The sequence below is a fragment of the Urocitellus parryii genome, chromosome 1 (assembly GCF_045843805.1).
Source record: "Urocitellus parryii isolate mUroPar1 chromosome 1, mUroPar1.hap1, whole genome shotgun sequence".
NCBI classification, from domain to species: Eukaryota; Metazoa; Chordata; class Mammalia; order Rodentia; family Sciuridae; genus Urocitellus; species Urocitellus parryii.
The window spans coordinates 29,790,343-29,934,521 of record NC_135531.1 but is presented as its reverse complement, the minus strand read 5'-3'; the positions used below and the strand labels follow the sequence as shown (position 1 = coordinate 29,934,521).

General features: G+C 32.0%; 1 protein-coding gene across 4 annotated transcripts; it reads right to left on the bottom strand.

The window, feature by feature from the left end:
- Window positions 1–26,073: 26,073 nt before the first annotated feature.
- LOC113186242 (cadherin-10) lies at window positions 26,074–129,072 on the bottom strand. Of its 4 annotated transcripts, none has more exons than XM_026393633.2 (11): window positions 128,842–129,072; window positions 77,259–77,553; window positions 74,897–75,016; window positions 74,340–74,507; window positions 56,632–56,819; window positions 54,553–54,806; window positions 50,787–50,923; window positions 38,675–38,825; window positions 33,642–33,733; window positions 30,356–30,607; window positions 26,074–26,564 (listed from the first exon to the last, which is right to left on the bottom strand). In XM_026393633.2, exons 1-11 carry the CDS (start codon window positions 129,070–129,072, stop codon window positions 26,074–26,076), a joined length of 2,379 nt encoding a protein of 792 aa, XP_026249418.1. The 4 variants fall into 4 exon arrangements, with proteins under 4 accessions (XP_026249418.1, XP_026249417.1, XP_077651715.1 ...); XM_026393632.2 differs by having other exon boundaries at window positions 33,642–33,753; window positions 38,695–38,825; XM_077795589.1 differs by having other exon boundaries at window positions 33,642–33,750; window positions 38,704–38,825.
- Window positions 129,073–144,179: the final 15,107 nt, after the last annotated feature.

Genomic DNA, 144,179 nt, shown 5'->3' with positions numbered 1-144,179 from the left:
TTGGTTATTTAGTTGTGTTTCCCTGTGATCTTATAGGACATGCTCTACTAATAGTGTCCCACAGCACTGTGAAACATGTCTTACCTAGGCTTGTACACTCAAGTTAACAGAGTTCCTGCTTCCCAGCACTAGGCAAGAAGTTATTATTATAAATAAAAATTAGTCCTCTCATTTTATTAGTAAGAATCTTGTGCATTAGACTGGCCAGGAGTTTTAAAAATATTACAGCAGATTTATGTATCCTCGTAAATATCCAGATTGAGGATGAAACAATGAGGTGGACCTCTGTCAGTTTCTGTCGGATTAAATACAATTGTCTTATTTATAAAATGTTGCTGTCCCTGGGGCCAGTCATTGCTCTTTTTCACTGACATGACTCACTGTGGACTCTGAAATGTGCATCATTCTTATGCATATATATTCAGGTGGTTGGATAGGCTAAAGAAAATGGCAACAATACATACTAGTGGTTACAGGGTAACTTGAACCAAACACAAAATCAAGAACTAAAAGAAGGAAAATAATCACTATGTAATATGTTGCTAAATAAAGTAATCTTTCCCCCAAAAAACTTTATTTTCTCTCACATTGAAATAGGCAAAGTAATTAGCCTTTTTAATTTCCTTTTACTTGATATCTGGTTCAGGTGTTCTTTTAGTTTCTTTATTCCAGGAAAAACAAGTGACTTACTAATATCATTTTGATATGATTATATTTTTTATAATATAAAATATTATTAATAGAAAAGTGACTCTAATTATAATCACTAAAATAATAATACTCTGATTAAACTACAATGTACAAGAATTTATGTATTATTTTGAAAGAAAATCAATTTCACATAAAAGTTGATTTATATATTTATTTTTTTCAGCAGGTGTGGATACCAGGGATTGAACTCAGAGACATTCAACCACTAAGCTACATCCTTAGACCTATTTTGTACTTTCTTTAGAGACTGGGTCTTACTGAGTTGCTTAGCCTCTCACTTTTGCTCAGGTTGACTTTGAACTCACAATCCTGTCTCAGCTTCTGGAGCTGATGGGATTACAGGACTGCATCATCATGCCCAGTTTACATATTTATTTTTGAGGCTCTGAAATTCCATCTTTGTAGCTCCAGGTCACATCATAACTAGATCATATTCTTTCTTGCTTACATAGGTGTCCAGTAAAATTGTGGAGGCAGTTTGCATACCTGGTACACACCCTTGTGACAGAACACAAGGTCTCTCCTCTGCTTTAGAGCTGCTTTTGTAGTTGTGTTTGCATCTGTATGAGGTTTCTTCATATCAAAAATAAATATATGAACTGGGAGCCAGAGTAATAAAAAATCATTGGATTGATTTATAGGATTATCTTCTATAAAGGAATTTAATTTGAATAAGGTCAAATATGGATAATCCAAAAAAGAAAAAGTTCTCCCTAATTTTAGTTAAAAATTTATTCTGCTGTAAATAATAAAAATACACAGATTAATTTGTAATGCTCACCTTAATAGAAGCATATGAAATAAGAGGGCTTCACTTAGGTGAAAAGGGGTTTTATATTTAAAATAGTATAGAACTAAATAGTATAGAACTAATTCTAATGTTGAAACCTTTATTGATCTAGTTACATTTGACCTAATCAAATACAGAAGAAGTGTATATTTCTTTATTCATTTTTCCCTTTAATAATCCTCTGTGTCTCATGAGATTTCTTCATTTTAAATTTCTAATAAAAATAAATTAGCTCAATAAGTCTATGAAATATAAAATACATATATTCACACCAAAACCTCACATTTTTTTTATTTTCTGTAAATTATGTGAATATATTACAAGTTATAATTGGATTATTTTCTCATTTAATGTTATTGGTACCTTTTATTAAATTATTCTGTTCTTAAAATGTATGTGCCTATTTGTAATAGGAGTCTCAGACTGAAACTCCTCTTTAGACATTCAGTAAGGTTGTATTAACCTCCAGAGGAATGTTTTCCTTCCAAGTGTGATTTGGAAGCTTCTAAGATGCCAGCCTCTCTTTACACTGCCTAGTAATTTCAGGCAATGTAAGATGCTTCATATACTTTGATAATGCTGCCCTCCTTTTCTTTTCTTGTTCTTTGTACATAATTTAACAAGCATTTAGTGAGTGCCCACTAGGTGTCAGACAATCTCTTAGCAATTTCAGAAGAACAATCTGAAACTTTTATATATGTGTAAGAAACTGAACAAGATATAATACAGTATGAGAAATAGGTGATTTTTTTCTATAAATCTTAAAAAGTTTGAATTATCCAGCATTCTGACAATTGTCTTGTTGGAGCTAATTTCACATTGGATTATAACATTATTTTTTAAAATGACTTCAATTAATGAATTTGCATTCATTAATTAGTTCAATTAATGAATTTGTTTTGTGGTTTGTTTTGTTCTGGGGTTTGAAACCAGTACTGCAAGCATTCTTGGCAAGCACCCTTCCAATGAGCCAAACCTCCAGCCCCAGTTAATTGCTGTCTTAAGACTCATTTCTAGAATATGTTGCCTTTTGCATACTGAAGGAAATATCTTACACAAGATTTTAAGCAACCATTCTTTCATTCATTTCTAAGACATTGTCTGAATATCTATTGTATGGTAGTTCCCATGCACTTCTTCTGTGAACAAAACACAAATGAGATGTCTATCCTAGAGGAAATTTGATTAGCTTTTCAAGAAAGAAATTAATCTCAGAAATTCAAGCTAAAATGTGAATGCTATATATTCAATCTTTAAAACAAGATTTAAGTGCCAATATAAAACTTAAAATTTCTTTTTTATATATTTGGTCAATAGTCACATAAAAATGAACTATGGCAAGACTTTGCTTATTTTAAGTAAGCATGTATACTCTTAAATATTTTAAAATTCAAGAAAATTTTGTTGAAAGTCTTGATATTGTATTGCAAAGGAGGTCCCTATTCATGTCTTATATAATTAAAATTATTTTGAAAACACTTAGGCACACCCTTCTCTGAAAAAAAAGTTACTTAGAAGCTATGAAGTAGAAACAAGTACTTATATTTCAATTTACTAATTCTCTCCACTAAAACAAGATAATGCTTTCAAACTTAAACAACATCATATTCATAATGAAACTTTCCATAATTTTGGAAATAAAATTTAATTTCCAAGTTCATGGTTTGACTCTTTTTACACATTAAATACACAAGGACAATTCTCTAAATATTTTTATTGTTTATTCTAAAATTTGATATTTTGTGTCTTGCTTCTATTTAATTCTGTTGGTTTATTGGCTTACTGACATTGTAAAAGTTTTCAGTAACTTTTGGTGCTTTTCAAAATTTGCTATAATTATCATTTGGAAATCCTACCCCAGTTCCAATTTGTCTTGTTGTGGTCCATTCCCAAATATTATAGAAAATGATCAGTATGTACTGCTGAGAGTAATTTCTTCTGGGGATGAGATGTTTCCTCCCTCCTTGGAACAGTTAGGGCCAAAGAACATTTCTCTATCTCTTCATTCCAAAAGCTGCCACTTCTCCACCCTAAGATTTAGTGCTGCTACTGGTGGTTTGAGTGTAAATGGGAGCAACTCAAATGGCCTAATTGTTTCAATTTATTTCCTCCATTATTCAACTTGACAACAAATGTTTCCAAGTTCAACACTACATCTTACATCCCTGGACTCAGCCTGGTACACTCTGATGCTGTTACCTCTTCTGCATCAATAATTTTCTCTGTCTTCTCTGAACTTTTTCTTCTGGCCTGCGATTTCAGCTGTCTGCTGTCCAAATTATCAGGTTCTCCTTACTATCACCAGTGACTTCATTTTCACTGTGTGTGTTATTATCATTTTTTACAAAAACATTGTATTCCATTTGTTAACCCTATGTATTCACACTTTAGTAACTTTTTCCAATTTCTATAGTCCAAGCTGTAAACACATATTAGTCTTTGAGTATCCTGCACATTAAATTTTTATTTTGTTCAGTTTGCAATTCAATAAAATAATTTAGCTTACTTTGAAATATTCCTTCTTTTCTTGAATCTCTGCTTCATTTCCTTGGGAAATGGCAACAAACATTCCCCCAATAAATTTTTATCTTTTTTTAAAAATAAAGATAAGAATAGTGTCCTCCATGCTGCAAAAAGTCTTGAAGACTCTTCAAAAAATCAAGAATGGAACTACCATATGACCTAGCAATCTCTCTTCTTGATATATATTCAAAAGATCTAAAATCATCATACTACATGGATATTGTTCTATTAATGTTTATTTCAGTGCAATTCACAATACTCAAGCCATAGAACCAATCTCCATACCCATCAACACACAAACAGATAAATAAAATGTGGTATAAATTGTGTCATTTGCTGGTAAATGGATACAAATAAAGAACATCATGCTAAGTGAAATAAAACAGAAAGTCAATTCTCTCATATGCAGAAGCTAGACCAGAATAAAGGCAGGGGGTGGAGTGGGTGAGGTCTTAAACATATTTTATAACACCTGTGAAATAGATCCTAAATGAGAACAAATTAGAAAAAGAAGGTGAAGTGTCCTTCCAAAGGCAGACTCAACCTTGAAATGGCTGTGATACACCAGGTGCTGTAATACATGCCTATAATCCCAGGACCTCAGAAAGCTGAGAAAAAGGAGAATCAAGTTCAAAACCAGCCTCAGCTGGACTTATTTAGCAAGTCCCTAAGCAATTTAGCAATACCTTTGTCTAATAAATAAATAAATAAATAAATAAATAAATAAATAATCAAACAAACAAATAAATAATAAAAAGGTACATCTCTGATTTTAATCCTTACTATTAAAAAAAAGATGTGAAAAGATATGGTATAAGACGGTGACTAATATCAAATACCAGACCAAGATTATTCAGGAAACATGTTACAGGATGGAAAAATGTGGATGTTTCTGCTGTCTCTTGGTATTCTACCACACTAATGTATGCTCTATACCAATGAACCAAAATTATAATTTACAGTGCCCATTGTGAGAGTCCTCATCACCTTATCATGAAGCTCTTGTCTGACTGCTGTACTGGGAAAAGAGACTTCCTCCCCTCAACACTGAAATATTATTTGACAGATTGAAACCTGTGGAGGGCCCCAACACACAGTGATTCCTGTGGTACATAGGACTGAAATGATTATGGAAATCAGCCAGGGTCAGGATTTTGGCCAAAGAAAAAGAGTATCTGGTTTCACTTTTATATTATCTTTGAAAGTCTAAACTCTGAACAAAATTCTTAAGAGAATTGAGAACAGCACATTTTAATGTCCAGGAATCAGTTGATATGGATGTAATCTTTAGTGGTTAGGTATTGACTAGAATTATTCAAGAAGCAGAAATAGTAGAAGACTAAAACCCCAAATAAGTACAATGCATGTGCATTTTGATCGTGGTTAATAGAATAAACATAGAAGAAAATATATTAATTATTGGGATAATTGCTGTGTTTTATCTACCAATATTTTTTTAACTTGAAGATCAAGTGAAATAATGCAGATTATTGTACTCTTAAGTAACATATTATACAAGAGAATGCATCATCATTCATCTTAGAATACAGTATCTTCTAAATGTACTTTAAAAAATCATAAGAAATGTGTTTTTAACTCAGTTAATGTTTCGTGTTGGAAGATATTGATATAGGGAAAAGCCCCAGGAAAGATTTTATTTAGTATGTCAATTCAAATGTAATCATTCACTTGCATTTTATATTTCCCACATTATTCAGGTGTTTTGGGACATTATTGCTATCAAACAAAAGTAATGTTCTTATTACCTCTGTTGATAACTGGCCTTAGGAAATGGAGGACTCAATGAAAATCTTCAAGAGGGCTAACGTGTTACAATTTTTAACTTTCTACTCTGAAAAAATAGTATCATTAAATTTAAAATTGTATTTGCATGTTTAGGTGTTTGACAAGTTAATAGTGAGACTTTAATTATTATTGTGTTTTTCTCATTGAACCCAATAAAATCACCAGGAAAAAGGATCTTTGTTAAGAAGGTGCACTATTCATTTCTGTTTTAGCAGGCAAAAGAATTTAGATACCCTGGTTCCTCAAAGACTCAAATTTAGAGTTTGGCCTTTGTAGTATTGTGGTATTTATTACTTTAGAATTTCAAATATTTGGACAACTTTATATGGAATGTAGACCTTAATTATATTGATTTTACATCATTTAATCATGTGTGTGTGTGTGTGTGTGTGTGTGTGTGTGTAACTTATTTTAAAAGATTGTTAAATATAGCAGGTAATAACATAAATTCAGGTGTTAAACTTCCAGTGTCAAATCTTATTTTGACAAATTATTTTCTGTGTGACCTTGGGTAAATAAATCATACCTCTCTCCCTAAGATGTTTTGGAAATTAAATGAATTCACATTTGTAAATTACTTAAAATAGTTCATTCAACTTTCAAAAACAATCAGTACAATTCACTATTTTAACCAAATGTTGAATACAATCCATTAGATCATCTTTACAAATGTGGAAATAACATTTTACAAAATTCAAAACCCACATATGAAGTAGGTATGAAAAGAAATGCCTTTGGTATTATGAATGACATTCTCAAAAAGGCAAAGATAGCATCACAGTTGGTAAACCAGGAATTCCCAAATATGGCTACAATGCAAGGAAATCTGCTCTCACTATTTTTTTTTTGACATTGTGTTAAATTTTCTTAGACAATGCAAAAGAGAAAAAAAATGCATTCAGATAAGAATGAAAGACAATTATCTCTTTTAGGTAAAACATTAGTGTTTGTTATCAAACAGTAGTTTCTAAGAAAGCAAACCTAAAGATACTAACTAGTGACTTTAACAAGGTAGTAGATTCAAATCAATATAAATATTAGTCACATTTTAGCATACTACCAATCAGTAATTTAATAGTTCCATTTTTCAAACAATGCCATTGTTTTAATAAGTCTTTTCTTCTGTTGACAAGAATAAATTTAGAGGAGGAAAAATTATTTGGGGCTCATAGTTTCAGAAGTAACAGTCCATATAGCCAGCTGCATTCCTTGAGGTCTGAGGTGAGGCAGAACATCATGGCAAAAGTGTGTGGTGAAGGAAAGAAGCTGGGAACACGGAACCCAGGAAGCACAGAGCTCTGCTTACCTAGAAGAAAATATGTACTCCAAAGGCATGCTCCTCAATGATCCGGCCTGTCTATAGTTACCACTCAGTTAATCCCTATCTTGGGATTAATGCACTGAGAAGGTTAAGGCTCTAACAAATCAATATTTTACCTCTAAACTTTTTTTTTTTTCCATTGCCTCACACAGGAGCTTTTGGGAGCTGCCTATTATCTAAATCAAAACTCCATTCACATCAAACTTAAAAACATATTTACAATAAATGTGGTATGTTCACTCCAATTAAAATTACAAAACAATCAAAGAATTAAAGAAGGTATAAATAAATTGAGATCATGTCAGAGATTACAAATTTTACTCTTGTAAATATGTAAAATTTTCCTCCAATAATATACAATCTCATGATTGTCATTGTTTCTCATAGAGATTGACAAGTTGATCCTCAAATGCACATAGAAATGCAAAGAACCAAGACAGCAGACTTTCAGTACTTGGTTTAAATATTTTAATACTATAGTTTTATAAATCAACAGTAGGTATATAGGAGTACACGAGTGGACAAGGCAGAATGCAGAGTACATAAACAGACATAAACATACACAATCAAATAATTCTTGACAAAAATATTAATTGGGAAAAGCTTATTTTCCCAACAAATGCTGCTAAAACATCTGACTATCTCTTTGGGGAAAGACATATCTATATCCTTATCTATGTCTTTATACCTGAAGGTTCTACTAAGAAGTCTTTTGTTCTTGTTTTTAATTAGAATAACTTATGCTCTCTAAGTAGATAACTACTTCCTAGGTAAAACATAAAAATCATCAAATATCGGGCTGGGGTTGTGGCTCAGTGGTAGGGTGCTTGCCTGGCATATGTGAGGCACTAGATTTGATTCTCAGCACCACCCATAATTAAATAAATTAAATAAAGGTCCATCAACAACTAAAAACATCTTAAAAATCATAAAATAAATGAAAACCCAGACTTTATGAGTATTGTGCATTTTTGCTTCTCAAAATATATTATTGAGAAAAAAAGGGCAAGTTACACATCAGCAGAAAACACTTAGTAGAAGTTGTCCAGGTACTTGTAGTCACAATGTGGTGTGTATGCAGTACCTGTATCCTACTACCTAGCAAAAAGGAGAGCGCAATTTATAAAATGTGAAAAGACTTCGAATCACATGAAAGTATCCTCATAATCATTCATCATCAGAAAAATGTTAATTAAAACTATTAAGAAAAGTTCCTTTATGTTCCCTTTAATAACTAAAATTAAATTTTTAGGATTAAATATTAGCCAGCATATGGAAAAACTGTATCTTATGCAATCCTACTGAGAGTATAAAAAATTTCAGTCCCTACAAAACACAAATTGTTAGTTTCTCATGAATTAAAAAGACCTATGTCATGACTCATCAATTCCAATCCAAAGAAAATATGACTCTGTTGACTATACCCTAAGGAATATTCAGAAAACTTTTTTTTATTTACAGTAAGCAAAAGAGAAAAATGATATTATGTCACTATGACAAAATGTCCATTAACAAAAAACAGATCAATTTTTTTCATATGTATAATTTATATTCAGTGGCAAAAGGAACAAATAAATGACTTGTGCTTGCAATAATATGGATGGATTTCAAAGACTTTGTGGTACATGAAAAAAAGCCAGCTACAGGATGATATGTATTTCATGGTTCAATTTATATTAATTGCTAGACAGACAGAACTAATTGATGGTGATAGAAATAAGAAATGTGTTCTGAACTGGGTACTGTGGAATATGAATTACTGAAATGAAATGTTAGGAATATACTGCAGTAAAAAGCTAAGTGGGGCTGGAATTATGTTTTACACATATTTCACAAAACAAAAGATTCATACTTATATTAAAACTTAAAATATATTCTACTCTAATTTAATCATGTGTGTGTGTGTGTAACTTATTAAAGTAAAAAATCCAATCTATGCATGCAACTCTATAACAAAAATCTACTGCACATATTACATGTAAAACAATGTACATAGTATCTATATAAATATTTTAATATATAATTACATATGTATATATAATGATATTTTAAGTATATGTGTGTATATAAGCACATTTGTGTGAATTTGTGTATTTATATATTCACATATTTTTGTTTATATGTACATGTATGAGACATATATATGCATCTCTCACCCTCTAAGGATATATCAATAATTGTTAAAAAAAATATGTCATTATTTGCATTTTAAGGCCTGGACATTCTTTCATTATTTAACTGCATGTTGAAGATATTATTTACATATTTAAATATCATACCTGTCTAATATCAGTCCTGTCTAATTATACAATTATGTACATATATAATTTTGAGGTTTATTATGCTTAAGAATATTATTTTGTAAAGCATTTTCTTTTTGCTTTTAATTATAATGGTAGTATATTGGGAATTTTTCCTTCCTTATATGATAATCCTAAAATATTCTTAGTAATTATAGCTTAATCATAAACTTGTTTAAAAACTTGTTCTTTAGGTATATTTTTGCTTGTTTTTAATCTTCTTTATACAAAACAAATATTTGCCCATTTTTCCTCATCATATTCTTTTTCTATAATTTTGAATCCAGTTTTGTTAAAGAAGCAAAAAGCTATGAGTCAAGACATAAGATAATAGAACTTTAAAGATCTGAGAATTCAATCTTTTGATGAAAAGACAAACACATTTGGCTCCCAGAGGCCACCCTGAACCCACAAGTGGAAGTGCTGAAGGAACAGGTTTTAGCAATTATTAATGAATAGTGAAGTATATATTGGAATGTGCTGTGTGGGGGCCATGGAGGGGGGAAAAAGAGGAATAGGACTCAAAATTAGAGAATTAATGCTTGGAGTGCAAAGATGAAAAAGCACACATTAGCAATAAAGAACAGGTAGGGAAATTACATTATTTGTACCATGCTCCTTTGCAGATTGAACAAACATGGCCTTTGCCTCCTTGTTGGCTCACTGAGGACCAGGCAGCATAGCTGATATCATTTAGCAAAGAAAACCAGAGAGCACTGGAGGTCATATGGATAAGCAGGAAACTGCAATGTGTAAAGAAAGGCACCTCACTGTATTCCCTCTGATTACTGCTAATCTCTCTCCTAGCACCATGTATGGGATACTTGTCAATTATGATGGACAACTTCAGGCTAAAGATTTTGTAACGCCTTTGTAAAGATAGTGAGAAGTCATTCTGAGTTACCAGTAAACTTGTGCAAGTAAATTCAGTGAGATCATGCTCTTCTTCCATCTCAAATAAATAAATAATAAATAAAATATAAAAAATGTTTTCAGTCTGCTGCATGTAGCTCATTTAAAAGTCAAAAAACACTTTATGGATAATGATGAGCATGTTTAAATAAACTGCAAATACATTGAATACATTGTGGTGTATAAGTGACAGTGATAGCATGTATTTTTAATTGAAATCTTTGTGAGCTAGGCTTTTCGGATAGACATATAGGTAATAAATGTGAAAACATTAACTCCATGAGGATGTAGATGTCTGATACTCAGACAGTCCTATTGCAGATAGTATATTATATTATAGGTAACCAATAAGCATTTTAAAATTAACATAAAATTAACATAGATACATGCTACTTTATTAAAATCATAATAGAAAATACATATCACATGATATTTTTTCAATAAGTTTAAAGAACTTTGAAAGCAGTGCAGTGAATTTGTCTAAAAGTGCAAAAGATGAAACTTACACTTATATCCCTCCTTGCACCCTAATTAGATATTATTAGCTGGAACAAGTAGAACCCATGAGCCTAGAAAATAAGCACATGGCATATGAGGAAGAAAATCACAATGAAAAACCTTAAGTAATGTAAACCACCTACGGAAGAGATTCAGAACTAATATGTGGGTGAATATTATGTGTTTGTGTGTATTCAAGTGTCTGTGTATATATGTGTGGAATTATGGAAAGAAATTTGGAATATGATGCAAGCAGTTTTAGAAATAAGAAGTAATTGACAATATCAGGTACAAGGGGCAATTGCTCAAATAGAGATCATGTAGTACAAAGCTATGCTACTTAAAGAGCAAAGTGAGACTGGAAACTAAGAAAGAAATAATTATATTTCTGCATGTTATTTTCTTTAATAAATGAAAATATGAATTTCTGTATAAAATATTGTGTTTTCCTAATTGGGTCTGATATATTCTCAGAGAAATTTTATTTCGTTCTAAAATAGTATATTTTTGTTTCTCTGACATTTTAATTTTAGCTAGTCTTCACTCTTGACAAATACCTAAGAGCAGAAGAAACACACAGTTTCTGTAATAGGCATGGTCACCTAGAAAACATTAATTACCCTATTTATCTGTCTTTATTGTTGTATTACAGTATGAAGCAAAGAAATCTATGCAGATATACTTCATCAGAAAGACTTTCAGCTTTTTAATTGTAAAGAATTATATATGCAAAAGCTTTAAAGGACCATACTTTATGTGCTTGAATCAATCTCTTTATATATATATATATATATATATATATATATATATATATATATATATGAAATCATAAAGCCAATGAGTTTTGAAACACATGGGCATACACACACACACACACACACATACACACACACAAACATACATAAAAATTTTATATTTCACCTCTACTAGGAAAGAGATAGTATCTTTGAAATGTTATTAATTACACTGCTGAAGACCTGTGGGTATAAACAGCAAGGTAGATATGTGGAGAAATAATACTTAAGAGAATCCTTGGGTGGGGAGAAGAAGAAGAAAAGGAGAATTTCAAAAAGTTATAAACTAAATTTCCATTGTATTTTCAGCTAGAGTGATTTTAATACAAACTGTCAAAATACTGAACTCCTACCCAGAATTTGGTAGTTCACAGAATGAAAGATAGGAAGGTAGTTTTAAAGAGAATAGAACCAGAATTGGGAGACACTGAGAAACATTTCTTCGAAGAATGTGGTAGTCAGTTTGTCATTGCTGTGACCAAAATACCTGACAAGAACAACTTAGAGGATAGAAGAAAAAATAATGTTTTGGCTCACAGTTTCAAAGTTTCACTTCATGATTGGCCAACTTCATTGCTCTGAGCCCAAGATGAGCAGAGCATCATAGCAGAGGACACTGTAGAGAAAAGCTACTCAGCTTATGGGAAGCAGAGAGAGCAAGGGGAAAGGGTTACAGGGAAGATAAACCACTCCAGTGTATTCATTGGTCCACTTTCTCCAGCCATACCTCAGCAGCCTACATTAGTACTCAGTTCATTCAGACTAGGAAGGACTGATTAGATTATAGCTCCCACAATCTAATCCTTTAACCTCAGAACACTCCTGAATTAACATAGAAACTTTTAGGGGGACATATCATATTCAAACCAGAGCAAAGCAAAAAATCTGAAAAGTAAACAAGGGTAAAAAGAAATAAAGAGGGAGGGAATAAAACATCCTACAGATTAAAAAAAAAAAAGTAAAACAAATCAACAAGATCACCAATTAAATAATATAAAAATCACTTGAATAGCAAAAGTGGGTGTTTTTGGATTTGGATACCTGAGAAGGCAGAATAATGGACCTGAAAGATATTAACATGCTACTTTCTAAAAATTATGCACATTTCCTTATATCATAAAAGTGGGTCAAGGATACAAATGGAGTAAGCACTACAAGTCAACAGACCTAAACATAGAGATTATGCCAAACTTTCCCATAGGTGTGATCCTAAGGGTCTTTTGCAATGGAAAAAGGAAGCAGAAGAAGAAATATCTGGTGTGAGATAAGTCAGACTCAATGCACCACAGACGAATTTGAAGGGATAGTATGGAGTAATGATTTAAGATTACAATGCAAATGGAGAGGAAGTATCAGGTATGATATAAGCCAGACTAAGTGCACCACAGATGGATTTGATGGTATAGTAGGGAGTAATGACTAAGAAATGGAAATGGAATATAGAAACAGAACAAAGAAAGGCAACAGATTCTCCCCTGGAGCTGCCAAAAAGTAATTTAACTGGTGTTCACCTTGATTTTACCCAGTTAGAACTGTGTCAGACTTCTGAATTACTGAACTGTAAGAAAATAAGCTTTTACTGTTTTAAGCTATGGAATTTGTGGTAAATTTCAGCAGGAGGCACAAAAAACTAATAAAACTATTCACCTGTTATGCCTAAGGTTAGAAAATATACAAACTTTAAATAGACCTCTGATATAAAAGAAATGAAAAGCAAAGTGTTATAGCAGGTAATTATTATATAGAAAATACACAAACACATAAACAAAAAAGTATATTTTATTGGTACTACTTGAAGTTAATATTGAAGATAAATAGTTGAAGATTTTAAAAAGTAATAAAAAAATCCATAATGTCAACATTCCAGAAAATAGAAATAAATATCCAAAATAGGAATAAATGCAAATAGATATTATACACTGGTAAATCAGGAAAAAAAGTATAACATAAAATTGCTAAGTGAAAAAAAATTAGAATTAAATCTGAGAACAGATTTACTAAATAAGACTAAATGACAACAAAAAATACGCAAAATTTATATAAATAAGGAGAATTTTTAAAAAGCAAAGAAAAAGAAAGAATATGTAAAACTCTTATGCTCGAGTTTTTTAGACATGATTTCCAAATATTAAATAAGTTATTTCCCACTATGTTCCTTGAGAAACTTAGGCTATGTGAGATATAATTTAATTAAAGTTATAGAATTTGAGACAATGAAAAAAATTCTGGAAACTCTAAGCAAAAATCATATTACTTAAAAGTTTGTAAAATTAGGCCAGCTTAAGATTATTCAAATAGTATCTACAAAAATAAGAAATCAGGCAATAGAAATTTTTTAAAATTCTGGAAACAGTGGATGCCATGGTTTTCTATTTAGAAATATTTTCAATTAAGTCTGAAAGTTTCAAAAATACATTTTGAAAATGAAAAAACCCAAAGACTTCCTGTGAGAGTGTCTTTATTATTTTAGTAGAATAGAAGCTTCATCCAAACATGAGCTAACTGGCAAAAGCTGAAAAAAATTTAAAAGAATAAGAATCAGTATATTTAATAGAGTAACTGGGAATAAAACAAGAGTCCACTGCCCGTAATTTTCTATCCCTGTCTCTGTCTCTCTCTTTCTCTCTCTATCTAGATAGTGGACACACACAAATATAAAAAGAGGCAGAGTCTCTGAGATTTATTACACTGCTTCGTTTAATTACATAGGCTGGGAATTCCCACCATCTACATAATGCAAAATGGTACCCCAGGATGCTATTTATGTAATTTACCTTGAATCTGAAGGCCTAAGAAATAAGAGAAACAATGTTTGAGGATAAGGGAAAGATGGATATACCAGCTGAAATAAGAACAAATCATCTTTTCTCTGGCTTTTTCTCTTTAGGCCCTCAGTGAGTTGCATAATGCTCACCCACACTGGAGAGAGTGATCTTCACTCATCTTACCCATTAAAATGCTTACCTCTTTTAAAAACTCCTTCAAAGAGGCATCTAGACACAGACTTTACCAGGTCTGTGTATACCTTAGCCCAGTCAGGTTGACACATAAAATTAAACCACAGTACATACACATTATATATTTTTTGACAACATAGAAAATTTGGAAGTAAATTATGGGAGAAGTGAAACAAAACAGGAAGTCAATAAATTTTGTATATGTAGTAGGTGAGGGCCCAAAGATACTACTAAAGTCGATATTCCAGCAAGTAAAGTGTTCTATAAAACAAACAAAGATATTCAGTATAACAAAATAATAAACATTTCTAGCTGCTAAGTATATTTTAAATGGAAAACAATACACTGCATATGAAGAATTAAACCAATGCTTACTATAACATAGTAACATAATATATGTAACACATACATTCATATACCTATATATATATACATGTATATGCTGTGATATTTATAGAAATACATGTATAATTGTATACATTAATTATAACATAATATGATCAGAGACTAAAGAAATGTTTCTTATCAATAAATGTGAATGGATGTATTTGGTTCAAATGAATTCATAATTCTTTTGTTTCATTAACAAAATTTTATATTTTTTCATTCACTGCAGAATAATTTATAAAACTCAAAGAGTTTACTGTCATAAAACCATTTCATTACAAGCAAAGGATGCCCTCCTGTAACAACCTAAATCTCCGGTGTAAGATATTTTAGTTTACAAATCCTTGAGAAACTCATTAGATTCATACCTGAAACAACTGCTGAAATCATACAAAGTTCCTTAGCAGGGGACAGACTACTTTCTCATGATGGAGGTCTCTAATGGTGAGCTGGTCATGGACACAATGATGACCTTGATGATTACATCCATCACCCCCCAAACTGCATAGTCTCTCTTGAAACTTGATACAAATCAAGAATCTAATTATTTTTCTTAAAAAAAAATGCTAACACAGTGATACTTCCTTCTATGAAACAACTGCCAAAGCATGGTTAAAAAATACTGTTTTTAATTAATAAAGCCCAAGTATTGGTCACTACCTGTTAGCTCTAGGAATGAGCATATCATCAATTCAGACATGCTAATAGTAACCCACACTAGCAATTCTGTATATCAAAGACACACTAAATCAAGGTGATTAAGGCTGCCAACAACGTCATAGGAAAAATAGTCCTGTACATGAAAATCATAAGAAAGAAGTTGCCAACTTGATAACAGGCAAATCTGAGTTAAAAATTAAGTGAAACAAAGAAGTAATATAATACTAAAAGGAATTACAACGAAGGTACATCAGCTATGATTGTCTATATAGAAAAGAGTAATTGCTCAATACAAAAAGTATAGGAAATGAAAAGAAAAATACAAATATAATACTGATAGAAGACTTTAATATGCCAATAATATACAAGTCTTAATGATAATACAGTTCAAATATACTAAAAATAAGGATTTAAATCATAGAAAAAAAAACACAATTTATAAAAATCTTAAATTTAGTGTGTAATTATACAAGACATGCAGGAAATAAATATTGTCATTCTAGCATTGTAATTTTTATTCATTTTAATATAAAACTATAAATCAAAAACTATAGGTCAAAAGCAGAACTATAGATTCATAAGAGCAATTTTAATACTTATAAGCTATTAAAAATGGGCATTGGTTGTTATGCAACATTACTATTGGCAAAACATGACTAATACTTCCCCTAAGTCTTGATACACACTGTTGAGAGGTATCTTGAAACACTAAGCATGGACATAAAATCAATCACCATCCTGATGAGATATGAGCCCAGAGAAGTTTGAATACTATTTTAAATAATAAACGTAAAACTCCTCATCACATTGTCTGGTCTAAGAATAAAATTTACTACATTGAAAGTATTATATTATTGTGTATATTAAAATTCTAAGATACACTCTGGTAAAGGATGCTTAATTGGTGAGGGGCAAATGTTAACTGCTTAATAAAACAAATAATGGAAATAAAAGCATTATTTGTCAGTATTTTTTCTCATTAATACATAATTACTTTTACTTCAGCTTGCAAAAAGTTTCTAAATTTATCCAGACTCATTATGGCTTTTACTTTTTCCAATGAGATGCAATTAAAACTATATTTGGAAAATCACATTTATTCTAATTATACTCATCATATATTTCTGAAAGAAAAGAAATTGTCTAATAGATTTTTTTAAAGGCAGTTTATGATGGTTATATTATAGGGGTGTTGGCTCTATGTATGGTTAAAATTCTTTTATACACAAAACTTCATTTGCCTTGTCAGCACTGCTGATATAAATGTTTTTACTATTGTTACTACCCTGGATACCTATAAATATAGATCTATTATTTATCTATAGCTATATATAGAGAGAGATATATTTTAGTCTTCCTACTAGATATTATGAGTGTAAAAGTTTTAGCCTTAAAACTAAGACATTTATTTCAAACTAGGAGTAGAACTTTGTGTAATTTTATTTAACCTGACTGTTCTTGGATTTTCCCCACAGATAAAATGGAGAGAACAATAGTGATTACCTCAGAGTCGTTTATGACAATTAAATGTATTAATGTATGTAAAATAATTAGTAATCCTGGCATACAGGAGGCAAATAAAAGTCATTATCATCATCTATATCTTCTTATTATTTTCTAGTATCTTACAAATGATAGTCATAAAACTCTATCAGTTTTCCATGTAAGCACAAAAATTATTGTTTTTTTTATTGATGTTTTAAATATTTTACTCTACCACTGCTTTGTTTTGTTCTAAACGATTGGGAGAATATCCTTGTGTTTGTGTATATTTTTCTTGCATTTTTAACAAAATTGAAATATTTATACTAAAAAACATATCAAAATGGATTGTGCTAAATATTCTATATTAGAAATGGACAAGGATTTCAATGTGATAGGAGAGTGAAGGCATAAAATATTTTTCTTAAAATAAATTAAGTCATCCAGTTTTACACTAAAGATACTCCTAAATTAAAGTTAACTTTTTCTAGTCCCATCTAAAAAATAAAACTTATTAAAGAGTACATCAAGTTTGTGTTTTCTTTCATGCAATCATCTTCATGCTGTCTGCTCAGGCTATCACTTTTGGGAAGATGATGTAAGAAAGTTTCGATATATAGCTGGCATAATTGTGCATAGATGCTGTCAAGAATGCCTAGTCAGAGACTGTCATCTTAAAAGGTTACTGTGACATTTCTAGAATATGCTTTTTTCAGATATGAATGAAACGTGCTGCCTTTTTGGTTGAAGGTGGGAAGGTATGGAACCTGACATTTCCCACAGTGCCAAAATTAGAAAACAAAATTTTTTGGAATGCCAACATTAATCAATCACTCAACAAGAATTTATGTAATAACTATTTAGATGCCCAAGGAACTATGGGAACTATGGTTTTATCAAATTTAAGCACTTAACCAAATGTAACCTAAAAATCTAAGAATTTTCTTAATCTAAATTATATAGACCCATCAACAGAGTGTAACACTCCTACATTGGAACTACTGATGTCAATAAAGCCTTTGAATGCTCACAGTAACTGCAAATGAAGCCAAGTTATGACTAAAAGAAATGCAGCTCCTTGAGGAAATAGAAATATGAAATTTAATTATGTATTCAAGTGATGATCATTTCTCACTCATGAATTTACTGTGCTAAAATCTTGCTTTTCTAAAAGAAAAGTAGAACATTCCAAAAGTAGAAACAATCATTGACTTTGGCTTTTGTTTGTTTGTTTTTGTTTTTTTTTTTTTTAAGATGCACTGATGTTAACAAAATCACTAAGGAGCAATTCATTTAAGATGAATCATTATTTATCAAAATAAAGGCAAATTGTAACTGGCACAGATTGTACATATTGTGAACAAAACTCATTTAAAATCCTTTTGATTGTAAAACAGAGACAAAGAATATAACATAGCAAGAGTCTTAGGCCTGCTTCTAATTATTTTACATTGTGTAGGAGGTTTGCTCAGATAAATTCGGGAATGAAGTAGCTGTGTTATCCTTCCTGTGGAGTTGTAAATGTCATGTTCCAAATTGAGAATAATTCCACAGCTGGAAAAAATTTCACAAATGGTCTACCACTTCTGTTGTGCTCTTGTTAATCTTTAATCCTTTCCTATATAAATCCTTTAATTAAAAACTATCCATTGAATTAACTCATGGATGCTTTAGACTAGTTCTCTTTATAATGAATGGAAAATATGATGGTATAAATGATTTTTGTTTGCCACTTTTACTATTTTTTGTTGTTGCTGTTGTTATTCTTATTTCTTATATTTGTGAAAAGTAACTTTTTCCATCTTGGTTTCATTTATCAGTAACAAAATCTGCAAATAATTAGAAAATATGGCAAGGAGGTAAGAACTATATATTAAGACTTAAAGAATTAATGAGATTTTTCAGGAGGTCCATGTGCAAATTGTAATATGCATAAAAAGAGTCTGAAAAGTATGAAATAAATGCAATTTTCCAGAATTTATATAATTTACATAAAATTTTACTTACTTTATAGGAGCTGGAATTTAAAATATATTCTTTCATTTTACTTTATTTTTAAATCAACACTATGTCTTTTGGCTTCACGCTCATTCTTATCAATTATCTCACCTCAGTTCCTTGGTTTTGCTGTAGATTCATGAAGTTAGTCTCCAAAGTTTGTGGATCATGAATTTGAGAACTGTCATTGGATATTAATACTTGGTATATCTTGATAATATCAAACAGTGAAACTTATTAAAAATGTAAATTTAACCCTTATGACCTGGAAATAATAAGCAAAACACAAATACAAAAAGAAAATAACCTCAAATAGGAAAGTTTTTTCTAGAAAAGTTTTTCTTGTGATCTAACATCATGGCATTATACTCTTTTTCAAAACTTTCTGTAAGGAATAGTTCCCCTTCAACTCAGTCTTTCCACAGTATTAGACTATGAAGTTCCGACAAACTGTGACCCAGACTCAAACTTATCAGAACAGAATCTGAAAAGACTATCATTCTCTAATTGCTAGCACATATTTTAGCTTATTTTGATTCCTATTACCATAGTCAGTGGCTTTTCACAAATATCCCAAACCTATTTGTAATAAAATTTCATTGAAAATAGTATTTTGTCTTTCTCAGATTTTTATACCCTTAAATATTTATTTATAACTTCCTAAACTAATAAATCAAAATTCTTATTTCCTGATTATTATTTAACGGTGATCCAACACAGCTAGATTCTAGAAGAAAAATTGTTGCCAAAAAATAAACAAAGAAATCCTTAAAACACTTCCTACAACTTTTAGCAGTTCACTACCTGAGGATCAAAATATTATAAGCATATAATACATATATGCACATATTTAAAAATAAATATAGTAAATGAATGAGTGAAATTAAATAAAATGAGTAATGAATCTAATAGTTTTAATTTGTCCAAAAAAATGTTTATTGAGCACCTAGTCAGATGTAAGTGGGACATAATAATGAAGAAAACTTAGACAACCATGCTATCATGAATTTTACCATTCTGTTTGGGAGAGACAAAAAATATCATAGAATACAATAAGTCATTAAAATGTTAAGAATGTTGAAGTGTTAGGAAGAAAACAAATACATGGTTGAGACAGGCTGGGGAAATACTATACATTTAATTTGAAATAAACTGGATCAGGTGACCTCAATTGGAAACAAACTTTTTTATTATTATTATTAGTTACACATGACAGTACAATGATCAAACTTTTTGATCAAGAACTTAAAAAAGGCGAGGAAATAAGAGGAGGAAGAAGAAGCTGTCACTGTAAACACACAGAGGTAGGAAATAATAATAGAGCTGCTGGAGTGGAGCAAATGTGAGGAAAAAAAATAAAAAAATAAAAAGAGTCACAGGGAAGAATTGAGGTCATTGTTAGAATTTTGTACTCAACTTTGACTAAAAGAGTTTATGAGAAAGCAACAGCCACTGAGTAAATTCACTGTGAACAAGTCTTCTGACCTCATTTCTGACAGTAGTGTGTACCTGGACCAAAATGAAATGAGAGTCCACCTAGCAAGATATTTGATTTGAATATCAGACAATGAAGTTGTTGCCTCGCACCAGGAAGTTGCAAGATTCTTTACATATTCTAATCAGTTTTACTGTCAATGTGACCAAAAGACCTGACAAGGACAATGCAGAGGAGGAAAAGTTTATGTTGGGCCACAGTTTCAGAGGTTCAGTGCATATGCCCAGGGAGGTGAGGCAGAACATCACAGCAGAAGGGCAAGGCAAAGGAAAGCAGCTCAGAACATGGCAACCAGGAAGCAGAGAGAGTGCTGAGCTTCCTTCACCAAGGACAAAATATATACTCCATATATAAAGTAGGTTGACATCCAATTCGAGTCTTCATATATGTACTTTGGATAATGATGTCCATCACATTCCACCATCCTTGCTAATCCCCTGCCTCCTCCCTTTCCTTCCCTCCCCTCTTCTCTACCTAGAATTCATTTATTCCCCTCATGTTCTCTGTCCCTACCCCACCATGTCGTGTATTTTTAAAAATAAAATCAATTAAAATATATATATATATATATACTCCAAGGGCACAACCTTCTGACCACACCCTACCAGCCTATAGTTACCATCCAGTTAATCCATATAAGTGAATTAACCCACTGTTTAAATCATGCCTGTCATAATACAATCATTCCACCTCTGAAATCTAATAATTTCACATTGTCTTACACATGAACTTTGGGTGACACTACATATCTGAACTATTAACAGTGTATTTTAAAAATAAAACAAATCCAACCACGTTAATGTGAGATTTGTCAGAATAGGAAGGATCGAGAATTACTCCAATAACTTGATTGAGCATTTCACTGGAAAAACAACATTGCCAATCACAGGTGAAGCAGACAGCAGTTAGAGAAGGTTTGATATGGATTTGGTGGGAATTAGATGGCTCATCTCTGAATATGTTAAGTAATTGATGCTACTAATAAGTAGTAGTAGTATTTGAAATTTCCAGAAAATTTTAGTCTTGTAAACTAGGTGATCTTGAGCATTAAAATGATGTTTATAAACATAGCAATGAGGGAAAAACCCACAGGTAATTTTAAGTTGAGTTCAAACTCTTCAAAACAAAAGTGTTTTCAGTTGGGCAAATTTATTAATCTTTTATAGGAATTCATAATTAAATATATAGGTAAGGAGTCTTCAGTGAAATCTTTGAGATACAGAACAATACAAACTTTTTAAAAAAAATTCTTCAGAAAAATCACTGATTTCTTTTTTTACAAGACTGGATGGATTGCTAGGCAAAACTATATTTGAAGGAAGGAAAGAAATTTGGCATGTGTTACCTTGGCAATTATCCAAGTGTATAATTTCAAGTCCCAACTGCAAGGACAGCACAGCAGTACTTAGCCAATCTATTAATTCATTTAAAATAAATAATATGGATATATTCACACTATATATCTTATTGTAATGATTAAACTCTTTTAAGTGTGTGGCAAAAACTAACAAGAGTGATGCTTAATGCTTAGGAATATTGAAAAAAAATGGTAACAGACTAAATAAAGTCTATTTACATTTTAAGAGTCTCCAGTAAAAGAATCATTTACACATGTAAGGAAGTTGATTGGGTTAAATAAATAAGGCCCCTATTCTACCTTGAATAACCATAATGGATGAGATGCTTTGATAGTGACTAGATATATATTTAGTGAATAACTATCATGTGCTACATACTCAGCACTATCTACTGAGAGAACAGTTGAGGGGAAGACAGCTACCACCCTTACATTAGAGGTCCTCACAACACATTTATTCATTTTATTTCTTACTTATCATTCTGCATATTGTCTTGTTATTGTGAACATATGTAACATGGTTATACTTACTTGCCTAGAGGCAAGGTCCATAATTCAGCCATTTGTTCTATCAAAAAGTTTTGAAAATTTATTGGCTTTGTATGATTTTATTCTTCAAATAAACTTCAGAGGTAAGTATTGATCATGATTAATAAAGGAGTTCTGAATGATTGCAGGCATCACTCTATCCTACCATCCCTTTATGTATTCATTGGATCAAAAGACCTGTAATAAATGAGAAGTGATTCATGTTCTTATAAATATGTCTAGTGAAAATTATTTAATAAATATCTGAGTTTATGTGTTTGTCTATATGTATTTGTAAACTTCACAATGTGAATGAAATCATTGAACATTTTATGGAATTAATTTTATTGTTTTCATAGTTTGTATGTACACATCTATGAATATACTATTGATATAAATTATACAGTTAAGTACATATATTGATACCTGAACTGAGATAAGAAGACATCCTTAATCCTCAATCCTAAATCTAAATTTATTTTATTTTAGAATATATAGCAAATAGATATATCTGTATATATAAAGAGAAAGAGATAACTCAATCTAAGACTGAATATAAAATTATATAAGTCTTTGGTAATTTGTTGAAAGTAAAAAAATGAGAACTCAGTTATCATTACTAATGATCAAAAGATTCATAAGCCAATATTTTTTTACTTATCTGAATATTTAATCATGAAAAAGGACAGAATAATTTATTATTATGTGTTTAGAAATTTTGTTTATAGGAAAATCTAGGTGTTTTGTCATAAAATCAGAGTTTTTCAATAACAATTTTACCATATTTTCATTTTCTTTCATCGAAGAATGTTTATATGAGTTGTTTTTACATATCTAGGAGTTAAAACATTTGTTGATTTTAATAGATGCTCAATAAATATTTGACAAATGAGCATATAAATGGATAAATAAATGAGTATCCCACATTGGTTCAGTGAAATCAATAGTCTGTGATACTGAAGACAGTTGCCCTAATCCCCACCCAAAACAAAATTTGGAAACAGAATAAGCTATACCTTGTGTGTTCCTTTGGTAGCAAATAATTCTAGAAGAACAAATAATTCTAGAAGAACAATAATTCTAGAAGAATAATTCTAGAAGAACAATTAAGAAAAATTAAACAGGTTAATATAGGCATACATTTTGAATTTCAGGGTTACCAAGAAATCTCACACCTTTACCATACCACCTTCATTGCCAACAAATATTAGTTCGGAGAGTATTTTTGGAAAATTGGTTTGGATCATTGTCACAATCCTTGAATTCTTAAAAAAAAAATGTATGTCAAAATAAATGACAAGTAAATGTGGCTTTTAAATTATTTGAGCATAGATAATTAAATCCTTTAATTAAGAATGTCAATTACCAACATCTAATATTAACAAAAACAACTAATGCTGGAAACATTAAAACTAATGTTTAAACAAAATTGTATTTTGAATCATAATATAAAATGCTCCTAAGATACATATCCTATTATCTTTTCCATTGTTAACCAAATTTTTAAAAATGGATCCACTTCTAAAATTTTACTGCTTTACAAGTAGTGCAAGTGCCTTATTAGGAAGTATTCTTTTTAAAATATATTTTTTAGTTGTTAGTGGACATAATACTTTGGTTTTATTTTATTTTTTATCTGGTGCTGAGGGTGGAACCCAGTGCCTCATGTATGCTAGGCAAGTGCTCTACCACCGTGCCATATCCCCAGCCCCAATTTTATTTTTAATGAACTCTTTTTCTAGGGGGTTTAGAGAATTTTTCTTCCTTTCAGTTCAACATATAAAACTTTTGTTGTTGTTGTTGTTGTTGTTTCTTAAACTTCATATTTTTGGTAGCCAGACTTCAGTATATCATTAATGGGCTCTAGAACTTGAGGGAGTGTGCCAAATTAGATCTTACTATACAGTGTGATGTGTATTTGGTCTTAAATGTGGCTGTAATTTTAATTAGACCACCTGGCTTGTTTATCTTTCATTATCTTTTCATTGTCTTTCATTATTACTTTGCAAACCTAAGTATCTGTGGTCAGAGTGATGTGGGGCAACCTGGGAGTTAGAGAACATTAGTGTTCAAAAAGAGTGAAATAACTAATTCTGCACTAAGGACATGTCAATATCATACCTTGACTTACTCCAAAACCATAGCATTTCCACTAATTAACACATAAATCTTTGGTATTGTTTACAGTATACTCAACATGGAACATAACTTTGCTTAGATCCAATAAAGTATTCCACTTATAAATAAATTATGTTGTGGAGCTTAAGAAACAAAGAATCAGTTAGTGGCAGCTTAAACTCCATGATTCTCAGAAACTTTGGATTGGCACTAACTGCCAATGTATTTATCTAAAAAATCCTCCCTCCCTTTTCTTTGCTATTGAATCATTCATTGACAGAAAAACAGACTTTGTTACACATAAATGTGTAATGCATTTTTGGAAAGTTGACATAATTGCAACGATGTATCTTAATGGAACATTCAGCATTATTACTGTCATTACTAGCCATTTTCAAAGTCACCATGGGAGGTAAATATATTTTCCATTAAAACATGATTTCAGTCTGAGATCTGTCTGAACTATTATTGCCTATAAACCTCAATAGCACAGATGTCATACAAAAATGAGAAAAATGTTTTATTCCTTTCTCAATTATTTCAGGAAATATGAACAAAATGAAATTATTGCATTGCTTGGTGTTTTTAGTACAAGGATGACAATATTTTAAAGTTGTTTGAATGGTACATTGAAATGATATATAAATTAAAATTTTAATATTAAGATTTTTTTCACATATTATAACACAACAAGACTCACTAGGAAAGATAAGTCTTGACTAAGTTATATTTAATTGGTTACCATTTTCAATATTAAAGTGACTTTGTCTTCTTACCTGTATTTAATATAATTTCCTACCAAGATATTTAGTTCATGGAGAACTTATTTTCTTCCTAGGGAGGGAAAAAAGAAGCTGGAGACAAAGTAGTTGTAAAAACTGGTTTATTTTTTTAAAAATAAATACAAAAATATAAATATAAAACATTAGCAGATAGAATTTGATGAAATGAAATTGCACAAATGTTTGTATACCAGGTTGCATATCACACCTACTAACACCACATGTACATTTTTTCTCATTAAATTTAATGTACAGAACAGGATATGTCTTAAAATTTGTCTGCACCTTTTCAAAAGCTTCATTTGCGAGGGCAGAACATGTATCTAACAGAAGCGGCTCATTTCTGAGGTTGCTTAAGGGAGAACTATCCTGTTCATGTTTCTGAATTTTTTTTTTTTTTTTTTTTTTTTTACTAAGATGGACAACACTGAATTTCCATAGCTTTGGCTCTTGGAAGTGATTAAATAAAATGTCGCATATATTCTATGAGACATCCTACAGGAAAGAATTAATGCAATTAATGAACAAATTAAGAAATAAATGGGAAAGAATTGTGCTGAGTGGCAGGAAACGTCTCCTGGTTATCAAATATGGTGAAGTGGAGACAGTGTCCTTCACGTCGCTTCCTCCTATTGAGCAGAAAAGAAATCCAGGTTAGGAGTCTTTGTCACTGTCCCCACCGCCATACATCTCCGCGAGCTTGTTAAACCTGGGGCCCCACTCCCGGAGGTAATCATAATTCTGGTCTCCTTCGGTGGTGCCTGACTCCAGGGAGCTCAGCGACTCAGCCACCGAGTCGTTGCCCTCATAGGCGTAGGTGGCCAGGGAGTCATAGGGTGGCGCAGTGGGGTCCAGGTCATGCTCCTTGAGCCTCTCAGCGATGAAATCCCTCACATCCGTGTTGTCAGGCGCCGTGGGAGTCCTGCGGGGGATAAAGAGCGCTTCTGGCATGATGTCCCGCCGCAGCTTCTTTTCCTCGATCGCTGCAGGATTCCTCAGCGTGCCAATGTCAAAGGCCTGGGTGTCCTCCTCGCCACCACCTTCGTCATTGTAGCTCACGATGTTGTCCCTGATGTCCTCCTTGGATAAGATCAGGGGCTCCTTCTTCCGCTGTCTCTTTAGAGCTGCAAACAGTACTACTATAACTTGAAAAAAAAAACCAAAAAAAAAAAAAAAAAAAAAACAAGGAGAGACATAAGAAGCCCATTCAGAATGCTATCAAGCAAGTGGGAGCAGGAAAAGGGAGCATGCGTTATTTAGATATTTTTTTTACTTCCCCATTTTTTCTTGCACGTTCGATTTTTTTTTTTTTTTTTTTTTTTTTTTTTTTGGTTGGGGGAAGCAGAAAAGGGTTTAGTCAAGGTAGGTAATGTTCAAAAGCGGTGTTTCTGACTTATTGTTAAGGTACTGTGGAATCTTCCTTAAGTACAGTGCATATTTTTTTTTTCTGTTTTTCTAAGAAGTGTTAGTCTGTGTAATAAATAGTAAGATAGATGTCATACAAACATTAGAAAAGTTGAACTAAGCTTCATGTAAGATCCAAGTGGCTAAAATATTCATTTTAGTATTTTCACATCCTTACCATTCTTAATAAGGTATAGAATATTGATTCTGTTAAATAATTGTGTTGATTGATTTATATAGCTTTGTTTCTTACTTTATTAAAAGAAGGCCTACATTATAGGAAATAAGACCCAGATGTTTAGACATAACATGGGTTTAGAGGTTTATGATGCTTTCCTTAGAAATATATATCTTGTAAGAGAACTTCCCCAAATTGTTAGATGAAAGTACAACAAGTATATTCAAGTCACTACACTGGATTAACTCCAAATCAATGCATGGACCTTGGCCAGATACATTTTTATTTATTTTTATTTTATTTTATTATTTTATTTTGGTGCTGGGTATGGACCTCAGGGCCTTGTGTTTGCAAGGCAAGAACACTACCAACTGAGCTATATCCCCAGCCCAAGATACGTTTTTAAAAAGTGTGTATACATAAGTTGAAATGTGTATTGCTCACAAAGGACAGTTCTCCACTTTGATGAGACAGTAACCATAAGTATAAAAATAATACTGTTAATAACCAAAATAATGTTAATAACATGAACTCTAAGAGGAAGCTAACATCAAATTCTTCTGATTGCATTTAAATTTCTCACTATTATTTGCTGTTCCCAAACATTTAGATTCTGGTACATTAAATTGATTTAGAGAAACAGATGGAAATTCAATTACATAGGTAAAAGAAGGGGAAAAATCTTGCTCTCTTATATATCTGTCCTGAAATGTCTAAAGGATGGGGGAATTATGATATTTTTGTATCAAGATATTCTACGTTCTGTTTCCTTATTTATTAACATGGAATTCTCAGATTATTGGTCTTCAAATCTGTGACAGGGCAATAAAGAAACTTTTCTAATTCTACCAAAAGGAGTTTTAATCCACTGCTAAGTAATCTTGGCCTTAAAATTATAAGAAAAAAAATAGCCCTTGATGAAGACAGAAAGCTGTTTATAATTCAGCTCTTTGGGAAAAATTAATTTTATTTTGCTTAAACTCATGTATTCATGCACCCATAAAATGTATGAAGTAAAGTTTTGAAACTCAGATTGATTATTATGAACAAAATGATTTTACTGAGTTAAAAAGCTTCTAATAATAAAAATTTAGTAATATTGATTCCAAGTCCAAGTTCATTTCCTTGCTTCTTGGAATGTCAGATATAGTGTTTTCAATAAGGTCAGAGGGATACCCAAAACAATAGTTTGAAGCTAATGCATCTGGAGAGTAAATTTAATCTCATTCTTAACTCAAAAGCAGTTAAAAAGCAATTTACTCTAGGTTATAAAATCAAGAATCATTATTTTAGAGACAAGTAAATCAAATAAAGGGAGAGTTTTAACATTTTTTCAGTGAATACATAAGACAGTGAGGCCTCAACCCAGCCATTATGAGAAAAAAACATGGACAAAAACTCCAAATTTCACTGGAAAATTGTACACACAATCACCAAAAAGCAAGGTGCTTTGGTTCAACCTCTCACAAATTGATGGCCTTGGAGAATGCTTTAAATATTTCGAACATTCATCTTTATTGTCTATAAAGTGAAGATAACCATACATACTGCATACATTGTTTCATCAAATGAAAGATAAAAGTGTTTTTCATTATATTGTTGTTTACACTGTTTGACAAAATCAACTCAATAAAAGCTTGCTATTCTTGATGTTATTCTTACTGGAGATTTTATATTTAATACATATTTCAGCAGAATGACTGAATATAATTTACATATAAATTATAAAGTCCTCAAATAAATAGATTATTCATATTTGAACTTTTTGATTTAATTAGTATAAAGTCTGCTTCTTGACTTCTCTTAGTATGTTTAGTAATACAGAAAAGTCAAATTATAAAAATAAACTTTTATCAATTCTCCCATATTCTGTTAAGTGAAATCATTTATTATTTTTGTTATATATGAAAATACCTTATAACTAAATATAAAAAAACTTATTTATTTATTTTTTGGCATCAGGGATTGGGCTTAAGGATGCTTTTTATCACTGAGTTACATTCCCAATCCTTTTCCTTTTCTATTTTGAGACAGGCTCTCACTAAGTTGCCAAGCTTCTCCTTAAATTGCTTAGACTGTCCTGGAATTGTGATTTTATGCTCAACCTTCTTAATTGTTGGGATTATAGGAATGCACCACCATTCCAGTCAATAATACATATTTTTAAATGTGCACATTTTCATTTCCTAAACTACATGTAAATCTAATGTAAAGTCTAATGTGGTGGTACACACCTATAATCCCAGTAAGACACTCGGAGATTTAGTGAGAACCTGTGTGGGGGGGATGGGGAGAAGTGGGGGATGCGGGGGATGGATCTCATTGTTAGAATACTCCTGGCATCAATTGCCAGTAAAAAACAAAACTAAAAAAAAAAAAAAAGAAAGAAAGTTATGTAGAATTGATCATTCCATTAATTTAGTGATTTATTTCATATGTATAATTTACCTTTGAGATATTTAATCACAGAGCTCTTGTATATACTATGAAAAAAATGGAAAAAAATGAATCTTCTATGAAGGATTAGCTATATTATGGAATTAACACATATTTTTAATATTCTTTGTGGTTGCAATGTCTTTGTTATTGGTCCTAACTTCACATAAAAAGGTGCTGTCTTTTTATAACAGTAAAAATTGTTACAATAAATTATTGTAAAGATTATTTTAGAATTTGAAATGAAGGCTTAATTATTAAATTAACTTTAATGTAAGTATGAAAAATTGATAATAAGTATAGTTATGCTGGTGAGAAGTCTTATACTAGATCAAATTTGTGAATTGTGTTTCTAACAGAATGTATCTTAAACCTTATCATTGTTGTTTTACTCTGACTGAGATTTGCTGATATCTAACTTTCAGAGTTGAGGTTAAAATCTTATCATACTCTTCCAGCTTCTACCCTCCTCCTGAATTAGAGTTTGGCAGATGATCCAAAATGAAACAACACCATAGAGTTACTACAGGGCTCAGGAGAGCAGTGATGGGCCAGCTATAAACTAACTGGAGGTACCAATCATTTTTTCAAGAATTGCAATCACCTATCTCTCAACTTTCTAAAATCTAACAAAGCTATTCTGCCCTCAACCCTTCTTTTTTTTTGTCATTACTTATTTCATATATTGTAATGACAGTATTAAAGCTGCATTTTTTACATTTTACATTTTTACATTTTTACATTTTGATTCACATCTGAATGATGAAAAGTGTCACTGCTTCTATATTCTGGCTGGATATCCTAAAACTTTGGTATAAGTTTGGGCAAGGGACTATTCTGATAGCAATATTCGTTGTTTAAAATCATACTACAGTAAGCATCCTAGAAGATGATTCAATTTTCTTTAAAGTTTCTTACCCAGCAGAATAATGATGCAAAGGAGAATGGCGATCAAGGCCCCAGTGCTGAGACCAGCAGGGAGGAGCAGGGCTTCTGCATTGCAGGACTGCATGTTGCCTTGGCTGTCACAGGCACATACTCTGATGGTCAGTGTGCCTGTGCTGCTCTGAATTGGGTAATCATTGTCTGAGATCACCACAGGCAAGAGATAGGTACTTATTTCATGTCTATTGAATCCATTTTTTCGAGTTAAAATTCTGGCAGTGTTATCTAAAATAAATTTTAAAACATTACAAATGTTTGTTTCATATAGTAAACTGATAACTCATGGTGATAGCCAGGATTGTATATATAAATAAAACTCTCTTCATAAAAAATATAAAACCATTATAAAGTTTTCTATTACATATGTACAGTGCCATTAAATAAGACAAATAAGATAGTTCAAAAATCTAACATTATGGATTGATTATTAACTAGCTTTTCAAAAATTATCCCATAGTATTTTCAAAATGGTGAGTTTGTATAAGTAAATATCAAGTTTACATAGATGAGAAGTTTTTTTTTACTGTTTTCTGAAAATCTGCTTTGTAGACCAAAAGAAAATATTATTTTCTTTCATTTATTCATTTACACAAATATAGCATATCTCAATCCAATATTCATGAAGAAAATAGGATTGGATACATTGTAAGCATTGTTACATTGTTTAAAGCAATAAAATAGTCAAAATCCATGAAGAATCTCAATACATACCCAGCAGCATGCAATTTATTTAACATTTCTGAGCATTGATTTCCACTCATTCAAACAAACACATAACTTAAAGCATGTATATAACTGAAAGTAATAACAGAAAGCCTGAGCTAACTCTTAGAAGTGCCTAATAAAGTTCCAGACTGAAGTAAAGATTTAATAAAGACAAATATCCCACTACCTTGCATATTATACTATTGACTTTTTATTTACCTGGTAATTCACCTAGTATTCTCACATGGAATTTGTGGAGTTAAAAAGAAAAAAAGACTTCTATCCCCAAACAAGTAGTATTTAGAAAATAATTGGTATGATAGTTTCTATCCTGGTTGTTTGCCCAGAGAAGTTAGTTTTGTTTAGTCAGCCCTGCAGAGTTGTTTAAAATGCCAATATAGGGAGGGAGTCAGTGAGCTGCTAAATCAAACACATAGGAGAGAAAAAAAAATAGTGGTAATCTGTTGTAGGTACAGTGGTTGAATACAAAATAATCTATTCCTTAATTATGAGTTGGAACTTAATTATACCAGTTAACTACATAAACTGGGAAAGTAGACTAACAAAAGAAATGCACATAAACAAATTTCTTTCAATAACTATTTTTCCCCTGAAATACCCTAAGATAAATGAGCATACATATGGTACTTTTAGAATCTTGCTTGCCTAATTTTTAATTTTTTTAAACAAATGTTTGAACCTTAGTTTTGTAATTGTTTTGACAGGTTGAGGGATCAAATACAGTTTGACTCATTTCAAATTATTTTATGGTATATTTAGAAATTCATGATATAATTTTTGACCTATGATAGAATAAATAAATTTTAAACAGAAATAACATAGAAATAAGGGAGTTTAAGGCAAATATTAACAAATACAAGGCTAGAAAATTAACACTAAGGTGATATATATGCTATTTCAATTTTTTTTAAAAACTTCACCCAGTATCACAGCATCATTAATTTTATATGATTAGGTTAAATATTCTGGTTTATGTTCTGTGGGCTTATTTCCTGCTTTGAGTACCGTATATAGATTGAAGAACTCTTGGTAATATTTGTCAAAAATTAATTAAGGCTGGTCTTGTGTGGTTTCCCCAATAACTTTGAAATGCCATGCTAAGACAATACTATTTCATGTCTATATCACTTTTTAATAACCAGTGCTCAGTTTCACTGGAGCAGGGAGAAAATTAAAATACAACTAGAAGCAGGTACCATCAATTCAATACTGTAAATTCAGTACTAGGGACAGCTCCAGTCTAAATTCAATGTTTGATTACTGTCATGTATAACAACAACAACAACAAAACTCAATGTATCTGTTGCCAGGTTCAGCAAATTAAAAAGTAGGATGTTGTTTATCTCTAATTCAGACTTAATCTCTAATTCATATTTCATATGAATGTCTACAATTCATATTTAGAAATTAAATATTCATTCTGCATTTTGACTGCCATCTTCATGTTAATTTTTTTCAACTTGATAACTTTAGGTGTTTGGAGTGATAGAAAACACGAACATTTTAATAAATTCATATTTAATAAAAAACAGATGTTGACAATAGATACCCCCCCTTTCAGTTGGTTTTTGCTAAGATTCTACAAGATGAAATAGCTTGAATAAAGGTTGGCACAACGTAAAATGACCTATTATCTTAAATTATTTGCTGGTACTTTGAAAACTAGATTCTGATTCTGCCAACACACATCATGCATTGTGAAGAAAGCACTACATACATGCCAATGTGGTTATGAGGCTTATTTAAAAATACACAAATCTGCAGCCATTCTAGAACTCATGTCTTTCAGCAAACAGAAGCTTGCATAGTTAGCTTAACATAAAATACAATAAGTCGAGTAGAGATCTGACAACATAATTTTGTTTAACTAGAATGACTCCAATGACATATTTATCAGGGAACAGAGCTGTTCAACTTTTAAACAATCATAACTATTCTGTATAATGTGTTTTATTTTTATGAAACTATGAGAAAAATTAATTTCTGAAAAATAAAATTTGTATAGTATAAGGACAACAGCATATCTTGCAATGCCTTTGCACCATATTTTCTAAGGGTCTAGTGAGGCTACACCACATTCTTACTCTTCCTTTATGCCTACTTGGCTTCAATAAACCTGCTGCTATTCAATCTCATCAGAGTTTGCATAACATTTTCACTGAGTTACTTATTTCTGACGAGATCGGGCGCGTTCAGGGTGGTATGGCCGTAGACTGAGTTACTTATTTCTGCATTCATATTTTCTATACCTTTTCTTAGGCAAAGTGATTATTTCTAACTTTTCTAATCATTTCAACATCAATCTCATTGTTCATATCTACACAGACACTTCTCTCATGTACTTTATTAAATGAAAGAGAGCTAACATTTTCAAACAAGACATCTCCTGAAATATCATTAACTATCAGATAAAAACAAAATTTCATAATGCAGATCAATAAATTGATAGATCATGTATATTATAATGGTTACTTTAGAAGAAATTTCCAGTTAATGTCATGTTATATCATAATGAACAAGTTCTAAAACTTACCTTCATTATCCTGTACTGTGAAGTTTGGATTGACAGCAGCTAAACTGAAGAAAAATTTCTGACCACCTAAAGGGTCATCTTTGTCTACTGCACTTATAGTCTGTATTAGCTGTACGAGAGAGAAATATTATAAGTCATCAAACATACACATGTATAATCTGCTTTTGTAATACATAATTTTAAAAAATTTGCTTTGTAGAAAAATTCAAAAGAATTTATTTTGTTCATGGTGAATAAATCTTAATGATAATTTTCTTTTTAATGATATTTCTCTTCTACCACTCAGTCCCACTTATTTCTCTCTCATAAATATTGTCTTTTCCTTCAAAATGGTAAATTGTAAGATATTATATATTTTTTGAGGGTTTGTATATTTAAATGTAAAACCAGTATGTTATTTCACATAAATCTAAACATTGATTGGGAAGAGTTGATCTGATGTAGGAAAAATTGTGGAAATAAAAATATTGCTTTGCTCCTCCCCAAAGTTAGGTGCAACATAATAAAAGAAAACAGATACTTCATACATAATGTTGAATATAAATTTTACAAAGAAAAGTTTATATATTATTTTCTACTGTAATAGCAATAGTTTGCTTCATTTGCACTTTAAATACAATTATATATTTTTAAATTCAAGATAGGTATTATATGGGGAAATGTTAATTCGTTTTAATATAAGAGATAATAAAAAACTGTCTGGTAACAGTGGAAAATTTAACAGTTTATACATAATCATATCATTGTTTTTTATATAGTATATGATTGATACTATATAAATATATGATATATGTAACAGTTATGTATTTGGGTCGGTATATGATTTCTTTATTCTTTAAGTTACATATGAAATAATTTTTTTGTTTTTAAAAAATATTTAAATTATTATCAGGGTTTCAAAAGTTGCTTCTTCTGCATATTGATGTCTATTTATGCCTGTAAAAATCATCAAATATGCTTAATTAAAAGGAATATGCTTTTTAATGCATCAATTCAATATAACTTTGTGTGAATAGTTGATGGAAATATTTGTTGTTGAGGTTTTCTTGATTTAATTAGGGATTTCAAGTTTAAAACATTAAACAAAACAAGAAATAAATGAAGAGATCATTATAACCATTATTATTTTCTTTCAAAGTTTGCTACATGAACAGAAATGTGAAAATTTCAAGTATTAACTTTTAAAATTATAATTTTACTCATTTATCAATAATGACACAAGAATTTAATTAAGACATGCAAAATATGTTTATTATCTAGAAATAAGCATCAAAATTTTTTAAAACTAAATTAGTTTAAAACAATTTAAAAATATATTTGACTAAATCTTATTTATAATAAGATTAAATAGAAGCCAGACTTATAAAATATAAAAATGGTATAGGAGTTAATTAAAGATAAAGACATAAAAAAGGTATTAAAACTACTCAAGAATTATTAATTCATTTACCAAAGAATTTCTTAACTGATTTGTATCTACCAAATACACTTAAAAGATTTAGTTTTAAAATTTTGATCCATAAGAGTATATTGAAGAGAAATAAATGAAATAACATATCTTGAAAGACAGCAGAGTAGTTCAAATTCCTAGTCTCAAAGATTTCTATATGAATACACCTATAAACACAAGAAAGAGCTAATTTCTTTAGAATAAAAACTACAATGTCTCAAAATAAACATATGATTGTAACTATTATTACAAATAAAATTACAGTTCATTTTTATCCTCAAAATAATGAAATAATACATTTCTGAGGACATATATCCACATCTTTATATATATGTAAACCATAAAGTTTTATATAAAATGCTCAATGATATTTTAATGAAAAAGTCAATTCATTGATTTAAAAGTCAGTGGTTAATTGATATACTTTGTTATGAAAGGAGTAATTCCAATTCATATTAAAGTTACAAAAAACAGAATCACACTTTCCAGAATCCCTATCATTTTATAATAAATTTTATGACTCTCAGACTTCTCTGTTGCAAATAGAGGTACTGCTTCATAAGATTTTTTTTTTTTTTAGACATACTTGGCTTTAGTGTTTAACCCCTTTATTTTCAAAATTTACCTTTCAATTTAACCTCACTTTCTATTCCAATCATACATTCAAAATCACAAAACTATTGTTTGGGTAAGTGTGCCATAAAGACTTGCAATCAATATCAGAAGTTCACAACAAGAAGTAGATAAAACTTTTCTGCTGGCTCTCTATATGAACACTCAATATTTTATTTCTACTGGAGACAAATCATTTTAATCCAATTGCAATGAAACAATTTATCACACTTAGGAAACAAATGAACACAAGCTGGTGATATCCAATATTCATTTTGAGCTATGGAAAAGAGTTATAGGTAACTCTTTCTTAGCTTTTCTTCTTGGCAATAATATAATTGTTTATATTATCATTGTATTTTTACATTTGATATCAGCATTAAGAATGTTTCAGTGATCATACTACAACCAAATGTGGAATAATGAGTGGATTTTAATGTATTTAAAATTAAATAAGTAGTTATTATGCTTTAATGTTTTAGCTAGGAGTTTTTGTTGACGAAAAAAAACTTTCTTTTATTCTGGAAAACTTCAATCTTTTAGCTGTTAGGAAGTAACTAAATATTGTCCTATGAAAAATACGTGAAACGATTTTGGGTTTGATAAAGTCTTTGTTGCTGTCTGGTTTGATATTTGCTGTCAGTGGTATTAGCTTTAATAAGGTGCTTAGTGAACAGTAAATATAAACAGCAACCCTCCCTAGAGAGATTCCTTGGGAAAGGTTCTTTGTGATTAACATGGTATTTTCTTCATCTAGACTTGGAAAATTATTAAATACATTTTACCGACTTCAGGAGTGAAGGTAAGTGAGGGAAACCGAAGGGAAGTAAAAGACCTATTGTTCCTTCCTTCAGGGTCCTGTCTCTCTGAGGTAGAAAGGTGAGAATTTAAGTAACCCTGTTAGGCAGGAGAGGACTGACTACTAATACTTCATCAGTTGCAAACTGCATCCTATCTAAGAAAGTCTTGTATGCTTAAACCAAGGCAGAGCTAAGGCCAGGAACTAAGGAGGAGGAGGCAGTAGCAATTAGTTTTATTTCTGTCTTATCAATTTGTCTGCACACCAAATGAATGGAATTATTCCCCATGTTGTTTTTCTAAGTGCTACTTAAAGAGCACTTAATTTGCAGGAGAATTGGGTGGACTGAGATTCTCTATAAATAACTGCAGCATTCCCAGACATCCTAATCCTCCTTTCCTAGGAGGAGGGGAGGCCAAGCTAAAGAGTGATTATCATAAAAGGCACAGAGAAGAAGTTTATCAAATAATCACTTTAAGTTTGCAAGCTTGGATGTCAGAACCTAGAATTCTATCATTTATTATAACATTTTTGTATAAGCAGAACTAGTTTTCAGCCAATGAGAACACGGTGGCATATCACAAACTGGTCATATTAACAATAACTAGTGTGGAAGACTTGTACATGCAGTCAATTAGACAAGAATTATTAATCATGTTCTTTCTATCAGGATAGTCAAGGTAGGCTAACTGCTTTTTATTAAAATCATCTTTCATTGGATTATTTTTCTTCATTATGCCTACTAGGTTTTACAAGTACAGAAATTCTGGAGCATTACTGAGCCAACTATAGTTAAAAAGAGAAAAGGCACTGGAAAATAAACACAATTCTTTATTTTGTATATTTTGAATACATTTGTAAGTCTGCATTTATAATAATTGAAATGCTCTGAAAATATATCTCTTGAAAATCAAAAGGAATAATCATAGAAGGAGCAATGAATGCAGTAGTAGCAAAATGGGTAATTTATCTCTTAGAGAAAATATTTTAACTTATCTCATGCTGAGCCTGCCAAGCAGAGGACTATTTTGAATGGTATTTTAGGGTGGACACTGTTTCATTAAGAAGTTGGAGGTAGCTAAGTTATTTAAATATTCCCAATTAAACACTTCTATAATATTTTCAAGTAAAAAAAAAAAGGAATCCAATTGCAGCCATTTTACCATTTCTCACAATAGACAGGCTATTGAATTCCTGTTAGTATATTCAAAAGGAAGTATTGGAGTTATTCCACAATATAATTTGCATAAAAATGTAACAAGGACATTGATGTTTATAAAAGCATCAAACGATGTCAAAACACAATACAGCATCATGATGGCTTCTCTTTCTCTAATAAAATACATTGGATTCCCAATTATTATTTATAACATGCAGCTTCCTTCTGTGAAGATAGCACTCAAAGCAATTAAGAACAGTCTTTTCAGCCATATATTCTGGAGCTTTTTAAACAACAAAATGAGTCCACTGAGGAAAAGATTTAAATAATTATAAACAAAGCTGATGTAGGCAGAATGCTTTAAAGGACTAAAACTGAGTCATTAAGCACTTTACATGTTGGTGTAATGATGAAAACCAATGTATAAGCAAATTCTGCTGCCCTACTTCAAAATATATTTGCATATTTATCTGAATATTGATGGAATGCTTCAAAGATTCCATGCATTTGTTTCTGGGTTTTCACAAACTTTCATTCCCATTTCTCTAGCAATTTCAATATTTACCTAATAGTACAGCAGAGGATTCTAGTTTGCTCATGTTTTCGAGGGCTTTAAAAGTTGAAGTTGTGGGGCTGGGGATGTGGCTCAAGCGGTAGCGCGTTCACCTGACAGGCGCGGGGCGCTGAGTTCGATCCTCAGCACCACATAAAAATAAAATTAAAGATGTTGTGTCCACCAAAAAATAAAAAATAAATAGATATTAAAAAATCTCTCTCTCTCTCTCTCTGAAGTTGTTTCTATACATTTGTGTGCAAATGATAATGTCTTTTCTTTTACACCAGAACTTTAGGAAGGAATTAAGAAACCTGGTACACTGCTATTTTAGAAACTCTCAATTTTAAAAACATGTCACCGTTTGAAAATATTGCAGGGAGTATATGTGAGTGTTCCTTTCCCTTTTTCATTCATTCCTGTCAAGTTTGTGAAAATAAAACATTTAATACAGAACCACCCTGTGTTTTCAATCTTCCAGTTGCTCACCTGTCCTGGTCTGGCATTTTCACATACAAAAGTGTCATAGAACACAGCAAATTGTGGGGCATTGTCATTAACATCCAAAATTCTCACAAAAACAGCTACACGAGTTGTTTCTTTGGGATTGTCTAGAAAAAAATAAAGGAGAATTTTGTTTAGGTATGCATGTTTGTGCACCAGATTTAATTTATATAGGCATCTTATGGATATTTAAGTGCTCACATACCAATAAACATTTCATTCATTCTCCTAACATAATGAGCAAATGCAATGAAGAAATTTACTGCAGAGCCTAATTAAGTAGTCATGAATTCAGTTAATATTGAGCACAAGGGGATTATTTTTACTTTGTAAAAAAATTAACAGTAAAACCTAGTATAATTGAGCTCATATCTGTCTTTACTGTCCAAATACACAAGATATGAATAAATGTTTATTACATAATTTTTACATATAACTTATTTAATCTTTAACATTTTTTTGAGATGAAGAACTATTTTTAAATAAATTAGTTACTTATCCAAGATCAATAAATCCTTGTTCTACTAAAAACCTATTTTTTGACCATGATAATTAAAATGTATTCTAATAGCAACATTCAAATTGCTTCTTGGAAATTATAATATATGGCTACTAATTCTACAATGTGATAGAATATTTACCCTGGGATATAAAGTTTCAGACATTTTATTTATATAGTCATGAATGATACTATTTCAACAGCCATGACTTGATTTTGCATAACAATTTATTGGTTCTAAATTAGCTCTACAAACAAATGGCAAGCTAATAATGATGTCTTTACTACAAATGCTAAAATAAAAAGCATCAAAATTTCCAAATAAAGTGATGCAGTTAAAATATTTTGATTTGTAAAGGAAATAAAAAATGTTCCTTATTTACCTTAGCTTGAGTAACAAACCTATAATAGTCACAATTGCATCATCTTCATTGTAGATTTTTCTAAGCAGTTTTATTGATATCTGAGTGTTTTAACATTTTAAAATCATATTATAGTTATTCAGACTTAAATACAAATACCACAATCTTTAGATAAAATCCAACTTCTTTGAAAACTTTGACAAAGTAGAGGAACATATTAGAAAATAGATAGAAATGTTGAAGAAACATCTGCAATTCCATGTCCCTTCCAGCACCACTGAAAACAGTAAAGAAATGGATACAACCTAAGTGTCCGTCAACTGATTAATGGATAAAGAAAATGTGATACATATACACAATGGAATATTATTTGATTCTGAAAAAGAATCCATTGCTATCTTTGGCAATAATCTGGAAGAAACTGGAGATTGATGCATTTAGTGAAATAAGCCAGACACAAAAAGACAAGTACTTCATGATTTCACTCATTTGTAAAATCTCAAAGAGTGGAATGCATAAAAGTTGAGAGTAGAATGATAGTTACCAGAGGCTGTAAAAAGTAGAGAAGTGAGAAAAATAAGAAAAAGTTGATCAATGGATACTAAGTTATAGTTACAAAGTAGTAAGAAATTCTGGTGTGTTTATGCTCAGGAGGGGCAATACAGATAACAAAAATGTGCTATATATTTTAGAAACCCAGAAGAAAGGATTTTGGAAGTTTCCATCATAAAAAAATTATAAATATTTGAGGAGAAGCATATGTTTAACCTGATTAAACGCCATGCCATATGTGTGTGTGTATATGAATATGTATATATTTTGTGTATATAAAATATTAAGTGGAATCCCACTAATATGTACATCTTTTTTTTTTTTTTTTTTTTTTTTTTAGTTCTCGGCGGACACAACATCTTTGTTGGTATGTGGTGCTGAGGATCGAACCCAGGCCGCTCGCATGCCAGGCGAGCGCACTACCGCTTGAGCCACATCCCCAGCCCCCATTTTTTGTTTTTAATGTATCAGTTAAAACTAAATTTAAAAGAAGAAAAGGGAAAATTAGCTTTATAAAAGCCCAAAGAGTATATTTAACAATCTTATTAAGTGATATAAACCAAAAAGAGCTATGGATATTATCATATGCCCTTACAAAATTTGTCTGACTTCCTAATTTTAACTAAATAATTTTCAGATACAAAAATACTGTCATATGCAAATAGAGTATATATTACTGCTGAAAAGAATTCTTCTTCCAGCTACATGTAATTGTATTGTTATTAATATAATAATTTCAGCTTTTAAAAAAAATAATGTGTAAGAACTGATTTCTTAGCAGGCATATTTACAAGTCTGAAATAGTAAAAAGGAAGGCAAATAGGATTCTAAATCTCACTGAAGTATATTCAACTTCTGTTCCTCTTTCCAAGAGGGAATTTAAAAATGCATCTCCTTGACACTCCTCTTAAGTCTTAGCTCTGACTTTCTAATCCACATATATTCTGTTAACAGGTTCTAATTTCCTGTTTGTAATATATGGCTGCATGCCCTCCACCTTTTCCTGCATCAGGTGGCTGAGAGTTCATACCCTGGAGGTAAACTGAGCTTCTTTTATATCCAAGTCCACTCATGTTCACACATTGTGACTTTGCCCAATGCCTTTATTATTCAGTATGTGTAAAAAACACATGGCTTCTGATCTCACATAGTTATTTGGAAAATTAGGTGTGATAAAGCAGGAAAAGTTCTTGTCAGAGCATCAGTTTGATGACTAGTACTTCAAACATGAACATCATCTTTATTACCAATATAATGTATTCATGGCTATTTTATAAGAGTTTGTGCAATCTTTCTCCATGTAATGCATTCACACATTAAAAACCTGTTAACAAGCTTTCTCACAATTCACATGGGTCTGAAGAGATCCCCATTGGGAAGAAGAAGAGGGAAAAGGAAAATAAACAGAAAAAATATTTTCCATTGTATCTGCACCTTTATCTGTCTTATACTATTCATAAGACCCAGAGGTAGAGTACTCACCAAAAATGGACCCCTGACTCCCTAGTTACCTGTTGCTATGAAGAAGAGTGGAAATGCACACTTCTTCCATTTCTCTAGAACATGCTCTTTAATCTACTGCTACGGTAAGTGGACATAAACAAAATGTGTATTTTCAATATAAAGTGTGACATAAAAGTAACTCTTGTTGGTAGCAATTCAGTCACTAGCTATGTCAAAGAAGATAAGAAGAAAAAAGAAAGTTTCAAGCCTCAAAAATGGCTTTGTTAGACTTTGCCCTAACACAAAATGTAGATTCTTTAGCCTCTTTCCAAATAGCCCAAAGATCTTCAAATCAAAAGCTAAAGCAACAGGGATGAATGTCTTTGTAAAGCATTGGGTCTGGCATCACCTACTGAAAAAGCAATGTGTGTGTGTGTGTGTGTGTGTGTGTGTGTGTGTGTGTGTATTTGCTGGCAAATGCCATGGCTTATGTATAAATAAACAAACAAACAAAGCATTCTGAGAATGCAGAATCATACAGAACAGCTGCTGGCATATATTTACCACTTGAGTCTCCCTCAGAGTCCTTCAGGAAAGCAGGAGAGTAGTACAATGTACCAGCAACAAAGGATCTTAAAATGTGTGTGCTGAGGTGAGACTATGCCTAGAATTCCAAAAGCTTTTGCAAATCTCTAAATAGAGAAGTCTTCAATGATTGTCTAGATACCCCAGATTTTCAAAAAATGGAACTGTTGCACATGCTTAGGACACAACTTTTTTTTACTAATACATAATGGAGTCCTTCCTTCCTATACCAAGCTCATTGTCCTCAGAGTGTATTGAAATGATTATAGCTAAATTTTCTTGAAGGAACTCTTTGGCCGCTACAATAAATGTGTTCTGAAACTTTAAGTTTATTATTAAGACCCTGATTGTGTCCTTAATTTTAGATTTTTTTTCATTCTCTGCATGGCATTTTAAAATATTTTTTTAAAGACGAAAAGGGGAATTATGCCATGGAATAATGCACTAAATAATTACTTGCAGTAGATAGCACTTGCCACATGATGTGATACATTGCACTGGAATGTAGAATTAAACTGTTTGAGGCAGGGCCTGGAAACACATTGGTAAGAAGTACATTTGTATGTCATTCTGTCCTGCTCCAGGCGAGGTGTGTGACACACTTAGCATAAAACCAGTGTTTAAAGTCTCGTAAAAACAATTCTCTATATGCAGTTTCCCTTTCACTCTCATTGCTTAATTTAATTCCCAGAACAGCATAATGGGACCCTGATTGGTGTTGGTTTGGCAGGTAGGTATTTCCAACAGTTGTGCCACAGACTGAATTCATTTAGTGGCAAAAAATAGGTTCAGTTCTTAAGAAGAGGTAATTGGCTTAGCTTTTTACTGAATCATAATTACTTCAACTAGCTTTAGAAGTTAAATTTCTCACAGTATCTGAAATGGAAAGTGCAATTCCAAGCTCATTGGGCCTGATAAAGTATCTTAAAATGAGCAGAGCACAAGCAACCTTACTTTTGGAATGACCAGAATCATGTTGGACACAATCAACTCTTAGGATGAAGACAGAGAAATGACAGCTTTCATAAAGGAAAACTCCAACAATTGTTAGTATTAACAGGTATCACTCTTTATATCTCATTGTGATGAAACTGGATTTTTTAGGGTTGGTCTGTATTTCAGAGCCAAATTAGAAAGATAAACTAAATCTATTACTTTAGCTTGACGCTTTGAATGATTGCTGATGATCTGCCTAGCCTAGTTACATTCTTCAGAGGCACTTGGTGATTCAGACCTGATGTTTTGCCTTCCAAAGTCTGGAATGGTTACTTCAAATAACTTGACCTTGATACCTATTTGAGGATTCAGCTTAATATTTCAGATGTGGAAATTACCAGCTTGCTGTCTTACCATGATTTAACTCATGATGAATATTTATTTTTAAAGCAGTTTGAATCTATCTGCTTCATGTTTGTCTCAGTATGTAATCAGAAATGGAGCAGGTCTGCGGGACCTGAACATGTGATCTCACCTGTTGACCAGGACCTCCCATCTTAAAGAACCCCACACTAGACTCAAGAAGCTAATGTTGAATTTCTTAATACTTTTTGAATAGGCGATTTGACATTTCAACTTGAAAATGAGTTCCATAAATGATGCTGGCCATCCTGTGTACAGGCAACACCTTTCGCAACTAAAGAAAGAGGGGTTTTGAATCCTTGATCTCTGTTTAGAGTTTGAACAAATTTTGTAAATTATTTGTAGAATTATTAGAGCTAGAACTGGAATAACCTGTTTTAAGTCCCAAATTACTAACTCTAGCATTATTTCAGAAAGTTTCAAAAAATCTCCAGAGTTTTAGTTTCTTCTCATTTAAATGAGGCTAATTTAATATATTAGCAAGATGAAATGTAATTTAAAATTCTTAGAATCATAACCCATACCTGGTTTATCATAGATTCACAATAATAGTGTTGATGAAAAAAATTAACATCTCAGTTGTTTCCTCAAAAGAGAAAATTTGCAGTACCCATTTTACTTGAATGTTATTAGTTAATAATAAATGTTAGATTTACAGATACTTTAGAGTAGCAGAATATGCTAGCCCAAAATATATCATTTTGCTTTAAGGATTACATTGACCTAAAGACATTAAGAAAAAAAAAAGAAAAAAAGTAAGAAAGAAAGAAAAAGAGAAAATCAAGGTTGAGGATATAGCTCAGGGGTAGAGCACTTGCCTAGCATGTGAAAGGCCCTGGATTCAATCCCCAGGACTGTAATATAAGATAACATAAAATACAATAGTATAAATAGAATGTAAAGAAGGATACTCTAAACCTTTCTTTCTTTTTTTTTTCCTGAAAGCAGAAGAAAAAACTCTTATATGAAAAGTATTCTTACATATCATGAAGACAGTGACATTCTTAATATTGAGGAGGACAGGCAATTGAAACAGAGATTTTCTGTACAAAAACAAAGAAAAATAAACACTCTGTAAATATTTAGTTATTTTTTCACTATTGCCTCTTTTTGTTTATCCTAGTTCAAAAGTATTCAGGCTTTGCAACTTTTTTTGGTTCCTCAATTCCTTAAAAATGCTCCTTATTACATAAATCTTAAATAAATGTGTGTGCCTTTCTCCTCTTAATCTGCCATAATATCAATTTAATTTTCAGATGTGGTAAAAAATTTTAAGATAGCATAAATGCAATTTTGCTTCTTTTACAATACCTATAGTCATCCTTCAGCATATATCTAAAAGAAATACTGAAAAAAATAGGTTTTTGAGGAATCAATTTAAGATTTCAATTAAAACTATAATTTGTAGACCTGCCTGTGAGGGACCCAGGCTCACAGGGGAGCCAGTCTACGCCTCCCTTGGCGAGGCAGACACTCACCAGAGCCTAGCCTCTGACTCAGGACTGACCCTTCCCACCAGCAGACTAGTGTGCCTCAGGCGCAGGACCGCCCCTTCCAACCAGCTGACTACCATGGGAGGCCAAGCCTACTGGCCCAGATCCACCCACACCAGCCTTTGAGAGACCCAGGCTCACAGCTGGCCTGGTACTCCCCCCCACCTTCCAGGTGGGCCAGACACCTGCCAGAGACTAGCCTCTGGCGCAGGAACTCCCCTTTTGACAAGTAGACTACTAGGGAGGTTAAGCCCAGAGGCCCAGATTCAACCACTCTAACTTGCACAGATCCAGGATGCAGTAGCATTCATTGAGGGACACCAGCAGGGTCTGGAAGCCCAACATCAAGGTGAGGTACTGTCAATCTGCATAGGTACTAAAAGAATATAGGGAAGAAACTGTAATATCTCAGATCCACACTGCAAGAAAGGAAGACACACAGACAACATGAAAAAACAAATGAGGAAAGTGCCCCAAACAAACCAGACACTATAATAACAGAACCCATGGACAGCAAAGTTTATGAAATGTCAGAGATGGAGTTCAGAAGGTCCATAGTTAAAATATCTGTGAATTAAAGAATAACCTAAATGAGCAAATATAGGAAAAAAAATCCATCACTCCAACAATGAGATAAGAGAGCAAATACAGGTAGCAAAAGATTACTTCAAGAGAAAGATTCTGGAAAAAAAAAAACAGTCAAAAATCCTTGAAATGAAGGCTATAATAAATCAAATAAAAACTCAGTAGAAAGCATAACCATCAGACTAGATCAATTGGAAGAAAGAATATCAGATAATGGAGACAAATTATACAATCTGGAAAATAAAGTTGATCACACAGTGAAGATAGTTAGAAACCATAAACAGAGCATCCAATAATTATGGGACAGCATGAAAAGACCAAATCTAAGAGTTACTGGGATAGAGGAAGGTACAGAGTTTCAAACCAAAGGAATGCACAATCTCATCAATGAGATAATATCAGAAAATTTTCCAAGCATTAAGAACAAATTTTAAAAACAAATACAAGATGCTTACAGGACACCAAATGTACAAAATTACAATCAATCTACACCAAGGTACATTGTAATGAAAATACCTGGGATATAGAATAAGGATAGAATCTTAAAAGCTGCAAGAGAGAGGAATCAGATCACACATAGTGGGAGACAAATTCGAATATCAGCAAATTTTTCAACCCAGACCCTCAAGGCCAGGAGACCATGGAACAACATATACCAAGCTCTGAAAGAAAATTGATGCCAACCAAGAATCTTATATCCAGCAAAACTAAGCTTTAGATTTGATGATGAAATAAAAATATTCCATGATAAACCAAAAGTTAAAAGAGTTTACAACTAGAAAGCCTGCACTACAGAACATCCACAGCAAAATATTCCAAGAAGAGGAAATGAAAAACAATGATGAAAATCAGCAGAGCGAGAGATTACACTAAAGGAAAATCTAATCAGAGGAGATTCCAAGTCGAATTAAGTACCAAAATAAACAAAAATGTCTGGGAATACAAACCATGTCTCAATAATAATACTGAATGTTAATGGCCTAAACTCACCAATCAAAAGACATAGATTAGCAGAGTGGATTACAAAAAGAAAAAGAAAGACCCAACAATATGCTGCCTCCAAGACACTCATCTCCTAGAAAAACACATCCACAGACTGAAATTGAATGGTTGGAGAAAAACACATCCACAGACTGAAGTTGAATGGTTGGGAAAAATTATAACACTTACATGGGCTGTGGAAGCAAGTAGAGGTTTCCATCCTTATATCAAATAAAGTAGACTTCAAGCTAAAGTCAATCAAAAAGGATAAAGAAGGACACTATATACTGCTGACGGGAACCATATACCAACAAGAATTAACAATTATAAATATATATGCCCCAAACAATGGAGCATCTACATTCATCAAACAAAATCTTCTCAAGTTTAAAAGTCAAATAGATCACAACACAATAATTGTGGGTGACTTTAACACACCTCTTTCATCACTAGATAGATCTTACAAACAAAAGCTGAACAAAGAAACTATAGAACTCAATAATACAATCAGTAACTTAGACTTAACTGACATATATAGAATATTTCATCCTTCAACTAGAGAATACACTTGTTCTCAGCAGCACATGGATCATTCTCTAAAATAGACCATATACTATGCCACTAAGGAACTCTTAGCAAATATATAAAAGTAGAGCTACTACCCTGTATTTTGTCAGATCATAATGGAATGAAATTAGAAATCAATGATTAAATAAGAAATAAAATCCACTCCAACACCTGGAGACTAAATAATATGCTACTGAATGAACAGTGGGCTACAGAAGACACCAAGGAGGAGATTTAAAAAATTTTAGAGGTGAATGAGAACACAGATACAACATATCAAAATCTCTGGGACACTGTGAAAGCAGTTCGAAGAGGAAAGTTCATTGCATGGAGTTCATTTCTTAAAATAAGAAAACTTCAACAAATAAATGACTTAATATACATCTCAAATCCCTAGAAAAAGAACAAATCAACATCAAAAGCAGCAGAAGATAGGAAATAATTAAAATCAGAGCTGAAATGAATGAAATTGAAACAAAAGAAACAATTGAAAAAATTGACAAGAACAAAAAGTTGGTTGTTTGGAAAAATAAATAAAATTGATACACCCTTAGCCATGCTAACAAAGAGAAGGAGAGAGAAAACCCAAATCAGTAACATACATGATAAAAAAGAAAATATCACAACAGACACTAAAGAAATATAGAAGACAATTAGAAATTATTTTGAAAACTTGCACTCCAATAAAATAGAAAATTTCGAAGGCATTGACAAATTTCTAGAGTCATATAATTTGCCCAAATTGAATCAGGATGATACACAGAATTTAAACATCTCAATTTCAAGTGACGAAATAGCAGACACCATCACAAGTCTACCAATCAAGAAAAGCCCAAGACTGGACAGATACACAGCCAAGTTCTATATAAGACCTTTAAAGAAAATCTAATACCAATACTCTTCAATTCATTTCAGGAAATAGAAAAAGAGGCAGCACTTCAAAACTTATTGTATGATGCCAATATCACTCTGATTCCAAAACCAGGCAAAGACATATCAACAAAAGAAAACTTCAGACCAATATCCCTGATGAATACAGATGCAAAAATTCTAAATAAAATTCTGCCAAATCGAATTCAAAAACATATCAAAAAGATCATACACGACGATCAAGTGGGATTCATCCAGGGATGCAAGGTTAGTTCAGCATACGAAAATCAATAAATGTAATTCATCACATCAATAGAATGAAGGATAAGAATCATATGATCATCTCAATAGACTCACAAAAAGCATTTGACAAAATATAGCACATGTTTATGTTCAAAACAGTAGAAAAACTAGGGATAACAAGAACATATCTCAATATCCTAAAGGCTATCTATGCCAAGCCCCAGGCCAACATCATTCTAAATGAAGAGAAATTGAAGGCATTCCCTCTAAAAACTGGAACAAGACAGGGATGCCCCCTTTCATCACTTCTATTTAACATAGCTCTTGAAACACTGGCCAGAGCAATTAAACAGATGAAAGAAATTAAAGGGATACACATAGGAAAAGAAGAACTCAAATTGGCACTATTTGCTGATGATGTGATACTGTACCTAGAATACCCTAAAAGTTCCACCAGAAAACTTCTAGAATCAGTAAATGAATTCAACAAAGTATCAGGATATAAAATCAACTCCCATAAATCAAAGTCATTTCTGTATATCAGTGACAAATCCTCAGAAAGCGAAGTGAAGAAAACTACTCCATTATCAGTAGCCTCAAAAACTTGGGAATGAATTTAATGAAAGAGGTAAAAGATCCATATAATGAAAATTACAGAACCCTAAAGAATGAAGTCAAAGAAGACCTTAGAAGATGGAAAGATCTACCTTGCTCTTAGATAGACAGAATTAATATTATCAAGATGACCATACTTCCAAAAGCACTCTACAGATTTACTGCAATTCTGATCAAAATACCCAAGACATTCTTTATAGAAATAGAAAAAGCAGTTATAAAATTCATCTGGAAAAATAAAAAGCCCAAAATAGCTAAAGCAATCCTTAGCAGGAAGAGTGAAGCAGGTAGCATCACTGCCAGACCTTAAACTATATAGGACAGAGAAATAGTAACAAAAACAGCATGGTATTGGCACCAAAACAGACTGGTAGACCAATAGTACAGAATAGAGGACACAGAGACTAACCCACAAAATTACAATTATATTATATTAGACAAAGGTGCCAACAACATGCATTGGAGAAAGGATAGCCTCTTGAACAAATGGTACTAGGAAAACTGAAAATCCATATGCAACAAAATGAAATTAAACCCCTATCTCACACCATGCACGAAACTCAAGTCAAAATGGATCAAGGATTTAGGAATACAACCAGAGACTCTGCATATAAGAAAAAGTAGGTCCTAATCTTCATCATGCAGGATTAGGCCACAGCTTCCTTAATAAGACTGCTGTGGCACAAGAATTAAAATCAAGAATCAATAAATGAGATGGATTCAAACTAAAAGTTTATTCTCGGCAAAAGAAACAATCTGTGAGGTGAATAGAGAGACTACATCTTGGGAGCAAATCTTTATCCCTCACACATCAGATAGAACACTAATCTCTAGGGTATATAAAGAACTCAAAGAGTGAAACATCAAAAAAACCCAAATAACCCAATCAATAAATGGGCCAAGGAGCTGAATAGACACTTCTCAGAAGAAGATATACAATCAATCAACAAATATAAGAAAAAATGTTCATCATCTCTAGCAATTAGAGAAATGCAAATCAAAACCACTTTAAGATTTGATCTCACTCCAGTCAGAATGGCAGCTATTATGAAGACACACAACATTTAATTCTATGAGGATGTGGGAAAAAATGTACACTCATACAGTGCTGGTGGGACTGCAAATTGGTACATATGGAAAGCAGTATGGAGAATCTTTGGAAAATTGGAAATGTAACCTCTATTTGACCCAGCTATCCCTCTCCTTGGTCTGTATCCAAAGGACTTAAAAACATCATACTATAGGGACACAGCCACATCAATATTTACAGCAGCACAATTCACAATAGCTAAACTGTGGAACTAACTAGATGCCCTTTAATAGATGAATGGATAAAAATGGAATATTATTCAGCAATAAAAGTGAATAAAATCATGACATTTGCAGGTAAATTGATGGAATTAGAGAAGATAATGCTAAGTGAAATTTGCCAATCCTAAACAATCAAACACTGAAAGTTTTATTTGATATAAGGAGGCTGATTCATAGTACAGTAGGAAGAGGAAGCATGAGAGGTACAGATGAACTCTAGAGAGGGCAGAGGGGTTGGGAGGGAAGGGAGGGGGCATGGGGTTATAAATGATGGTGCAATGTGATGATCATTATTATCCAAAGTAACATGTATGAAGACATGAATTGGTGTGAATATACTTTGTATACAACCAGAGAGATGAAAAATCATGCTATATATGTTTAATAAGAATTATAATGCATTATGTAGTCATATATAAATAAATTTTAAAAATAAATAAAATAAATATAAATTTCTTAGAACAACAAAAACTATAATTTGTATAAGCAATGAATGAATTATTTTAGTATATAATTAAATCTATAAATATGTTAAATATACAAAACTAAAATATACAGAATTATAAACATAAATATGCATTATAGACATAAAAGTCATCTTACTGATTTCAGCAGCTATGACAGTAAGATTGTGCCATTGAGATAGTTCACGGTCAAGTGGTTTTGATGTGTAAAGCGATCCATTTCCAGAATGTATGTTAAAGATCCGATCGAGGTCAGTATGGCGATCCAAAGAAAATCTGAACATAGAGGGCAAAGAAAAGTACATGGCAGTGTGATTGAAGTGTTACAGGAGAAAATGGTAAAATTCAAAGACACACATATTACTAATAATTATTGGAAGAAACACAGTACTGATCTAAAACATAGTTTCATGAGTTAATCACAGAAAAACACTCACTCTCTCCAAGCATGAATTGGCACTTGGTTCTGCATTGAAATGCTAGTCTTCTAAAATCTCTGCTCTTAAAATAATTGTCTATTTTCATGTGAACTAACATTGATATATTTGACCACAACATAGTATACATTACATGTGGTTACATTGCTTTATTTAGTAGTGGAGAATTACTGCAGGAATCCATTGCAACAGACCAATCCCAGAAGCTTAGATTTTCCTTAATGACAAAATTGGAGATAACAGTAGGTTCATCAAACCGGTTGGGTGTTTTGGAGCTTCAGGGTATGATATATACATAGCTTCAGTTTCTAACCACATGTATTATAAAATGTATAACTTTAAAATAGTACAATTCCAGATGAGAAATCTTCATACATCTGTATTAAAATAGGCAGCAATTGGTTATTTTGGTATTGTATTGTATATTATTCTGAAACCTAATACCAGGTTTATCAATCTTAATGATGTCATTTTGATAAATCCCATTTTTAAAAAGTCATACTACATGTTTTAGCCTTCACAAATAAAGCAAATAATTGTATCCCTATATCTAGAACAATCCCCAAATTCCACCCAGATTTACAAAATTAATTTACTACTGAAAGACCCAACACAAAATTTATCTCCTCCTTATAGTCTTCCGTGATCACCTAAATTTCAAGCATCTAACTGCTTCCTATGGAAAGTAACTGTACAATTATATCTGTCACTTATTTCATGTATTTGAAATTTGTTTCATTCCAAATCTAAAACAGGAATTGAAACTTGAAAACAATGTGCCTACTGACCACTATCATAATATATCTACTACTGTAACTTTAGTAGGCAGTTAGTATTATTTGATTCTCATATTCTTCTCCAATAGAATGAAAACTCCTTGAATAATATGTTAATATCTCATATGGTTATCTACAAATATTTATCCAATGTAAGAAAGAATGACAGAATTATTAGGAATTTGGCAATTAAAAGTTCCCTTATTTATATAGAAATGTGATGTGAACTTGCAATATGTTCATTAATAGAAACCTTTTGTTATCATGTACCATGATTTTGCCAAACACAGTTTTTGTGTTTTTCTTAATTAGTTTTTTTGCAGTTCAGTTTAAAAAAAGTAATAATAAGATTTAGAGTATTATGTGATATTATCTTGAAGATGCAGAGAAACTACAGCCCTTCTTTTTCAAATATTATTCAAAATATAATTTTATTTTCTGATTCTTAATCACCAAATTATGTGTTAACTTTAATTTTTCCAAGATACATGTTTTCAGTAAAACTTTTTGATTACTGCATTAGCATTAAGAATATATGACATAATTTGTAACATGTCCAGGATGATACATAAATACATTAAACTTGCAAGGCTATTTTATTTCTTTGAATATATAAAATTGTCCTTTTATATCCACTGGGGATTAGAATCAATGCACATTCTCCTTTAAATCATTTCTAGATTGTTTATAATACCTAATATAAGGTAAATGCCATATCCTACACAAGTAATTGTTGTGCTATACTATTTAGGAAATAATGACAAGAAAAATGTCTTCATACATTCAGTACAAACAATATTTTTTCCAAAAAATTTCCATTGATTTTTGTTGAATTGGCAGATGCAGAACCTGTAGAATATATAAATTTACTACATATATGTGCATATATATCCACAATATTTCTATTTATTTGATTATTTACATAGTATATCACATGTATACATTGTATCCACTTGTTCTACAAAAATAAGATATAAAAGTATGCCTTCCTACTTTCTACAACAAGGTAATATAAAGCCATACCTATTGGCATTGTATATTCTATACATGAATGGACTCTTCCTGGTCCTTTGATTTGTGTTTTCATTAAACATTATATTTATTGTGTTTTTAAGTATTTACATATAGATTTTAGTATAAAATAGCCATCAATCTATGTGAGGATGGAATGTATATTTCACTTTGTGGAGATATATCTTTATATCAGGACTTAACAATAGTCAACTTAATTTTGTCTCATCAAAACTCTGATGTATCATTTTTTTAAAGGACCATTTTGAAATCAAGGACCCAGAGCAGAGACGACTGATGTTAGTTAGAATTTCTGCCAAGGAAATGCTTGGTAAGTATTTAAGGGGTAAAATTAAACATGCATATTAGTTATTTTAAAGCTTAAAGAAAAATTCAGGGAATGCAGCCACTTAGATGAAGACAAGTGGACTGGAGGGGTGATATTCATAGGGAAGTCCTGCTGGCAGATGGGAGTAATATGTGAATATTATGTACAGTTTTCTTCTGCAGCATGTAAACTGTGATGCTGCACATCAATCCAAGAAATAGTATTTATGCATAATTATATAACTAAATAAAACAAAACATACATTTGTCACTCTATATAGTATGACTTCACTTGAAAGTTGGCAGAATTTATAGAATTTTCAGAGTAAGTCTGACCAGAGTCAGGTGAATGAGTTATAAGTACATACAGAAATTGTACAGCAAACCTTTACACTCATACTTTACTAGCTCATGTGGAAGCAAAATCAACCTGCTGAGAATTAAGGAAACAAATGAAATCCAGAACACATGATGGACTAACAGATTAAAGTGAGTGTTCACTTTGATGATGAATATTAGGTATATCTGTGTTTCCTTGCTATATCAGTGCAAATGTCAATGCAAACTTTGAGTCTTTCTCATTTTTATGTGTCTATCACATCTCAGGTGTTTTGATTGCCACAATAAAGAAAAATGTTCAGTGACTGATATTTCTGGAATGTCCTTGCATTTTTTGAGACAGCTAAACAACAACAACAACAAAGCCAAAAACCAAGAACAATGCAAAAATTCCCTTCTTTGATGTCTACAGTATAAGTACAATTTGTAAAAATTATGACAAAACTGAATTATGGCACAATCATATTATTTTTAACTGTTTATATTTATCTCACATACAAATATCATGGCTTGGTTGCATCGTAAATGTGCATCTAAAAACGTATTCTTGAGCCCAGGCGCAGTGATGTACATTTGTAATCGTAGTGCGAGGCTGACACAGGAAGAGTTCAAAGCCAGCTTCAGCAAAAGTGAGTTACTAAGCAACTCATTGAGACCCTGTCTCTAAATAAAATACAAAATAGGCTGGGGATATGGCAGTGGTTGAGTGCCTCTGAGTACAATCCCCAGTACCTCCTTTCCCCCAGAAAACAACAAACCCTTTAAGGAGACAATTAGATGATACAAGCCAGACTTCAGTCTATAGGATGCGATAAGAATAAGCTATAACCCTTGTGCACACCTGCTCCCAGGTATTTAAAGCCAATTTACCTTAAACACTGGGCTCACCAAATTTATGTATAACTTACAGAAAAACTCCTGTAGTATTTTATTGCATTAAATGTTTCAAATAGAATTTCATAATCTATGTGAATTTCAATTTCTTCTGTTTCATCTCAAACACAGGCATAATTACCTAATGGGACTGGAAGCAGAGTCTGGATCCCTTGCCATTACAGTCCCAATAATTGTGCCCACTTCAATATCTTCATGAACCTCAAAGAGGTAGGAGGACCTGCTGAAAACAGGAGGTTCATCTACATCTTCTATAGAGATTTTCACAATTGTGGTATCTTTGAATGGTCCTAGATAATAAAAACGTGGGTCCACATGGGTATTTTCTGCTTCAACCTTCAGAGTGTATAGTCTCCGGCTCTCATAGTCAAGTGGCTGTAAAAAGACACATGTCATTCAATTAAAGTGAGGGGAATTGTATGACATGCTCATTTCAAGTTACAGAATGATTTTTAAAATCCAGGTTGAATGCATTTGATTTGCTTATTAATAAGTTTAGAAAGTAGCACAGATAATTATATAATCCTTAAATATTGTTTAGGATTCAATTTTTACTTTTTATATATTCAAAATGTAACACTTTGGAACTTAAGAAAATGAGATTTTAAACCCTGCAAAAAATTGGGCTAGATGTTCAAACCTATCTCATAGGTGGTGATTCCCTACAAAAAAAATAGACTGGAAGATTATGTATATGTTGGCATGCATACATGTGTGTGTTGAGGTATTGGGTACTAGTAAATTTTTCTAAGCAAAAAAAGTGAAGCTGGGTGTGGTGGCATACACCTCTAATCCCAGCAGTTTAGGAGGCTGAGGCAGGAGGACTGTGAGTTCAAAGTCAGCCTCAGCAAAAGTGAGGTGCTAAGCAACTCAGTGATGCCTTATCTCTAAATAAAATACCAAATAAGGCTGGGAGGGGCTGTCGATATAGCTCAGTTAGTGGAGTGCTTACTTCGCACTTGGTTTAATCCCCAGCATCAAAAAAAAAAAAAAAAAAAAATTAGCGCTAGGGTTGTGGCTCAGTGGCTTGAGTACCCCTGAGTTCAATCCCTGGTACCAAAAATTTTTTTAAATTTTAAATTTACAAAATCTTGGTGATAAATTTCCATACTTGCTTGAAAGAGTCAAAATAAAGAAAATCTCAGGAATAAGAAAGGTCCTGTACAACCACAAGAATGAGAAGTTATACTTCATGTATATATAACACGTCAAAATACATTCTACTGTCATGTATAAGTAAAAATAACACATAAAAAAGAGAGCACAGATTTAATAGCAAGTTGGCATGAGGATGTGTTAATAAACAAAAAAAGGGGCTTTAAATATCAATATAGTTTAACTGTCACAAAGAACTATGTCTCTCACCTCACATTCACTCTGAAAGATAAGTTTTATTAACAGAGAAGACATTGCTGAATCAGACTTCCTCCATTTTCTTTTTCATTTTTAGATGCACAAGATTCTGTTTGCCTGAGTGCTACATTCTGGTCATGGAAAATAAGAAAGCTGCTTTGCCCTTTGCTGGTCACTGTTTAATGAAGGTTCTGTACCTCCTGCCTTGCTATGCACTCTCAGGATAGTTTTCTTATTAACCAGTGCCTCAGTGGTTACTTGATGCTTGGCATTTCATTATAAATTATTTTTTTTTAATTTTCCCTACATTTTCTCATAAGATGGCACTGATCCTACAATAACGTAACTGGTTACCTTTAAATTGTATCTCTGAACATATGTTAGCAGAAAAGTTTAATTTACATAGCATAAGGGGAAATGTGAACAATTGAATTATATTCCAATCCATTCTGTTTTTATTAGCATCTCTAGTTATTGCTTCATGAATCTGGATAGTGTACTACATTTTATGCTTCCAACTATAATGATGTATTGTTCTTATTAGCTATTAAGCATTTTCTTAAGAAAATATGGTGGCCTTTTATTAATATGACTTGAAAATATAATCACACATACATTAACTTTTTAAATTTTGTAAAATCTCAAGACTCATGTTTCAATCAATAGAAACACAGTGTACATGTCTAAGAAGCTTTTGGCTTTATATACTTCTTACTTAAGTAAACTATGAATTACATTCAAGCATGGCAGTGATGTATCTTTTAATGGATAATGCATGAGTGAAAAGTACATAATGAAACCTCAACTCTCTAAACACACAATGCTTATTTCTGCTGACGTAGAGCACCTTTTTCACGGTTATGATGCCTTCCTGGGTGTCCTTCTCAGTTATAATGTCAAACATATCAGTCCCATCACCATCAATAATTCGGTATTCTACTTCAGCATTTTTCCCAGTGTCAGCATCGGTTGCTTTCACACTTCCAACAGCTGTGCCGACTGGGGAAGATTCAAGAACCCGAAGATGAATGGTGTCTGCAGAGAATAAGAAGAGATGAATAGAGAGATTTCTGAACAGAATTTTCAGAAGTAAAATGGATATGAGAATCCTGTAAATCTTAAACTCTACATTAGATGTTGATTGATTCATTCTTTGAGTATACCAATTATGGTTAACATTCTATTAAAGTCTAGGAGCATGAGGGCTTTGACTTGTGTGTGTGTTAAAATGAATACTGAGAACCAACCTCTAATAGTATCAGGAGTTCTGGTTTTGAAAATAAGCACGTTGTCTTTTTTTTTTTTTTTTTGGTTTGCTTTGAGTGCAGTTATATATCTATGTGTGTTTATACAATCACAATAAATCACAGGATATACAGTGATTATTTCTATTTAATTAATGTTGCTATGTTGTATTTGGTGATTTTCTTCTCTTCCTTTAGCTGCAAGACAGAATGGTCCAAAATTCCAGTGAATCAGCTGTAACAGGTAGGAATCTTATTTCTATTTGTGACAACAAAAAACAAAGGAAAGTCTATGGCAGAAATATCAAGATGCCCTTCTCAGTGTCAGAGAAAAAAAAAAAAAACACTAAAATCTGACAAACTCTCCTTCCTTCCAGAGCAAAACAAGAATTTATCTAAGCCCTTGGTATACCTGGATGTGCTTCCCGCTTGAACAACCTCTACTGCTAATAAGATTTATGTTTAGCACCTGGTCATAAACTACATATTTCTGACGGGTTAATCGACTGGAAGCACAGTTCTGATTATTGCGCCTTCTTGCTCATAAACCTTAAGTAATTCTCCTTAATATACATAATAAAGTTCAGACCTCTTGTCTAGCCATGTTATTGCCTACGTATATCTTTCCTAACATATTTGGCTTTTGTTCACTTTCATGAAAGATTTGCATCCAACTAGACCGTTTAGTTTTTTCTGACCCCTACTTTCTTTCCAACATCATTCTAGGTATTTTTCTCATGCTATTTCCCTCAAGTAAAATCCTCTCCCCATTACCCAAATATATTTAAAATGCAGTTTGTCAGAAGAAAATAGCACTTTCATGGGCTAAGTGCTTCAGGAATGGGGTTATGCCAAGGGGTCAGGGGCAGGGGGCGGCTCAGAAGAAATAAACCTGCTGACAGCATGATTTTAGAAATCTAGCCTCTAGAACTGTGAGATGATAAATTTCCTTTTCTTTAGGCCACCCAGCCTATGGAATTTTTGTGGCAGATGTAACAACCTAATACAGGCATATACATTCACTCAGTTTTAAAAGTAATTTTCTAGGAGAACATTGTGAAAACTCAGTTTTCAACACATACCAGTCAGGCTCAGAGGGTATTTTCTTACCTTTTTCTCTGTCTGTCTCTGGTATCACACTATGGAAAGTCAGCTAACTCATTTCTTGACTACTATCCTACTGCCTCTCCAGGCCTTTTTCATCACTTCACTTTGGAACACCTGAGCCCTGGGTATTTGGATGGTTCCCTTGATCATGTCCTTCAAGTACTTGTCCAACTATGACCTTCTCAGAAACATTCCACTAGTAACCTAATTGCAAATAGACTGGTCAGAAGCAGTAATCCCAGTCGTGCTTCTTACCTCTTTCCATTGCCGGGCACTATACTATCTAGATATGTATGCCACAAGTACATAAAACACAGGCTGGTTGCATTTTTTCACCAATGTTTTCCCTCTGAATATTGTAAGCACTATATGATGATTGCTCCCATTTTACTTAAGGTACAACAAAAGATCCATAGGCTGACTTTCCCTAATTTTGCTCTTTCATTCTCTCCCTTAATTTATACTTACCAGTAACATCTGTCTCCTTGAGGTTTTCGGACATGTTTTTCTTACTTCAATTTAATACATTTTCCCTCCTCATAAAAAATTACCCATTTAAATCTATAGAACTGCTTATTATTTGTTTGATATATGCCTGTATCATCTATCTTCTAGTGCAGAACTAGAACTCTAGCCTTCTTACTTCAAGAACTTTCTTTAAAAAATTAAATGTCATACAATCAGTACATCAACAAATCAATCTATTAAAATACAGAAAATGTCCTTTCTGAAATGCAAAAATGATCACAATACAGAAAGAATACAAAAATGATCACTACAATACATAAAGAACTCATTATGAAGGTCAACTATTTAACTTCACTTGTTTCTGAAAGCCTAGAATCTGATCTCTGCTAAAAAACCTTAGTATTTTTATTATCTATTTTCAAATCTACAGTACACAAGAAATGCAGCCAAGCTAATGTGTTCTCAACTAAGTATCAGTTAACCATACCCAAAATTACAAATATATGATATGTTTAGAAAACAAATATAAATAATATGAATGATTTGATTTATATGTACATAAAACTGAATGACACCCATTTTGAGATTACATATTATTTTAACAGATATGCACTTATTGCAATATGATCAAGGACTAGTTTATTAGGCAAGTTTGGGTAAATTTTTTAAAACAGTATTTATTAAACTCTTTGACTATGCCACATGCTAGACATTAACACAAAATGATAAATTAAAATCTTTATATTCTTGAAAAAAAACTTGAAAGAAAAATATCAAAATTAACTTATGAATGTTCAAATTAAGAAGAAAAAACAAGTTGAGGGGAAAATCCTACAATTGAAGAAGTAATGAAGTAAAATGTGGTGCACAGAAAATACTACCAAAAGAAGATAATTTATCAATTTGTATACTTATAAAAAAATAAAGACAAGTTGAAATTAAATTAATAGTTTAAGCATGAAACATAGGAAAATGACATAAACACAAAGCTAAAGAAAGAGGAGATAGTAAAAAAAAATATAGAAACTAATAAAGTTGATACATATAAAAGGAAGAGATTAAAAATATAAAACATTATTTCTTATATTTTAATAAGAAACAATGTTTTATATTCCTTTTTATATTTATTTTCTTTTTCTTCCTTTTCCTTATGGAAAAGGAAGAAAAAGAAAAACCTATTATTAAAAATTTAACAGAAAAAGACTACAACTGTAGAAGATTGGAAAATTAGAAAATATTAGAAACATTGATATGTTGAAAAATGAATACAAATATTTTAAACTATACCAAACCCTACTAATGAAGAAGTAAAGGATGATTTTAAAAATCATCTACCCCTTCAGACACAAATAGCTCATTATTCAAAGAACAGAAAATTCATGGACCAGAAAATTCTAGTTTTATGCAAAGTCTTCCAGAGAACAGAAAGGAAAGACTGTTTTCTAACTCATTATATGAGATCAGTATAACCCTGGTAAAGAAAGCAAATGATAAGTGTTTTGGTGGATAATATAGTATGGACAAAATTCCAAGTCTACCACATGTAAATACTCAGTCCATTTTTTATATTTCATAATCTCAATTTTAAAGTTCAATCTATGCCAAATATTTTTCTAATCACTTTTCCATTGTTATGCCGGATTCGTGGGACCCCAATAGACCTCCAGGAGCTGAATCCTATGCAATCACACAAAAGTCTTTATTGAAAGCTCCAGCCTGGACTCACAACTGTTCCAGATGCAGCGGTCCCAGGGAGTGAGTCCTGGTCCTTTGTTCAGTGAGATTTTATAGGTTTTGGGGGGGGGATACTCTATGAGTCACAACATCACACAGCAAATCATTCCATACTGCGGGAAAATCAAACAACAATTCTTAACATTGATTAGCACATTCAATGGTGGGAACAAATTGGGTAGGGGTGATTGGTTAGTACAATAGGGGGATTCCTTTTAACTGATTGGTTTAGGCCATGAGGGTTGTACCTGCTAAACTACCTGGTTTCCCAACATGTTATCAACCACCATAAACTACTTGGGGGTCATCTGGCATTCCAGGTATTTTCCCTGTCTCATGCTGATTGGAGGTTGCTAGGGGGGTTGCTATGGGTCCTCACTTAGCTTAATGAGTCAGGGACACCTGGCACCACAGACCTCTCCTGTTATTTACAGACAAACAACTCAGCAGGGTGGGTATGTGCCTAGGAGTGCTCTGTGGGTTTTTCCAAGGACAAGGGTCACGCCCCCTTCCTTGGACAGGCTTTGCTCTGAGGTAGAGGCTGGTTTCTCAAAAATGGAGTCACATTAGTTTCTCACTATTAAATTTCTTACTCTTTGAATTTCATCATCTTTTCCATTAGTCTTTAGGAGATCTCATTTTGCTTTTGGTTATCATATCTCCTTACTGACTTCCAGTGTGTGAGTTCAGGCTTTGTTTTCACTCCGTTGATACTTTGCAGGAACACTAGTCAGTTCTTTCAGAGTTTCTTCAAATTGGGTTTGTCTGATATTTTCTCATGAGTAGATTAAGGCTATGCACCTTTGTGAGATACATCACAAAAGGGATGTGTTCTCAGTATGTCATAACTTGTCAGGGAGTACTTGCTTAGGACTGATGAAGTTAACCTTGTTCACCTGGCTAAAGTGTTTCTGCCAGGTAATTAATGTCATTAAAATTGATGATAAAATTATTTTTAACCATGACTACTTGCTCTAGCCTCTATGTTTTCTTTCACATTTTCATGTTAGCTTGGACTTCTTTATATTCTTAGACATATCCTTAGATTCTGAAAGTTGGTCTGCTGTGAACTTGCTATTATAGCTCTGGTGAAGTATCAAAAACTATTTATCATTTTATTTAATTTCTTGATTTGTACAGGACAATATGCATTACAAGGTGTATATTTCATTTTGATTATAATTAGTGATATTCCTGTTAATTTCTAGTACCTTCTGAGACTTAAATAGGATATTGTACGTGCTCCATTGGTTCACACTAAGGGGAACCCAAGTTTTAGAACTGTATTGTTATAATTGCAATGATGATCTCTCAGTATTCTTCCTCGGTAATTTGTTGGAAAGTGTACATGTGGATAAAGGTGTATGCATATATGCAAATACATATATTTGTTTTTTCCTAAGATATTAATTAAAATATTTTCAAGGTGTCCTGTACTTTTCTGAAAAACTACAATTGAGATGGAGCCTTCATCAAAATAAAAACTTTGGTCTTCTGTCAAATAATCTAAATAGATTTATTAAAAATACATATGTTGCTGGGCACAGTGGCACAAGCCTATAATCTCAGTAGCTCAGGAGTTTGAGGCAGAAGGATCACAAGCCAGCCTCAGAAATTTAACAAGGCCATAAGCAACTTAATGAGACCCTGTCTGAAATAAATAATAAAAAGGGCTCCAGATGTTTTACAGTGGTTAAGTACTCATGGGTTCAATTCCCAGTACCAAAAAGGAAAAAAAAAAAAATCATATGTTGTACACACATCACAGTTGGTTTCATGGCACGTCAATTTCAGTAGTTAATTCATTCAAAATACTTTTATTCAGTGTCCTACATGTATACTTTAATAATGCTTATTTTTCAGAATTACTCAGAAACCATTCTTAGGGCAAGATTTATTGAGTATTTTTCAAAATTAAAAAGTGTTTCTCTATATTTTAAATGCATGGAAGAATGATTTATTCATACTTTATTTATTTGCATGTCCTGTGTGTTGAATACAAGTATCTCAGTTTGTCAAGCTCACTGAAATTGATTTAATTGAGAGCCAGTCTGTTCTCCCTACAAGAGCATTTACCACATACTGCATGCAGCAGAAGAGAGCTGGAAAAGGGGCAAAGATTGTTACTTACACAGTGACTAAGGCAAAGGAGCACCTGTCACCCATCTTAAGTTTAATTTCTCCTTAAAGACATCTATTTGCATGCTTCTTATTTTTTATCTTACAGTTGATGGATCTTTAATTATGTGGTATGCTTTCCTATCAATTCCAATTTATAGTTGTTTTAAATTCATTCTCAGGTGTCAGATTGAATCATCTGCTTCTCTTTTAAAGTTGAGGGCAAATAAATAATTCTTCCTGGTAAGTATGCTCTGGCCAAGGCAAGAATGTGAGGAGACAGGTAATTGCCATTTCTGTAAAGCATACAAAGAATTGTAATAAGCAAGTAAAAATCTAGACAGTGATGTTGCAAAGAAGGTTTCCTGAAAACTGAACAAAATATATGGCTACTTAAATAAACATGCTTTTGCACAGCACCTGAATTGTCATTATTAAAGATTTCAAAAGATTTTGAGTTATTTCTGTGTTGTTGTTGTTGTTTTCTGCTTCTGACATTTGAGACTGATATTTCAAGTCACTTGTTCTACCACACATTTGATCAATAGGACTTTTCACTAGAATATTAAAAACATTACAGATTGGTGCACCAGAACTGAAATCATCGATAGCTCAATGTGGGTAAGAAACATTGGAGGACAGACATAAGACAGGCAAAGTAAGAAATGTGACACAGACTTCTTTAAGAGCCACACAAGAAGTGGCAGAAATCAGCTAGAGGGAAAGCCAGGCAAATTTTCACCTTCAGTTTTTGAATTTAGCCCCAAATAGCTACTGTTTTGTTTTGTTGATTAAAAAACAATGAGGTTCAAAGAGCTGTAATTTGTCTTTATCCTTTGTTCCCTGCCCTTGTTGCTATTCACATTTACATAAGAGTGCTCTGCTTTTCCAGAGTTGAGATAAAAAAGCACCACACATGTGAATCAACAAAATAATTTAACATTAGTTTAATTTTTTTATTTGCTTTGTGTGCAATCTTATGGTAACATCTCTGTGCTGCATAATAATCTCAAACAATACTTGCTTTAAGAAAAATGACACAATTATGCATGTTTATAAACCATTCCATTGTATAATGTTTAAAAGATGTTTTTTAATGAGCTTAACAGGAAGAAATTAAAAACTAGATAAAGCTCCTTGGAGGCAACTGCAGAGTAGTTAAGGAAATTACGCAATGCTAAATGGGCATTTAGGAGAAAGCAGAGGAGAATTGAAAGTCACACTAGAGACTGAGGAAGTGCTAAGACTTTGGAATTGAAGATACTCATTAGAGGAAAGAGAGAAACCTATATTTGTGAACCCTGGAGACCTTATCACAAACTTAGCTTTGGGCATTTAAGTTAAATTGGAGCAAACAGAGATTCTTCATAATATCTTAGTTTCCTGTTTATGCCATTGAGGAAAGTAGCATGACAAAGCTTTCAGATAGGCTGCCAGTGATCCCCATAGTTTTTAGAATTTATCTTTATACATTTCTTTGAAATTGTCTCTGAGTTAATTGGCATCAACAGTTATGGAGAATTGCAATGTGTACAAACATAAAAAGTATATAGGTTTGGGGAAGGTTATGATAAACCTTAAGTTAATCATTCATAGATATAGTACTATTCAGTCTTCTGATAATATGTATCACCTGAAATTTTAAATGCATTAAAAATTCTTGAACAACAGCACAATTTTGCATACTTCACTTTTTTTATACACCCCCCCACACACACACACACACACATCTTGGGGTATTGTTCATGTTTGTTCTAGAGAGTATCACGATACAGAAAGATTTTGAATCCCAATACACAAAATGCCAAGTTGATTGGTGTAGGTCAAGTTTCCTTTAGAATAACTGGAGCATTGCAAGTGAGTTTTTACATATTTCTAAATATCTGATTTCTCTTGGACTCATATGATTTTATCACATGTATATTTGGGGAAATAGTATATTTCCCCACATTCGGTCACCCTAAACCTTTAGCCAAGATTGGTCACGTCTGTGTTCATTTGTGTGTCACATACAAAGCTTGGTAGTCATTTTTTACTAGTTATAGATATTTATAACCCACTGTCTTTCTTTAGCTCTCTCAATTCAAAATGTTCAAAATTAATTGAAATCTCTTTCTCTTCAAATAAAACTCGTCTGGTAGAAAGCGTGAAAGTATCTTTGTATTGATATTTTACCTTTTATCCCACAAATCTTTTATCGACCTGGTTTCTAAGTCCTGTGGATCAACTCCTTAAATACACTGTAATCTCAAATCCCTCCTCTCCTCAGCATTAGTTCAGACTCTCATCAATTCTTGCCTTTCCTGTCCAAGTAGCGTGCTTCACTGCTACCAAAACAATTAGTCAAAAAGAAGAACTATGCCTGATGCTTTGAAAATAGTAAGGATCTCTTAGATAATATATGCAGTGCTTTATATCCAGCCCTCCTCCTGATACTAACACTGCTTGCACTTCATTTCTTTCACAATCCCTGCTTTGAACCCTGGGGCCCCACCATGCTAAAATCATACACCTTCCACTGAATACCAATGGTGTTCACTCTGTTCTAGCAACAAAACAAAACAAAACAAAACAAAAATGCTCTTTGCCTCAGTGCCAATTTTTTTGTTGTTGTTGTTTATTTTAGAGGGAGTTTTAGATAATTTTCTCTTTACTGATGGTTTTACATGTGAGAGTGCACATCATTTGTGATACAGCAGTCTTTGATAGCTGTAGCACTGATCTTCATAGATAATCTCTACTTACATGTTTATTCATGTTTTGTATATATATGTGGTGTATACATTTGTATTTTCACTTATACACATGGTATATATATAATATATGCATGCAAAAGCATCAAGATTGTAAGATAAATTACAAAGTGACATCATAAACTCTGTGTGTGTGTGTGTGTATGTGTGTGTGTAAGAGAGAGAGAAAGAAAGAGAGAGAGAGAGAGAATCAATCTCTATACTCTATCCAAATGCAGATTATTGTGGGTCTACCCTGCTTCTTAATACTTGCTTTATGATTATTATAAACTATTATTATTTCCCAGCATAGTTCTTGACACCCACTAGGAATTTAATCAATGTTTATTAAATCGACAAATTCTTAATAATATTATTTCTGTGTAATTCTTGCAAACTGCAGGCATTGGGGTGAAGAGGGAAAAAATCCAACAAATACTTGACATTATTTTCATGGTCACAGTAAAAATCACACTATATCTAACTAAATAAATTATAGAACAGTGCTGTGAAACATGAGTATATTTATTTTTTCTAGAAAATAAGAAGGGGAAAAGAGACATTTTAAATTTCATTTTCTTTTCAAGCTGAAGCGTCTTCCTTGGGACATACCTGACAGTTACTCTAGTTGAAAAGTGCTTGCTAACTTTAAAATATGCAGATCAGCCTGGGGCCTACATTATCTTTGGATCCCCAGTAGAGGGGAGGTTGACTCTATTTACAAAGAGAAAACCAGCAGTTATTAAATCAAATCTCTTTTGTACCAGGCAGGGATTATGGTAGTCTCAGAGCTCCCTGAATATACATGCCGTAAATTCCTATGCATATTATATAAAATTTCCTTGAAAGACCTTGTCTAGTGAAAACTTGATTATGCATCTGCCCAAGCAGTATAGAGAACTCAGGAAAAGGACCAGTCATGTTTGGTCTTTAAGTATCACAAAAGCACCCACCTATGAAGGTATGATTTCATGCTCTTATACCAAAATGCTTAGATGTTGAAGAATTCAGTGTGTCCTCCTTGAAGCTGACCCTATAATCCAGATGTGTAAAGTGAATCATATAATTAACTAAAAGTGGAATGCAAGAAGGAGGAACGATTTTTTAATGTACTATTTTCTTTATATACTGCTTAGAAGTACAGAATTGAGAGCCAAATTATGTCAGTCTTCAGGCTGTTCCTTCTATCCCAACTGCATAATTATGAATAAGTGACTTCAGTTTATAAATTTCTATTGTTTTAACTAATAAAAGGAGGGAGAAAATTATAATAGTCTTCCTCATACAGATATTGTGAAGATTAAATGAGAATGTTTGTGTTATATTTTATACTATTTAGTACATGCTATAAAAATACCTATTATTTTATAATGTTGTTCTATCTTGTTTATTTTGAGCAAAACATATAATCCATACTTACAAGAAACTAATGGGATAATATAAGTCATCAATCAAGAACATCAACATCATACTAAATGGAAAAACTAAAAGCATTTCCTCTAAAATCAAGAACAAGACAATGCTGTCCACTCTCACCATTCCTATACAATATAGTTCTTGAAACATTAGCCAGAGCATGCAAGAAAGAAAAGGAAATCTTAGGGATAAAACTAAATAAGAAGTCAAACTATCTATGTTTGCCAATGATATGATTCTATAACATTAAAAAAACTCTACCAGAAGACTTTTACAGTTTATAAATGAGGTTTGCAACATAGCAGGACATAAGATCAATACCCATAAGTCAATAGCTCCCCTATACTCCAATACTGATTGAATTGAAGAAGAAATCAGAAAAACCATCTCATTCACAATGACCAAAAAAATAATTTAATACTTGAGAATTAACCTAACCAAGGAGAAAAAATAGCTCTACAATGAAAATTATAGAACACTGAAGTAAGAAAATGGAGACAATCTTAGAAGATAAAAAGACATCCCATGTTTTTGAATAGGCAGGAGCATTATTGTCAAAGTGGTCATTCTGCCAAAAGCATTGTACAGCTTTAATCCAATCCCCATCGATATACCAATGACATTCATCAAAGAATTAGAAGAAACAATTCTTAAATTCATTTGGAAGAATAAGAGGTCCAGAATAGCCAAAGCAATACTAAACAGGAAAAGAGAAACAGGAGGAATCACAATATCTGACCAATATCTAATCTGAAACATACTACAAAGAGGTAGTAACAAAAACAGCATGGTATTGGCATCAAAATAAACATAAAGACCAATAGAATAGAATAGAAGACACAGAGACAAATCTACATACCAATAGGTCATCCAATATTTGACCAAGGTGCCAAAAATATAACTTGGAGAAAAGATAGCTTTTTTAACAAATGGTGCTGGGGAAACTGGATAGTTATATGTAGAAAAATAAAACTAGACACTGCAAAAACTCAGATTGAAATGTATTAGATTAAGAAAATAGTCTGGAAGCTTTAAAACTACTAGAAGAAAACATAAGGGTCAACACTCCACCATATTGGTGCTGACACCTATCCCCAAAGTTCAAGAAATAAAACCAAGAATCAATAAGTGGGATGTCATTAAATTAAAAAGCTTTTCCACAGCAAAGAAAATGATTAATAGTATGAAGAGGGAGACTATAGAGTGGGAGAAAATCTTGGCCAGCTACTCCTCCTCCAGTAGGGGATTAATATCCAGAATATACAATGAACTAAACAAATGACCCAATCAATAAATGGGCAAAAAAAAAAAAAAAAACTAAACAGAAACTTCTCAAAAGAAACACAAATAGCCAACAAATACATGAAAAAAATGTTCAAGATCTGTAGCAATCAGGGAAATGCAAATTAAAAGTATATAATATTTTGCATCATTCCAGTCAGAATGGCAATAATCAAGACTACAGAGAATAATAAATGCTGATAAGATTGTGGGGGAAAAGATACACTTATACATTGTGGGTGGGACTGCAGACTAGTACAACCATTCTGGAAAGTAGTATGGATGATCCTTAAAAAATTAGGGATGGAAAAAAAAATTAGGGATGGAGCCACTATGTGGGACCCAGCTATCCCACTCGTTTGTATTGCCCCCAAAGGTCTAACATTGACATACTGTAGCAAAACAGCCACCTCAATATTTATAGCAGCACAATTCACAATAGCTAATTTATGAAATCAACCCAGATGCCCATCAATAGATGAATAGAATGAGAAATTATTTCACACACACACACACACACACACACACACACACACACACACACAGGTTTTTTTCCACCATAGAAAATAATGAAATTATGTCATTTGCTGGTAAATGGATGGATGGAGACTATCAGGCAAAGTGAAATAAGCCAAAATCAGAAACTGAAAATTGAATGTTCTCTCTCATATATGAAAGCTAGAATAAAATAAAGGAAAGATTTCGGGAAGGAAGGACAGGATATTATATAGAACCAATCAAATACAAATTTATACACAAACAAAAAGAAGTCAAGCAGAGAAAGATGAGTCAGAGAGGGGAGAGAAAATGGGAGGGCAAAAGAGGAGGAAAAAAGTGGGGGATCATAACTGAAATTGATTTCCATGCATTGATAAGTTTGTCAGGATTAACCCAACTGCTATGTATAACTATGAAGCTGTAATAAAAAAAAGAACATCCAAATAAAAAGAACAAAAAGCATATATAAATATGAAATTGTTTCCAGACCTCAGTGATTCTGAATTGTTTTTTACTCTTTCTTTTAAATAGTTATAGTTGTGTGTAACCTTTAGTGATAATCGAAGGGAAATATGAAGAGACAGCGTTTTCTTTTTTTGTTGTTGTTTTATTGGGTATCAGGGATTGAACTCAGAGGCACTGTGACCACTGAGCCAACTCCCCAACCTTATTTTGTATTTTATTTTGAGACAGGGTCTTGCTAAAGTTGCTCAGGACCTCACTAAGTTGCAGAGGCTGGCTTTGAAGTTGCACTCCTCCTGCCTCAGCCTACCAAGCTGATTATAGGCACATGCTACCATGCCCAGCTAAGGGATGGTTTTGAAATATGCAGAAGATGAGTCTTGTTAAATTAATGTTCAATCCCAAAGCTCATCCATCACCTATAATTTATTTTAACAAAAACTTTCCTGTGAGAAATTTTGCATTAGTTTTCAGGTCATTAATAAAAGGTGGACAACAACTGATTTTTGTTACTATTCTCAATAGTTCATGGGAAAAAATATAACATACAGTAATAAATTCACTATTCTGAGTACACTTTGGATAGATCTGGATGCTATATAATAAATACCATATCAGATTCTCATTAATTTGACATGTATCTTATATATATATATAATATATACATATTAATAATATATAATATATCATATTAATTTGACATATATCTAATATACCACAAATGAGGGTTTCTCATTCATTGCATGATCTTTGGTTTATAATTTAAAAGTTTTCCCCTTCATAAAATCTCAGCTAACCTGACATTACATAAATTTACTTGCTATTGGTTTGTGATTTCTCAACCTAAGTTGTACGAAAAAAGTTCTGTGAGTAAATGCTAGGGCAGCAGACACATCCTTAGCCAGAATGTAAAGTAATCTGTTCCCTTTGTATTTTGTTTCAGTGTTGTGTAAATAGCTGTAGCCTCTGAAAATTTTGCAAGGGTTTGCATCCCATTTGTGGGTCAGGTCTGTATGTTTTACCTGAGTCTCAGATGCTAGTCTTATATACCAAATCTTGTCTCTTGAGTCATATTGCTATCTTGACACTTGCAGTTCCTCCAAAAACTGGAGCCAAATCTTAGACACTAACTAGGTGAATGAAAACCTGACCACCGGTTTAACTGCTTTTGCAAACTCTTTTTCTCTAGAAGAGGGGCTTCCTTTCTGGTGTTTTTGTTTTGTTTTGCTAGAAAGAAATTGAGAGTAGAGTCCTGCAGCTGTTCTCTACAACATTTAAGTAAGGATGCTGGGCCTAGCATGCTCACTATAGATGAGATACCCCTCACACAATGAATGACTCTCGACTCAAAATTGAATTATTTTCCCAGGGATGTTTTTATTAAAAATAAATAAATGAAATGTAATTTTGAAAAAAATCCTGGTGTCCAGTTGCTTTTGCCAAAATACAATGATCTAGTTACAGTAATTTAATATTTCCTTAGATTATTTCCATAAAGCCTATTTGGCTTTATTATGATTTTAGGAAATTCATATAGGAAGTGAACAAAATGGGATGGTAGGCCTAAAATATTCAAATGGGGATGCATTACAGATATATTTAAGGTATGAACATATAATATCTTTCTAACTTTTGCAAAATGAAATAGCAAATCTCATGGAACATTGAATATTTGACTAATTTGCCCTGTAGTCCTCATTAAAGATAGTGTTAAGCAGTTATTTATGAGACAAGCACATTTACTTTATTGTGAAACTAATGATTATATATCTTTCCAGGTTTGAGGTGTTTTTATTTAATATTTGGCCATAAATAAATGGCAGCTTGGCATCAGAACAAGAAAAACACTAAAATTTGAAAACTGAGATATAATCCTTGATATTTACCCTTTTCCTTCTCAAGAGGAAATCCATGTATTGAAATACTATTATATGCTATGAGAATTACTGAAGCCATTTTATTTATCTGACCTTATTGATTATTTGCAACATTATTATGAGTAACAAGTGATTTATATACAGGGATTGAGGTTCAGGAAAAGCAAATTGCCTAATTTTATGCACTTTCAGTTTTTAAACTTATTGAGGCAACCTTAGAAAAAAATTTTGAGTCACATGAATTAATTGTTATTCATTTAACATATTTTAAAATGTCAACCTAGATATTATTGATATTTTGGCTTAAATAATTGTCTTTTGTATTATAAGGATTCTTAGCAGCCTCCCCAGCATCCATCCACTAGATGTCAGTAGGACCCACCAGGTAACACACACAAAAAAAATTGTCAAGATATTGACAATTGACATCTTGCAGGCAAAATTGCCCTAAACTGAGAACCACTGTTATAAATTCACACTATAAAATAAACAAACAAATGAGTCAGGATATCTTAGCTTGCATGGGTCCCTGTCCCTTCCAAATGACAGAAGTATTTATGCAGCATATTGACAAATATTAAATTTGGATGATTCAACTTTATTGAAAGCTTAAGTTTTGACTCTACTTTTATAATATTTAAAGATGAAGATGCTAAAAGAGCAGCACTTGCACAGATCAACATTATTGGACACTAAATAAATAAACTAAGTGCTAGACATTGAGTCAATGCCTCAGTTATTTATTTAGTCTTACATCAGGCCACAAAGTATATACTAGTGTCCAGTGTAACTAATGACACTGGAAAATAGAAAGTGCAGTTTAGTTCATCAAGGTGAAAATGCTCCTAGAAGTACGAGATCACTGAGTCTCATGCAGGTTGATCACAGGGTCTGCTCCTGAACTGCAAATATGGCAGGTTACAATCAAATCACTCAAACTCTTGTGCTATGCATTGAAAATGCAGTTCATCTGAATTAAAATTTGATGACAGTGGAATATATTTGACCCAAGTAGAAGACTTGGAGGGGAAAAAGAATGGAAAACTATCTAACTGTGTCCTATACTGATGACGTATATAAAGGACAATATTGGGTTAAAAAATATATAACTAGGGCTGGGATTGTGGCTCAGCAGGAGAACGCTTACCTAGCACAGGTGGGACCCGGGTTTGATCCTCAGCACCACATACAAATAAAATGCATTGTTTGTGTCCATACACACCAAAAATAAATTTAAAAAAATACATATATATAATTAAAATAAATTCCTCCTGTCTCCCTTATTTTTTTAACATGGCTGATAGAAAATTTACATTTACACATGTAGCAAACATTCTAAATTTACATTATATTGTTAGTAGACAGCATTGCTTTTCTCTATTATACCCACTCTTAGTTTCAAAGTTAGTATGAGATTTCTATGATACATTACACATGAAAGATTACATAAACAGAACTAACTTTGTGTATCTAATAAAATGATATTAGAAATTAAAATCAAGTTTCTTGAATGTTAGATGATTTAGGCTATCAAATGACATTCTAATTGCCATGACTGAGTGTTCCCAACAGTCAGATACAGTTGCAAATGTTTGTAATATAAAAGATAATTTAGCGAATAAAAATCACTAAATTATGTTTCCATCCATATTTTAAAATAATGAGTCAGGAAGCAGGATGTGCTAAAATCCCTTTAAATATATTGTGCTTCACATTTAGAATTGAACATTGATGTCAACATATCTCTGTCATAACTATCACTTTGGCCTTAACATCTTTAACCACTCATTTTCTTCTCATTTATATAATTGAGATCATAACACTGATCTGAATGAGTTGTTCTGATTAAATAAGGTAGGTCAATAAATAATATGGCACAGTGTCCTATAAAAATGCCATTTAGAAAATGCAAAAATTATTGCAGTTTTTTCCTTTCATTATTATTAGCATCTTAATGATTATTATTGCCACTATTACTACAGCAGGGTTTATATATTGTGCCTAAGAGATGGCAATCAAAAATTTCAAGTTAATAAAATAAAAGGAAATATTTATTAAATGAATGAATAAAGGACTCACAGCAATTGAAAACATAATCAAGTGTATTTTCATTGATCATTACTGCCTATAAAATGTCTAATTTTCTTCATTTAATTAGAATCTGTATATTTGCTTATCAAATGTGCCATTAGTGAATGGACTGCATTTTAGACTACTGAGAATTTAAGAATATAGTACTAATCCAAATGATTATTAACTACTGATAAAATACATTTTTTTCCAAAATACTTTGCTCATTGTACATTATGAAATTAATTAGTTATGGCTTATTCTCTTCAATTTGCATGTTCATTCTCCTGGTAAAAGGCTCAAGATAAGAGGTGGCCAGGAATACATTTGTAATCTAAAATTTGTTTTATTTATTTTTTAATTGGTGCATATTAATTATACAGAATGGTGGGTTTTAATATGGTATGTTCATACATACTTTCAAACAAAATATGATCAATTTCACTCCCCAATACCTTACTCACCATCCCCTCCTCCCTCCCTCAGTCCTTCTTTCTCCATCTTAATGATCTTGTATATTTACAGTGTTCTTTTTTTTTTCCTGTTATGAAATTTCTTTTAAATTGTTTATATCTTTAAACCTGTTTTATGGAATTATGTGTATTTATTATCAGTTTGCTTTTTCTTGTAAATTGACAAAGATAATGTGGAGATGAAACCTGATTTCTTGAAAATAGAGTACATGGATGCCTTCCTCATTGTTCTGGGCTCAACCTTATATGTGATGGGCACTTGCATCAAACACCCAGCAAGCAGTCGCCATGGGTACAGAGGCAGACAATTGGTCTTCTGAAGAAGGTTCTATCTGAACTTAACATTCCTTCACATAAGTAATTGTAGGCAATATAATTCAAAAAATACACTACTAATAATCACATTTTGATTAAAAAAACAAAGAAAAGAATAAAATGCTTTCAAATCATCAAACAGTGCTGGGGCTGTAGCTCAGAATAAATAAAATAAAGGCATGCTGTCCATCTAGAACTGCAAAAGTAAATAAATAAATAGCAAAAAAAAAACCACAGTGAATTCTTACACTATCATTCATTCTGAGTAATAGTCTTCAAAGATACAAATATCAGAAAAAAGCCATTGCGTTTTATATTTTACTATTTTATTAGGAAAATATTTAAACCAAAACACTAACTGAAATTGGAGATACATTTAGAAGTAAATATTCAGCAAATGATGAGAAATTAGATTATCACTAGAATTTGATTTTTATGTCTCATTTCTAACAACATTAAATTCCATCTTGAAGTACAGGCTCTTTTAGAATAGAAAAAAATTGATTTGGTCTTAGGTGAGTCCACTGAGACTCATTATGAAATATGCCTGAAATATTTCATTTTATTTTGAATAACAGTGAACTCATCAACATATAGTTGTAGTTCATTTGTATAGGACAATTTCAAGTGTTTCAAATAAAATTGATAGTTCCTTTTTTATTTCTTCTTTTAACTCTATTTTTTTATTTTTCTAAAACTTTAAAAAAAATTCTAAAACTTTCTGCAGAATGAACATAAATGACCATTAAAGGCCACTTACTCTGTGGGAAGCGAGGTGGATTGTCATTGACGTCTGTCAGTGTGATGTTCACTGTGGTGGTCCCAGACAAACCTCCCATCTGGCCACCCATGTCTTTGGCTTGGATGACCACCTGGTATTGTTCTCTGTTTTCTCTGTTCATATTTGGTAAAGCAGTTCTGATGATACCTTGAAGAAAGTACAAATACTTTCACTATTCTAATAGGATTTTCAGTTATTATTTGATTCAGCTCACAAGTAGTATTTTTAGACTAGTGAATTTTTAGAAGATATTCTTTTGATATTGATTTCTATTAATTGTAAAAATAATTCCATATAAATATTTTCTAGCAGTACCCTGTGTATTCTAGAGTCATCTGAATGCATGTGTAAAAACACCAAAACAATTACATTTCCATTAGCACATTTAATATTTTAACATTGAGTTTTGTCATCTTTAATTGAGGCATCCTCAGACTTTCCTGAGTATTAATGCTTTGTTTTCATTCTCCCCTCTCTGTACTAATAAAGATCACAAAGATGGTTAAATGAACGAACACCAATTCATTATTCCTGACCTGTTTCCGGCTCCACAGAGAAATAGGGCTGCCCTTGAAGTATGCTGTAAATGACTCTGGCGCTGTTCCCATAGGAAGGGTCATCGGCATCTGTAGCTGTGACTTGCACCACAGAAGTACCTGAAGTATCCAAATTCAGCTTAGTTCTGCACAGTACCAGAAGGAGGAGCAAAAGCACTCGTTTTCATTGAAGACTTCATTGACGTTTGTCTTTAATAATGACCTCTTAATGAAACTTTTACATATAATTGGGATGAAAATCAAATATATGTGTATGTGTGTGTGTGTATTTCATGAACTACTAAAATAAAGTTCATATTTATAAGGGCTTTATAGTAAGGTGATAAAATATAAATATATGATTTTTATATTTATATGGTGTTATTGCAGTTCAACTTTAAGTTCAACTTCATAATCTATATTTAATCAATAGTATTTTTATGTATGAAATAGATAATGCTGCAGTTTTTCAAATGTTAACAAATATGATCATTTTTCAAATTCTCCGTTTTGATATTTAAATTTATTTTCATATAATAGATTTGTTTTTTTGTAAAGGGCATATCTAAGCACAAAGGAATAAGTCTGTTCTCTTCCTCACCCCTGCACTAATTAACTCTAAAAATAATTAACATCTGATCTAGAATACATCTTTATGAATATATTAAATTCTAAACTTAGAAACAATCTAAGATGATCCTAATTTTCATGAACTACTAAATTCTAATAAAGTTCATGATATTTATAAGGGCTTTAGAGTTAGGTGATTGTCCCAAGCCCTTGTAATTTAGTAAGTAAACATTAAATAACAATCCAGACCAAATCTTTTGAGAATTGTAGTTTAAAACTTTACTATTTAGATTGTTACATGTAAAAAAAAAATCATCATAGCAGTCACATCAGTTTAAAAAATGCACATACATTTGAAAAGTGTGTATTTGTATTAAATTCAAATGTGTGTCTCTCTAAAAATATTATCTGAATTTTGCGGTGCATTTAATTCTTTGTCATCCTCTATCTAATTAAAAATGACAATATTAGCATTATTCTTCTACAAATATATTTATTTTTATTTTAATTGAAAAAGTAAAATCCACTTTCTTGAATATTACCCTTTTCATGACTTCTGTTTTATAAGTTTCAAAATTCAACCTTGTAATCCTCTACCAGCAAATGATTAATTGTGTGTTTTCAAGAGGGGGTTTATTTCAATTTGAGATTCATATCAGCAGTTTTAAATATATTGTATATTTTTATATACATGTATATTTTATATATACAAATACATATATGTATGTGTATGTATACATATATGTGTTATAATAAATGAATATCTTAATACATAGTAAGAAATAAATCAGTAATTGAATTCCATCACTTGGTATATATAGATAAGCTAAATAAACTCTTTTAGTAATTCATGACTAATATACATAGCTAAAATTCTATATTGCATTAGTAGTAATATTTTTCTTGTGTGTATGTGGTACTGGAATTAAACCCAAGGCCTTGTGAATGCTAGCCAAATGGTCCTCCACTGTGCCATAAACCCCAATCTTTTTATTTATTCTGAGACAGCTTTTCAGTAAGCTACCCAGGCTGGCCTCAGGATTAGAATCCTCTTGCCTCCACCTCTCCAGTGACTGGCTTTACATGTGTGAACCACTGCACCAGGCAATAGTATTCTTAAAATCATTGGCCACCTATACCTGCAGGTTCTTTATTTTAGGACTCAATTTTCCTGGGTTCAAAAATATTTTTAAAAAATGTACATCTACTGAATATGAGTAGAAGTTTTTCCTGTAATAGTCTCTATCCAATGTAGTATAGCTACTATTTCTATAGCATTTTCATTGCAGTAGGTATTATAAATAATCTAGAAATTATTTAAAATACATGTGTGGATGGGCATTCATTGTATGCAAATACTGTGCCATTTTATATGAGGAAATTGAGCATCCAAGAATTTCAGTATCTGTGGGCAGCCCTGAAGCAGCCTTTGTGGAAAGAAAGAGATGACTATAATTATATCCTAGGACAGAATTTTACACAGCTGTTATACAAATCCATGTGACAAAAAATTAATATTTTCACATTTTTCTATTGAAAGCCAATTTTTAATTAATTTTTAAAAGAAGATCTCATATATATATATATATTATATATTAAAGATTTACAAATTCACAAGCACTGTGAAATGCATTAATTTCTTTTTTCCTTATTTCCTAACTGAAATAATGTTAAACATGTAGTCTTGATAAGGAATATAAAAATGTTTTCAGTTAATTTATCCTAATATTTTAAGTATTTCTTGAAATTTTTCATGTTTTGAATATCTTCATAATGCTGTAAATGAACTTACCTACAACAGACATTTCAGGAACACTAGCTGTGTAAATTTCTTCTGGAAATGTTGGTTCATTGTCATTGATGTCATGGATTTTTATCACAAATTCAGATTCTGGCTCCACTGGCCGCAGAGTTCTTCTGTTAATTGCTTGCGCACGTAGAGTGTAAAAGGCCTTTTCCTCCCTATCAATTCTTCTTGTGGCATGAATATCACCTGTTTTTTCATCAATAATAAAAAGAGTTCCAGCTCCATCTCCAGATAAAATATATTTGAGTGATCCATCTCCTTTATCTTGGTCTGAATGAAGCTATGGGAAATAAAAATGAGCATATCCATGATAAAGTTTAAAGACGAATAATGCTGAAAGAATTCAAAGAAGGTCCTTCAAATCCCATCACAGAATAATGGGGTCAGTAATCTTACTTCTGGAAATGAGAGTTGAATAGGTTTGATAACACTCATTTATATGCTTTAAGCACCAGGAATAGTCTTTTATGTATCATTGTGATTTTTTTTTTTATAAATGGGAAAAAGTAATAAAATGAACCAAATCCCTTCTTCCCTTTACTTGGTAAATAACCATTTTCATGGGCAAATAAATCTGATTGAGACAGCAACCATCAATCTTGATGTGTTGTTGTAAACATAGTTCTCTCAATCTTGTGCTGTATGGAAAAGTCTTTAAATCTCATATTTTGCAGGAATTTCACCTTCTACAAACTTATTATCAGTCATTGTATTTCTATCAGGGAATTAGAAATATTTTAGGATTTGTAGGATAGACAAAGCTGAAAAAGCATAGTATATACTTTAGGAAAAAATATACATCATTTTTGGTTCAAACAAAAGACAGTGACTACCTCATAAATGTTTGTAGGTCTCATAGCACAAGTTCAGATAGAAATCTACATAAAACACACAATATATAGAAGTCAAATTAAAAATTATTTGATCCTTATTACTGAAAAAAATAGGAAACTATAAAATAAAATATGTTCTGGCCTCTTGCCTTATCAAATCTATCTTCTTAAAATCCTTAAATGACAAGACAATGCAGGGCAAGTCTCTTTCTTGCTCCCTTGCCTATGTCCAAAGAAAAGCACACTCAATTTTTCAAAATTAATTCATCACATCAAAGAGCTTTGCATGCATCCACAGGGACATCCCATTCCAGTGCCATCACAGTGAGTACAAATGCAAACCCAGGAATCTGCATGTCATGGAAAAGTTCCGTATATACTGCTTTTCACCAGATACCCACTCATAAGATCAGCCCTCAGACTTATGGATACAGGTGTCAGTGAATGAATTTGGTCTTAAGAAGACCTGGAGAGGAGATACCCATAGAACTTAAAGGAAGCCCAAGGATGTTTGAGCAGGTAGTAATGTGTCCCTCATGCATTGTGGATTATAAAAAAGGATATGGATTCTAGTGAGTGTGTCTCTTGCCTTCCACTAGATTTGTGTCCTTAAGGGAGGAGGTTGGCCATAGGAAGGACGAAGTTTGGCTTTGAAAACCACAAGGATTGTAAGGTTTTCTTCAGTTGTAGCACTCAATCAGTAAACATTTTTATGTTAGGATTACAGTTTTATTATTTGAAACAAAATATTACAGTTCAAATTTTTATTATTTGCCTTAAGAAATATTTAATAAATTGTAGATTTTTCTTAATTTCTAATATTATCACTATCAACAAAAGTAGTTTGATTTTTAATGATTATCAGTAATTTGTATTTACCTATCAACTCTTGAAAAATATTTTTATTTCTCTTATTTCAGGATTGATAACTCATTATTACAAATATAATGCAAGACAGAAAACCCAAAAGGCATATTCACTGTAGAGACAAAGATAAAGAAATCAGAGAACAAAATTTTAAATACGTTTTTAGCTATTCATAAACAGTAAAGTAGGTGTGGAAAACTCAGGAAATATCTACTTTTAACTGAAAAGCTCTCAGAAGTAACATATGATTGTGTTGTCCAGGGAACCACTCTCAAAAAGTCACAAGACTGATGCTTTTTAGTAAATGAAAATGCACATATTTGCTGGGAAACTTTCCAATTATATGCATGTACCACACAGTGGCAATTTTCCATATGGCAGATCTAGGCATTGCACATTTCTTTTCTGCCTGGAAATCAAAATAATTCAAGAAAAGAGTATTGATAATATCAATATCCATCATTTAAACAGATAACTTTATGGTTTGCAGTAGAGAGTTCTGATTTTTTTATTCATTCAGTAATTTAAATGGATAAATATTTGTTTATTATCAGAAAGTACATCTAAAAGAAATAAAAAATTTCATTCTAGTTCAATGAAAGATTCAAACAAGGTGTGGATGGATATTCACAGGACAGCTACCAAATTAGCCTACAGGAATAATGGAGGATTTGTTAAGTATACACACCCAAACTACCCAATAAAGAATGAGAAGACATTTGAACTGGGAAAAGTTTTTCCATTTTACAAATTTTACATCTTAGAAAAGAGGATAAATATAGAAGATAGATTTTGGTCAAGGATATAAAGCAAGATACGAAACTGATTAAAATCAGTTCAACTATTCTAATCAATTAAACATATTTATAAAGCTGCTCATATGGTGAGATATCAATTTCTATAATGCTGAATTTTAGAATATAAATCACAGCAGGATTTTTACCTTTACTTATATTATACTACAGAGAGTAAAAATTAGATCCTATAATTGGATCACATACTGTGGGAGTTTCCATTGGATTAGAAAATTGTACATGTAGCAGGGAATCAAAGAGATGAGGATTGTAAGTCAGACTGTGACATTAAAAATTTGAAAATGAAGGATGTCTACTTTCTACAACAGAAATATAACTAAGAGAAGCAAATAGTTATAATTGTAACCGTCTCATTAATTTTCCCTATGTATTTGTGTTTTATTGTTAAGAAACTATAGACATAATAATTTTTTGAACTATATGATATTGAAGTAATGATAATTTGTATTTAAAGAAAACTTTGCTTACAGAGGGACACAAGTAAACTCTATTATATTAGTTAAGAGTAATAAATAATTTTTTTTTAAAAAAGAGTAAAACATGAAACTGGATGTTGTGATGCACAGCTGTAATCCCAGCTACCAGGGAAGTTAAGGCAGAAAGATTTGCAATTTGAGACCACCTTTAACAACTTAGTCAGACACTGTCTCAAAATAAAAATTAAAAAGGGCTGGGGATGTAAATCACTAGAAGAGTGTACCGCAAAAAAAAAAAAAAAAAAAGAAAGCAAAGAAATTAAAAAAAAAAAAAGAAACAAAGAAAAGAAAAAGAAAAACAAATATTGGGACTGAGCACATAGCTCAGTGGTAGAGCTTTTGGCTAGCATGTCATGTGTGAGGTACTGGGTTCAAGCATCAGCACCACCTAAAAATAAATAAATAAAATAAATGCATTGTGTCCATTTACAGCTAAAAACAAACAAAAAGAAAACAAAGATTAAAATGACCTTATAAAATGACCTTATTTACCGTCATGATATTAACCTCTGTTTAATGATAGAAGGGTTTTTAAAAAATTGAGAAATGTATAAGAAAAAAACTAAAATTGACATCAGTTATACTAAATGAGTCAGAGAGATGAATTCCTATACTCTGGAGATTGGAGAAAATGCCTCTTCTCAAAGATGAAACCCATGGATTGTTAAAGGCAACTCCTTGCAGGTACACTGAATGCTGATGCTTTCCTAGCAGATACAGGAAGAGACAAATGGGCAATCCTTCTCCTCTATTTTTACATATCTTCTTAGTTTTCCAATCATCTTTTCTGAGCATACTCTATTCACATGTGCACTGGCATTGTTTCCTTCTGTCATTCTGTGTATGTGTGATACAGTTTATTTCCTGTTCTGCCTCATTCACTAAGTTCAGACAATAATTAATTATTATAATTGTAACCCTGTAATTATTCTTCCCTTTTTTATTTGGATGTGAGGCCTCAGTGCTTGAATTTGTTAAACATTTAATTGAATAAGATCACTTATTTTTATTGCAGAGAAGAGGCATCAATGGAACATGTGTTAAAAAACTTATAGCATCTACTTACAGAGAAATGACTTTTATAAGAACTTGTCTTGTACTATTTTATTATATGAGACTAAGTTTTCTTTAAACAGGGAAAAAATATTAGATTATTATGGCTTTAGTTTCTCAGTAACACCTGTTTTCTGGTGTGAAACATTTGTGCCACAAATCTTTAAGAAGAATTTTATGTTAATACTGACCTTTTCTTTCCTTGAGGAAAGCCTATTAAAAATTCACAACCTGCTGTGTTACTTGTAAATTCACAAGCAGATAAAGGACATGGCAAGATACATGACAACTAATGAAAATAGAACAACTGGTACCGCACTGCACATTTAAAAGTCATCTTCCTATGCCTTAACTTTATGCTTAATATGTTTAATTATAACATCATTATGTTTGTTTATATTGAATAGTTGTAATATTTAAAACTAAGCAATCAATTTATATTAAAGAATTATTTGAAATATAAATGATTAATAAATGCCCGGTAATTTGAATTGTGGCACAATTCTGATACTTTTTATAACATTTATAATAAAGCAGTAATTTGAGATATTTACATAAAATAAAGCTTATAAGTTAAAGGAACTCTGGATTAGCCAGCTTAGGAGCTAGAGAGTCAATTGTTTATTGCATGGAAGTTAAATTAAGAGTAAACTCCAGGATGGGTTCATGTTGGAGGATCCTTGTTTCACAGTGTTCAGTCTGCTATAATCAGCACCATAGACACATAGCTTCTATACAACAGGAATTTACATTCACAGTTCTGGAGGCTGGAAAGTCCAAGAACAATTTGTCAGCAGATTCAGGGTCTGCTGACACCTTCTCTTAGATACCTTCTGGCTGTGCCCTCCATGGCAGAAGGAACCAGGGGTCTGCCTGAGGCTGCTTTTATAAGAGCACTGCTGTACAGATCTTGTTCCTGAAGCCTTTTCCACCTGCACATCCTAACCACCACCCAAAGGCCCGTCTAATACCATCACCTTGGAGGTTAGGGACTCAAAATGTGAATTTAGGGTGAAACAAATATTCAGACCATAGCAAATCTTTTACCTCTTGATAGCAGTTCATTTTTTTTTCCTGTTCATTCATAAAATAAGGAAATATCACTAAAACAATAAAAGGATCTATCTTCAGAGTACATAGAAGTTTAACATGTTACTGAAAGAATCCATAAAGGCTTTTACCTCATTTTTCCACTTTTGGCTAGAAACAATATTGAAAAAATTTAAAAGTGAAAATAAATACCAAGCCAGTCATGGTGGCACTTGCCAGGGATTTAGGAGGCTGTGGCAGGAGGATCACAGGTTCAAAGCCGGTCTAATCAGTTTAGAGATGCTATAAGCAATCTGGTTAAACCCTATATCAAAAATAAAAGGGGATGAGGATGTGGCTCAGTGATTAAGTGTCTTTGGGTTCAATCCTTGGTAGGAAAGAAAGGAAAGACAAGACAAGACAAGAAAAGAAAAGAAAAAGAGAGAGAGAGAGAGAGAGAGAGAGAGAGAGAGAGAGAGAGAGGCAGGGGAGGTTGGGAGAGGAAGGGAGGGAGAGGGAAAAGGAAAGGAAAAGAAAAGAAAAAAAATACTAGTACTTCCTGTAAAAGTCAGATGACTAGTTCTGAGAAACTTCTTATATTGTTTATATTGTGAGATTCTTTCTTATTCAGAATATTAAGACCATTTTAGATATTGGTAATTGTTAGTATTTGACTCCAGTCCAAAATCTGAGAAATAATCGTATAGATAAGTAGAATCACATTTGTAATGTTTATAGTACTCCGAAAGATGAATTTTGATAAAAGAATCAAGAGAACTATAACATACATTCTCTGAATTTTAACAATTTCTGTTCATTTTCATGTTCACTGTTGTAAAAATATCAGATATTGTTGAACAGTTTCTGATATACAATGAGCATTTTATGATTGATTTTCTTTCAAATAGCTTAGATATTTTATTGTTGCTGAAAAGAAATCTAGAATGTAGCAGATACCCTTTGTGATTCTGGTGGTATCAACATTAGCATACTGCTTTTACTGGTCCAGTGAATTATATCTTATGAAAAGTAAGGCATTGACTCAAATAACCAGATTCAATAAAAAATACCAGTGAAGGTAGCCTAGCATCAGGAAGCAGCTGAAAGCACATTAATGCCAGCAAACACAATCTGGTCAAAAGTAAATAAATAGTTAATCTTTTTTGGGAGATGGGGAAGTAAAATATGGACAGGGTGGTTGGCCTTGTAAATATGAGCCCCTGACCGGTGACCCTAATCTGGATGGTCAAGGAAGTTTGGGAGTTCTTTCTGAAGCCATTAAGAATTCCTCAAGACCAAGACCCTTCAAGAAGTCAGTTTTCATATCAGTGAGTGCTGTACAATTCTAAAAGGTACCACCTTTTAGAAAAGCAGTTAACTAGCCAGGGATGATGCTGCATGTCTGTAATCCCAGCAACTTGGGAGGATGAGGGAGGAGTTATCACAAATTCAAAGTCAGCCTTAGCAACCTAGGGAGGCTCTAAGCAACTTAGCAAGACCCTTTCTCAAAATTAAAAATAAATAAATAAATAAATAAAAGGGCTGTGACATGGCTCAGTGGTTAAATATACCTGAGGTAAATTCCCAGTACCAAAGAAAAGAAAAGAAAGTTTAGTAAACTTACATCTTGAAGAATATCAATTAGGTTTTTTTTTCTAGTACAGAAAAACAGTGAGACAACATCAAAAGCATTGATTTTTTTCATAGACATAGTTTTATAGGCATTATCTACTCCAGAGGCCCACAATTAAAAAAAAAAAAAACATTTTACATGGTAAGAACATCAGTGTCATGTATAATATACAGTAGACATATTATTTCTAACTTGTAAGATTATCCTTTGTAAATAGAGTTACAAAGGAAATATTTTAGAGAAAGTTTGTATTATTTAAGAAGTTAGTATCTTCCTTCTTACAGTTTTGAAAATGAGCAAATTATGCAAACTATTCCTTTGTGGTCCAAAAATACAGGTGAACATTGATACCTTATTTTCCCACAGTTTAGAAAAGTCTTAACAATTGTGGATTTACAATACATACATAAAATATGTATATATTTGAATATATATGACTTTTTTGTTGGGGGACTGGTACTAGGGAATTAACCCAGAGGTACTTTACCACTGAGTTGCAAGCCCAGCCCATTTTTTTTTTTTTTTTTTGAGACAGGAGCTCACTAAGTTATCCAAGGCCTTGTTAAATTGCTGAGGCTGTCCTCAAACCTGCAATCCTCCTGTCTCAGCCTCCCAAGACACTGGGATTACAGATGTGTGTCACTATGCCTGACTTCACTTTTTATTAATTATGTGAAAAGAGATTAAAGAATAATTAGTAAAGGAAGATCATGTCAATTCTATGAACTGTGAAAGCAACTGAGAAATTTTCTGTCCACCTCTTCACAAAAAAATGTGTGATAACAGAAGCTATGAAAGGAAAGTGAGAACTAGGAATGAATACCAATGGAAGGAGTTTATTTAAATATTTCTTGAACTGAAATGTACTACACCAAATTGAAGATAATGGTGAAAATTCTGCACGTGATATTTCATGATTTCAAGAGAATTGAAGACTTGGCTACAAAGGGTGATTTGAAGGGGTTGCTAATCCCATAGAGGTCCTGTGTCTAGGGAGGAGAACTAGAAAGAGGAGTTTGGATGTTTATATTCATATTTTCAAAATACTTATTGAAATGAGAATTATTTTAAGATTCAATAAATGTTATTGTAGAAAAAAGCTTAATTATATGTATGTGGTATGTGTGTGTGAAAAATACAAAAACAATACTGAATGCATTATCTGGTAGGTGCACAGATCCTTTGAAATATAGGGCATTAGGTTAAAAAGGAAAAACTTATTCTAAGTTAACTTTCTGTGTTTTCCTAATCAAAAGAATAGAGAGATCAAGATATGAGGCTGTCATCAATAAAGCAGGCTGCTTCTCTGTGGCTGAGACATCTGCACCTTTACCAGATAGCAAGACAAGTTCCCCAGAACTACTAGAAGTCATGTGTCCATAACTTCTCCATTTATCCATTGTGCAAAATTCTTACTCAGCCTTCAAGGTTATAACTGTGATCCTACACAAATTGATTTTTAAAGTACATTTAAAAATTGTATCTCTTTCCTTCTGCCTGAATTATAATTTTAGTATATATAAATATGCATAAATTCTCTATATTTTATTCATAACTACATATATAAATTATGTGTATACATATATGTATATAAATACATGCAAAAACTTTCAAAACACAAGTGACAATTTTGAGATATTATTTCTGTAAGTCATCCTGAAAGAAAACATATGTTTATTTTTAGGACAGAAACCAAGCCTTCTATTCTTTTGGACTCTTAATAATAAATACAGTATAGAATACACCATTACCTCTTACTAGAAGGAAATGAATATTGTAATCAAATGTCACACAAATGTTTCTTTCTTTCTTTTTTTTTTTTTCAAACTATAAGGGCCCATTTTGTGTAGGGTTTGTTGGTTTGTTTGCTTTTTTGTACTGTGGCTTGAACTCCAAGGTGCTTTACCCTTGAGCTACATCATCAGTCCTTTTATATTTTATTTGGAAGCAGCGTCTTACTAGGTTGCTTAGGATCTTGCTAAATGTCTGAGGCTGGCCTTGACTTCTCCTGCCTCAGCCTTCCATGCCACTGGGATTAGAGTTATGCACAACTACACCTAGACCATTTTGTACTATTTCTTAAAAATCCTCAAAATTTTGGATGAGTGGAAAAGTTAAAGTTAGATGTTGAAAAGTGGGGATCAACAACTGCCTTATGATGAAAGTGGATCTGTACAATAAGAAAATCTTATTCTTCATATTGAAGAATGTTGAGGTTATAAGTTAGACAGGAGCTCAAATCAACTATGAATATGAATCAATGGGAATATGATAGATACATGGATTACCAAGGAACATATTTAATTTTTGTAGGAATAAGAATGCAAATATAGGGCTGGGAATATAGCTCAGTTGATAGAGTGCTTGCCTCGAAGGCATAAGGCCCTTGGTTCGATCAATCCCCAGAACCACCAAAAAAAAAAAAAAAAAAAAAAAAGAATGCAAATCTAGCCAGGTGTAGTGGTTCACAACTGTAGTAATCCCAGTAGCTTGCGAGGCTGAGGCAGAAAGATTCAGAGTTTGAAGCCAGCCTCAGCAAAAACAAGGTGCAAAGCAACTGAGACAAACCCTGTCTCTAAACAAAATACAAAAATAGGGCTCTGGATGTTGATCAGTGATCGGTTGCCCCTGAATTCAATCCTCAGTGCCACTCCCCACCCCAAAAGGATGCAAATTTAAATTTTCTCTGAAACTGTCAGGGTATCATACACATCTCTGATTTATCTTAGGAATAGCATTACTCAGGTTAGTAATAGCAGGCTCACTTTCCCACTGGTGACATGTGCAATAGCCAGATAGATTAAGAAACAATCCTATGCTATGGCCCCATCACTGTATACACAACGAGAACTGGAACCTGAGAGGGGAAAAGTGTGCAGAGGTAACTAGGGATCACCACCAGCTTTCTATACTGGAAAACTGGCCATTCTTGCTATAGGTTTGAACTGAAGACCTATGGTTGACCAAAGAAGAGGGTATTTCTGGGAATTATAGACCCAGAGCTTACATAGCATCAAAGGGCAAACACTGTTGAAGCAAGGGACTTCAAGCACATTATCATTCTTCAGCAAAAGACTTAAGATGTGTTGAATTATGAGTCTGGAGGGAGGCTTAAGAATAAGGCTGAAAGCTTCAGAAAGCAGAACACAACCGTCCATATTGCTAGAGATTAATGGCTATTAGGTTCAAAACAAAACAACATATAAAAGTAGGAAATAGGTGAGAGTGGAGAGTCCTCCAAGGAATGGTAAATTGAACTGACGATTTATATGTTTTTCTCTAAAGGCATTCAATCTCAGTGCTTCTTAAAGTTTAAAAATACAGACTTGGTCCCTTGGCAAATGTGCACTGCCAGGAAGAGAAAGCAGGAGCTAACATTCTTCATGCAAAGCTGAAATGGCAAAACAGACAGCCGATCTACTTTTGGAGAATTTGTCAATCATTGATGACAATGAGAGCAAGAGAGAGAGAGAAATTGGTTCATGCAATTATGGGGACAGGCAATTCTGAGATCTGTAAGGAAGGATGGAATTTTTAAAATTCTAGTAAGAATTGATTTTGAAATCTCAAGTCAGAAACCCATAGGACAGGGTAGCAAGATGAAAACTCAAGCTGCATTTCTGTTAGAATCTTGAGCAGTCTTCTTTGGGATCCCTCTGTCTTTGATTTTAAGCCCTTTAACTAATTGGATGAGTCCCAGACACATTGTGGAGGTTAATCTATATATGTAATGTTTACTGATTAAAATTGTTAATCCTATTTAAAAATATCTTAACAGCAATAGTAAGACAAATATTTGACCACACAATTGGGCACCCTATCTTTATCAAGATGGCACATAAAATTAATGATCACAGGTGATAATCAAATAATTTGAGAAAAACCTTCCCAGTAATAGTACTAACCCTTGTCCTAAAACAAGTGTGTCATTTCCATCCTCTGAACAAATCATGGCTCTCCAATTCACTTAACTGTGATTATCAAGCTACTCATTCAAACCAAAAACCTAGGGCTGGGGACATAGCTCAGTTGGTAGAGCACTTTTCTCACATGCACAAAGCCTTGGGTTCCATTGCAGCATCCCCCCCCCAAAAAAAAAAAAATAAGTCTAAGCAAAGTGAAATCCTAGGAGTCACTGACTCTTCCCCCTTGCTCTACCCTCTTATTCCATAAGCAAAACCCTTCTGGCTTCAAGATATAACTTCAGTTGCTTCTCATAATCTCTTCTGTTGCTATTTGAATGCCAGTCTCCATAGTTTGCCACTGAAGCTCTCCAAGGTGGTCACTCCACTTCTATTTTTGTCCTTCCAGGATTACTCTCTACCTCCTAGCCAAAGAGATCATCTTTCAGTGCAAAACAGTGCATGCCACTACTCTGCTCAAAATCCATCAGTGGATTTCCAGCATATTTAGAGCATTATCTAAAGCTCATACCTTAATTTATAATTAATTATAAGTAACTTATAATTATTTATAATTAATCCATAATGATGTAGCCTCTGCCTGTCACTTTGACTTCATACTCCTTTCAACCAACTATACTCAAATTGGCCTTTTTCTTGAATATACCTTTGCTATTTTTATGAACGAGATCACCCCTTCACTTATTTTTTGTACACTATTCAATTTTCTTCTATTGTGCATTCATATCTTTCTTCCCTCTCTGTTCTTCTTGATCTGCTTGACATATTCTCAATTTTAAGGGTTTCTTTATACATTCTGATTTAACAATTTATAGTTATGTCATTAGAAATGACTTCTTCAAGTTTGAGATTTTTATTTTATCATTGATAATAGTTTCCTTTGTCCTAGGATAATGTTTAATTTTAATACAGTCAAATTTATCAATCATTCATTGTATGACTATTATTCTTTGTATCTCTTTAAAGAAATATTTTTCCTAACTCAAAATAATATATATTGAGCCATATAACTCTCTCTTTTAATATTTTATAAGTTTTCCTTTTGACATTGGATTCACTTTTACCTTCTGAATGTGTGTGTGTGATGTATGCCTATGATGCTATATATATCACAAAGACCTATTTGTATTTCTAATCAGTATTCAAAAAAGATTTTTCTTAAGCCATTAATTCTTAACTGTAACTAGATAATCAATGTGTTTTTGTCTGTTTTAGATCCTTCCATTTTGCTCCATTTGTCCATTGGCACTGCTGTGGTTTGAATGTGTCTCCCCTGCACCACTCCAATAAGCATTTGGTGAGAGCTGAATCACCAGTGCAGCAGTCTTGGCATATGAGGACTAATGAGGTCAGATTAGGCCATCAGAGCTCTGCCTTAATGAGAAAGTTAATGCTGTTGTTACAAGAGTGGCTTCCTTATCATGGAAATAGGTTTTAAATAAAATGACAAGTTTGGTCCTCTCTTGCTTTCTCATCCTCTCATCTTCCACTATGAGATAATGCAGCAAAATTGTTCTTGTCAGATGCCAACTCTTTGTCACTGACCTTGGCATTCTCCAGATACGTGAGAAATATTTTTTTTTTCCTTACTCAGTTTCTGGTATTTTGATAAAGCAGCACAAAACAAACTAAATTATGACAGGCATGATTATTTCATTAAAAACACTCTCAGTTTGTTGTAATAATTATTGATATCTGTTCAAACAAATAACAATTCCTATTTATTTTTTAAAAATGTCTTGGCATTCTTCGTTTATACCAGATAGATTTTTAAATCAGTATGTAACATTCTGTTATAATGGCAAAACAATCACTATAGAATAATAGAGTTATTGCTTACAATTACACTCAACCACAGGCTTTTCTATAACTGCCTATGTTTTTGCCTAGACAGTGAGGTCAACCAGGTTTCATCTTTTTCAAGACACATTCCCCAGAGTCTGCTGACATGATCCAAAAGGGAATTTATGAGATTCAAACTGTGTTTATCTCTGTCACCCTGTGATAGTTCTTCACCACTGTCCTGTGTTTTTCCAACTCCAGTATGTTATACCCTTATTTTTTTTTTTTCATTTCGATGTGATAAATACTGAGTATATGTGCACTTATTCTCTTGGGCAGAAACGTGAAGCCTGGATATTGTTTTTCTTGAATGGACAACTTCTTTATCTTCATTTTCACATTACAGTAAAAAAAAAATAAGCTATAGTTACCAGGCGCATGGGCGCACGCCTGTACTCCCAGTGGCTCAGGAGGCTGAGATGGAAAGATGGCAAGTTCAAAGCCAGCCTCAGCAAAAGCAAGGCACTAAGCAACTGATTGAGAACCTGTCTCTAAACAAAATACAAAATAGGGCTGGGGATATGGTTCGGTGGTTGAGTGCCCCTAAGATCAATCCCCTGTACCAAAAAAAAAAAAAAAAAATGTTATGCTCATTCTGACTTCTGATCTTTTGTATAAAACTCATGGGTTTATTTCCTTCTAAAAGTTTGCAGAAATTTTTGTTTATCCAGATTTCTGAAAGTTTATAGTATTAAAACTGCAACACACTCACCAAGTCCTTTCAGTCAGCAGCCTCATACCATTCAGTTCTGGGACATTCTAATAAATTTTTTTATTAGTGTCCCTCTCCTACCTTTTTAACATTCAACATATTTGGACATCCTATTTATTCAGACATCAATCTTCATCATTTTTCCTTTAATTCCATTATCCCTTAGCTTCTATTTTTTTCTTTGTCTTCATGTTTTTCCCTTGTCTGTGTTTCTTACATTTCTCTCCAAGTCATATATTGAGATTTTTATTTCCAAAGGCATATTCTTCATCTATGATACTTCACTTTTAATTGCATATATGTAATGCACAGTATTTTCCATAGGGGTATCCAACAATCTTTTCACCTTATATCCTCTTTTAATAACTTATCACTCCCTAATCAAGAGAAAGAATTTTATATCCTTTCTATGGTTTCCACATCAAGAACACAATTCCTCTCCCTCTGAATCTCTTGTAATGAACAGAATATACCTAAGGGGATGCTTCAAGACTTCTCATGCTGGATGAGAAAAGATGGAGAAACTTTTGCCTTGTGAACTGGATTTCTTGCACTATTGCACTGAGCAGTTATTATGTGATTATTTGAGTTGCTCTGATGCCAGCATGCTATGAGGAGCACCAACTAGTTCTTATTGAATCCATATAAGGACAGGGAGCAAGAGCAAGAATGAAGGGGAGAAAAAGAAAAAGAGATAGATATCAGTTATCTGTCAGATACTCCAGCTGCTAGGCCACTCATGGAGTGCACCTTCATGAAAAACTCAGGTTGAATCGTCCAGTCAAGTTCTTCCTGTTGTCCTGAATCATAGGCATCGTGACAGCTACTAAAATTACTATTGTTGTGCTAAATCATTAAATTTAGTGGGGTTAGTCAACAAATATATATAGTACTTACATTGAATATTTTCATACATGTGGAATTGACCTTTTAATTTTTTTGCATAATTTTATTGCATATTCAAATTATTTTTCTCCCCATTTGTTTCCTTTCTTTGATTTTTTGGAATGGTTTTTCTTAAAAATTTTTGGTTGATAGTTTCACTAAGGTAAACAAAGCAATGTTCAAACTTTTATCTTATAAAATTTTAGAAATTGTTCCAATTTATTCTTTTCTTTCTTCTCATTTTTGTGTACTGAGTATTTTAATTCTTTCTTTTTTAAAAAAGTATTACACATTTTTTAATCATTCTATTGTTGTTGTTTATTTTTTAAAGATTAGGTTCAACAGTAGGTAGTCACACTTAATATATCACCTCCAGGGAGATATATGATTGATTATTTTGTTTATATCATTAGTAGATTTGGAAATCTGGGGAGATAGAGATGCAAACCCAATCAATACAGTTGATTACTGTGGAGAAAGTAAATTCAATAAACATTGAGTTCAAATTAAAGGTGAAAATAATGCCACTTCAACCTCAGCATTCTTCTGTAGTACTCTCATCACAGTGCACTTCTGCTGAAGTGATGGGGGTATCTAGCATGCTGACCCTGTATTAATTCCCAATAAATTCTTCATAATTTTTTGTCCGGTATCATATGTTCCTTGTGCTCCTAATGTATACTTATGTTATTTTCTTCTTTTGTAAATAAGAAAGAAAGAGTTAAGAGTAATTAGGCAACCGTGTTAAAACATCCACTTTTGAGAAAAAATAGTGCAATTGTTAAATTGAATTGTAGTCTATAATTGCTCAAAAAATAATTGTGATTTGATTTACAGTAATAAATAATATATAACTGTATGTTCATTTTTATATTTCACTGTTGAAACTCCAAAATCTACAAAATATAGTTATTTTACATATTAGTCCCACAAGGCCTTTTTATAAGAATTAATTAAATCAACATTATAGTCTAAATTCCATCCTTCCTGAAAAATTCATTACATGTCCTTTTATCACTAATGATTAGACAAAATTTTTGATTGAACTAACCATTATGTGTAATTACTTGGAAGTTTTTGTAAAAAATTTAGTGACTAGAAAATTACAAGAATTAATACAATTTAATTAAATATTTAATATAACTATTAAAAATTAGCCCATTTCTTTCTTATTCCTGCCATTATGTAATAAAGAAAAATTAATTGAGCATGATTTATTTATAACACTGTGGTAACTCTTACATATTCACTTAGACACTAGAGTTGTTCAGAAATATTTTTACATATACTACCAATCAATTGAAATGATTTAAACCAAATAATTAAATTATGTTCTGAAGATTATTTTCATACTTTTTATTTAAAAAATAATGAGAAAATGAATTTGGAGATATTCTTCTTTTCAAGATTTCCTAAACAATATCACTTCATCTTCCTAAATTCTATGAAAGATGGCTTTCTATTGTTATACCATATTCTGCAACTTTGATCAAAGGTAAAAAGATTATTAAAATTAATTTCTTTTTTATTTTGCATTTACTTCCAATTCTTTAGACTCTTTTTTATTTATATCTGACATTACTATAAAATTTTCTAGTTGAAATTTTCTGGGTTTTATTTCCATTACTTATAATTTACTTTTTTGCCAGTTAAGAAAGTGGTATTGTTTTTCTTTATTTTCATGCTCTTAATTTAAATAATCATCGTTCTTTCCTACTTATTACATTTTCCTGTGTTTTAGTAAAACAGAACCAATTGCTAGCTGAAAAAATGAGTTCAATGCATTTCCATATAATTTCATGCATAATTTGATTGGCGATTCCCAGCCCATTGCCCATAAAAATAAAGACAACACACCATTAAAATTCCATAACTTAATTTCATTTTTCAGCTCAATTGTTTGCTTGTATCCTTTAGTCATAGTCAAGGGAACAAAAATGATATGAATTCATAGTGCTTATTTCTAGTCATTGAAAAAAAAAGCCTGAGGTTAACAATAAGTATCTCTGTCTAATATAAGAACAAATAACTCCTTTAGCATCTGTGACAATCAATGCTGTTCCAATGAAATCCTCCCTGATGAATTTAACAATTATTTAAAAATTGGTATAGTCACTTAACAAAATAAGATGAATGGAATGGATTAAAGATGCAAGTAATGGTGCATATATATCAGTTCTCTCAAGCAAGAACTAAATTTAATGGTTTTTAACCCCTTCGAGTTATCATCCCAACAAATTTATATTCTGCATAAAACTTTTAACAGCCCCCAGAATTCAAGTTTTTTGAAATGAGAGAAAAAGGAAAAATGTAAGATTTTTTGTGTGTGTGTTATAAATTTATGTGACATTAAATAAAATAGGAATAGGAAAAAGAGAAAAAGGTGAACTCTATTTTTAAATTGAGTGTAACAGAGTAAGTACAGTGTGCACCAAAGATCGTTTAAATGGTGAAAACTTGTAGAACTCTAAGTAGTGTTAAAATTTATTTATATTTCTAGGCAAACTTTCTGTAATTAAGGGCATTTAATGCAATCACTATATTTTTCATTGCAGGATGTTTGTCTATAAAATTTTAATAGTCTATTATTACAAACTACAATCAAGATTCTCAATTTTCTAGGATATTCATAAACTTAAATATTCTCAAATTCTCATTTAGAATAAGAAGCAATCCCACGAATAAAAAGAATTTATAAAAAATTAAAGTAATAGTATCTATTAGAATAAAAATTATTAAAGATAATTATTACATTAGTTACTATAATTAGTTATTTTAGAAAACAAGATTTATTTCGATGACCATACTTTTTTTTACCACACTCTGTTAAACTGACAAAAGACATATGTATACACTCGAAAGGCAAAAATTTCATTACCCATTCACATGCAAATGAAAAATGTCAGAGTTAAGAAAAGGAGATGTATGACTAAAAATCAAAGATAAAAAGAAACACAGTAGGACAGGTAAATACAAACACACACATATGTATATATAATAAAGAATAACATCTCTCCAGATTATTACAACGTATATAAGTCTTGATCAACTGAAACATAAGCTAGGTAAGAATCAGTACATTTCATGTCGTGAAGTCTTACTGTCTGTTTCACATTGACTGCCACCATGAATTCTGGCATCTAAAATCAAAACTTTAATGTGGGTTGGGGTTGTGGCTCAGTAGTAGAGTGTTTGCCTCCCATGTGTGAAGCACTGGGTTTAATTCTCAGCAACACATATAAATAAATGAATAAAATAAAGGTTTAACAACAACTAAAAAAACAACAATTAAAAAAACTTTAATGTGCTTCATAATCCATATTATTTTCACAAGAGTCTTATCCAATCTCATTCAGCATACTACTTTTAAAATTTTTATATATTCAGTGACTTTAAAAATCTTATTCTTAAACATTTTCCTTGGGTAATGTGATGGTGGTGGGTGGATGTGTAGTTTGAATTATTTATTTTAATGTATCTCTTCAGTAGTATATAATTCTTATCAAAATATGCACTACATTTTGTGTATTTTAAATTAGCACACACAGATAAATATGCTGTTCAAAAATAGGTACCATAGGAATAAATAGGATGCTAACATTTTACTCTTCTTGTAAATGAATCATCCCACCTTTCCTTTTTAGACAACATGCCACAGCCAATTTTAGCCAAGTTGAAATTTTAGCATATGTTAAAATTTAATACTTATTTCTGACATTAAATCTGTGCAAAGCAATGTATATCTAGACACATGGAGAAACATTCTAAATTAATTATCTTTGTTTTTATAAAATAAAAAATGTAGTTGTAATATGTGTAAGTTGAACTTAAATCAATATTCATCAACAGCACTTTGTTCAGACAGTATATTATTGTACTCATTCAAAAGGAAGGACCCATTTCATCTTGAGACATCTTTATTTGAAAAGAAAATTCAAAAGTTTTCTGACCACTTGAAAATATATCATGGGTAGGAAAGAGAAAAATTGGCTATTTCAATACAGTGAAGTTTTGGTTAAAATATTATTATCCAAAGTAGCCAGGCTCAGCCCATGCCTATAATCACATGGATTGGGGAAGCTGAAGAAGAAGATTTCCTAGGTTGAAGCTAGCCTGTGTAACTTAGTGAGACCCTGTCTCAAATAAAACAAAAAGAGCACGGGACATAACTCAGTAGTAAAGTACCCCCTGGTTCAATCACTAGTACCACCCCCCCAAAAAAATAAATGAATAATTACCCAAAACATGCATTTTTGCAAGGCAATAAAAAAGTAGTATTAGTAACTGATAACTGTGTCATAAAAAAGTGCTTTCCAAATTTATACTTTAAAATCTAAGTCTAGTTATCATAAGAAAGAAATGTTACAGTCTAGTTACCCTATTCAATAAATGGTAAGTGTGCATTTTCATTTGGAAATGTTTAGCTGATTAAAGTTCCAAAAAAATCAGTTTATTACACAGGCCAGATTTCAGTTGCTATGTATTTCTACTGGCTAGAAAACAAATTAAATGTGTGGTCATACTTTCTGTACTTCAATGTGGTACTCTTTAATATTTGCTACTTTTATATCACTGCTTTTAAGTAACATCAGTTTTCAGTATTTTATTTCTAAATCTGTGAATATCTCAATATTTTTGTCTTGCCTTTAACTTCAAAAACTTTAGGTAACATGTCTTTAGCTTTTTTGATTAAATCAAAATGAACTAATGATATTTTGTTCAGAAATATTTCCAGTTCCTTGCATGTGTGTATGTTTTTCAATATTCTATCCATTTCCTTCAGTTTGCATATTTCTGGCATATTAAAGATGCTGGCAGGAAAAATATGCTTGGGAAGAAAATCAACCACCAACATAGTACATGCCCAACATATAATTATCACTAATGCTGCCACTTCCAATTCTGACTATGTTTTTAGATTCTTCTTTTCATTTTTATAATTAAAATTGCATTTAATTAAATATGCTGTTTGATAATAATTATTGTATTTTCTCATGGAAGTTTTAATAGGGTTGCACATTTGGGTAGGGCTTGATAAATTCTAAAGAGTTTGCATATTGATCACCTAATTTTGATTTCTGGAATTATGATTTGCATGAATGGATACCATTATTTCATTTATAAACATGGAAACTGAGACTCTGAAAGATTAGGTCATGTTTTCAAGAAATTCCATGCTGGAGTTAAAACTCCGGGGTTTTTTTTCCCCTATAAATGTCTGTACATTTTTTGAGTAAAACAGTTTCAGTCTGAGAAATTGTTGCTGATGGATTTTTGTACTCAATCAGAACCCTGCCCACAAGACCAAACAAAATAATGCAGTAACTCTGTGATGCTTTGCATATAAGTATTAATATGTTCTTACACTATAGAGGCATATATAATCCAGGTTTCTAAATTATGTAGTTTTGATTTGATTCCTAGCTGTGTTGTTTATTAACTAAATGGCTACATATGATAACTGACTTTCCTAAGTTAGTTTCCTCCTGTGGAATGACAATATCTATCTTGCAATAGTGTTGAGAAGATTTAAACACAGCACCTAAATAGTAACTGGCATAGATGAAGGGAACAGAATGTGGTCCCTTGTATTATTTTAATTATGTTGTAAAATATCACATAATTTATTTTTAAGTATAATGCTCAAATATCAATGTGTATTATACATAGAAAAAAAATGTGAATGGTACAGCATGTGTATGAGGTTTTGAAAGCAGTAAAACCCAGGAGATTAACAGAAATTTCATATTCTGTATTAATTACTGTAGAAACATGCTTGGTATGAATTTTAAATTATTTCATAATCAAGATAAATTAAAAAATTAAAAACAATCCTATGAGGATATGACTATACACATTTCTAACTGTGTTACGGTTAAACTACTCTGGACTTAATTCAAAGGTCATTTTCCTTGTGATTAGCTCAAAATGAGCCATCATTTGTGATCCATTTGCATTCATCCATTCCCTTATCACTCTCTGTAGTAACTCTTCAAGTCTCCTCCAAACTTTAGAAGTACTCAATTTCCTACAGTTAGGTGAACATTACAGACTGTGCCTATGCTCTTAAAGAAAATGTCCCTGTAGTGTATAAGAACAGATGCCATAAATTGACTAAAAATTACCACATTTTAAGATTAAATGTATATTATTTGGAATCATGAGAATTAAAATAAACATAAAATTACAGCATAAAGCAATAGTAAAATCAGATCATTTCCAAGACATTCTGAAAAAGCTAAAGCTTGGAGAAAAACCACAATTTTATAAAGGAGCCATGAGACAATGATCCTAGTAATTAATTAGAGATAGCAATTAATAATGTTAGATAAGGCCACCCCCTATTTCTATTCCAATGTGGATCACGCAAAGAAACTAAAATTATAAAGCAAAAAACAAACAAATGATCCTGGTCTAACATATCAGAATCTTTCTAAGTAGAGCCAATAATATATATACACACACACACATTAGCACCAGTACTAATCCAATGTTATTAAAAGAGGAAATGGAAAACAGAAACCCAGAAGAGATCATGTGAGGACATGACAAAAACTAGCTACCTGTACGCCAATGAGAGATCACAGAAGAAACCCAACCTTCTGACAGACATCTTGATCTCGGACTTGTGGCCATCAGAACTGGGAGAAATAAAGTTCTGTTCTTTAAGCCTCCCCATCTGTTGTATTTTGTTATGGCAGCCCTAGAAAACTCACACAATGAGAACACGTTTCTCTATAAAATGCTATGACCCAGGAAAGATGCTGCATGCAAACCCATCCTTAGGGAATTTTTGATGGCTTTGTCTATCTCAACTCACCTCATCTCAGTTACTGAAAAAAAATACATTCATAATATGCATCTATAGTTTTATCCAATCCCAACTCATCCATAATACCAATCATAATGCACTTTTGAACACATTTTCCTTTGCTAGCGAAATCATCAAGATCTGTTGCCATTCTCTGTCATTTCAACTTTAATATTTTCAGGACCATATGCTACAAACCACATCCCGGGGCTCCAGTGTAGACGGAAAACTTAAAATACCAATGCTTTCCTCAAAATTTCTTCACAAAGTGATATTTTGGCATTCTTTTTAAAATTTTTTAAGTAGTTGATGGACCTTTATTTTATTTATTTATATGCAATTCTGAGAGTTGAATTCAATTCCTCACACATGCCACACAAGAGAGCTACGGCTGAGCCCCAGGCCTAGCCTCAGCCCTTTTTGGTGTTCTTATACTTCTGATCAATCTAAAGTCAAAGTTTCTCTACTGTAGGTCTCTGAAGACATCATGAAGCTTCACATTCTACATGTATGCATGAACAATCACCTTCTGATCATCTGTAAAACTCCTAATAATCCTTTGAAAATCAAAAGAAGCTTTACCTCCTCCATGAAGTCCTTTGAAAAACATTTTCACCCCTAATGTTGACTGGCCCAAAATGCTGTAATTATTTACAAAAGCGCCCGTCTCCTTCATTAGACTATAATGTTCTGATACCAGGATTTGTACTCATATTTGAACTGCAAATGCCCTTGCAGAGCCCGCAGTATATGATATTTGTAAATGTATACTGAATAAAGGAATGCCACCAGTAAGACCATGTGTTATAAATCAGTTATTACTATGGGTCACTCCTGGAACTGTAGCTAAATAACCAGTGCTCCCCAACAATTTGAATGAATCTCACAGACAATACATTTGCACATATGAATGTGTAACAATGGGGCTGGGGTAGAACACTTGCAATGTGAGGTACTGGGTTTGATCCTCAGCACCACATATAAATAAATAAATTAAATAAAGTTATTGTGTCCATATACAACTAATTTTTAAAATGTAACAATAAATTTCAATGTTTTATAAAACCATAATATACCAATAAAAATAAAAAAACTAAAAGAAACTAGGATATTATATATACATATATATATTATAGTTGATAAAAAGAAGAGCAAGATTAATGAAAACTTAGAAAAAAAGAGAAAAAAACAAGAAAATACGATACATAGAAGTTAAAAAATATGCTTACCAAACTATATTCACAAATTTTATATAACCTTGATAAATGCAAATTATCACTCCATAATTTGAAAACACTGCTCTTTAGATACTGATTTACAGAATTTAAATAGAGATACATTATCATTCAGTCTGATGGTTATTATCTTTTATATAGCTTATGTTTTTCATTCTTTATTTTTGTCATCTATGTTAATATCATTTTGGAAGAGGACCACCATTTGACCCAGTTATCCCACTCCTTGCTATACACCCAATGGATTGGAAATTAGTATACAATAGTGAAACAGCCACATCAAGTTTTATAACAGCACAATTCACAATTGCTAAGCTATGGAACTATCATAGGTGTCCTTCAAATGATGAATGGATAAATAAATTATGTTATATATAAAAAATGAAATATTACTCATCCATTAAAAAAAAGAATGACTTTGTGATATTTGCCAGTAAATGGATAGATCTGGAAACTGTCATGCTAATGAAATAAGCCAGTCTCAAAAAACTAAAGGCTGAATGTTCTCTCTGATATGTGGATGCTAAACCTAACAAGGTCAAGGAGGGGAAGAATAGAAGTATAGGGGATTAGACAAAGGGGAAGGAAGGGAAAGGAAAAGGATAGGAATAAGAAAGACAGTACAATGTATCTGATATAACTTTCTTATGTACATATATAAATATACCACAGTGAAACTCCATGTTATGTACAACTATAAGAATGGGATCCTAATTAGAATAAGTTACACTCCATGTGTATATGTTAAAATACACTGTATGTGTGTATCTAAAAAAGAACAAATAAAAAAGAAAAAAATAGCAGAAGTAATGATGTTTTTAATTTAATCTTATCCAAATGCACCATTTGATTCATGACCAAACCAGAACCCAAGAAATTAAATGATTTTCCCATTTCCATTCATATAATTGGTGGCAGAGAATGGCATGCAAGAGTGTCATTATATAACTCACAAAAAAGTATCTGCAAGGCTGTTGAATTTGTATATTTATAAGCAATTTTAAAACATGAGTTTGCATTTATTCTATAAAGATTTCTGTAGTTAACATCATATATGATTTAGGAAGACAAAAGGGGTTTCCTCCACACTCAAAATCAAAGCCAAAAGACAAATTCATCTATCTCACCATTTCCTTTAACACAGTACCCCAAATACTCATACTTTCAATGAGTACATACAAATATACAATCAAGCATACTAACTGAAGAGAAAAAAAAAAGAAAATCTTTTAAAAGATATTTGAAAGTCAAAATAATAGGATGTTGGAATGAAGTAAAAACACATTTTATCCTAAACTATTTGACTCTCAAATAATCTTCCCATTTAGTTGGTATGTTTGTTTAGGATATTTGAGTCTGGAACTGTTTGTCAGTATTCCTTAATGAAGATTTAGACAATCGTAGTAATTACAGATGAACTAAACTTCAAGATCTGCCTCGATTTAGTTCTCATGTTTCCTTATATTTAAATATGGGGTAGGTATTTTGGTGGGATTATCAAAAAAAGTGGTGCTATATTCTTTTTCACCTTGATAATGAGCACTAAGTATCATTTTCTGTCTTTACATATCATATTCATTTTTATCAACATAAATCTTCTCCACTGGAAAGTTTTGTGTCTTCCCCCTTGTAATTAATACATATTTTCATAGGAAACAAACAATGTAAGCATTGCACTTCTTATTTTTTTATTCCATCAATGAATCAATAATTTATATCTTCATGAATTGTTTCTTATCTTCTTCAATGGGTTATGATTCATGACTAATATTATTTATTTTGATGTTCAAACACTGTATCTGGTAAAAGATGAATGAGATTTGTATAAACCCTAATCTTCTTGCGGACTCATCCTCAAAAATCAAGCTACTAGGGACACATATTAAAGATCAAGATTCTAGTTTAGCTCATTACTATCAGGATATTGCTTTCCCTAAGCACTCTCATTAAATAGAACTAAGGTTTATTTTTGTGAAGATATACTATACATGGGTATTATATATATAAACTGTGTTATTGAGCAACAATTAAATGAATTCATTCTAGTGCCTCTAATTGTTGTTCAATAACACAGTTTTATTCATTTCCTTACTTATATCTTCCTTCTGTGACAGAAAGAATATTTGTTGAAATGATCCTTACTTAGTGTACTTTTTGATTTGTCCTCCTTTCTGTAACAAATCTCCCCTCTCTGCCACCATCATCTCTCAGATGACCGCATCTACCTCCCTGCTTCAGTACCTCATACTGAGCCCCCTGTGCATAAATTCCCTCATCATTCTGCTTACTTTTACTCTCACACTGCCACTGTACAGTGCATATGACCATCTTCTTCCACATCTTATTGTGCCTACAGCAATCCTACTCTCTAAACTATAACTTCATCCATCTCTGAGATGCCACATCTGACTGCCATCTCTAAAAATGACTACTTACTCAGATTTGGTTCTGAAACCTTATTCTATAGAATGGAGGTCCTTTGAGCACTGAAAATGTCTAGATTAATTTGCTCTTAATATACTTAAAATGTAACACTCAGGAAAGAAAGGAGAAAAGGAAAGAAGAGATTGTGGAATTATTCAGAAAACATGATTACCTATGTAGAAAAAAATATATGCATAAAATTTAAAAGATTATAGATAATTGAATGAAGGTCACATTATGCAAGGTCAAACACAAAATAATTATATATTCCCATGAACTAGTATCACATACTTGAAAATTGTCTCAAAACTATAGAACCTTTTACTATAGCACTAATAACACAAAATACTTTGGGAAACTGTATTGAGATACATATAAGATCCTTACACTAAAATCTAAAAATATTGTTAAATAGATGGAAACATATAATCTGTTCAGTGATTTGAAAACTCGATGTTAAGATATGGTGTGGACTTAACTTGTATTCACCCCGCAAAAGTTTATGTTGATACTCTAGTTGCATTAGGAGATGGGCCCTCTGAGGAAATGATTAAGGCCAAATGAGACCATAAGAGTGGGGCCCTGACCCTAAGGATTTATGTCATTATAAGCAGAGACACTTTTCTTTTTCTCTCTTTCTTACAGTTCCACATCCTTTTATCCATTCACTCACAAGAAAGAAAAGACACGTAAGTACTTGTTTGCAAGTCAGGAAGAGAGCCTTCACCAGAAACCAACATTGCATAGCTATGTCTAAGACTTTTAGCCTTCAGAACAATGAGAAAATAAAATTCTGTTTTTTAAACAACTTAGTCCATGATAGTTTCATTTTAGGAGTCCAAGCACGATACCTGAATATGCTAGTTCTCTCCAACCTCACTTATAAATAAAAACCTCAATAAAATAAAAATAATATCCCTGAATGTTTTTATATATATATTTAAAATTGATATGAAATTGCAAAGAACATAGAATTGAAAAAAAAACTTAGGGGAAAATTACATTTGGTGTACTTATTGGATTTTAAAACTTAGTTTGAAGCTATAGTAATCAGGGTAATGTGATATTGGCATAACAATCTATAAATAAATCAATGCACCAGAATTTATCACTCATAATTAGACCTCAGTGTACATGGACAATGGATATGTGACTGATGCATGACAACATCTCAATATGAACAGAAAAGATTTTTTTTTTCACAAATTATGCTAGAAAAGCTGACTGTATATAGAAAAAATTCATATATTATACAAAAAAATATTCAAATATTTATTTGGGATATGTAAAACTGTAAATTTGCTTAGAAGCAAATATAGGTAATTAAAGATTTATAAGATAACCCCCCAAAAGACAAAAATTCACCAACCATAAAAAGTACAAAAATAATACACTGGACTTCATTGAAATGTAAATTTTTCCTCGAACATAAAGAAAATGAATATGCCAGTGAAAGATTAAAGAAAAAGCCACTAACAATAACTTTACATCTGACACAGATCTTATATCCAGAATAAGCAAATTCCTCTGACTAGATGATAAATTTCCTGCAACATAGAACAATATTTGCCCTGATCTTAGAGAAACATTGTATAAAATAATATATACAATTGGTAATTAAGCCATTTTCTCAGGCCTATTTTGTATTTTGAATGCCTTTAATTATAAGGGAAATGAAAATTAAACAACATTGAAATATCAATACACACCTCTTGGATCAACTCAATCTAAAATCAAAAAAAACACCAGTGAATTCTCTGCTTCCTGATGGCCATGTCCTGAGCTACTTTCCTCTACATGTCCTTCCACCATGATATTCTGCCTCATCTCAGGCCAAGAGTAAGTCAGTTGTCTATAGATTGAGACCTCAGAAGCTGAGATTTTAGCAACAGTGTCTTCCTATGTACCTTCTCTTCTTTTGGATCAAGGCAAGAGCACATGCTCAGGAAAGGAAATCATGCTGCAGACATACCTTCATTCCTTTGTTCATTGTTGCAACTATTCAGTGACCACATTATGAAATCATCTAAGTGTCCATCAGTGGATGAGCAGATGAAGGAAATGTATATATGGACAATGGATTATTATTTAGACATAAAAAAGATAGAATACTGTCATTTGTGGGCTGGGGATGTGGCTCAAGCGGTATCGCACTCGCCTGGCATTCCTGCGGCCCGGGTTCGATTCTCAGCACCACATACAAACAAAGATGTTGTGTCCGCCAATAACTAAAAAATAAATAAAAATAAAAAATAAAAAAAAATACTGTCATTTGTGATAATGTAGGTGAAAATAGAAAATTTCAAGTTTAGTGAAAGAAGTCAGGGACAGGAAGACTAAATACCACATTATCCCATTCACGTAGAAGATTTTCAAAAAGCAGATCTCGTAGAAAAAGAGAGTATAAACGTGGATGTGTAACCAATGTGAATCTGCAATCTGTATACTTGGTAAAAATGGGAGTTAATAACCCACTTGAATCAAATGTATGAAATATGATAAGTCAAGAGCATTGTAATGTTTTGAACAACCAATAAAAAAAAGAAAAAGAGAGTAGAATAGTAGTCACTAGAGGTTGAGGAAGGCTGGAGGCAGGTGAGAAAGGGAAGAGTTTGATCAAGAGATACAAAGTTACAATTGCAGAAATAATTTCTGATATTCTATTGCAGAATACGGTGGCTGTACTTAACAATAAGAGGTCATGTATTTCAATACAAGTAGGAGAGAGGATTTCAAATGTTTTCTGACAAAGAAATAATAAATGTACAAGCTTACAGATATGCTGAAGCTCCTGATTTGATCAATATATAACGGATACATGTTCAGATGCTCTATATTGAAACCCATAAGTTTGTACAATTATTATATGTCAATTAAAAATTAAAAGCATTTAAAAATTTTAAAAGTCAGTGAAATTCATTGCGATAAGCCATAGGCATTCTCATACTATTAATAAAGATCATTTAAAATTTTATATTCATCTATTTCAGAAAATTAGAATTTTCTCATTAAGATAATTATATATCTTGTCCAAGATGCAAAATTTGACTTCTAGTAATTTGGGGAAAAAGGAAAATATATAGACACAAAAGGACATAAAATGCACATCAATGGAGTTGGGATAATACAGTATAGCTGCTCTCCACAATAAATACAAATGACCACTGACAAATGTAATAGATATACCCAAAATATGATGCTGAAAAGAAGAAGCCATATAAGAAATAGTAGGTGCTTCATAAGTCCTTTGATATAAAATGATAAAGAAATTATATTAATTTTTTGACTTTTTAATTTTGATTTGATAAAATTTTACTGTATACACTGGTAATGTATATGCAAATTTGGAATAACTATGACTTTTAAATTTTGTTCTAATTAGCTATACATCATAATAGAATGCATTTTTGACACCTTGAACACATTTGGAGCATAACTTCTCATTCCTCTAGCTGTTTATGGAAGAAGTCACACCAGTAGTGTAAACATACATGTATGTAGGGTAATAATGTCTACCTCATTCTACCATCCTTCTCATCCCTAACACTCCACGCTTTCCCTCACTCCCCTCTGCATAATCCAAAGTTTTTTTAATTCTTCCTACCACCACCTCCCAACTATAGATCAGTATCCATTCATCAGAGAAAACATTTCACCTTTGGTGTTTGGAGATTGGCTTATTTCACATAGCATTACATTCTCTAGCTCTATACATTTACTTGCAAATGCCATAATTTCATTCTTCTTTAAGGCTGAGTACTTCATTGTACTTTTCTTTATCCATTTACCTGTTGAAGGGCATCTAGTTTGCTTCTACAGTTTACCTATTGTGAATTGGGCTGCTATAAACATTGATGTGGCTGTGTCACTGTATTGTGCTGATTTAAAGTCCTTTGGGTATAAAGGAATGAATGGGATAGCTGGATCAAATGGTAGTTCCCTCCTTCCCAGTTTTCTGAGGAATCTCCATACTGCTCTCCAGAGTGGTTGCACCAATTTACAGTCCCACCAGCAATGTATGAATGTACCTTTTTCCCTGACATCCTCACCAACTCTTATTATTGCTTGTATACTTGACAATTGTCATTCTGATTGTAGTGAGATGAAATTTTAGAGTAGTTTTGATTTACACTTCTCTAATCACTAGAGATAATAAACATTTTTTCATGTGTTTGTTGATCAATTGTATGTCTTCTTATTTGAAGTGTCTGTTTATTTCCTTATCCCATTTATTGATTGGTTTATTTGTTTGGTTTTTTTTTTTGGTGTTAAATTTTTGAGTTCTTTATATATCCTGGAGATTTGTGATCTATCTGATGTTCTTGTGGTAAAAATTTGCTCCCATTCTGAGACTTTCTCTTCACATTATTGATTGTTTCCTTTGCTGAGAAGTAACTTTCTGAATCAATCCCATTTATTGATTCTTAATTTTACTTTTTGTGCATTAGGAGTCTTGTTAAGGAAGTCAGGTCATAAGCCAAAATGGTGCAGATTTGGGCCTACTTCTTCTTATATTAGGCACAGAGTCTTTGTTCCAGTGCCTAAGTCTTTGAGCCACTCTGAGTTGATTTTTGTGCAGGGTGAGAGATAGAGGTTTAATTTCATTTTGCTATATACAGATTTCCAGTTTTACCAGCATCATTTATTGAACAGGCTGTTTTCTAGAATGTATGTTTTCGGCACCTTTGTCCAGAATCAGATAACCATATGGTTATGTGTGTTTGTCTCTGCATCTTCTATTTTGTACCACTGGTCTACAGGTCTATTTTGGTGCCAATACCATGCCATTTTTGTTACTATACTACTATACTATGTAGTATAGTTTAAGGTCTGGTATTGTAATGCTTCCTGCTTCACTCTTTTTGCTACGAATTACTTTGGCTACTCTGGGTCTCTTATTTTTCCAAATCAATTTCATGATTGCTTTTTCTAGTTCTGTGAAGAATGTCTGGGATTTTAATAGGAATTGCATTAAAACTGTACCCTTGATGAAAACAGATACAAAAATTCTCAATAAAATTCTGGCTAATTGCATACAAAAACATATTAAAAGATAGTGCACCATGATCAAGTGGGGTTTATCCCAGATTTGCAAGATTGATTCAACATACTGAAATCAATAAACATAATTCATCACATCAGTAAACTTAAAGATAACAATCATATGATCATTTCAATAGATGCAGAAAAAGATTTTGACAAAATACACCATGACTTCATGTTCAAAACACTAGAAAATCTAAAGATAGTACAAATGTACCTCTACATTGCAGAAGCTTTTTATGCTAAACTCAAGGCCAACATCTTTCTAAATGGAGAAAAATTGAAAGCATTCCCTGTAAAAACTGGAACAAGTCACGGATGCCCTCTTTCACCACTTGTATTCAACATATTCCTTGAAACTCTAGCCAGAGCTATCAGACAGATGAAGGAAATTAAAAGGATATGAAAAGGAAAAGAAAAACTCAAACTAGCACTATTTGCCGACAACAATATTCTATATTTAGAAGATCCAAAAAAAATTCCACCAGAAAACTTTTAGAATAAATGAATTCATCAACGTAACAGGATATAAAATCAACACCCATATATCAAATGCATTTCTGTACATAAGTTATGAAGCCACTGCAAGAGAAATTAGGAAAACTACCCCAGTGACAACAGCCTCAAAGAAATTAAAATAGTTGGGCATCAATCTAACAAAAGAGGTGAAAGACCTCTACAATCCTAACTACAGAACACTAAAGAAAGAAATTGAAGAAGGTCTTAGAAAATGGAAAGATTTACCATTCTCTTGGATAGACAGAATTAATATTGTGAAAATGGCCACACTGCCAAAACTGTTTTAGAGATTTAATGCAATTCCTATTAGAATATTGATTTATATCAAGAGAAATGAGAGAAATTATCATGGAGATAGGAAATGTGCAGGGAAATTACCATGTAATTCAAATTCAAATGTTCTATATCTTCATATATAACAGTATATGCATTTTTAAAAAACTTATATGCAGCTATACTCAAAATCACTGTATTTTGCTACATAAAACAAAATGCTCATGAGGATTATAGGTAAAGTTTAAATAAGCCAACAAGTCATAGCCCTGTCCTGTTATTGTGTGCGGACTCTTTCTTTCTTTCCTTTTGTTAGTAGTGTTCATATATAATTAAATAATGTATTTTTATTGCAATGTTTATTATTGTATATCCTTATATTTCTTTCTGTGTTGTGTTTCAGAAATGGTATATATGTTAACATTCCTATATAGATTGATAATATATAATCTATTAATTTATCATAAAAGGTGTCAAGGTATACATAGGTATATAATGTATTTTTTGTGGTGTCTCAATTTTATGGGGTGGTCTCAATTTGTGGTGTCTCAATTTTAATCTCACCCAAAAACCTTTCAAAGTTAAATTGTTTTCCCATAATCAGTTCAAGAGCAGCAGGGCAGTCAGTTGAACAAAACCTCATGCTCTACACTCCAGAAAAATATCTAGGAGATATTGCCATAACTAAATTTGTACTTTTATATTTTAAGACAAGCAACTTTGAAACTGTTTCAAGGTAAGGTTGTTACAAAGATAAGAAAAAAAATATATAAGAACTCAGAGGGCAATTATTAATATAGTGCTATATTGCCTCCAAAAAGAAATGTTGGGCATAAAGAACATGTTCTTAAATCACATTATTTTAAAAAGATCCAAATGATGGAATTTTAACTAAGGAGTCAATTAAAAACTGATCTAAGGACTTCAACACATGTTTCTCCAAAGAGGACATTCCAAGACATATAAATACATGAAAAAATAGGAAGCATCACTAGTCATTAGAAAAATGCAAAGTGAACCACAAAGAGGTCTTGCTTCATGCCCAGTTAGGATGGTGGTTTTCAACAGTGGAGAAAAACAAAAACAAAACTAGTGTTGGTGAGGATGTAGTGAAACTGAACCCCATGTACACTGCTGCTGGGAATGAAGAATAGTACAAACACTGTCCTAAAGTGCATGATTGTTCTGCAGGAAATTCTATGTGAAACAGTCTTATAACCTAGCACTTCCATTTACAGGTGTGTATACAGAGACATGCAAGCAGGGACTTCAACAGTTATTTGTATTCCAATGTTCAGAGCAGCATATTTCAGATTTGCAAAAGGGAAGAAATCATCCAAATGTTCATCTTCAGAGGAATGAATAAACAAAATATAGTGTACATGCAAATTGATATTATTCAATCTTTAAAAATAATAGAATTCTGAGACCTGATACAAGGTGAAAAATCCATGAGAGCAATACAGTAAGTAAAACAGCAGAGACACAATAAGACAAATAATGTATCATTCCATTACATAAAAGAACACATAATGTATCATTCCTTTATACTTCATATAGAGGTAACCAGAAGAGCCAAATTAATAGACTAAAATAGCATACTGATTGCACGAAGATGAGCAGGGCAATATTTGGAATTTGGAATCATGGTTTAACGGGAAAAACTTCCACTGAGAAGGGTGAAAATGTTATGGAGATGGGCATTGATATTTGTACAAGTCTGTGATTCTAATTGATCTCACTGAATCGCACACTTATAAATGGTTAAAATGGTGGAACTTTATATTTTACAACAAAAATTAAAAGAATTATAGGAATTTTATCAGTGTACTAATTTCAATAAACTTCAAATGTGATGGCTTTTATCTGAATATAAAATACATACTATATATGTATTCCTCATTAAGATATATCAAAAATAACTTTTGTCAAAAAATAGGTTGCCTGCAAAATCATTAATGTAATTATACAATAATTTGTGCAAAATTTTTATTTAAAATTGCTTCATTCTTTTCACTCAAATAATTTATGCTTCTCAAAATTTTAGAAGGCTTGATATACTTATATCAAACATATACATATTTTTCTTTAAATTTTTATTATTTATTAGGACATTATCATCACTGTGCATATTTAAATGAACAAAGGAATGTTTTATGTAAGATTTATTTTCGTCTGAAATTGTTACAGTTTCCTGTCCCATCTGGGAATATTCTCTTAGCAATATTAATTTTTAGAAGCTTTTACATAAAATTTTAACACTAATGAACTATTTCTATTAATTGAAAACTACAACCCAATGTATGCATTGGGAATTTATGCAGAGTTGATAGTTCCACTTTTGCCTTGAAGGACTGAATTTTGCTCTGGCTGTGTGAAATCACTTTAAAGTATTCTGTTGGTTTCAGAAAACAGGTCACCATCTCAGATGGCACCTACATTCAGAGTCTGACAGATGTGGAAGTGTGAAGGACTGCCTTCAATTCCACCTCTCTTTGCCTGATTCTGTTCTTTACTTCTCCCTTCCATAGGTGTCTATAGCAAGACACTTATTAATGGATATTCCAAAAGGCTTCATTGTAAGATGCAACAACGTAATTGTTATTTGATTACTGCAAAGAATGTGTACTAGTAAAATATAAAGATGAAGGGAAATAATGTTTAAGAATTTTGGCAGAAAAACAGGATATAAATAATAGGAACAGCTTCAATTAAGCCAAGTAGAGACTGATTAATACTAAAAGCCACAGGGGTCAGGAGTAAGAAAATGTCTCAGAGAAAGGAATAATTGATGAGTCATATGACAGGAAAATAAATTAGTTTATATCAGAAGCCAAGAAAGCATTACCTATCTTGAGTCAAGGTCAATGTAAGAACAATGAATGAATTCAGAAGACGTTCCAATGTGGCCTCATGACCTGTACTAAAGATACTGGTTATACCAGAGAAGCAACAAGGCAGGAAGTATATATAGAAGGTTTACTGAGTATTTTTAATATGCCAGGAAAAATGAACCATAGGCCCCAAAGTAGATTCAATTCTAACATTAGTTCTATAAAATAAATTAAAGATGATATTATATGGTGCTGGGCTACAAGTCTTTGACAAATAACTTTGTGGAGACAGAAGGCCTGTAGTGTCCTCCAATTTCTGTGATATAAAAGTACCCTATGGCATCAGCTAATATAAAAACATTTTGAAAAATTAACAAAGTACTCTCATGGGCTGACTCAAGCAGAGCATTGCTATGTATATTTCACAAGTGATCATTCTTATGGATCATAAAGCCACAAAAGGTGAACTCAATTTCATTTAAAACATTTCATTATTCAAAAATCCATATTTTTATACAATCATAGTCTTCATGACATAACCAGAAGATGCCCCTGAAAAAAAACTTGTCTACATGGCTATGGTAAAATCAATATTATATTGAAATTCACACTGGACATGAAATCACAGATGGAGCTTAAAAGGATTTGAGAAACTGAAAGACTAGATATTTGTAATGAAGTCAACCCTTCTCTAGGTGCCCTATATGGTACCTTTGAAACATTCCTTATTAGTTCCTATATAGAGAATGTCCAAAGTATCTCCACAAACTACAAATGAAACCATCATTCCTTGTTCTCTAACAAAATAAAACCAGGACACCAAAAAGATTTCTGCATGCCTATGTTTATTGTAGCACTATTCGCAATATGTTAGATGTGAAATAAACCTAAGTGCCTTTCAAGAGATAAAGGGGTATAAAAATGTGATATATGCGCAATGGAATATGATACATGCAGAAAGAATAAGGAATAAGTTTATTTCCAAGTATTTTATTTTTATTTTGAGGCTATTGTGAATGGGGTAGTTTTCCGAATTTCTCTTTCAGTGGATTAATTACTAATGTATACAAATGCATTTGATTTATGGGTATTGATTTTATATCCTGCAACTTTGATGAGTTCATTAATTAATTCAAGAAATTTTCTGGTGGAGTTTTTTGGATCCTCTAAGTATAGAATCATGTCATCAGCAAATAATGATAGTTTGAGTTCATCTTTTCCTATATATCTCTTTAGTTTGTTTTGTCTAACTATTCTGGCTAGAGTTTCAAGAACTGTGTTGAATAAAAGTGGTGGAAGAGAACATCCCTGTCTTGCTCTAGTTTTTAGAGGGAATGTTTCCAATTTTTCACCATTTAGAATGATATTGGCCTTGGGTTTAGCATAGACAGCTTTTATAATATTGAGGTATGTTCCTACTATTTCTAGTTTTTTGAGTGTTTTTAACATGAACGGATGCTGTATTTTGTCAAATGATTTATCTGCATCAATTGATGTAATCATATGATTCTTAAAAAGTAGACCCAAATCTTCATCATGTCGATTAGGTTCCGACTTCCTTAACAAGACTCCTATAGCACAAGAAATAAAATCAAGAATTAATGAATGAGACAGGCTCAGACTAAAAAGCTTCTTCTCAGCAAAAGAAACAATCAATGAGGTAAAAAGAGAGCCTATATTTGGGGAGCAAATTTTTTTCTCACACACATCAGATAGAGCATTAACCTCCAGGATATATAAAGAATGCAAAAATAAGAATAGTAGTATGGTGATTAGAAAACATGCAATGGAACTATCATTTGACTCATCTATCTCACTCCTCGGTCTATACCCAAAGGACTTAAAGTCAGCAAACTATAGTAATTCAGCTACAACAATGTTCATAGCAGCTCAGTTCACAATAGATAAAATGTGTAAGCAACCTAGATGTCCTTCAATAGGTAAATAGATAAAGAAACGATGGTATATATACACAATGTAATATTACTCAGCAATAAAATCAGGGCATTTGCAGGTAAATTGATGCTAAGTGAAGCAAGCCAATCACACACACACACACACACAAAAAAAAAAAAAGGCAGAAATGGGGTAAAGGGAGGCATGGGAAAAATGAAGCAACTTTGATTGGGCAAAGGGGAGCGAGGGTGGGGAAGGGGCAGGGGGCAGGAAAGATGGTGGAATGAAACGGACATCATTAACCTACTATGTACATGTAAGACTGCAAATAGGGTGTGGTGCTACATCATGTACAATCAGAGAAATAAAAAGTTGTGCTACAACTGTGTACAATGAGTTAAAAACCATTTTGCTGTTATATATTCCTAGTTAAAATAAATTTTAAAGATATTTTTAATATGGATTTTCAACTGCACATATTGGTTCCCAAACTCTCACATTGCTAAGGATTGAGTAAAATTGGTATTAAAGGGCAAGAAAAAAATCAGCATCATCTTATTTAGAAGAAAATGAATAGTGATGTGAACTGATGGCAGAAGTGTAGGGGATCAGTTTTGGCACAAGAATTTTAGGATAAAATGAATCAAAGAGAAGACTTTATTTGCAGGAAGTTATACATGTATGAGACTGAGAGTTGAGACTCATTCTACATATTGAACAGCCTTAGAAACACCAATTTTAATGAGTGTAAAGAAATAACAGCCAATGTATACAAGTTTCATGTCTGACATCATATTCACATATAAAGAGAAAATTCCTGCATTCTTGCATGTTTCACACAATACCTACCTGTATGTACTACTACCTATATAAGACTTATTTGAATCAATAATGAGGGGGAAAAACAGCTAAGATACTGTAAAATTTACTAGAAGAAGAAAAGAATGGGCAAAAGAACACAATAGAAAGATACACAAATCAATAAGTAAATAAATAAATAAATAACATCAGAAAATTATGAAGAAAATTGGTTTCTTTGAAAAAAAGACTATAAAGAATTTATGCAAAATAATTGATGCAAAAATTGATAGAAGATATTTTACTAAAAAAGACAACAAAGAGAGCTCAGGAAAAAATGTGAAGAGTTAAACAGTTACAAAAACATAAATACCTCAGAACAAATTTTAAAAATACAGTAATTGCTCTGAATATAGTTGATAAAAGAACATTTAAGACCAAAAATATTTGTGAAACATTTAGAAAGATAGACAATTTTTATTCCTTGCATGTATGATTATGTCAACGAACCCAATATTATGTATAACTATAATGAAATAATAAAACATCAAAAACAAAATAATGTAGAAACAAAAGAATGAAGAGTGTTAGCTCCAAGAAGTGAATCAGAAAAATGAAGGAAAAAGCTTAGAAAAGGGAAACAAATAAAGAATTTGACTTCATAAAAATAGTCCAGTGTGTTTAACAAGATATGCAAATGATTAAAATACAACATATAGTGAAAATACGTGTGTAGCTCCTATCAAATTCTTAGAGACAGTCTACGACTTTCAGATATGAGCAAAGAAGTTATTTTGGAAAATAATTATGGTAAAAATTCTGGAACAATATAAAACAATAGATCCATAAAAATAAAAAAGAAGAAATATGAATGAAACCAAATATATAAAAAAGTTCAATATGTCTAGAAATTAGAGAAATGGAAAACTACACTGATATTTTATCTTCTACCAGAATGGCAAGAATACAAATAACACATGTTGGCAAGGATGGGGGCAAATGGTACATTCATACATTGTGATGGGACTGCAAATTTTTTCTACCCCTCTGAAAAGCAATATGAAGATTCCTCAAAAAAAAAAAAAAACAAACAAAAAAAAAAAAAACAGGAATTGAGCCATCGTTTGACCCATTTATCCCACTCTCCAGCATCTATCCCAAAGGACTTAAAATCAGCATACTACTGTGACACAGCCACATTAATGTTTATAGCAGTACAATTCACAATAGCTAAGCTATGGAACCAACCTTTATGCCCATCAACAGAAGAATAGATAAAGATCTTGTGGTATATATTCACAATGGAATATAATTCAGCCATAAAGAAGAATGAGATTATGGAATTTGCCAGTAAATAACTTGAATGGGAAACTCTCATGTTATGTGAAATAAGCCAATCCCAAAAAACTAAAGGTCAAATATTTTTGCATACATGTGGAAGCTAAACCACAATAAAGGGAAGGAGGAGAAGAGAGTTTCAGTTGATTAGACAAAGGAGAATGAAAGGAATGGAGGGGGAATAGGAATAGGAAAGACAATAGAATAGATCTAACATAATTTCGTTATCACACCAACCCACAAGAAGGGGGTCCTAATTAGAATTAGATATTTTCTATGATTGTATAATTTTGGCAAAATGGATCATACTGTCATGTATAACTGAAAAGAATTAATAAAAAAGGAGGTTGATAAAATGTTCAATTATTAAACAATTAAAAACAGATAATTAACCTATATAAATTAAATAAAGGCAGAAAAATAAAGGAAAGATGATGCATAAGTAACCACATGTAAAGTAACAATATTGCTCCTACGAAGCTATGGCCACAGTCTGGCTCTCAATAGTTCTAGAAGATTTAAACATGTAAGTTAAATAGAAAACCTTAAGGCTAACGCTTAAAAGCAGTAGAAAAAAATAAAAATTTTAAAAAAGGCAAGTGGTAAAGTGGTTTTCAATATGAGAAGCAGACCATCCGCTAATTTTTCAAAAACAAGAATCCAATAATACCAAAAGAGAGAGAAATATCTGTCATTCTCAAATTCTATACCCACAAAAATCAATATTTTCACATGAAGTCCAAGATCTCTTCAAATTCAGTATTACCATTAATAGCAAATATACTAAAGAAAATTCTTATTTTCTAACAAATACAAGTGATTTCCTACTGAATATGAGATGTAAGAAGCAATCTTGATGAGAATAAAAAAAACGTGTGATTTTAAACAGATGAGGAACACGCACAAGACAATGAGAATTGCAATAATGTGATCTGTGTCACATTAACAGCAGCATCTGTATAACACTAAAGCTGGATTAAAGTTGGATATTGATAAACTAATTTTGTACAATGTTTTTTTGTAAGTTAAACTATAAATAGCCAATAGAAGCTAAACTCATTTTGGCTAACATAAGTTAGTGAATGGGTAGCATAGAAAACTAAGTGAAAAAAAATCTTCAATTTAAAAGAGAATTTGTTTTTTAACCTCTTTGTTTGAGTTGGGTAATTTCTATTGCTTTATCTTCACCTTCCTTATTCTTTATTTCTGCAATATCTAACCTAATCATAAATATAACTTCTGTATCTTCCATTATATACATTTTACTTTACAACTAAAAAGGATTGAATTATGTACCTTTTGTATATTCAATGGCCCCAATTATTATTTTATTAGAAGGAACACATGCATTGTAAGTATTTTCATATCCTTGCTAATTATAACATGTTTAATTTCTGGGTTAATTTCAATTGATTGGCTTATCTGTTTATTAGTGTTCACTTTCCTGCTTATTTGCACAACTTATAATTTTATCATTCATTACACAGAAGAATTCATTTTGTGATTCTGTTTATTTTTAATAAACTTTATTCTGGATCTGTTTGTGTTTTGAATATTATTTTTTAAGATTTTTGTTTTTTTCTAAATGAAGAATTGTGATAATTCTTAGGTTAATTGTTTCTACTTGAGTCAAGGTAGTCGTTTTTAATCAATAACACATAGTTCCTTTATTTTTATTTTTTCCCTGTCTGGTTAATAAGAACGTTGCTATTCTCAGCTCCCTGTGAACAGGGGACAGTGTTTTCTTCTAATGTCTGTATGTGGTTCTTCCCCTAGCCTCAGGTAGTTTTCACACATGATGAATAATTGAGGGGTGTGCTATCAATATTTATGGAGTTCTCTCACTCTATAGCTTTCTCATCTCTGGTACTCTGTCCTGAGTTATTGAGGCATGTGATCATGGGCCAATTCAGTTTTCCTGGAATCTCAAAACTTGGTCATTAGCATTAGGGTCAGCCCGGGTTCTTCTATTTCACTTGTGTCTCAAGGCAGTGAGCTGAGAAAAATAGAGTTTTTATTCTAATTTGCTTCCTATCTCTTAGGAAACACTGCTTTTATTGCCCAAAGGGAAGACATGTAAAATTTTCAAGTTTTACTTGATGCATATTGTGATAAAATGTTTTAAAACTTTGATTTTTCTATTCATTTATAAAAGATAGGTAAAGAGTTTTAAAGCTTTGACAAACACATCTGAAAGTAGTAGAACTATTGAGGTCATTTTGATTAGTTTAATCTAGCCCCAATATTTTTAAGGGCTTCACACTATCATACAGAAAGAGGAATTTCCATAAAGTAATTTCCAAAGAAGGCACTAAACAGGTTCATTCTTTTTTTCTTTTTTCTTTATTTGTAAAGATGGAGATAAGAAATAGTAAATACTTTAGTTTGTAGGACCACTTTTAACCTTTACATCATGTTCTTTTCCTTTATTTCTTTGTTAAACCTAGCTTTAAAAAATGCAAAAAATCATTGGGCATGGTAGTACACACCTGTAATCTAAGCTGCTTGATTGGCTGAAACAGGAGGATCACAAGTTCAAAGCCAGCCTCAGCAATGGGGAGGCACTCAGCAACTCAGTGAGATCCTGTCTCTAATAAAATACAAAATTGTGCTGGGGATGTGGCTTGCTGGTTGAGTGCCCCTGAGTTCAATCCCCGGCACCAAAAAAAAAAAAAAAAAAAAAAAAAATGATTCTTAGATCACAGGCCTTCTGTATCTAGCCACTACCCACAGCATACCAAATCCTGCACACACATACACACACACACACACACAAAAAAAAAAAATTACTAGCATGGTTACAACCAAGTTCAGTTACTTTAACAGACAATAGAAAAAAAGAAAAGAAAAAAAGCAGCAAAAGCAAACAGGGAAAAAAGAACAAGATGATAGGCTTAAGTCCAAACTAACCCATAGATTAAATGAAAAATAGCTCATGTATATGAGTTAGGGATTAATTATGAGTTAGTATACTAATTATTACAGAAGAGCTTCTCTTCAAGTGAATTTTTCATAGTCATTCAAACCTTTCTGAGACCAGGAGGTCGACTTTGCCCTCCAAATGTCTCCTGAATCCTCATCTACAATTTTAGTCTATTGCCTTCAATATTTTATGAATTAAGATATTTAACTCTCAAAAGAACTTAATGATGACAGGATTCTATTTATATTTTCAAATGTTTTTGAGATTTTTGTCAAAATACAAGTTTTAAAATTTATTCTACACCCTCAGCTTCTGATGCATCATAGGTGATCAAAGAATTACTGAATAACTATAAATAAATTAATGTAAATGAACAAACCTGAACATTTATTTGATTCACTTAGTGTAAAGAATACATACTTTTAATTTTCTATCTGTTGTTTCCAGTAGTAGAGATTCCTTTCTAATAATATTCCCATAAGCTTTTATGGTGTGTATATTTACCTTAAGATCTATGCAAGCTTTATTTTGCAAGTCATCTTGATTATTTAAATATTATCCTATTGTTGGAAGTTTGAACATGTTTCATTTTATTTTTTTATAACTAGCATTTCTGTAAAACATTCTTTTTCTTTTAGGGTTAATAACATCTATATTTTTCAATGTGGAATTATGAGATTAAAATATATAAACCTATCTAATTGTTTCACTGTGTCTGAAAATATTGATTCCTGATGTTTTTAATCAAATCATAAAACTATTTGTCATGAGTCAGTTTCTAACTCCCCAACAATAACTTTTTACTTATTTTTTGTAACTCTAATTATTGTTTTGAGTGATTTTTCTGTGATGACTTGCCATCAGAATTTCCTCAATTGTATCATTGTTAATTGAAATTTGATCTCCTAGATTGTTATCCAGTAGTTACAAAGCAATTAAATGAGGCTGACTTTTCCATACTGAGTTTTCCTGATATTTATTACATTGAAATCTCCTGATACCCTACATTATCTTTCAGTATTTAATTTATTAGGTATTTAAATGTTTGCTTCAACTCAGAACTATGTGCTTTCTGCATTACAACATAAGATCACTTGAATTCTGGAAAGTTAAACTTCCTCACATCTTTCTATTTAAAATGTCTTCCTTGTGAAATGTCTTATTCCAGCACTTAGCTGGCAAATATGCAAGATAGTTCCAGAAAGTAAGAAAGTGCTCAGGGAATAAAATGATTGGCTAGACTTCCGATGGTCAAATTTGGATCAATTTAAGCAATAAAGTAAGTCACGGAGTTTATATTACAATCAAAAGCAAAAACAACAACAACAAATAATGAGTAACTAAATCAATGAATAGGGTAGAAAATAAAATTCTCCTCTACAGGAAACTTTAAAATAACATTGTAAATCTACCCTTAACGGAGTTGGAGAATAACCGCCAGTGCATTCCTTATTTGCTATGATCAGTGACTGGGAAAGCAGTGTTTCATTGGAAACTTTACCAGAATTGAAAGTTAACATCATCAGTAATAAGTAATGCTGAAGTATGTGCCCAACGCATGATATGTCAACAATGGCACTTCACCTCTGGGTCAGCCACCAAAAAGCCCACAACCATACTGTATACATGAGAAAAAAAATCAGAAAAAAAAATTCAGACACATGCTGCAAAATATTTCGTGTGTATATCTCAAAAATATCAAAGTAATCAAAACCAAAGAAATCTGTAAAGCTTCCTGAGCTCAAAGAAGTCTAAGGATGCATGAGAACTAATGGCATTGTGGGGTCCTGGTTGGATCCTAGAAGTGAAAAAGGTTAAGAGAAGATATGGACTCTGAGCAATGAATGTATAGAACCGAGTTAATAAAGCATATATAGTGGGTCATTACTTATGACAAATGCACTAAGGTAATTAACATGTTAATGATATGGGAAACTGAGTGAGTGTTTTACAGACGCTTTTTGTATCACTACAACAAGTGTTATACTAAAATAAACATTTTAAAAAATAAAATGATTCATATCACTTTGGGATTCTTTTATGAGACATAATTATACTTTTTCCAATTAAAATTTAATAAACATTTAAAGTGCTGTTTACTACAAGGAAGAAAAATATTTAGTTATCCTTATCATCATTAGAGAAAATAAATCAATGGTTCAAATTTCCCTACAATAAAATTGTGGTGCCATAGGGTATCTTTTCTGAATTCTGTCCAACATTCATGAAAAAAAAAATCCATTTTGTGCAAACTATTTAACAGACTAGGAAATGTGGTATTACTGCTTACCTCTTTCATGTCACAAGTAGAAAGTTCATATCTAAATCCAACAGGAAAATTTTAGAAAATTTAGTGTACAGGGTCACATCTTACCTAAATGCTTACTTGGGAACCTTAGCCTTACATGATCAGTAATAAGTAATGCTAAAGCCTGAGCCCATGGCATCATATGATGTGTTGACATCAACATTTCACCTCTGTAGTCTTCCCTGTGAAAACCCAAAACCATACTCTGTGTAAAAAAAAATATATATATCAGAAAAGTCCAAATTGAGAGATAAGTCAAAGCATTACAAAAAAAAAGAAAACAATAAGATAAAAAAGTTAAATATTTAAAAATATACAAAGTAAATGGATTAAAATATACAAAAAATTAACAATGTGGACTTTTCCAGAACTTCAAAGTTTAGTTCAGACAAGAAAAAATAAAGTATCTCTCAAATTAATTTAAAAAAGGGAGAAATAAACAGTATTCAATGGGAACATAAGTATATTGGGAAATATTTCATACTTCTTTATGAATAAAAAAGCATTAGGTATTAGAATTAAAAGTTCTTTATTCTGAAAAAGAAATTATTTAAAATAGTCTTAGGAAACTTTGGAATTAATGCTAAAATATTAAACATTTTCTCTGAAATAAAGAAAAATAAGAATTCTTCCCATCATATAGTCTTTGGATTATTGTACTGCAGTTTTTAATCAATGAGGAAAGACAAAAAACAAAAAGGGTTTTCTCTTGATTGCTTTAATACTGCTTCCCACCTTCTTCAGTACTGCTGAATATACGGGCTTATCTCAGGCAAGATACTCAGAAGTTTGCCACATGTGTTTCTCCAATTTATCCTTCTGCATTCCCATTTAAATGCACTGCAGTAAGAATTCTGCACATATTGAATCACTGAAATTTTTGTGCCCTCCTACTAGAGAATTTAATGATTCTAGCTGATATTTGATATCTTCTTTAGGGTTTTCTTTCTATAAAATAATGTCATCAGTGAGCAGACAAAACTTCATTCTTCCTAGTCTATTTAAATGTCTTTTATTCACTTTTCGTTTTTAATGATTGTTGCTAGAACTTCCAGTACCATGTGGAATAGAATTTATGAGCATCTTTGACTTGTTCCTGATTTTAGATGAAAAACTTGCAACTTTTCTCCAGTGTGATGCTAACCATGGAATTTTCATATATGATCCTTAGTGTGTTGATATCATTCTTTCTATGCCACATTTATTGAGAGATTTTAATAATGAAATGATGTTGAATTTTGTCAAATGCTTACTATGCGTCTACTTAAATGATTATATATTTTTGTTTTTTTTATTTCTATGAATATAGTGTACCTCATTTATTGATTTTCATATGTTGACCCCTCCTTTCATCTAAAAGGTAAAACTAATTTGATCATGGTGAATTATAATTTCTGTATTGTTCAGTTGGTTTGTGAGTATTTTGTCTAGGATTTTAGTATCTATGTTCTTCAAAAATACCGAATTTCCTATAAGTTCCTTTCTTTCTATTTTTTTTTTTTTTTTGTAGTATCTATCTGGATTTGTTAGTATGGTAATACTGGCTTCATAACTGAGTTTGGAAATATTTGTTCCACATCAATTTTTCAAATGATTTGGAAAGGACTGGCATTAGTTCTTTAGATGGGGATTTCCACTGTGAATCCATCTGATACTAGACTTTATTTGATGATATTTTTATGGATTTAATTTTATTATTCCCTACTTGTCAGTTCAGATTTTGTTCTTCTTGATTCAACTTTACAATGCCATCCATTTCTATGAAATATTTCTAGTTTTCCAATTTGTCATAGAATAAATACTCAGTGATTTTTTGACCCTTTTGTATTTCTGTGTTTATAATTACTTCACTTTTTGTCTATGACTTATTTATTTGATTCTTCTCCCTTATTTATTCAGGCTAAAAAGTTGTCTATTTTGTTTATCATTTCAAGGAGACAACTCTTGATTTTCCTCAGAGTTTCTATTGTTTTCTTAATTTATTTTTTTCTCTGATCTTTTTTAAAATTTTATTCCCTCTATTGATTTTTGGTATGGTTTGTTCTTATTTTTCCAAATCATTGAGTTGTAATGATGTTATTTGAGTTTTTCTTCTTTTTGATGTAAGCATTTATTGCTATAAACTGCTCTCTTTGAACTATTATTGCCTTACAAAACTTTTGATATATTGTGTGTTGATTTTCATTAACTTCAAAACATTTTATAATTTAACTTTTGATATTTTGTTGAGTCAATAGGTTGTTCAAGAACATATTGTTTCCATGCATTTGCAATTTTTCTAAAATTTCTACTTTTATTACTTTCTAGACTAATTCCATTATAGCTAGAAAAAATACTGGATATGATTACAACCATCTTTTTTATTGAGAGAGTTTTTTATTTTATTTTTCAGTTTTTGGTGGACACAACATCTTTATTTTTTATTTTTTATGTAGTGCTGAGGATCGAACCCAGCACCCCGCACATGCCAGGTGATCGCATTACCACATGAGTCACATCCCCAGCCCAATTACAACCATCTTAACTTTGTTAAGCTTTGTTCCTTATCCAACTTGATCTATCCTAGAGAATGCTTCATTTGTGCTTAGAAGAATGGGTATTCTGCTAGTATTGGATAAAATGTGTAATATGCCTATTAGGTTCATTTCATCTAAAATGTTTTTCAAGCCTCCTATTTCCCAATTGATTTTGTGCCTGAATGATTTTATTTTTCACATTTCACATCTGACATTTCATATTCTGTTTGAAAGTGATGACAATTATTTTAAATGAAATAAGGTAAAATGTTTTACATAAACCAAACTTCAAGGTCAATTTCTTAGAATGTCACTAAGACACAATAAAACTTCTGTATAGGATAATGTGTACAGTAAATATGTAAAATGGTTAAAGTAGTCTTTCGGAATGACTTAAAAGTTAAAATGAATCTCCATGTCTTCTCTATGTGTTTACAAATCTTAATTGCACATACTTTTTGATATAATTTTTAATCTTCAAAATAATTATGGAGGCTTTCAAGCTCTGCCAAGTATATCTGGAGTGCTTCTCAAGATCATCTTGAATAATTACTTCTTTTTTACAACATTATAGTGAGATTTGTGAATGCAAGCATGCTTCCTCTATATAATTTCTGGTTAAAATATTATTTAAATTATATATATATATATATATATATATATATATATATATATATATATATGAAGCCAGATTTAAAGTTAGGTAGTCAGTGTAGTTAGGTAAATCGGGTCTAACATCGAGTGAAATCTAAAATGGAGGCCATGCTGGGAATGACTCAGGGAAAACAGGACAATTCATGGAATGTTAATGAAGTTCCGAAAAGGCCCTAGGCCAAAGTCCACCTGGAAGAAGTATTAACCAACAGCCCCAACAGATCTGGAGATAGCCCATCCCAGAGAAGTGATAATCCCATCCCAAAAAGTGATAATTATGTCCACCTGTGTCCCATCCCTCGGGCCCTCCAACCTACATTCCATCACCAAACCTATAAAAAGGGGAACACATTGCCCACTAACTGGATTCCACCTTCTGGGTCCCCTTCTTCCTCCGGGAGAAGTCTTTTCTTCTGTCCTTTAATAAATTTCTAATTTCTACTCTGACCTTGCCTTGGCGTGCTTCTTTGGTGTTATTCTTCAACATCGGGGAAGCAAGAACTCGTCACCGGTCAACAGCGGTAATATATATATATATATATATATATATATATATATATATACATATATATATATATATATATATATATATATTAGTGACTTAAGAACCAATAGGTGGCTTGCTTGGAAAACATTATTGGATTCTGCAGGGCATCCTCTTAAAATGCTTTTACATATAAGGGAAACAATGTCTCTTTTTATCCAAATGCCCACTCATTAGGAAGAAATGTATCACTTAATTTAAAAGAGTCTTTGTCAATGATACCACATAATGATTTCTTCCAGAGCTTTTTTTCACTAACATTTCCTACTCCATTTACCTTTTTTAGATTCTATTTATTTTGTATCTGTATTTGTTACTGTTCAAATAGAAAATAAATGTATCCCAGGAACCCCCACCTTCCATTCCTAGCCTATCAATAGTTTATAATTAGTAATCATTTTATTTTTATATAGGTTTGATTTCAGTAATTAAAAAGTAGTTTTTACTCTTCAAACTACCATATATTATGAAGTTTTTTAAATTGCCCATTTTAGACATGCTTCACTTTGACTTCTAACCACTCCTTTCAGAGTTGACCATGATTATGCCCATATAATTAAAAGTAACATGGAAACAGGAACACAGTCCAATATAGTGAACATCATTGATATTTCTGAACACAGTAGTGTTTAAAATGAGTTTGTCTTTCATGTATCACCTGTAAGGTTTCTGGGAGAAAAAAAAAAAAAAGAGTTTCTGAGAGACACTTCCTTTAGAAATTCTGAGTGACCGTTTCATTATGAAGCTTTATGCATGAACAACTCTTTCTAAGAACAAAAGATAAATATAAAAGCAGGTTCTTTGACTGTCTAGTCTTAACATTTAATAACAGTGATTTATGAAACACAAATTCCAAAACTGTGTTATTTCAATTTTAGTTTTCAGTATTGCAAAAATGAAACATGGTGATATTTCCTAACTATTGTTTTGTTCTTGGCCATACCTGAGACAAAAAGAAAAAAGCCTCATAATTTCCTCACACCCTTAAATATTATTTGTAATAATATATAAGATAGTGAGCAGAGAATTTTAATTTTTATTGCCATATGCTTAACAACAAAGTAGCACCTGGAAGGCCTTCTAGATATTTATTGACATAATGAATAATTACTTCATTCATAGTGGTATTTGGTGCCCACAATTCTACAGCGAGGGATGACTGGCAGGTTGGTGCCACTACAAGCCTTAAGACAGGAGTTCAGGTCTTGGTAGAAGTAGAAGCTGGGGAAAACAAGTATGACTGGCAACTCTCAAGGGAAAATATATGATTGTAATTAAAATAGATTCAGAAGTAAGAACTCGTGAAGAATTTAAAATTAAGATTGAAGCATTTAAGAAAAGAAAAGGAAAAAACCCTCTAGCAAACTCTAGAAAGGTGTTTTTCAATCTTGGCACTACTGACATTGACAACTGTAAACTCCTTGGAGGATCAGTTCTATGCATTGTGAATGGTTAGTAGTAGTCCTGGCCATTGACAGCAAGACCTAAGAATCACAAGCCAAGTTGTAAAACCCTAAAATGCTTCCATACACATGTAAATGCCCCAGGGGAGGCAAAATCACTCACAGTTAGAACCACTAATCTAGGGTAATTTGAGCTCATCACAGTCATTCAGAAGGTGCAGGCAAATGAGAAAGTTCTGAAAACATGAAGTTGAGAAGAACTGACAAAATACATGACTCATTCCTCTTTGATCATGGGAAAGTTTAGAGTCAGAAAATGTAAACCAAAATAATGAAATGTCAAATGACCAGCAAGAGGTTTGTGCAAACAAAAGCAGCTGTTTCCAAACTGTTACAAATGCATTAGGAGCAGTATTTCTGTTGACTATTCAAGAGGGAGAATGATTGTTCATCTTAGGTTTACAGAGTGTATAAGCAGCAGCAATGCATTAAAGATTTGATGTACCTCATGGTTGGAAGGGAATCTCAGATAAATTATCAGTGGGAATAACAGCTTCAACTATATTCTTAATCTATTAAAATGGAAAGCAGGCATTATCGATCCAGTCTGATAAGGTAACAATGTTTCAGGGCAAAGGGATATGATTTTAAGAAATAGTTGAACATGGTTTCTGTTTTTCAAGAATGCTCAAAAATCGGGACCTAATTCTGTATTTAGAAAAGGATATTAATAACATCTGTTAGTTCAGAATTGCTAGGAGGCTCCTTAATCTTTTATGACTCTGGATACTGTATGATTTTATTATATTAAGAGGATTGAGGGTTATTCTGATTATATAAATGCACAGACAAATATACATGACCATATATATATGCTCACAGTTTTATTTCCTGAAGTGAATTATTTTACTATACTGATTCAGAGACAAATCCACTATTATATTTTTATATTATTAATTTTTGTGGGTTTGGATTTGTCTCTATATCTGATTTTTACGAAAATCTATTTTAACATGCTTTTCATCACTTCAGACTATTATATAAGATACAAAGTTTGTACAGTAAATAATATTAGTAATTTACTTAGAGTTGTCTGTTATTACCAAAATTAAATTAAATTCAAGAATACAAGCTGAGAAATTGGAAATTATGATAAAACAGGACAACTCTTACAGGCAACAAGACTCTGTGACTAGAAACTACATATAAAAAAAATCAAATTGATAAAAAGTTCAAAATTATGTTTCTCAATTCAAATTAGGAAATTTGAAAATAGTTAGAGGTTTGCAATACAAAGGCTACACAGTTTAAAGTATATTTCTTGAAGTTCAACTCTTGAAGACTATGCTTTCAAAGTTGAATAAATTGGACCCAGTACATGAAAACTTCCCCAAAATGCTATCAATTTTTGTATATAGAAAATACCTTAATGGCAGCATTCTTACTAACTCTTTGAAGAAAAAAAGTTTTATGATAGATATTTTTTTTGCTTGGAAATCCATTTGATTGAATGATTTATTAGAATAGCCTTCTTAGTCATTGAAAACTCGGCAAAGAAATGTTTTAAGTTCATCATGTTTGATTTTATTTCTTTAAAAATATATATGCATATTATAGATGAAATACCTTTATTTAATTTATATACTTCTATATGGTCCTGAGGATTGAACCCAGTGCCTCACACACGCTAGGTAAGTGCTCTACCACTGAGCTACAGCCCCAGTCCAACTCTATTTCTTATAACGTAGTAGCTGTGGTGGTGAAATTCAGCCACTGACTTCTCTTTCTCTCTCCCCACCGCCCGATGCTCTCTTTATTTCTTTATCTCTTTTTTAAATAGATATTAAAATACACTTTACATTAGTAATATAATAGTACTTTAAAAAGTGAATGTGCATAAATGTTCACTGGTATAATCATTACTTTCGATTTCATAGATGAGAAAATGAAGACCAAGAGAATGCAATTAAACATTGAAAAAGAAATGTTGGCAGAAAAAAAACATTATATGTGCTAGGTGATCTGTGGCCAACTGTATGATTTTCCTGTGTTTCCCTCAACTTTAACACTATAAGCAAAAATTTTTATCTGATGAATTAAATGCACTCCCAGTTGTTTGAATATTTAAAAAATGTCCTTCCTCTTTGCATTCTTATGCTCATCGCACATTAAGATCACATGCTTATCTTAAAGGAAGTGAAAAGGGGAAATTTCCATGGCTGTAATAAACTTATTATAAATAATATTAGTGAGAATATGTAGGATATTTTAAGTTTTCATATTTCCTGAAGAAAATATATCTTATTCTGAATTTACATTCATCATAAGGCACATTTATTAAATTATTGTAAGTTTAGCATTGCCTTTTTGACATATATAAATGTGTATGCTTCCATTTAAAATAAGATTTTAAATTATATAAGCAATTAATGCAATATAATTAATACAATACTGTAATATAGACACAAATAACAAAATTCCTATTTCACAGACTATGAAATGAATAATCCACAGTAACTTGAAAGTGCTCTACCACTTGAAACATACAGTATAAAATGGACACTGTGGCTGTAATACAGATTCAGAATCTAGTTGTATCTCAGAGGTAAAGCATTTACTAAATTTTTGTTCATCCAGGAGCTCAGTATATAGATTACAGAAAGTAACTACTGTAAATTCTCTATGCCCATCCCATTAAATGATTTTCTGATTTGCTTTCATAGAGCAGAATAGAGAGACTATAATTTGACTGCATATCAAGATGCATATATCTTAAGTGGTTACTCACTTTAATTGTCCTCAGTGATTTAAAATTCTAGACTAGTTTTATCTGCTGAAGAGCCAAGTGGTACCAGATGGCTGAGGGAATTCAATTCAATAAGGCTCAAGTTAATTCAATCAGCTAAGTAGTTATTAAGCTCTATTCTAAGACTACGGACAAAGATATGAAGTATAGTTCTTGATTTTAAAGTATTGACATTCTATGGGAAATGCAAAAAGAAAGAAAACAAGAAGCATCTTGACTCTGTGGAGAGAGTATATAATGTAATAATTTAATTTCTCAACATTTATTAAATCCTCATTAAAAACTAGATGAAGGGAAATAGATGCCAAATGATCCCTATGTCCAGGAAAAACCAAACAAAACTATTTATAGTTTCTATGGGCAAGATTACCATTATCACATCTTTATGTGGTTGATTTCATGTTTTAAAAGTTTTCTATAATGACATCCATAAAAATTACCTTCACTCTGTGCTCTTAAGCATGCAACCATTGGGTCTATGACAAGTCTGTTAATTCTTGCTTTTTGCTAAGATTGCTTAGGTTGCTATTTGTTTTCCTTCTCAATATAACATTTCACCTTTAATATCATCTTTCTTACATTATCGGATGTTTAAGGACTGATATAATTGAATATGATAAAACATATCAATATTTTTTAAATGAATGAAAATATATTTTATCAAAAATAGTGTTACTTAGAAGATAAAAACTTAACAAAGTTTAATACAAGACTTGTGTGCCCCTCTCATATTGTAGTAAGTAAATTGTTTCTACCTGCTGATCTTCTTAGTTGTTTTTCTTTTATACAAATACTCTCAAATTTTGATTTAAGAAAACTAAAGAATACACATGCATATACACACACATATATACACAAACACATATGCATATAGTCATTTAAATGACTATATTAACATATATCTATCATTGTTTTTTAGTTAAAATTTTAAGTGATTTTTTTTTACATCTTGAGTCCATGAGTTGGTGGAAAAAAATTAATTCAATTTAATGAATTCCTACATTTATTAATTTCCTAGTTTTTCAAAATAGAATAGTATTTCATAAATAATGCTTTTGGGATATTTTGGGAATCAAAGTTATACAGATCATCATCTCTACAACCTTTCATTTTCCATACATAGTAAGACTTGTAAAGTATGAAGGTAAATATTTGTCATTTCAGTATGGACTTACCTTGCCTACATATTGATAATCAGATCCTGTATATTCCTCCAGTAAGAAAAACTGATTCCACATCCAACCACGTTTTTGACGATGCAGAATTTTGCCATCACTTCTTGACACTCGTGCACCTAAAATCCTTTGTTGAGGCACAGGAGTCCTTCTGAACGTTATCTCTGGAGAACAGAAATGTGGCAGGCATACGCAGAGTAGAATCAGTCTCAAAAACTGGTGTATTGTCATAGTTCACTTGTTGACAAATCCCAAAGTGGATGAAGAAAAAGTAGTCCTATTTTACTGGATTGGATTTTACTGCATTTCAACTGGTTTCCAACATTTCATTAATATTTGGTACGTTTCCAAAATCTTTAAGCAAACAGATAAAAAAAAAAAGTCAGTTGACAACATCATGACTGTTACTTGTCATTTTAAATTTAAAATTATAAAAATTTATTAAAATATTTAGTGTAACTATTTTTCATAGAATAGTGATTGGTTTGGGAAGCATTGTGTCATAAAATATGCATGGTTTAAGAAAATATAATTATGGGTGTTTTCTTTCAAACAAAGTATGAAGAAGAGACATCATGAAGTTCATTTATCTCTTTTGGTGATTTAATAGTATTTAGAATTTATAATTCCTATAGATTGGAGGTGTATTTTATCTTGTGTATCATTTTTTCCTGAATAAATTTTACTTAAAAGCAGTGATTTAAATAAACTACAGGAATTGTGCATTACTTGTGAAATATAATAATAATACCTAAATATTTTTCAAACAGTGCACAATTTTTTCCAATTTAGTCTAGATGCAAAAGTAAAGGCAAAAACAAGCAAACAAACATATAAACAAAAGAGGATTGCACTGGGTTAAAATATTTCCTCTCTTTTCTTTGGTGTGTGAAACATCTGGGTTTTCCCAGATGCAGAAAAAAAAAAAATCCCACTTCAGAGAATCATTTCTAAAACAATGAATACTAGTGGGTAAGAGTATATAATCAAGTCACAGCTCTACCTGTGCTATGTTTACCCAAACTGTCCAGTTCTAATGGTCCCTACTGCCACCAAGTTTGTCCCAAATTGCATGGCATCTCTGCTGGACTGTGGCAATAGTCTATTCCCCACTCTCCACGTTGTGCCTGTCAATATTTTCACAACAAAATCTCCAAAGTAACCCCATTCAAAAGTAAGTTACACCATTTCACTGCTGTGCACAGAACATTCAACTGGCTTCTCATCTAACTTTGAGTGAAATCTAAAATCTATGCATAGTTACCGCATTCCCTTCATCACTGTCACTCCTCTGACCTGCTTCACTTCAACCCTCCAGCTGCCCTCCTGACCAACTCCTTTCCAGTTACAAGGACCCTCTTCTTCACCCTGCAACAGAGTTCATCGGCTTCTTTCCTCAAGTCTTGTTCCCTGTGCTTGGAATGCCTTTTCCCAAGAAAGCAACTTACATAGGCCCTTTGGTTCCTTCAGGTTTTGTTTTGAAATCTCTTCTGATATTTTACATATCCCAACACATGACATGCATTTTATTTGTTTGTTATGCATAAATTCTGCCAACCAGTTATAATCTCTTTCAGGAAGGATTTTTTTCTCTGTTTTCTTTACTGCTTTAGTAACAATACATACAACAGGATCTTGCACGAAATAGATGCTGAATAAATAGTTTGAATGAATGAATAAATGCCTGCATAAATTGTAAATGGATGCAAACATCTGAATATGATTCATTACCTGCTGTGTGTTGTTATGCCAAAGCATTCATCTATGGAAATGCATATTTTAAATAAAATTCTTAATCCTCATTTATCTTATCATTAGAATATACTTATTAAAAAAAACTTTTTGTAGTTGTAATTGGCCAGAATGCCTTGTTTTGTTCTGTTTTGTTTTATTTATTTTTATGTGGTACTCAGGGTGGAACCCAGTGCCTCATACATGCTAGGCAAGCACTCTGCTACTGAGCTACAAACCCAGTCCCAGAACATTATTTTTATTTTAAAATTTTGTGTGAATTTTTAAATTTTTCCAATAGAAATAAATTAAGTGTCAAGGATGATAAGACATTTGTTTTAAAAAGTGGCTGGAGAATGAAATGATTGAGTTCTACTTCTCTTATACAGCATGCATTCTAAGTATTCTGGTGTTTACATTTGTGTTTCCGTCTATGATTATTAGCTAGCAATCTGTTTACTTTTTGTTTTGTTATTTAAAATATTGACAAGCTAATATAAATGTGCTTTAGAAATAATACTAATGGTGAAGCAGTAAATCTCCTGAGTGTACTAAATGTCACTGAAACCTCCATAGTGTGTGAAGTCATTCAACATGATTGATACAAACTCTACTAAAATATTATATGTGATACTTTACTTGGAGTTTAGTAATCACCTGATGCACAAAATAGTTGTACATCCTAAAGTAATGACTTTATAGAAACTCATATTGTTTGGATTCTAAGTAGCAAAAACATTTAATAAAATGATGTTTGTCTTTTTGTATCTCAGAGTGTGCTCAATGGTATATCAGGAAAGTCGCTTTTCCTAAGGGAAGGAAAAGTTCGTGTAATGAATGGTTTCTACCCTTTTCCACCAAAGCATAAAATTTCATTGAAGCAACAGTCATTCTCAGTTCATCTATTTTAAGTACATTTTACACAATGATCATTGGAAAAAACTATTCCACTGACAAGAATACATAAATGTAGATACTTTTAGTAAGCCATCATTTAATTTGTCCAAAGTTAATTTTTACTAGGATGTTCTATATGGCTCAGAGTCTATATGTAGACATGTCAAAGCATTGCTCATTTATTATTAATACCACAATAATGATTTTTGCCCATAACCTGCCTCAAATTATAGAATAATTTTGACTTTAGATTCAACCAATAGACTTTTTTTAAGAGAGAGAGAGAAAGAGAGAGAGAGAATTTTTTAATATTTATTTTTTTTAGTTTTTTCGGCGGACACAACATCTTTGTTTGTATGTGGTGCTGAGGTTCGAACCCGGGCCGCACGCATGCCAGGAGAGCACGCTACCGCTTGAGCCACATCCCCAGCCCCTCAACCAATAGACTTTTGATATGGTAAATTAATATATTTTATTGTTTTATTTAGTATTTCATGACTCACAACTGTGCTCCCCACCAACCCTGTGTTCATGAAATGATCATTTCAGGAATGAGAGCTTACCTTGTTCATAGCTACTGCCAGGTTTTCTAAACCTCAACTTTTCTTATTTAAAAGTTATCCTACAGGGTGTTAGCTAAATTAATTTTCCAAAACTCACTTCACCAAGATTCAAATCAATTAAAAATTTTGAGTGTATCTCCTACTGGGAACATAACATCTACCTTTCATAAATTATTTCAATATCTGAAATCAGATAATTTTAAAATTTTTATTTCACATTATTTCCAATTGTTTTTCATTTCATTTTTGATATGAAACTTCTTATTTGTATAAACTACTTCCTCATGAATATATAAATCAGAGTACTATTTAGGTGATTAGACTCTATTGAATTTTCCCCACTAGTGAACTCCATTTTGTAAGCTAGATGTAGATATACCAGCAGATGTTTCTAGAATTAAGTAATACATATTTTTAAAGACTCTTTCTGGATGGGTATGGTGAGGCATGCCTGTAATCCCAGAGGCTTGGGAGGCTGAGTCAAGAGGATTGTGAGTTCAAACCAGTCTCAACAAAAGTGAGGTACTAATCAACTTAGTGAGACCCTGTCTCTAAATAAGACACAAAATAGGGCTGAGGATGTGGCTCAGTGGTAGAGTGCCCCTGATTTAAATCCCTGGTACCCCCTTCCCTGCTCAAAGAACTCTTTCTAAATAGGTTGGACTACTTGTGATGAAAAATAAAAGTTGTATTTTAGAATATAACAATACTATTCAGTGGAAATATTGTACTTGTTGGAAATTATAAACTATTAAAAGTGTCAACAGGATTAAGATAAAAGTAAAATACTTAAATTAATGGAATTTTATAATGTAACTTCCAATTAATAAATTTAATTTTTGAGTAGTCCATTTCAAATCAAATTTTCATAATAAAACTAACATAAATATCATGCAAATTAAGAATCATTAAACCACCCTTTAGCATGTGCATTCCCATATTCCTTTAAATTAGTGCTTTCAATTTTTGACATACACTCTGGATTCTTAGGACCTTTGGTAAGTGTCTGTTCCCACTCAGCATATCTGAGACAGCACGCATGATTCTCCATTGCCAACTAGCTCCCATATCATGCCAACACAGCTTGGTCCCATGCTTTCAACAGAAAATCTGTAGACCAACTCAAACCTAAATTCACCTCTAAAATATTATAATGACTTTTTTCCCCACTTAGTGCTTCAGAAAACAGGTACACATTTTACTATGATAATGATTGCTGCTGGAAGATTAGAACATTATTTCTCAATATTCAAAGTCATTTTGGACACTTTTTTAACCAGAAAGTTTTGACTCAAGTCAGCATACACTAAAACAATTTCCCTTCTAATCAGAAACATAAATATATAAACTATGATTTCTTGTATAAGCGCATTTTAGATAATTTGTCTCACTGGGCTTCTATAATTTTTATAATCACGAGATTTCATTATTCTCTGTAAATACTTATCACACATATTAATTCCTCTAAAATCTTCAAATTTTATCATTAAAACAGTGAAAAAAAAGCAGATCACAGGATACAATAGTGGGTATTTTGGCAAAACTCAATTACTAATTAAGTCTTCATACATCACAGATGATTACTTAAGCTACAATCCATCTTTGGCTAATAAAAAGAATTAATCATTCTTCAGTCAATTGTCTATGTTGATTAGAATCCTAAAGTATTAGTTTTTTTAACCACCATTTATAATAGTAACAAAAATGCTAAAGATTATTGAGAACAAACTGAAGCCTGTGTAGTCATATAACTTTATGCTTTTAGTATTTCATACAACAAATACTGTCTAATGAAATTCAAGAATGAAAAATAAAGGAACACTTTTCAGGTGTATTGGTATAATTAAAATGAGTTGATGCATACTAAATACTTCCTTTTTATTCAAATGGTGCCATTTTATGCATCTCGGATAAAGCACAATGTGAGATAATTGAATCAAAGCATTACACAAAGGACACAAATAAAATGAGTCCATATGTTTGATCATATTTTCCAAGACTTCATTATACATTACTTAATGTGCTTTAATGCTTTAGAAAATATATAGTTCTATACTGAATATTTATCACTCTATTTTAAATATTCTGCATATGTACTACTGTTTAAATTGTAAAGCATGCATACCTTGCATGCAAATTTAGTAATATAGGGATTATTGCAAAGTGTTCAATGAATATTATTGTTGAAATTGACTGAATATTGTTATTCTAAAATATTTTAATAAGAAGGAAGCTTGTCTCCCTTCCCTAAAACAAAACAAAAACATTGTATGCATAATCCTATTTGTATGTAACATGACAGAACTCACATAAGACATTATTCAAACTAGTGATCAATACATCTTTGTTGGGCTGGGGATGTGGCTCAAGCGGTAGCGCGCTCGCCTGGCATGCGAGCGGCCCGGGTTCGATCCTCAGCACCACATACCAAGAAAGATGTTGTGTCCGCCGAGAACTAGAAAATAAATCTCTCTCTCTCTCTTCTCTCTCTCTCTCTCTCTCTCTCTCTCTCTCTCTCTCTCTCTCTCTCTCTCTCTCTCTCTTTAAAAAAAAATACATCTTTGTTGAGTAAAAAAATATACAACACAAGTTTCTTAATCTCAGATAAGTTATCAAACATTTTTGATTGCTACGTTTGCTATCAATGCAGAAAGAATTCCAAAAAGCTCCAGTTCTTGCTATTCTCAGTTTAAAATTCCCCTTCAAGCAAAACTGTTTGAAATTAGTTTTATTCCTGGGAATGTGACCTGCACACAAACTGGCAAAACACTTCTCCAGCTGTACTATGAACTAACATCTTCATATTGTAATTTTCCAGCCATGTACAACCCACATAAATTTGCAGCAGTGAGTAGATAAAGCATATGGCAGGGGTGAAGAGGAGCCTTGGTGAATGAAGCACATAACTTGGTGTGGTCATTATCTCTAAGATTCCTGCTAATAGGCTTAGGAACAGCATCCAAAAGTTCTTCCTGCTCTCTGCACAACCTTTTTAACTCAGCAGCAAATGTGACAGTCCCAGATGTAACTTGATCCACGACCATGTTAGCAGTGCCAATACAGCTGTGACATTACACCTGCTCCTTTCAGGAAGCCTCATTTTACTGTAGCTGGGATTTATTTCATTACGTGGAAATTGGTAGCAAGAATGCTCTCAGGGTAACTTAAAGATGCTCAGATAAAAGCCATCTGGTACCCAATTTTCTTTGATCCAGGACTTGAATGATTGTGTAAAACAATGAATAAAGAAACAAAGACAGAGAATTTCAGAGTTCTTTTGGAGTTTGCACCCAGAATGAATTATTTCTTATTGAAAACATTAATGTTAGAACACCAAGGAAAAGATAAACAAAGTTGGAAGCCACTACTAAGGATCTTTTCTAAGTCACTTCAATGAAGACCTTTTGTATATGTACTAAACCACTATATACTTTAATATGTTCTACTGTGGAAGTGTATAGAATATGCACTAATTTGGAATTAACCGTATTTTAAGATGTTTTAACTGTTAAACTAAAAGTGCAAAATATTTTGACACTAATTTGTGAAAATGAGTAAAAAATACAAATATACAAAGATAAACAAATGTTCATTAAAATCTACTTAAATTAAAAGGATACATGTTGCTGTCAACATGAGGATAAACACAGTAATCATCAGACAGACCTTGTGGCATGGATTTGTGATACAATTGGACTTCAGCAAAAAAAAAAAAAAAGAAAAATATATTAAATATATTAGCACTATTTTTAATTCTAATTATACTTTAGGATATGCCTACTACTAAACTGAACTACTCATTAGTTGATCACGTGTCCTTTCCCTATATGGAATCCCATTCCATAGAAAAGAATTATCTACTAAATGACATTCTGTGGTTGAAATATAAAATTGGAAAAATACCATGTCAGCTGAAGTTCATTTTCTTCATGGAAGACAGGATTAGCTTATAAAGTACTTCTTATTTATTATAATGTTTATCTCAATGCTAAATTATAATTTCATCATATTTTTCAAGTAAACAAACAATTCAAGGTTTATTTCCTTTTTTCTAATATTCGTTTATTTATTTATTTTAATTTTTAAAGTTATCAATGCCTAGATATAGACACTAGACTCCAAAAACTGTTATTAGGTCCATAAATATTTGAAGTATTAACCTATAGTATGTTGTACAAATCAATGAACCATTCTTTTAAAATTTTTGTTCTTGTCCTTTGCATCTCAGTGGGATGTGCTCAGAATTTCCATTCTATAGATGCGTCGTCATCAATACTCAGAATGGTTCTTTCAGCAGTGTCTATGGAGTACTGTTTCTTGTACCATCAAGCCTGCCCTATAGGAGCTGTCAAATGTAAACAAAAGTGAAATGTCTTTTACCACCTAAGAATTAACAATGTAAAAACATGAAGGAGTACCTACTTTAAACATCAGTGGTCTAAGGAATTATTTTGATGGAATTTATATCCAAAATGATCCAAAGGAAAGAAAAATAGAGTGCCAAAATGTGTGAACTGTATGTGTGTTAGGTTTGCCAACAACTGTAAGAGTTAAATTCAGCTATGACAACACAATGGAGTGGAACTATGTTTCATGAGTGGGAATAATGTGGCAGATACAGGTACAGAGATATGAATAGAGGAAGGACATTACAGAGCTCCAAGAAGAAAATGCAGCCTGTGCACTAATTTAATGAAATTCACTTTTCTAAGATAAATAAGCTCAAATATAAATTTAGGTCCAGGCCTGAAACAATGTGGAACCCAAATATAATAATAATTAAGACAAAAATTTTCTCTTACTCAAGGTTGTGTTATGCTTTTCATGGACACTAGGTATTTAGTTTTTGTGGGCTTTAAAACAAAATGTATATTACAATTGCATTCATATAAATACATATAAATTAATAGATATATGTATATAGTCATATAACTTATATATGACTATATGTGTTTATTTTACTTAGAGGTTTGCTTAGTTCTTGGATTTTAAAAGAAATTAAAACATTTTCATGGGTCCCTAAAAGTATTGCAAGCACTCAGGTCTATGCCTAAATGGGGAAGTTGACCCTGATTTTTAGTAGCAAACTTTATCATGGATTTTGAGCTGTCTTCAAAACAGCATAAGATATTTTTCTTCTATGGGATAATCTGAAGGGTATGGAAAGTTTCAAGAGTAATGTTATCTGAGGTGTTCAATTCAAACAGTGTTATAACTAGAAATATACTTGGGTCACCAAATGCATCTGCACTCTTTATAAATTCTCTACATAATTTTGTTTTGAACAGATGTTTCTATGATTAAAGCTTATCTAGAAGACACTCCAGCTAGCTTCCAGGTTGGCTCAACAGGAGGATCATGGATCAATTGGGAGAGGAAGATTTCTTTCTAATGTGGCGGGAGGCATAAGAACTACTAACTGTGGAAGGACATGTTGGGATAACAGCATGATTCTGCATCTAGAATATTTTCTCAAAACAATAAAAGCATTTTGCATATCTAAATTCAATAGATTGCTTTTTATTTTAAATATATTGACATGTCAAATTTTAAGTATATATTTGCTATTTAATTACTCTTGAGAACAAAGATTCAATAGCTAATTTTTCCTTTTTAAGAATAGTTTCAGTGGAAAGTTTGATGAATTAACATTGTAACTTGCTTAATAAAAAGAAATGTCTTAAACATCCTTTAAATTGTGGATACACTGAGTGGTTTCTGGCTTAGCTTTAAAGTCTGATCTTCACCATATCATTACTAATTCCCAACTTCCCCTATTGAAATTCCATCTGATACACAGCTTACAGTCTTTCATGTGATGAGGTTCATGATCAACAATCTTTCCTTTTTATACAGGTGTGTCTAAGTTTTGTTTTTCTTGCTGTTGGTTGTTGGTTGATTTTTGTAGCACAAACATCAATGGGGAAATCATTACTTTTAATTTTTAAACAGTAGAAAGTATTAGAATTTAAAATTCTGATTCAGGGCATCATTTTGTGCCAGAATCCAGTATAATACTAATCATTACAACAAAAATCTAAACTTATGAAAGGTAGTAATTTTTTTTAAGCTTTTAGACAATAAAAGAGATTATGCATTGGCCTGTGCAGCAATTACATACTTGACCTATATTCAGTCACAATTACTGTGAGACCCAGAGAGGCTCATCATTTCAGTAAGAATTTAGAATGCTAAGTCCAGTGCCAGAAACAAAACAGTACATCTAAATTCTGGACCATTAAGCCACAATCTATAAAGTGCCATTTGGTCACTTAATTGGAATTTATGATTTCAAGCAGAGTGCTGTCCAGCACTTCCTCTTTCTCTCTCTCCTGGATAGTTGGCACGCCTTATATATTCACTTCTTTCTATCTTCAAATGATATTTTGTGAAATTCTACTTATTTAATTGTCATATACCTTACTTTTAACCTATTTGCCCAAAGTGCCCTGCTGCATCTTGGGGAAAGTGTGTATCATTTTATGCAGGTGAGGGGGTACACATCCTAATGACCTTCAATGGACTGAGCTCATCAAAGAAAATATTTCAAGGTCACTTTAATTTAAGTTCCTGCATTTTCCCATAACCAGGAACATGTAGTAGTAGATACTTGCAGTTGACAAATACAAGATGAAACAAAAAACATTAATTATAGTGTCAAGTAATCGCAATCTCACAATTGTAAACTGAAATAAGAATAAAAGTATAATTTACCTGAGACCAAAAAGACACGAAATATTTAAGATGGAATACAAGAAAATATATGCAAGATCTTTATGCTGAAATTTTTAAGCCCCTACAGGAAAGTAAAAATTTAATGAAGAGATGTTTTATTTTTAAAATATTTATAATTGGGAAACCTTAATATGTCAGTTTCAGAAGACTAAGGTAAAATTCAAATTTTAATAATTTTAGAAAAAGACTCATTTTTGTTTTTTAATTGGTAAAAGTTTCTTAGATATGATTCTTAAAAAGTATTTCTAAAATTTTTTAAAAATGACAAATTTGACCATCAAAATTAAAAGCTAAATGCCTTTTGGGCTGAGATTGTGGCTCAGCTATAGAGTGCTCACCTAGCATGTGTGAGGCCCTGGTTTCGGTCCTTGGCACCACATATAAATAAATAAAAAAAGGTATTTCGTCCACCTATTTGGTTTTTAGAAAAGCTAAATGCCTTTAGAATGCTTTAATAAAATGAGAATACAATTCATAAACTTGTAGAAAACAATTGCAAAATACTATTCTGTGAAAGCATTTATCCACATTGCATAAAGAAAACATAAAAGCCAATAATTAAAAAAAAATAAAAACATGCAAAAGACTTGAACAGACATTTCAACAGATAATGCAGATGACAAACAAGCACATAAGTAGATGTTCAACAGCATTCATTATTGTGAGTAAAAATTAAAAGTACAATGCATACCACTGCACTCAATAAAATAGTTAAAGCAAAAATTTTAAAAAGACATTATTAAATATTGGCAAAAATATAGAGCAATTGATACTACTATACCTTGTGGGTAGGAACAATATATCATAGCTACTTCTGAAAACAAATTTGCTTTGTTCTGTTTATCATGTTACGTATGTACCAATCACCCAATATTATCAGGCTACATATTTTAAAAAAAAGAATTATTAAAATACAACTCTATGCAAGTAAAGTGTACCTACTTTACTCAGAATCATTAAACAATGAAAACAATCAAAATATTTTCAAATGGATGAATGGATAAACAATTGTAGTGTATCCACACTACTGTAAATTGAATGAACTACTGATACATGCAACCACATGCAAGAATCTTAAATACATTACACTAAAAGAAGACATCAAACTCAAAATTATATATAGTATATGATTGCATTCATATAACATGCTTGAAAAGGCAAAAGTATAGAGATACAACACAAATCTGTAATTTCCCTCCCAGTCTAGTAAACTTAAGATACTACAAGGGAATTTGGGAGGGGGATATGGAAATATTCTCTTTCTTGACTGTACTAATAAGAAAATAGGAACTTGTCAAACTTGCTATTCTATAAAAGGATGTAAAAATTTTTAAAAATGTATTTACCTTCACTGCATTCTCCTTTATCAAATATTGAATATTTGAATAATTTAAAACTTTTAAGAATATGCAATTTGATAAATTATACAGAACACAAGACCTACTAAATATTAATTACATATCTAAATTAGTAGTCTGCAGAAAAAGTAGTCATTTTAAATTTTATTTTGATCAATTCTTCCTTTATTCTACCCCAAGAAACTATTGTTCAAAAGAAAAAATTAAATTGCCTTAAACTTATACTCTGTCTTGTTTCTTGAAATTCTTTGATTCTAGTTATCACTTGTCAAAACAATGGACTACACTTAACACCTAACAGCATGCCAACTATCTTGTTTAAATTTTTTTTCCATAACCTCATTAGAACTTTATATACTTAGCGAGGCCTGAACAACCTGAGCTTCAGCAAACAAGGAGTCAGTGCAGTAGTGCATAAAATATTAGGCTCTGAAAGCCCATGCCTGCTTAGGGGAGTGTGTAATTTAATAAAGTGTTCATTGATGTCAGCACACTGGCTCATCAGACTTGTGTTGATGTCAATGCCTGAAGCACAGAGACTCCTACTCCTAATTAGATGACTGAAGTAAGATTACATTCTCCCTTGGAGACAGACACAAGGATGGGAGAGTTATTCTCAAAGCGCCTTAGATTTACAAGTATCTGATGAAACAAACAAAAATAAGAAAAGGCAAGTCAACATGGGAAATGAACTTGACAGGGTTGCATTATTCATTTAAAAAAAAGTTATGAAAGATACAACCAGGCTTCTATTGTTCCCACTTTATTCACACACAAATTTTCTAGCATAAATTATAAATAAGGAATAATATTTTTATGACATATTGACTAAGTTTTCTAACAACTAACAACCTTCTGTAAATCCCAAAGAAGTTTAAGCAATATGGGTAAGAATTCCATACAGAATAAATTTTACTTTATTGTCTAGGGATGAACATTAGTTGTTCTTTTTTAGATTATTCCGAAAAAGTGAAATGAAATATTTCTCAAGAGAAGTTGAATTATATGTCATCCAAAAAGAACTTCTCATCTTAGACTATACAAATTAAAGGTTTTGTTTCACATTAAATAAATAAACCAAATATTCTGTAATTTCCATAAAATTGTTTTATCAATACTTTGAATATTTTATATCCTAGCCTGATATAAATATTAAAGATTATCTGGTGATAAATAGTTCTTAACTATATTATTATAAAGATAATTTTATATTTTAAAGGGGGCCTTCTATTATTTTTATTTGATAGTATCCAGCCTAACTGAATTTTCCTAATCCTTTATAGTTTGCTATTGAAATACCTTTGATATAAAATTTTACTATTAGGAGAAAGAACATGAAAGTGTATGTAAAATAATATTTTTTATTTTTAATAGTAGTTTGACCATATTCTTATGAGACACACTAAATTGAGTGAGCTTATATCTCATTAAAATTTTGATTTGCAATTCCCTGATTGCTAACTATAATGAACACTTTTTCATATAACTATTGGTCATTTATATTTCTTCTTTTGAGACCAGTCTATTCAAATTATTGGGCATTTTTAAATAGGATTATTGATTTTTTGCTTTTGTTAATTTTTTTGAGTTCTTTAAATGTTTTTACTATTAATCCTCTGTGAGATAAATAATGGACAAATATTTTCTCCTATTCTGTAGGTTGTTTCTGCACTCTTGATTTCTTAACTGTGCAAAGGCTTTTAGGTTTGACATAATCCCATTTGTCAACGGTTACTCTTGTTTTCTGTGCTTTTGGAAGAAAGTGTTTGCCTGTTGCAACATCTTAAAGTGTTTCCCCTTCTTTATAGCAGTTTCAAAGTTCCAGGTCTTAAATTAAGGCCTTTGATATGTTTTGAATTGATTGTTATACAGGATAAGAGAGAGCAGCCAAATTTCAATCTTCTCCATGTGAATATCCTGTTTCCCAAGCACCATTTGTTAAACAGCCTGCTTTCTCCAATATATGTTTTTGATTCATTTGTTAAGAAACCGTTGGCTGTAGATGCATGGGTTTATTTCTGGATTCTTTATTCTGTTCCATTGGTCTATGCATCAACTTTTATGTAAATGACATTCTTTTTTGGTTACAATAGCTGTATAGTATGTCTTGAAGTCAGGTATTATAATGCCTCCACTTTTGTTCTTTATTTTCAAGATTGCTTTGTCTATTTGGAATTTTTGCGCTTCCTTGGGAATTTTAGAATTTTCTGTTTTGTGAAGAATGTCATTGAGATTCTAATGAAGAGTGCATTGCATCTGTAGATAACATGGGGAGTTTTTAAGAATATTAAATCTTTCAGTCTGTGGACACAGAAGATCTTTCCAACTCTGAATTTCTTCAGTGTTTATAATTTTCATTGCACAAATTTTCTACCTTAATTAATTTTGTTCCAAACATTTTGGTTGTTGATTCCTATATTTGTTTATATTCTAGCTATTATAAATTGGAAGCTTTTGTGATTTCTTTCTCAGCAAACTAATTATAGATGTATAGAAAACTACTGATTTCCCATGAGGGACATTTTATCCTGCTACTTTACTGAATTCATTTGTCTGTTGTGATGGTGGAGTGTTTAGGTATTTCTATGTATAGAATCATATCATCTGCAAATAAAAACTTGATTTTTTTCTTTTCTATTTGTATGACTTTTATATCTTTCTCTTGCCTCATTGCTCAGACTAAAATGTCTACTTCTATATTGAGTAGCAGCAGTGAGAATGGACATCCTTGTCTTACTCCTTTCTTAGTGGGAATGAGTTCATATTTTTTTTATCATGCACTGTGATATTTTTATGGGCTTGTCATATATAGCCTTTATTAGGTTGAGAGGTATTATATTTCAATATTGAATTTGTTCTTAGCTTTTATGATAAATGTAGTTAAATTTTAACAATTTTTTAAAAAATATCTATTTACATGATCATATGATTTCTATACTTTATTCATGTCATTATTACATTTATTGATTTGAATATGTTAAACAAATCTTGCATCCCTGGAATGAAACTACCTTAATCATGCTTTATGATTTTTTGGAGGTACAATATTTTTAAAGTTATTAAAATTTGTGCATTTTAAAATTTCCCATAATGTGTGGGTGGCTATGACCCATTTATTATTCTTTGGGTGGGAGGCTCCAAGTGTATGCACAGAAGAAAGGATGAGGACATTACCCTGAGATTCAAATTGTTTTTTCTTTGGCTTATTTATAGAATAAATGCCTTGAAAGTCATAATTACTAAATTTGTAATGCTTTACTAAAAACTTTGGTGTGGTGATAACTGAGGACAAAAGGTAGGAAAATCCCCTTCCTGCAATAAGGAAAGGGAAAAAAAAAGGATAAGTGCTTGTTATGGTTTGGATGTGAGGTGTCTCCAAAAAGCTCATGTGTGAGAAAATGCAAGCAGGTTCAGAGGAGAAATAATTGGGTTGTAAGAGTCTTAACCCAATCAGTGATTTAATACCCCAATAGGGATATTGGGGATATTGAAGTTGTAGGGTATGGCTGGAGGGGTGGAAATTTGGGTGTGGCTTTGGGTATATATTTATGACTAGCAAATGGAGAATCTCTCTCTCTGCTTCCTGATCACCATTTGAGCTGGTTCCCTCTGCCACACTTCTCTGCCATGTTCTTCCTGCCTCACCTGCATCCTTGAGGAATGAAGCCACTGTCTATGGACAGAAATCAGTGAAACTGTGAGCCCTCAAATAAAATTTTCCTCCTTACAATTTTTCTGGTCAGATACTTTAGTCATAGCAGCAAAAAAGCTGACTAAAACCATGCTGAAGAATCATCCACAGAAAAACAATAATATGCAGATGATCCAACAGTGTCAGCCCACTGAGTCTTGACTCTTTATTACTCCTCTGTTTCTCTACTTTCCTGAGGTTTGGTTAAAAGTGAGGAGAAAAAGATGCCCAGATTGGGTAGAGATAAGAAGTGATTGATGCAGGTGTCCAGGTGGATGATTTGAAGGGCAGCCTCAAGAGTGCTATGCCAGCTTTTCATTCCGACAAGAACAACTTAGAAGCAGAAAGATTTGTGTTCAGCCA

Bases quoted from the DNA above. Each gene is read 5' to 3' on its own strand.
- LOC113186242 (XM_026393633.2), bottom strand. From the start codon at position 129,072: ATGACAATACACCAGTTTTTGAGACTGATTCTACTCTGCGTATGCCTG. The intron at 75,017-77,258 runs GTAAGTTCATTT...TGGATACTTCAG, and splicing joins TCCTGAAATGTCTGTTGTAG to GTACTTCTGTGGTGCAAGTC. The intron at 74,508-74,896 runs GTCAGGAATAAT...ACTTTCTTCAAG, and splicing joins CTCTGTGGAGCCGGAAACAG to GTATCATCAGAACTGCTTTA.